Source organism: Garra rufa, chromosome 2, assembly GCF_049309525.1.
Source record: "Garra rufa chromosome 2, GarRuf1.0, whole genome shotgun sequence".
NCBI lineage: Eukaryota > Metazoa > Chordata > Actinopteri > Cypriniformes > Cyprinidae > Garra > Garra rufa.
Window position 1 is genome coordinate 32294186 of NC_133362.1, and position 129683 is coordinate 32423868.

The 129683-nt window shown below is 37.1% G+C and overlaps 3 protein-coding genes across 6 annotated transcripts in view; all 3 read left to right on the forward strand.

Moving 5' to 3' along the window:
• Positions 1 to 10866: 10866 nt before the first annotated feature.
• slc4a11 (solute carrier family 4 member 11) lies at positions 10867 to 113199 on the forward strand. Of its 4 annotated transcripts, XM_073835117.1 has the most exons (22): positions 10867 to 11021; positions 37419 to 37469; positions 42923 to 43045; positions 51693 to 51736; positions 58154 to 58382; positions 63459 to 63491; positions 68702 to 68783; positions 78651 to 78774; positions 81077 to 81286; positions 84878 to 84937; positions 85276 to 85360; positions 87347 to 87472; positions 87605 to 87718; positions 88368 to 88500; positions 88949 to 89022; positions 98475 to 98700; positions 99156 to 99262; positions 101579 to 101744; positions 104932 to 105105; positions 105225 to 105420; positions 108368 to 108537; positions 111160 to 113199. In XM_073835117.1, the coding sequence occupies exons 1-22, from the start codon at positions 10982 to 10984 to the stop codon at positions 111224 to 111226; spliced, it is 2634 nt and encodes an 877-aa protein (XP_073691218.1). In that variant the 5' UTR covers positions 10867 to 10981; the 3' UTR covers positions 111227 to 113199. The 4 variants fall into 4 exon arrangements, with proteins under 4 accessions (XP_073691218.1, XP_073691220.1, XP_073691219.1 ...); XM_073835119.1 differs by lacking the exon at positions 84878 to 84937; XM_073835118.1 differs by lacking the exon at positions 63459 to 63491.
• A 1799-nt stretch (positions 113200 to 114998) lies between these two features.
• rpia (ribose 5-phosphate isomerase A (ribose 5-phosphate epimerase)) lies at positions 114999 to 122533 on the forward strand. The gene is made up of 9 exons (XM_073835120.1): positions 114999 to 115350; positions 116152 to 116212; positions 116859 to 116914; positions 116993 to 117052; positions 118118 to 118182; positions 118308 to 118376; positions 118681 to 118822; positions 120144 to 120243; positions 121466 to 122533. Exons 1-9 carry the CDS (start codon positions 115183 to 115185, stop codon positions 121561 to 121563), a joined length of 819 nt encoding a protein of 272 aa, XP_073691221.1. The 5' UTR covers positions 114999 to 115182; the 3' UTR covers positions 121564 to 122533.
• Positions 122534 to 123479: 946 nt separating this feature from the next.
• The window catches only part of eif2ak3 (eukaryotic translation initiation factor 2-alpha kinase 3), a 42572-nt gene continuing 36368 nt past the window's right edge, over positions 123480 to 129683 (forward strand). The window contains exon 1 of the mRNA XM_073835121.1: positions 123480 to 123917. Coding sequence (XP_073691222.1) covers positions 123628 to 123917 — 290 coding nt within the window. The 5' untranslated portion in view covers positions 123480 to 123627. The remainder of the gene's footprint in view (positions 123918 to 129683) is intronic.

Here is a 129683-nt window from a genome sequence, read left to right on the forward strand (position 1 = left end):
TTGATTTCATATTTTTATGAATTTTTAAAATGCCTATACAGCAATGTCAATAGCATATGTCGACTTTGGTATGAAATGATTGAAAAATTATACAGTAAAACAACTTGAAAATCACCACAGTGATACTTGAGGACATGTAGAACAATAATCTGTTGAAGTTTTCAGAAAACATTTTGATTTCATTTTTTTATGAATTTTTTTAATGTCTATATAGCAATGTCAATAGCATATGTCGACTTTAGTATGCAATTAATAAAAAAGTATACAGTAAAACAACTTGAAAATCACCACAGTGATACTTGAGGAGATGTAGAACAAGAATCTGTTGGAGTTTTCAGAAAACATTTTGATTTCATTTTTTTATGAATTTTTAAATTGTCTATATAGCAATGTCAATAGCATATGTCGACTTTGGTATGAAATGATTGAAAAAGTATACAGTAAAACAACTTGAAAATCACCACAGTGAAACTTGAGGAGATGTAGAACAATAATCTGTTGGAGTTTTCAGAAAACAATTTGATTTCATATTTTTATGAATTTTTAAAATGCCTATACAGCAATGTCAATAGCATATGTCGACTTTGGTATGCAATTATTGAAAAAGTATACAGTAAAACAACTTGAAAATCACTACAGTGATACTTGAGGAGATGGAGAACAATAATCTGTTGGAGTTTTCAGAAAACAATTTGATTTCACATTTTTATGAATTTTTTTAATCCCTATATAGCAATGTCAATAGCATATGTCGACTTTGGTATGTAATTAAAATAAATGATACAGCATATAACATACAGGACATGCAGAACAATAATCTGCTGGAGTATTCAGTTTGATTTCATATTTTTATGATTTAAAAAAAATGTCTATGAGAAAAATGGTATAAATAAAAAAAAATTTGGTATTCAATTATAAAATAATGAAACCGTTAAACAGCATGTAAATCACCACAGTGATAGGATGCAGAACAATAATCTGTTGGAGTTTGAAGAAAAGAATTCGATATTTATATTTTTATGATTTTTTGCGCATGTCAGATTAATAGTTTTTTTGGGGGGGGGGGGGGGACAGAGATAGAGAGATTGTTAATAGCATTGGTCCTGACTACGGGATGCAGTTCTTAAAAGCAGTTTAGTAATATGAAATGCGCCGCGTTAGGTCGGAGGTGTTTGTTACCGTAAATAACTATATAGGCGCGCAACGTAAATTTAGGCGGAGATGGCGTGACCGCACTTTCACGAAGCGCAGATGGTGTGACCGCAGTATGAAGACGGACAGAGACGGTAAAGACATGAGGGGAGTGACTGTTAACCGCTTTGCTGAAGGTAAGGATATTTCTATCGAAACGGACAAGGCAAGAAACTTTCTAAAAATAAATATTAAAGGAAATATAGTTTTGACATGGTCTAAGAGTTTTCATGATAAAAATAGAAGTTTGTGTTATTGTGGCAAACCTGAAATTCCCGCTAAACGTCTTACGCTTTGCGTATTTGAATATACCTTAGGCTACTACAAAAACGATAAATGTTTGTTTTCCACTTCTACTCTTGAACCCGATGCCATTTCCAGACAATCTTGACAAACATTACCATGGCAACCATAGTTAGCAACTTGTTGTAGTGTAAAGCCATAATAAATTAATATTAGATGGACACATATATGTTTATATTCACCCTAGTGAAAAATAAACATACTAAAATGTATTTCAAATACATTTAGGTCATGCTAAAGTATACTAAAATACATTTACATATTAATGTAGGCTACTTTACTGGTATACTTAAAGTAAGCTAAATTGGAACACTTTTGTACTTTAATTGTGCAAAAGTAGTTGTGAAGTCTAACTAAAGATATACTTAAGTTTATTTGATTGTGCTAAAGTGGAACTATTTTAGGTACACTTCAAATATCTTGCATTTAAAGACCAAAGTTATTTAATCCTCATCAATAGTGACATTAAAACATGGACAACAAAACCAGTCATAAGGGTCAATTTTGAATAAAGGGTGAATAAATAAGCTTTCCATTGATGTATGTTTTTTTTTTTTGGACAGGACAATATTTGGCCGAGATACAACTATTTGAAAATCTGGAATCTGAGGGTTCAAAAAAATCCAAATATTGAGAAAATCGCCTTTGAAGTTGTCCAAATAAAGTTCTTTGCAATGCCAATTACTAATCAAAAATTAAGTTGTGATATATTTATGGTAGGAAATGTACAAAATATCTTCTTGGAACATGACCCATACAAAAAATATTTGGCTATTGCTACAAATATAGACTTGTTTTGTGGTCCAGGATCACATTTTAGGTTTAATATTAAGAAATGTGCATTGTGCAGAAGTAGTACTCCAAAAATATTTTAATTATACTTTTTATATCAGTAAGTTTTGACCGATATGTCAGTAAATATGTTAATAGATTTGAACTATTCTTAGTATGAAATAAATGTATTTTAAACATGTTACTTTTTTACTAGGGGAGTCTTCATTATCACTGCCACAGTCCTGTTATCTTGTCCTGTTATTCGAGACAAGCACAAGGCCAAAGTTAGACTGCAGAAGTGATAACTACTGCCCAACCTAATTAAATATGGTTTGTTTATAATTGTCATGTTACGTATTACACATCTCTTAATATATACCTCTTAATATAATGCAGTTTTTTGGTAAGGAGCTGCAGTAGAAACTCTGCAAAAAAAATTGATCTCATCATCTCCTCATTTTTTTTGATTAACAGTTTAGCCATAAATAATTCTGGATGTATTAACAGACTTCAATGAAAAATGTGTATGAACAATGATTTCGGCATAATTACCTTCGCTGGTTTTTCTTTATGATTAAGCTGTATTTTCTGTTCCCTATCAAGACTGACACAACAAAGAAAGGATGAGTGTCCCAATAGCTCGCTATACAATAGAGCTGCACATAAGCTGCCTGGGCTCATGCTCTTAGGGTAATGAGGGAAGGAAGGACTGCTGGATAAAGATTCATCTTTTTATTCTGCTGTCTTTTAGCTGTTAGTCTCGCAAAGTCAAAAAGCTATCAGTGTGTCTGATCAAAGAGGATACCCTGTTTATTAATCTATACAAACATTTAGAAAGCCTCTTTTCAAGGCATCATTTCACATCAGCATCCACCACAGCAGTGGTTCCATTTCAGACTCACATTCGCCTGATGAAAATCAGAAAGTTCCCTTCGTAGTCGTGTAGACATAACATGCTTTCTCCCACATATTCTCTTGGCCTTGGAGCTCGTGAAGTACTGCAAGTGTGAGGTAACTCAGAATTGTTGTTGCACTCTTCGTTATTGTATCATCTTTGGTTGTGAATTCAATAGGTTTTGTGACAGACTGCATTAAGGTTCACTCCATTTGAACATCTTTCAGATTTGTTCTAGCATGTCAAGGTGTTACGATATGAATTCATTATTTTCTTCATCCCAAATCTCACTGTGAATGCACGTGCATGCTCTCTCACAAGCCCATGCACATGCGCTCGCACAGACACACATACTCTCACTGATACTTTACTTATATTAGGTGAGGGTCTAGTGGAAGGAAGCTCCACCCTTTGTTGTTTACTCAGTTTTACTGTTGGCTCTTCCTGGAGATACAATACAACTCTTGTGTTCTTGGCTGAGTGAGTGTGTGTGTGTGTGTGTGTGTGTGTGTGTGTGTGTGTGTGTGTGTGTGTGTGTGTGTGTGTGTGTGTGTGTCAGTGTGTGTCTGTGAAGCAAAACCAAAAAGACCTAGTGTTTGAATGGCTCTACCTTAATGTTTGTACTAAAGAAAGAATTTGGACAAATTAAACTGATGAAACTGAATTTGTCCTATAACAAAACCCATTTTGATAATGTGTAGTTACTGCATTTTGCCTTAACTATAATAATAATATTTCAGTAGGCTGAGTTGCAGTGTGAATGCAGTGGACTAGTTGTAAAGTCAAAATTGCAAGATATAAAATATTAAAAAATATAAACAATTCTGATTTTTTTCCCCTCAGAATTGCGTAATATAAACTCACAATTGTGTGTTATACAGATATAAACTCGCAATTCTGGCTTTTCTCAGAATTGCATGATATAAACTCACAATTGTGTGTTATAAAGTAAAAATTGCAAGATATAAACTTGCAATTCTGACTTTTCTTGCAAATGCAAGTTTGTGTCTGTCAATTCTGATTTATTTCATGCAATTCTGACTTTTTTCTCAGAATTGCATGATATAAACTCACAATTGTGTTATATAGATCTAAACTCGCAATTCTGACTTTTTTCTCGCAAATGCAAGTTTGTCTCGCAAATCTGACTTTTTTCTCAGAATTATAAGATATAAACTTGCAATTGCGGGTTATAAAGTCAAAATTATAAGATATAAACTTACAATTCTGACTTTTCTCAGAATTGCGTGATATAAACTCACAATTGTGTGTTATATAGTAAAAAATTGCAAGTGCAAGTTTGTGTCTGTCAATTTTGATTCATTTCATGCAATTCTGACTTTTTTCTCAGAATTGCGTAATATAAACTCACAATTGTGTGCTAAAAAGTCAGAATTGTCAGATGAAAACTTGCAATTTTGACTTTTTTCTCAGAATTAATGATATAAACTCACAATTGTGTGTTATAAAGTAAAAATTTTAAGATTTAAACCTGCAATTCTGACCTTTTTTTTCCTGCAAAAGCAAGTTTGTGTCTGTCACTTCTGATTTATTTCATGCAATTCTGACTTTTTTTCTCAGAATTAGTAAAATAAACACAATTGTGTGTTACAAAGTCAGAATTGCGAGATATAAACTCAAAATGCTGACTTTTTTCACAGCATTGTGAGATATAAACTTGCAGTTGCGAGTCATAAAGTCAAGATTGTAAGATATAAATTCACAATTCTGACTTTTCTCAGAATTGCATGATATAAACTCACAATTGTGTGTTATAATGTAAAAATTGCAAAATATAAACGTGCAATTCTGACTTTTTTCTTGCAAATGCAAGTTTGTGTTCGTCAATTCTGATTTATTTCATGCAATTCTGACTTTTTTTCTCAGAATTGGTGATATAAACACAATTGTGTGTTATAAAGTCAGAATTGTGAAAAATAAACTCAGAATTTCGACTTTTTCACAGAATTGTGAGATATATACTTACAGTTGCGAGTTATAAAGTCAGAATTGCACGATATTAGTGCTGGGCGATATGACGATATATATCGTGGGGACGATAGAAAAGTGTCTATCGTCCTATTTCTCTTCTATCGTTTCTATCGTTTCTAACCTAATTTTATCAATTACTAAAGAAAATATTGAATTAAATAGGCTATGACAAATATATGATAATGTCTTGTTGCTATGCAATGCATACTCTACCCTATAAGTGATAATCAAGAATAAAAATGAACTTTTTCACAAAGAAACTTCGTCTTGTGCGACGTGACGCTTTACGTTGTTGCGACATGCTTTAACTCGTGAGTGCTTAGCCTAAAGATGGAGACGCAAGAATGCCCGGAGTCGCAACAAACTGAGGCAGCAGCCAAGAAGTACTTTTGCCGAAACGTGGGGGTACGTCAGTGATTTGGTTGCATTTTGGCTTCAAGAGCTCCGATACGGAGCAGAAGACAGTCATGTGCAAACTCTGCCAAAAGACTGTTTCCGCGCCCGACGCTGACGCCTGTTTCACACACTCCGTCTGCAGTGCATATGCGTTGCGTATTTTTTTCCGCACCCATGTTAACGGATTAGAGCGTTCACATTGCACGCGGTTGCTGTCCGGTAGTGCGTTCCAGAAGCGGTGCGTTTGCAGCAGTGGAGCGATCGTTTCGGCACAGAGTCTATTTTTGCTGTGCTGCATTGCGTTGCATGCGCTGAATGAAAGTGACAGCGCATTGTTTGCTGTAAAAATGAACATGGATTGACACGGAAATGTACCATAAATGCATATAAATGCAGTCTACTGTGTTTCACAGTCAACACGTGGCTTTTTGGCTAGGTTTAAAATAGTGCAGTTTTAAATAAACAAGGCAACATAATAGATTCTTTAAAATATGGTTTTTAATAAAGATTTAATGTGAAAGAAGGGCACAGAGAGCCAACTGTTTCTGTCTGTGGTAAGTTTTAATTTAAAATATTTGTGATAGCCCAAATTCAATATGAAAAGGAGCCAACCTATGCTGTATTTAAATGTGTTGCAACTTGCTTGAGCAAATACAAATATAGAAGTCAAGTGCATTGAATAATAGCCTACGTTGTTTATAATACGTTGAGTTTAAACGTGAATATGTCTAGTATTATTGTATTAGTGTACTGTGATAAAAGTATCCCAATGTTGAAAAAGCACGATTGGATTTGAAATTAAAATAACGGATAAATGGTGTGTTTGTGCTTAAACAGCCGCGGATCAGGAACTGACTGCAAATGCGTCCTGTGTGAAAGCAAAACGAGTTTGCAGACGGAGTATGTGTGAAACATACTTTGATATTTTATTTATGAAAACGTACTTTATTTTGGTATATCGTGATATATATCGTCATCGTGATATAAAATAATCCATATCGTGATACATGATTTTTCCATATCGCCCAGCACTACACGATATAATCTCATAATTCTGACATTTTTCTCAGAATTGCATGATATAAACAATTGTGTGTTATACAGATATAAACTTGCAATTCTGACGTTTTTTTTTCACAATCAAGTTTGTCTCGCAATTTGAACTTTTTTTCACGCAATTCTTTCACGCAAGACTTTTTTTCTCAGAATTGCGAGTTATAAAGTCAAAATGGTAGGATATAAAGTCACAATTCTGACTTTTTTCTCAGAATTGAGTGATATAAACTCACAATTTTGTGTTGTAAAGTCAGAATTGCGACTACTTTTTTCTTCCAAATGCGAGTTTGTCTTGCAATTCTGATTTTTTTCATGCAACTTTTTCAACTTTTTTTTCTCAGAATTGGTGATAAAAAGACAATTGCATGTTATAAAGTCAGAATTGCGAGATGTAAACGTGTAAATATATAAACGAGTTTGTGTCTCGCAATTCTGACTTTTTTTTCAGAATTGTGAGATATAAACTCAAAATTCTGAGAAATAAAGTCTTTTTTCTCACAATTGCAAGTTTATATTTCATAACTGTGATTTTTTTCTTAGAATTGCGAGTTTATATCTCACAGTTGTGAGAACAAAAGTCAGAATTGTAAGTTGTAAACTCGCAATTGTGAATTGTGAGATAAAAATTTCACAAAATATTATTCAACATTTTTCTTCATCCAAAATCTCACTGTAAGTGCACTGTTAAAAGATTTTTCTTTTTTTTCCGAAATAAAAACTTTTTTTTTTTATGATGCTTTCAGACTATAACAAGGCAATTTTAAATATTTGCCAAAATATTGTCGGCCAGCTTGATAACAAGATAAATATCTTTGTGACAAAAGCATATTTTGTAACAAAAGTCTATAATACATCACAGACAACCAAACATACAGTATATATTTGCAAGGCATACAAATAGATGTTGATGATCAGTGCATGTAAGATTTTGAGTTGTGATAGTCCTGATCCCTAAACATTGACCTGCGTTGGACCTGCCTTATTTTTTTTTTTCCAAATGCCAGTATTTTTGTGGACTTCATATTCCTGATAATAATTCAAATGAACTGAAACTGTTTTGGAAATAAATGATTTGATTTTTCTTATCTGAAAATCCATTACTTATGTTTGTGATGTGAATAGATAAATAGCTCAAGAGTTATGCAAAAAGTGAAAATGGTATGTGACGTTTTGGGGTTGTACCTTGTTGCCTAAAGTGTTACAGTCAGCAGTCACTACCCATAAATCTCCAATACCCATTGTTTGTACAGAAAGACAACAAAACATTTCCTGTGAAGCTTATGATCTGACTATCACAGTCAAACACAGATAGGAAATGAGGTCTAGGGCACACAAGTGACAGCAAAAAGTATTCATTAAATGTGTGTGCGCATATGAGACGGTTCCAAAGAGTGGTTGTGTAAGGTAGACGTTTAGACCTCTGACAGACGCACAGGGCACTAGGGGGCAGTACGTCACCCAGAACTCTCTTTGCTTTGCTGTAGGGATCTCTTTCTGTTGGCCAATGCACATTGCGTCCCCAATCTAGCCCAAATATTTCGTTGTGCAGTATGTGTGTTTGTCTGGCACCTCCGGACAACTCTGCTGAACTCAAGGACAATAGCAAGGTCAGAGATTGACCTCACTCTGTGTACCCACAGCATCCTGTGCCCACATCAGGATTTAACCCTTTACACCCCCACACACCATGTCTCTTTTAAATCAGACTATGATGATCGTGAGATGTATGATATTTCAATAATGTGGTTTTGTTGAATTGCATGGACGCGTAGGTGGCCGAATCAAACGCTTTGCATGTCATACTGTGGGAGGTACTCGGTCTGACCATAACAAAGTAGTCTAAAGAGCTGCGCATCACAATACAGTCTAGGGTTTACATAAGAGCTGTGTGAACATTACAACCCCCCCTGCACACACACACACACACACACGTATACATACACACACGCCTCTACAAACTCTTTTACATGCTGCCAGCAGGTGTGTTTTGTGGAAAGAGCCTTTGATGGCAACAAAATGGAGGGAGGAGAGAGGGGTTCTACACTTTTTATAAGACTTATTGTGAGGGCTGAAATAAAAAACAGATCCCCCCCGTACCCCCCACCCCCACTCGACAGAGAAATAAAACAAACAGCCTTGGAATGATGAGTCATTACAGTGCTTGCTAGAAATTCCTTAAACATTCTGTTCTTCTTCTTCTTCTTCACCGCTGTCTTTGGCTACTTCTTCACCATCGTCTTTTTCATCTTCTAATACTGCCTTGTCATCATGTTCTGCCGTTGCTGCTAGTATATCTGCTTCGTCGTCGTTTCTCTACGTCTCCTTTGTCGCCATCTCGTCTTCGACTTCGTTTGTTCGACTTCTTCCTGTTTATTGTTGTCTCGTTGCTTTTGTTTTTTCTTAATCATCAAACGGGTGGATATTTTTGAAGGTAATTTTAGCATTTAATGGATAATTCACTCAGAAATTACGCATTCTGTCATCACTTTTTCACTGTGATGTTGTTCCAAACCTGTATGAATGTCTTTCTTTCTTCTGTTGAACATAAAAGGAGATATTTTGAAGAATATTGGTAACCAAACAGTTTTGGTTACCATTTACTCCCATTGTGTGGGTGTAAAAACACATTTCTCAAATTATCTTCGTTTATGTTTCACAGAAGAAGGAAAATCATAGAAGTTTGGTTTAGTAAATGATCACAAAATTGTCATTTTTAAGTAAACTATTCCTTTAAAGGGGTAGTTCACCAAAAAATACAAATTCTGTCATTAATTACTCACCCTCATGTCTTTCCAAACCCGTAAGACTTAAGATAATTAAGATATTTTCGAATCCCTCCATAGACAGCAATTCAACTGACATATTCAAGGCTGATAAAATAGTCCATGATTTCATAGTCCAATCAGTCCATAAGTGGTTCAACCTTAATTTTATGAAGCTACGAGAATACTTTTTGTGCTCATATTCAATGATTTCATGCATGTGTTGTGGTACTTTCGTGAACACATATCGAAGACTCACAGCGAAGAGAAGAAATTGTTGAATTAAGTCATTATTTTTGTTTTCTTCGAACTCACAGTCCAAAAAAGGCTTATCTTATTTAGTATTTTTGTCTTGTTTTTAGTCAAAATATCGAACAATTCTTAATTTAGGATGCATTTACTAGATAAGCAAAATGGCATAAGATATTTAGCCTTGCAAAATGCACTTAATTTAGTTTTTTCCTCCTGGAAACTAGTAAAATTATCTGCCAGTGGGGTAAGTAAAACCCTACCTTTTAGGGCTTTGAACATGTCAGTTGTGTTGCTGTCTATGCAGGGTCAGAAAGCTCTCAGATTTATCTTAATTGGTGTTCGGAAGATGAATGAAGATCTTAAGTCTTAGTTAATGGCTAAAGTTTTATTTTTGGGTGAACTATCACTTTAAGTGTGTAAAATACATCATATTTTAGGGGTTTGTAATCTTTATAATTTAAAATTCAAGTCTTCCATTGGTTAAAATTGAAACAATATTTGCCATTTAAAACCTAATTGACTGAAATAACGTCAGTGCTATTGGCATACTGAATTCCTTTTTACATCTATTTTATTTGGTCTTTTCTCTCTTGCATTTGTTTAACCATGTAGCCACCTTTACACTGAGATCCTGGTGCTATGCTGTATTGACTCTCATACACAGCTGCCTAAAAAAACAAGACGCTTGCGATGTGTTTCAGCTAATGTTCCCAATTTCAGCAGCCATCTTTGCAGTAAATCTCTCTGAAACATTGTTGTTTCAACATGTCTTCACCAAAAATAACAGCATCAAACAATGCAGAAGCACCACACCAAAAATAATCGCATCAAACAATCCCGAAAGCACCACACCTCACAACAGGGTGTGTATTTATATCATGCCTTGATTTTCTAGATGCAAGAATGACAATATTCATTACTGTGAAAGAAACAAAGGACATTACAGTGACATCAGTATGCAAACTTACAGGCACATGTCGCACACTGCAAAACATCAATCAGAACACACGTTTTATTGACTACTCTATGACACAGAATGACTACTCTCGCACATAAAAGTAATGTTAAACGCCAGACGGTTTGTCGTGACGATTTCAAGCATCAAGTACGCAAAGTGAAACAGAGAATTGCAGGAAACGTAGGCTTTAGGACCCAGAGTCACAGCTCAGCGGAGGCAGGGCAAGGCTGACTCACTAAATATGTCTGAGGAATGAGAGAGAGAGAAAGAAAGATAGATACAGAGAGAGAGAGAGGGAGAGGTAGAAGTGAAGAGAAGAGGGGAGAGAGAGGAGACCGGAGCAGAGGTGATCTTGCCCTCATTAGTGTCAGGACTACAGGATGATTATGGGTTGAGAAGGGAATGATGGAAGCAAACAAAGTTCTTCATTTCGTGCCATCCGGTAAGATCCACATGCACTCTCACACATACACACACATATGCACATGCTCCTGCGCCGTCACGACTGAGCATCCAAGGGTTCCCTGAAATTTGAGACTGTGTGTGCTAAACATGTGCAGCGGAGAGAGTGCATGTGTGTTTGCGTGTTGTTGTAAGTTTTCTCTCTGTTGAATCCTGCAGGTCTGTGGAGTGTTTTTCTCACACGCTGCCACTGCCGCTGCTGCTGGTGCTGGTGTTTTTTGGGGTGCGTTATGCTGGAATGCAGACGGGAATTTTCGGGGCTGGTTTTCTGGAATGCGTCGTAAATGCCTTTACGCTGTTAATCTTAGTCGAGTAAACAGGAAAAAAGAAAAATGACATCACGCACTTTGAGATCCCCACACACACATTGCAAAAGCACGCGCACGCAAATACAAATGAGAGAGAGGGAGACGTGAGAAAAAAGACTGATGCAAAACACAGATCAAAATCAAGTACCTGTAGGGCAGCGCTTGAAACAAAACCGATACGCCTGATCAGAGTGTGTGTGCGTGTGTGACAACAAGCGGATATGTGTAGTTGGTAGTCTTCTGGGAGAGTGGGTCTTATTTGTACGCAATGTTGCTATTCAATTCGTCTCATTGTGAGAAGTCTAATACCGCATGCAACACACATGCGCCGTCGTACAGCGCAAGTGCACCTACATCGCTCTTTTCTGTCCTTTCCCTTCGCTCAGTGTAAACACGGTAGGTAATAGAAGTGGGAAGACACTAAATCTTGTGCTCGTCTTCCCGCCGATACACAGAGGCACACACACATACATAATGAGACTGTGATTTGCATCCTTCGCCTGAGGGTTGAACTTCAAATCAGTTGATGTCTCAATTTTCTCTCCTCGCATGATTACGTGTGTGTTTCCCCATGTGTGTGTGACACACAGCATCAAGTGCGCATTTGATCAGGCTGTTGTAATTGACACTTACTTTGTGGCCGTCTCGGCTTGTGGATAATCATTGTGGCACTCTTGTCAATACCATGATTTCCACCGAATCTCAATGTCATTGGGGCAGGTCACGGGCGAGGAGAACTTTCTGCCATTTCACGCAGGAAGAATACAATTAACAACAACGTCATAAGCAACGTCCTCTGTTTTTCTAATGAGCATTGTGATTGAGAGACCCGCCTCTTGTTGCACACACACCAAAGGTGGACATTTTGTCCCCAGATTGCTTTATTTACAATTTCCCATCATGTTTGCGTATTGAGCGTCCAATTTGCACTGCAGATGGCGGGATACGAATAGATGTAATTTTCTAAGGCCGATTGGATTTGCGTGGCAGTGCGTTCCTTTATTTATCGGTGTATGTGCGTGTACAGTCATTCGCCAGGTCCCAGAGAGGTTGGTAATGCGGTTAGGCGTCTCTGAGTTTCTATTCCCCGTTTGTCTTCCACCCACTGTACATTACAGTCTGCGAGGGAAATTAGAATCACACATTCCTCTGTTTATCTCCTCTGTTTACGGTACGCTGTAAAACGGCCATATGGGCATCCTCTCTCTCATACAAAGTGTAGCGTCTGTGGGCGCAGAAGAAGCAGCCTTCGCAGACGTTCACATGATGGAGAGCTTGACCCTCGTCTGATTTACAGGCACGACCGTAACTTGGATATTTTTAGAGGCCCAAATATGTGCGTGATTTGCCAAGTGCTGTGTGTTGTTTGCTCGAGCCTAATTACTTGGGCATCTCTTCCGCTAAAAGTCTGATTCCAGATAGACATGCCTCTGCTTCTCCGTAATGGATTAAATATAGCTCACGGGAAAAGTTACAAACGCTCCGTCCTCACTTTCTGTCAGGAACCCCCTCTTGCATCCACACAAACACCCACGCTCAGGCAAACAGACGCGTCCCCCCCTCCGCCCACCCCTGGAGTAAACCTTAGATTGCTTCAAGATGTCGGAGGATGCCAGTGTTGATGAATTCCGACCTTTGATTGCGATGCTGCCCGTGCTCCAGGGGAGAAACCTCACACACATGCCACTTTTCTGATACGCGCACACACAGATTGCGCACGCCACCTTTCTGATGCACACGGTCAGACGTCGTGCCTGGCTGTGTGACAAACTGTCTTTGGCATAAACTAGATACCATCATGGCCTTCAAATGTCAAACAGTCTTTCTGTTTTAGTTCAGAATTCACATTCCTTGTATGATACAGATGTGTTCTTTCTCGCTTGTGTTTTGTCTCCAGTTTGGTCGTCTTCTCTTGTGGCGGCGTTACTGTAGATTGTAAGAGGGAATGGTGGCCTGGCTTTAATAGAGGAAGAAGGGAATGTGCAAGCAATTAGCAGGAATCCCCCAGCAGAGCGCTCACGAATCCAGAGCAGCCGAGATATGAAGGAAAGGAAAATCTGTATTCCCTTGATGTACAGGACAATAGTGTCCATGCAAACACATTTAAGCTGCGCATTCCCTTGGTGCCGTGTGATTAAAGACGGCTGTCATGTTGAAGCGCGTTAGCGCTGCGGTCACTGGATCTTGACGTCCACCTTTCCCTCTGTATCTCCCTCTTCATTTCATTTTACAGGAGTGGTCTAAAGAGAGCAAGATCTGATGCCATCATCTTAATATTACCTACGTTTTCCTGTTATTGTTTGGTTTTGCTTTGCTTTTGCACACATGCCGCTCTGCGTATTTTCTCCTATGGCTTATGGAGCGTGAGACGAGGAGAGGCAGAGAGAGAGCCGCCGGCTCACGTACGTCTATATAACACCATGTGATGTGTAGAGTATGCATAGATCACTATCAGGGTCACCTGGTGATTGCTCCCTTCACACCGGGAGAATGAGGTGAGACGGACGCATCAGCCGAGCCGCGTGCTGCAGAAACATCTCTGCGTATGAAATTCGAAATGAAAGCAAATGGCTGCAGCTTCAGGATTTCCCTGCAAATTGCCATAAATGGTTATTTCAACCAAATGTGAAGAACATGGTAACTGCGTTACACCTCATTCTGTGTTTGGGGTTTAATAAATCTATTATCTGAAGGGTATCTTCTCTATTACAATCAGAAGACCCTCAGATGGCATGCCAACAGACTGCCCACAGTCTGTTCACTGATGCATATTGAGCTCAAAAAAAAAAAGCAAGAGCCGACTGAAATCACCAGTTCTGGTCAGATTGGCCAGTTCTTTGAACATCTGAATAAAGATGTTCGATGTTTTCACAGTAATATTATTAAGCAAAATTACATCAGTCAAAATTCAGCATCTTTACTCTAAACTTCAGACATGATCCTTCAGAAATCAAAATTTTTTTGAGCAGTAAATCAGAATATTAGAATGATTTCGGAAGGATCATGTGACTTAATGTAATTAATGGCGCAAAAAATTCTGCTTTGTAATCACAGGAATAAATTACATTTGAAAATATATTCAAATAGAAAACAACTACTTTAAATAGTAAAAATATTTTACAATTTTACTAGCGATGCTCCGATTGATCGGCCACCGATCGTGATCGGCCGATATTGGCTTAAAATAGCTTGATCGGCGAACCCCAAAAGCGCAGATCAAAAAAGCCGATCACTTGACGCAAATTACTCGCGCGACTTTTTCACACGTGCATGCACGGCGCACAGGTAAACAACAGTAGAGCGGAGCTTACCAGTGGCAACATGTGTACTAAATTCCTTATTAGTTTTGTAAGGGTAGTCTTGTTATTGGGCATGTGACTAAGTTGTGCGTGTACAGAGCGCTGACTGTAGTTTTGGAGGAGACGTTCAAGTTTACTTTCGGTTTCATTCTCTGCTATCCGCTATCTTCAGGGAGTGGTAAATGTGCGTGCTTGAATGTAAATGAATGTATCTTTCTATACCCGTCATATTGCAATAATGTTACCGCTGTATGTCTGATTGTTGTCATCAGTTCATGTTGTAGATCAGTTCATATAGAATGAGGAGAAATGGTGCGCGTGTAATTCACGTGCGTATGTTTAGCGCCATTTTATCGCATCGTAATTCTAATGAACGCATATGGATGTTACTGAGGTGAATGTTTATGTTTCCTATATACAGACGGATTCTGATATATCGTATTTAATTCAGCCTAAACCACATTTTACTACCTTTATCCTAATGACTGTGCAATGCTGGATAATAAAATCCTTACATCATCTTAAAAAACTTCACTACTAACTAGTGTAGCCTAGTCTAGTGCGAGGCGCACTTTAAAAAACACTCCGTTATAATCAGTTTATCTATCTACACTGTATGATGAATAAATCTCTTACCCATGCGGCGCGTTAAGGCGACGTGGCCACTCCATGCGTGTGTTTATACCGCAGCAAGTTTCTGAAGCATCCTAGAACCGACTCTCTGCACTGCATCGCTAAAAGTTTGGCGCCTTTTTGACGGATAATAATAATAATCGTCTTGCTTTCGTCAAAGGCATCAGCAACTGGTGATATCTCTAACTATCATCGATACACGATTTTTTTTTCAATATAGTTAATTTAGAGTTAGTTTCATTTCTACAAATGGTGCAAACTCTGCTAGATTATAGATAAAAGATTCCCATTCCCCTGCCATTCTGTGATCGGCAGATCATGATCTTGGTGATCGGTAATCGGTGATCGGCCACAAAAATGCTGATCGGAGCATCTCTAAATTTGACTGCTTTTGCTATACTTTGGATTAGGGCTGTGCAATAAATCGCATGCGATTGTCATGCGTATCTCATCAGTAAAGCCGGTTCTGTGATTAGTAGTAAATCTCCATCACGTCCGTTCAGATGGCGCGGTATTCAAAACACTGAGCCGTCGATCACTGAAAAGCTACGCAATATCGCGTTCAAAATCGCGGATGAATCGCATTCGATTTTGAACGCGATATTGCGTAGCTTTTCAGTGATCTACGTCTCAGTGTTTTGAATACTGCGCCATCTGAACGCAGGTGATGGAGATTTACTACTAATCACAGAACCGGCTTTACTGATGAGATACGCATGACAATCGCATGCGATTTATTGCACAGCCCTACTTTGGATCAAATAAAAGCAGGCTTGGTGAGCAGAAGAGACCTTTAAAAAACAGTCAAAATCTTACTGTTCAAATACTTTTGACTGGTAGTGTACATGTCTGATATTCTTTAGTGTATATGTCTGATATTGGTGCTCACAGATCAACACTGTTGTGCTTTGTTTGAAATTTTTCAGGGTTTTTTTCATGCAGGATTATCATTTGGTAAAATAAAAATAAAATAAAGCAAGACATAATTAGTCGATTGCTTGTTGGTAAGACCTTTTTCAGGCAGTTCTTGACCAGAATAGGCTCCAAACTGGACCAGACTTTATGCCGAGAGTCCAAAGCGTTTTCCAGCAGAGGAGAATTGATGTGTGCCGATGTCACACTTGCATGAAGAAACTAATTCAGCTTGGCCTTTCTAAAATCTTTTAAATGTGTGTTTACACGCTGAGGATCCATAACATGCTCATTTGAATGCAGAAACAGTCATTTTTCCTCATTTAATAATTATAGCGTTGAGTTTTTTCCCTCTATTACTCCCACAACAGCATGCATATTAATATTTCTTTGGCGCTTTCCACGGTTTGTTTGTGGAGAGAATGCATCGTCAACTGTTTGGCTTTCTCTCTCCAGGAATATTTTGTTGAGCAGCCTCATACACACACACACACACACACACACACACACACACACACACACACACACACACACACACACACACACACACACACACACACACACACACACACAACTTTGGTGTCTCTCTCCTTCTCCTCGCCTCATCACACTCTTCCCTTATTCCCAAAGAAGCAGCATGCGTGTATGTATGTGTGTCATTATTGGTCTTCAGAAGGAATTCCCTCTCTAAGCAGTCAGGAGACTCGAGTGCCAAAAAGCCTGCAGGCATATTAAGTCTCTCTCTTTCCGGCTCGCTTTCTCGTAGATCAGGGCTGTAAGTGACATTAAAAAGTGGCAGAGAGCACCTTTAATCTGTCTCTCTTTCTGTCTGTCTGTTTAGTAGAGGTGTATCTACGCTAAAGGACCATCACTACACACCGCTAGACAACCAAAATACCATCACAACCTGCGAGAGACGGCTTTCTTTCTCTTATACCTTATCTCTCACGTTGCCAAAGTCGTATCTGTGTCAAAGCATGGCCCTACTCGTACAGGTACAGCCAGATTAAAAGATCTCAAAAACCTCAGGTCTGTGAAATAACAGTGACTAAATTCCCAAGCAGCATTTCTAAACCCAAAGCACATGCTTTTTCTGCATTTGTACGTTCTCTTATGATATTATAGCTGTAATGGCTTATGTAAAAGATGCGTTCACATGTTTAATGTGCTTTTATATTGCAGGCCATGTGCCTTGTTTCTTACCTCCAATTTTTTAATGCACATTGTCCATTTGTCAGGGTGGGGATTATTGTTTTTGGTCTGCCAGAGCGTGGTGCCATATGGCTGGATGTAACAGCCTCACAAACTCAGTTTACTAGATTTATTTATTTTTTTGACATTATGCAAACTTGCTGAGATGTGCCGTGAGATTTCCGTGACAAATTAATTCCTCTCCTCCTGATGAAAAAGTTAGAGGGATAGTTCTTCCAAAAATAATTCTGTAATCATTTATTCACGTTCACATCGTTCCAAGCCTCTTGATTTTCCTGCTTCCATAGAATATGAAAGATGTTTTGGAGAATATCTCATAAACTGAAAATGTATGGGGATAGGGGGCTTTTGAGCTCAAAAAATGGGAAAAAAGCCATAATATAAGATTTTCATAGAGTATTCAATATGACTTCTGAGGATATACAATAGCTTTGAGGTTAGCAGAGAGAGATACATGATACATATTAAAATTAGTATGTAAAATGTTTGCATATTTGGTATGTTTTTGCACTTCCTTTATTTGGCAACCCAGCGCTGGGTAAATCTTAGACAGAACACGTGTTGGGTTATTTTGACCCAGCTGGTTGGTTTCAGTGATTTTACCCAATGTTTAACATGCTAGGGTTGTTTTATTTAAGTCAACTATTGTTTAAAATGGGCTGGAAATTATAGAGGCAACAGCAATAGTCAAAAGATGAACATTTATTATTAAGCAAGAACACCTATGGACAAAAATATAAGACACATCTGGGTGAATACAGCATAGTTTACAATAGTGCGTACCATTAAACTCGTTTAACAATTATTTTAGAAGTAAAACAGTAACATTTTAGTGCATTCAACCATTCTCTGTAATCACTTTTTACTGAAATAGGGCAAATTGTCACGCGGGTGTGTCGCCAAAATCTGAGCCATGATGGGCTGCTATTCTCCAGGTGAACTATGAACCTCAGACCACTGCCTCGCATTTGCAAATTTTAAGTTTAGTCAACTAAAATATTCAAGTTGTCACTTAATTTAACATTAAGTAACCTAAAATTTAAAGTTGACTAAACTTACAATTTTTAGTCCGCGGAGTAACAAATTATTTAAAGTTTTTTACAGTGTGTAGAGAACGCAAAAAAAACCTGCGCTATGACTATAACTCAAAAGCTGGGTTGTTTCGACGGAGACAGGCTCAACTCAGCGGTTGGGTAGAAAAAAATAACCCAGCATTAAAAATGACCCAGCAGCTTAGTTACAGAAAAACTACCCAGCACCTGGGTAAAAATATTAAAAACAACCCAATAAAATGACTCAACAGGCTGAACCCAGCATTTGGGTTAAAATAACCAAGCATTTTTAGAGTGTAGCTGAAATGTTTCTTACTTTGACCAAAATAAAGTGATATTAACTCAGATTAAATAAATTCGGCATGACAAAATATTGACTAAATTAGTAAAAAACAAAACTCATTACTAAAACAAAAAACTGTAAAATCAACTAATGTGTACTCTAAAAAATGCTGGGTTTAAAACAAAAGAGTGCTGGGTGAAATATGGACAAACCCAGTGCTGTTAAATGTTTAACCCAACCTTTGGGGTAGTTTTATTTAACTCAACTATTGCTTACAAAAAAATTACTATTTTTCTCGCTTAAAATGTACCCAAAGTTTGGAAATTAACATTTATTAATATGTTCAATAAATTAACATTTACTAAAAGTTAAATAAATAATAATTAAATAATAAACATTTTTAAATTGCTTATTAATAAATATCCACCTTTTAATCATTGCTAATGCCTCTAGTAGTCATGTGTCTGATTTTTAATTTACAACCTATTTTGGATTTGAAGCCAGCCATATAATCATTTTTGATAATCAATAATATAAACAATAGTTGAGTTTAATATAGCAACACAGAAGGTTGGGTTAAACATTTAACCCAGTCGTTGGGTTGGTCCTTATTTCACTCAGCGCTGGGATGTTTTTAGAGTGTACTAACTTTTAAATGAATCATCTGATAGAATGCACATAGTTTGTACATACTTTTTTTTTTTATATATATATTGTGATCATATACAAAAAATGCAAGCATGTAATTACTTCATTTACACCTCTGACCTCCCAACCCACCCTTAAACCTAACCACACCGCAAAACCTGAACCTAAACTTAACCATATCCCACCTCAATGACAGCAAATGGGTTTTACAAAGCAACATCAACACTAATACATTGGGTTACACCTTATTCAATGGTGTGCTTGTTACAGTGCAATTGCATAAATAAGTATCGTTAAATAACATGTTATTACCATAGGGTTAGGTTTATAATTTGGTGATTCTTGCAACTATGCAAAATGTACTGTTATTACAATAAATTAAAGTGAACTATGCATAATGTACTGTTATTACTGTAGTAAGTAAATGAAAGTGTTACAGTTTGCAAAGCAATTTTGTGATGCAAGTACTGTACATAGTAGTCAGTGAACAATTACAGTAAGTATTGTGCACTATGATACATCCAAAGAAGGTGCATCAAGATGAGTCATAACATGTTTGAAGTCAATAATGAGGCTTTTTTTTGGTTCTCGACAGCCTCTGCTAGTATTTATTTTTGTTCCGTGCAAGATAGAGAAAGTCATTAGGATTTGCTATGACTTAAGAGTGAGTAATATTTATTTTTACTCAACTGTCCCTTTAAGAAAGTACAAAATGTACAGTTGAGTCGCGATTGTAAACGTTGATTTTGTTTTGCATGGTCTGCTGTTATCAGTTCTGTGGAACTAGATGCATCACGGCTGCGTAACTTTCGATGCGCTTATTATGAATCTCAATTTCAAAGAAGAATATCACGTTAAGGTTACTCTCTTGAAGGAAGCCGCGAAATCGAGCGGCTGTCTTGTGTGACCTAGCACCTCAGTGATGAGCTCATTTAACTGTGTGTGTAAGAGAGAGAGAGAGAAAGAGGGAAGACAGCTTTACTACACACTCCCGCGTTCACACCAGACAAACTACACAGCCACCTCAACCGTGCGCAACAACACGCTCGCTCTTGCACTGTTGTTTCATCTTCGCACACTTTTATCTGTAAATTTGCATTATTCGCCAGAGAGGGTTCGTCCATCCCGACTGTATTTTTCTAGCGTGTCTGGTCTTGTCTAAAAAAAAAAAATCAAAAATTAAAGCGAGAGAGAAGGAAAAAGAGAGAGCGAGTGATACCGAGACATATTTGATGTTTTATGCTCTTCATCTTGAGTATGATGCTGAAAAGATGCACAGGCTGTTTGTGGTTTTGTTGCACACTAACCACATACATGAGTATTTCTTAACAACCAGACCACCAAGCTTTAAAGAGACACCCCTCTCACTGCTCACTGGCGCAGAGAGCCTGAAATTGCCTGTGTGTGTTTGTGTGTGTGTGTGTGTGTGTGTGTGTGTGTATGTGTATGTGTGAAGAGAAAGGACTCGCTGGTTACTAAGCTTTAGTCTGTGACTCACACATCAGCTTATCTCAGTAGTTGAACTGAATCTAGTCATGCTATTAAATGCACATGCAAACAAAGATGATCCGTGTGTTTTGGGAGTGAAACTACAATGACGTTCAAACATTTATACACACACACTTACACACACACATACGCACAAAAAAGACCTGTTCTGCCAGCTCTTGCTTCCTGTTTGCCAAGACAGCACTTCCTGTGTTAGTAATGATGATCAGATATTAGGAGTTTGTTCACTACCCCGCCTGACCAGGTATTTTTGGTTTGCTTTAGATTTGAGTTATTATTTGTACATGTTTCCTTGCATTAATGCGATTAGCAGAAGATTTATTGCAAAAAAACCTTTTGTTTAGTCTTTTCGTCTCTCCTCTTATCTCTCATTCTTTCAACACTTCGGCTTTGATCACGTCTCCACGTGAAAAATATTTTTTTCCCTTTGGTTTGCAGGAAATGTGATTATAGAAGAGGCTGGGGACTTGAAAATTAGAGTTTTGCATTTTAAACATAAACCGTAAGCGTGTCTTGAGGGATCTGCATCATGCAAATGCAAATTTGAATGCAAACATAACTTGTTTGATTTGATGTGTCTGGTCTGCTTTGGCCTGCCCTGTATACAGTAACCTCTAAAGAGGAAGTGTGATGCTTAAGTCATACCCGTGCTTGGCCCTGAGTGATTTAAGGCAGAAAACACCACAGCACCACTTCCTATATCAGCTCTGCTCACTTCCTTTGCATATCGACAGGCGGACCCCGTTCGGATGGAAATAAGCATGCGGTAACGTGGCATTAGAGAAATATCTTCAGATCAGACGTTGAGCCAGGGGTTGGTAAAGGTTGGTCACACAGTACCCATAGCTGGAGGCAGCAGAGACGAAGTACCCAGTGAAAGGTCAGAGTGGGGGTAAATAGCACAGTGACTGCGTCCCCTCCGGAGGGCCTGTAGGCATGGCTGGGCTGAAGGTGTTTTGTCTGTAGGGACGGTTCTGACGGGAACGCGAGCAGAATACCAATCGACTGCTGTGTCGTCACAGGCTTTGAATGGCAGGGGAGGGAGAGAGTCGTTTTTTTTCCGTCTGCCTCACTCGTGGCTTCCTAAATTATGTTACGACGGGAGGACATTTAAAGAATTATGAGTTTGCTGGCTCAAGCCATTTATGCAAATGCTAGAGCATGCCGTTGATTAGAGCTGGGTGGGTTGCAAGCATCATGTAATAGCAGCGTATGAAGGGGAATGCAAAAATCTGCCTGTTTTCTGCCTGAGAATAGTCGTTGTGCTGTGGGAGGGTGAGCTTATATGGTGACCTTGGGGCTTTTATGTGAACATAGACCTCAGACAGTGTAAACGCTGTATTTAATTTGACGCACCTATGAGATTGTAAAGGTTTGTTTGTACTGTGGATAGGCTTGTGTTGTTTGGTGACATACCTGGGTTTCGATTGTTCAGAAGCAACGATATGACCTTAAAGGATCTGTTTATTTCCTTGTAATTTATTCACTCCCATATCTTTCTACAAAAACAAAGAAATTCAGGTTTTAAGGAAAACATTCTAGGATTTTTCTCAATATAGTGGACTGCAATTGGGGACCAATCGGTTGAAGGTCAAAAATGCAGTTTCAAAGCAGGGTCTTATCTAGCAAAATAATTGGTCATTTTCTAAAAATATATAAAAATGTTTATACTTTTTAACCACAAATACTTTTGACTGGTAGTGTACATGTCTGATATTCTTTAGTGTATATGTCTGATATTGGTGCTCACAGATCAACACTGTTGTGCTTTGTTTGAAATTTTTCAGGGTTTTTTTCATGCAGGATTATCATTTGGTAAAATAAAAATAAAATAAAGCAAGACATAATTAGTCGATTGCTTGTTGGTAAGACCTTTTTCAGGCAGTTCTTGACCAGAATAGGCTCCAAACTGGACCAGACTTTATGCCGAGAGTCCAAAGCGTTTTCCAGCAGAGGAGAATTGATGTGTGCCGATGTCACACTTGCATGAAGAAACTAATTCAGCTTGGCCTTTCTAAAATCTTTTAAATGTGTGTTTACACGCTGAGGATCCATAACATGCTCATTTGAATGCAGAAACAGTCATTTTTCCTCATTTAATAATTATAGCGTTGAGTTTTTTCCCTCTATTACTCCCACAACAGCATGCATATTAATATTTCTTTGGCGCTTTCCACGGTTTGTTTGTGGAGAGAATGCATCGTCAACTGTTTGGCTTTCTCTCTCCAGGAATATTTTGTTGAGCAGCCTCATACACACACACACACACACACACACACACACACACACACACACACACACACACACACACACACACACACACACACACACACACACACACACACAACTTTGGTGTCTCTCTCCTTCTCCTCGCCTCATCACACTCTTCCCTTATTCCCAAAGAAGCAGCATGCGTGTATGTATGTGTGTCATTATTGGTCTTCAGAAGGAATTCCCTCTCTAAGCAGTCAGGAGACTCGAGTGCCAAAAAGCCTGCAGGCATATTAAGTCTCTCTCTTTCCGGCTCGCTTTCTCGTAGATCAGGGCTGTAAGTGACATTAAAAAGTGGCAGAGAGCACCTTTAATCTGTCTCTCTTTCTGTCTGTCTGTTTAGTAGAGGTGTATCTACGCTAAAGGACCATCACTACACACCGCTAGACAACCAAAATACCATCACAACCTGCGAGAGACGGCTTTCTTTCTCTTATACCTTATCTCTCACGTTGCCAAAGTCGTATCTGTGTCAAAGCATGGCCCTACTCGTACAGGTACAGCCAGATTAAAAGATCTCAAAAACCTCAGGTCTGTGAAATAACAGTGACTAAATTCCCAAGCAGCATTTCTAAACCCAAAGCACATGCTTTTTCTGCATTTGTACGTTCTCTTATGATATTATAGCTGTAATGGCTTATGTAAAAGATGCGTTCACATGTTTAATGTGCTTTTATATTGCAGGCCATGTGCCTTGTTTCTTACCTCCAATTTTTTAATGCACATTGTCCATTTGTCAGGGTGGGGATTATTGTTTTTGGTCTGCCAGAGCGTGGTGCCATATGGCTGGATGTAACAGCCTCACAAACTCAGTTTACTAGATTTATTTATTTTTTTGACATTATGCAAACTTGCTGAGATGTGCCGTGAGATTTCCGTGACAAATTAATTCCTCTCCTCCTGATGAAAAAGTTAGAGGGATAGTTCTTCCAAAAATAATTCTGTAATCATTTATTCACGTTCACATCGTTCCAAGCCTCTTGATTTTCCTGCTTCCATAGAATATGAAAGATGTTTTGGAGAATATCTCATAAACTGAAAATGTATGGGGATAGGGGGCTTTTGAGCTCAAAAAATGGGAAAAAAGCCATAATATAAGATTTTCATAGAGTATTCAATATGACTTCTGAGGATATACAATAGCTTTGAGGTTAGCAGAGAGAGATACATGATACATATTAAAATTAGTATGTAAAATGTTTGCATATTTGGTATGTTTTTGCACTTCCTTTATTTGGCAACCCAGCGCTGGGTAAATCTTAGACAGAACACGTGTTGGGTTATTTTGACCCAGCTGGTTGGTTTCAGTGATTTTACCCAATGTTTAACATGCTAGGGTTGTTTTATTTAAGTCAACTATTGTTTAAAATGGGCTGGAAATTATAGAGGCAACAGCAATAGTCAAAAGATGAACATTTATTATTAAGCAAGAACACCTATGGACAAAAATATAAGACACATCTGGGTGAATACAGCATAGTTTACAATAGTGCGTACCATTAAACTCGTTTAACAATTATTTTAGAAGTAAAACAGTAACATTTTAGTGCATTCAACCATTCTCTGTAATCACTTTTTACTGAAATAGGGCAAATTGTCACGCGGGTGTGTCGCCAAAATCTGAGCCATGATGGGCTGCTATTCTCCAGGTGAACTATGAACCTCAGACCACTGCCTCGCATTTGCAAATTTTAAGTTTAGTCAACTAAAATATTCAAGTTGTCACTTAATTTAACATTAAGTAACCTAAAATTTAAAGTTGACTAAACTTACAATTTTTAGTCCGCGGAGTAACAAATTATTTAAAGTTTTTTACAGTGTGTAGAGAACGCAAAAAAAACCTGCGCTATGACTATAACTCAAAAGCTGGGTTGTTTCGACGGAGACAGGCTCAACTCAGCGGTTGGGTAGAAAAAAATAACCCAGCATTAAAAATGACCCAGCAGCTTAGTTACAGAAAAACTACCCAGCACCTGGGTAAAAATATTAAAAACAACCCAATAAAATGACTCAACAGGCTGAACCCAGCATTTGGGTTAAAATAACCAAGCATTTTTAGAGTGTAGCTGAAATGTTTCTTACTTTGACCAAAATAAAGTGATATTAACTCAGATTAAATAAATTCGGCATGACAAAATATTGACTAAATTAGTAAAAAACAAAACTCATTACTAAAACAAAAAACTGTAAAATCAACTAATGTGTACTCTAAAAAATGCTGGGTTTAAAACAAAAGAGTGCTGGGTGAAATATGGACAAACCCAGTGCTGTTAAATGTTTAACCCAACCTTTGGGGTAGTTTTATTTAACTCAACTATTGCTTACAAAAAAATTACTATTTTTCTCGCTTAAAATGTACCCAAAGTTTGGAAATTAACATTTATTAATATGTTCAATAAATTAACATTTACTAAAAGTTAAATAAATAATAATTAAATAATAAACATTTTTAAATTGCTTATTAATAAATATCCACCTTTTAATCATTGCTAATGCCTCTAGTAGTCATGTGTCTGATTTTTAATTTACAACCTATTTTGGATTTGAAGCCAGCCATATAATCATTTTTGATAATCAATAATATAAACAATAGTTGAGTTTAATATAGCAACACAGAAGGTTGGGTTAAACATTTAACCCAGTCGTTGGGTTGGTCCTTATTTCACTCAGCGCTGGGATGTTTTTAGAGTGTACTAACTTTTAAATGAATCATCTGATAGAATGCACATAGTTTGTACATACTTTTTTTTTTTATATATATATTGTGATCATATACAAAAAATGCAAGCATGTAATTACTTCATTTACACCTCTGACCTCCCAACCCACCCTTAAACCTAACCACACCGCAAAACCTGAACCTAAACTTAACCATATCCCACCTCAATGACAGCAAATGGGTTTTACAAAGCAACATCAACACTAATACATTGGGTTACACCTTATTCAATGGTGTGCTTGTTACAGTGCAATTGCATAAATAAGTATCGTTAAATAACATGTTATTACCATAGGGTTAGGTTTATAATTTGGTGATTCTTGCAACTATGCAAAATGTACTGTTATTACAATAAATTAAAGTGAACTATGCATAATGTACTGTTATTACTGTAGTAAGTAAATGAAAGTGTTACAGTTTGCAAAGCAATTTTGTGATGCAAGTACTGTACATAGTAGTCAGTGAACAATTACAGTAAGTATTGTGCACTATGATACATCCAAAGAAGGTGCATCAAGATGAGTCATAACATGTTTGAAGTCAATAATGAGGCTTTTTTTTGGTTCTCGACAGCCTCTGCTAGTATTTATTTTTGTTCCGTGCAAGATAGAGAAAGTCATTAGGATTTGCTATGACTTAAGAGTGAGTAATATTTATTTTTACTCAACTGTCCCTTTAAGAAAGTACAAAATGTACAGTTGAGTCGCGATTGTAAACGTTGATTTTGTTTTGCATGGTCTGCTGTTATCAGTTCTGTGGAACTAGATGCATCACGGCTGCGTAACTTTCGATGCGCTTATTATGAATCTCAATTTCAAAGAAGAATATCACGTTAAGGTTACTCTCTTGAAGGAAGCCGCGAAATCGAGCGGCTGTCTTGTGTGACCTAGCACCTCAGTGATGAGCTCATTTAACTGTGTGTGTAAGAGAGAGAGAGAGAAAGAGGGAAGACAGCTTTACTACACACTCCCGCGTTCACACCAGACAAACTACACAGCCACCTCAACCGTGCGCAACAACACGCTCGCTCTTGCACTGTTGTTTCATCTTCGCACACTTTTATCTGTAAATTTGCATTATTCGCCAGAGAGGGTTCGTCCATCCCGACTGTATTTTTCTAGCGTGTCTGGTCTTGTCTAAAAAAAAAAAATCAAAAATTAAAGCGAGAGAGAAGGAAAAAGAGAGAGCGAGTGATACCGAGACATATTTGATGTTTTATGCTCTTCATCTTGAGTATGATGCTGAAAAGATGCACAGGCTGTTTGTGGTTTTGTTGCACACTAACCACATACATGAGTATTTCTTAACAACCAGACCACCAAGCTTTAAAGAGACACCCCTCTCACTGCTCACTGGCGCAGAGAGCCTGAAATTGCCTGTGTGTGTTTGTGTGTGTGTGTGTGTGTGTGTGTGTGTGTATGTGTATGTGTGAAGAGAAAGGACTCGCTGGTTACTAAGCTTTAGTCTGTGACTCACACATCAGCTTATCTCAGTAGTTGAACTGAATCTAGTCATGCTATTAAATGCACATGCAAACAAAGATGATCCGTGTGTTTTGGGAGTGAAACTACAATGACGTTCAAACATTTATACACACACACTTACACACACACATACGCACAAAAAAGACCTGTTCTGCCAGCTCTTGCTTCCTGTTTGCCAAGACAGCACTTCCTGTGTTAGTAATGATGATCAGATATTAGGAGTTTGTTCACTACCCCGCCTGACCAGGTATTTTTGGTTTGCTTTAGATTTGAGTTATTATTTGTACATGTTTCCTTGCATTAATGCGATTAGCAGAAGATTTATTGCAAAAAAACCTTTTGTTTAGTCTTTTCGTCTCTCCTCTTATCTCTCATTCTTTCAACACTTCGGCTTTGATCACGTCTCCACGTGAAAAATATTTTTTTCCCTTTGGTTTGCAGGAAATGTGATTATAGAAGAGGCTGGGGACTTGAAAATTAGAGTTTTGCATTTTAAACATAAACCGTAAGCGTGTCTTGAGGGATCTGCATCATGCAAATGCAAATTTGAATGCAAACATAACTTGTTTGATTTGATGTGTCTGGTCTGCTTTGGCCTGCCCTGTATACAGTAACCTCTAAAGAGGAAGTGTGATGCTTAAGTCATACCCGTGCTTGGCCCTGAGTGATTTAAGGCAGAAAACACCACAGCACCACTTCCTATATCAGCTCTGCTCACTTCCTTTGCATATCGACAGGCGGACCCCGTTCGGATGGAAATAAGCATGCGGTAACGTGGCATTAGAGAAATATCTTCAGATCAGACGTTGAGCCAGGGGTTGGTAAAGGTTGGTCACACAGTACCCATAGCTGGAGGCAGCAGAGACGAAGTACCCAGTGAAAGGTCAGAGTGGGGGTAAATAGCACAGTGACTGCGTCCCCTCCGGAGGGCCTGTAGGCATGGCTGGGCTGAAGGTGTTTTGTCTGTAGGGACGGTTCTGACGGGAACGCGAGCAGAATACCAATCGACTGCTGTGTCGTCACAGGCTTTGAATGGCAGGGGAGGGAGAGAGTCGTTTTTTTTCCGTCTGCCTCACTCGTGGCTTCCTAAATTATGTTACGACGGGAGGACATTTAAAGAATTATGAGTTTGCTGGCTCAAGCCATTTATGCAAATGCTAGAGCATGCCGTTGATTAGAGCTGGGTGGGTTGCAAGCATCATGTAATAGCAGCGTATGAAGGGGAATGCAAAAATCTGCCTGTTTTCTGCCTGAGAATAGTCGTTGTGCTGTGGGAGGGTGAGCTTATATGGTGACCTTGGGGCTTTTATGTGAACATAGACCTCAGACAGTGTAAACGCTGTATTTAATTTGACGCACCTATGAGATTGTAAAGGTTTGTTTGTACTGTGGATAGGCTTGTGTTGTTTGGTGACATACCTGGGTTTCGATTGTTCAGAAGCAACGATATGACCTTAAAGGATCTGTTTATTTCCTTGTAATTTATTCACTCCCATATCTTTCTACAAAAACAAAGAAATTCAGGTTTTAAGGAAAACATTCTAGGATTTTTCTCAATATAGTGGACTGCAATTGGGGACCAATCGGTTGAAGGTCAAAAATGCAGTTTCAAAGCAGGGTCTTATCTAGCAAAATAATTGGTCATTTTCTAAAAATATATAAAAATGTTTATACTTTTTAACCACAAATGCTTGTCATGCACTAGCTCAAACTAACGCATTACATAATCACGTTGGAAAGTACAGACTGAGTTTGTACCAAGCGAACGTGCAAAGAAAGAACATCTTTTACAAAAAAAATGACTATTTTAAAGCTGGAGGAGAAAATGAGATGGAGCTTTTCACTCTACCCTGGCTTTTTGAACCGAAGTACACAGACGAAGGACTAACCACGTGTGACTTTTCCAATGTGATTGCATAATGCATGAAGTCATGGACGCGCATTGCAGAGCTAGTGAAAGATGAACATTTGTTTAAAAAAGCATATAAATTAATCTTTTCTTAGAAAATGACCAATCGTTTCTCTAGATAAGACCTAGGGTTGGGCGATGTCGACCAATTTGGCATCGTACGATGTCTAATGTGAAACATCGCGATGGACGATGGCATCGTCTGCGGGGGGCGGGGGTGAGGGATGGTTGTTATTAAATAATTTATTCATAACGAATTGATTAATTGTAGCCTACCGTGTCCCCCAGTGCTTAATTTGAGCCTGATCCTGTTCTGGAAAATGTCCGATTTTGGATTTTTGCGTTCCGGTATTTGTTTTTAAAGATCCGGCATTAACAAGTGCATTAGATCGTGACAGTGCGTGCGTGCAGACGAGACAAGAGCAAGCGCGGGTTTATATAGATGCATTTGGAGGATGTGTGTTGGTCCTTAACTATTTTCGACCAGTCAGCTTTTTTAAGTTCAATAACGCTCTCATTGTTTGCTTACTGCTTAACCCACTCTCTCCAAACGCATTTACTGAGCAGCAGAATGTTTAGAGAGAAAGGGTAATATCAGAAATAATACCAAATCAAGCGAAATATTATGTATTAACATTATAAACACTATAAGTTAGTTACCCTGACGCCTGACCCAAAACGAATGATTTAAATGTAGAGGTATTCAAAACAGAACAGAAATGAAACTAAATATATAAAGTTAAGAAACTAAAACAAAGCGAAACTAAAAATAGCGCGTTGGGCTCACGCACCTCTGTTTTTCGGCACAAATCCAAGTGTTTCCATATTCCCAATGTATTTGAATGATAAAGTGTTATTTATAATGTATACTAGGCTTTGTATTGTACATTCGTATTTCGATGGAAAAAAATATATTCTCTTGTTTTTGTTCTAAGCTCTGTTCATTATGGTAAAACCATGAAAAGGGCATATTTGGTGTAGTTTATTTAATCTAATTTAATAAAAATTATTTAGATTTTTTTTTTCTGCTGTTTTTGTATGCCTCATTTATTAATGTAAACGAACTTTCATGTAATTTGTTAGGAGTTCACTGTAATTTGTATTGTGATCACTAACAACTTCCTTGTTATTATTTCCTCATAATAATAATAATAAAATAAGTAAAGATGCAGAAATTGAAAGCATGCATTTCATTTGGCTATATAGTGATTAAGTGTGTGTTTTTCGTGAGCGGGTTGCTGCTGCGGCGGGGGCGGGGCTGGGCGCTGCGGGGGCGGGGCGGAGGATCGCGATGCCGGCTCAGCATCGTGATGTCTATTGGCCATCGGCGATGGACGATGGCATCGTCTATCGACCCAACCCTAATAAGACCCTTATTCCTCATCTGGGATTGTGTAGAGCCTGCATTGGAACTGCAATTTGGACCTTCAACCTGTTGATCCCCATTTATACCACTATATGAAGAAAAATCTTGGAATGTTTTCCTCAAAAACCTTGATTTCTTTTCGACTGAAGAAAGAAAGACACAAACATGTTGGATAAAATGGGGGTAAGTAAATTATTAGGAAATTTTAATTCAGGAGTGAACTAATCCTGGACAAAAGTCTCCTGAAAACTCCAGGAAGGTAGCCTAGAATCTAAACGCGCCCCTAGCGGCAGCAAATTACATTTGCTTCCAAGGGCAGTCTAGTTACTCTGAATTCACTTAAGATTTCGAAAAATCCAAGATGTACCGGGCCAATCACGAGTCGGTGGGCGGGCTTAACATGATGACGACTGACCTGCGACCATAAATTCCGTCAGACATTCTCTGGTTCCGTGAATTACGCGTGAAAAACTGAACAGTATTTATATCATTTTTTACCTTCGATACACAGCCACGTCCATCTGTCCTGAGCACAAGTTCAGCATCCGGCTTGTGACATGTGAACGCGCTCTGGCGTAGAATACGCAAACGCCGGAAGCGATCTGTCGCATGTATACAACACTCATTGTTTACACAGTGCACAGAGATTGTGTGTATAGCGGCTATTCAAAATGGTAATTACTTGCGCTTATCCTGGTTGTTCAAACCGATTTAAAGCCAAAAGATTACGTTTGCGCAAACTCATCCGGGACTTTTCACCGATTTCCCCTTACGGCGTTTGCGTATACAACGGCAGAGTGCGTTCACATGTAACGAGTCGAATGCTAAACTCGTGCTCATGACAGAAGGACGTGGCTGTGTATCAAAGGTAAAAAATGATATAAATACTGTTCAGTTTCTTGCAAAAAATGATCGTTTCGTGTCCTAGGACATCAGTGTATCGTCACGAGCCGCAGGGTGTAATTTGGATTTGTCTGTGCATGTTTTTGTTTACTTTTAAAGCTCTGGTGCAAATCTATGTCCATTATTTGGCTGACAGACTGCACAAGTTTTCATTAAAAATCTTCATCGCTCTGACTACGTCACCTTCTTCGTTGCTCGGATTGGTTGTAGCGCTATCCTATTGCGTGGAGAAGGAGTTTAAAAGACAACCGTTTATCCCGCCCCTCCGGTTGAGCCCTGTCTATGGAGAGTGCCCAGACCCTACATTTATGTGGGTCTGGCTTGTCAGGCTACCAGGAAGGGTTTACTGTTCACAGAACTCAAACATGAATTGCAGTGCAATGATTTAGTTTAATATCAATTAGTGTGAAGTAACTAGACGTTTAAAATTCAGCATGTATTTTGCAAAATCTATGATCAGCATAATATCTAATGCAAAGAATTTGACTTATTTTTGGTCAAATTTCACACTTTTAAAATGAAAAGAGCCTGTATCATTTGTGTGATGGAATTAACAGAGCCATTTCCAGCATATTAAGTATAGAATTAAGTATGCTACATATTTTAAAATGCAGATATTATTCGCAAAGAGCACAAATGCATTATAATAAATTCTAGTTCTTTTACTCTTTTATTCTTTTTTACATTTAAATCCTGTCATCCTTTAGAGTAAATAAAAATGACATTTGTACTAGGGCTGCCCTCGACTAAAGATTTTTCTGGTCGACTAGCAGTTGTTTATTTCAAGCATTAGTTCAGTATTAGTCGCACGTTTTTTAATAAACCATATACATCATAATAATGAGCCTTTAATTGCCTGCATAGCCTAATAAGCATTTAGGTGTACGTAAAACAAGCTTGCCACGGCACACCGATGGATATAATAATTATAAATGTGTCAGGGAAAAACAGCAAGGAGACTGCATTAACGTTTTAATAATTTATTGATAAACTAGTGCTTTCTTTGTTTTTGGTTTAAGGGATGAATTCGACGACTCTGACTCGTCATCTTCGCAGTAGTGCCAATTTGAATTGGTTCATTTAAAAGTAGACATTTCACTCTCTATAGATTATTTCATGCTCAAGTTTGTTTAGACGTGAAAGTGCACTATCCAAAGTTAAAATGTTACAAAAATTCATGAATGCTTCGGAATGCAGATCTAAGGTTGGACTCTTTTTTTTAAAGAAGACAATCATGAAAATATTGCAGAAGTGTTATTTTTTTAAAAAAAAAATATAAAAGTTTAAATTTACTGTACAGAAAAAGCACTGTATTCATTTTTATTTTAAATAAAATAAATATTTAGATAAATATTTTTGAATCCAAAATGGCTATTAAATTATAAAATTTAAACATTATGTCTAAATAACTTACATTCCAAATTTGAAGTTGTTATAAAATTTTTTTGCAGACTTCATAACATAATTTTTTATGCATTTTTCTGTCACAAATGTCTAAATTTCTCTGTCAATATTAGTTATATCATAAATTGACCACCAAATATGTTATTCTGAGACTCAGACCTTTCCAACAACATGTATTTTGTCAAGATTATAAAAAGTTCTGATTGTAAAATACCGTAATACCTTTTGTAGTATGACACTTGACACCAAAAGATTTTAAAAGTACCATTTCCATGTTAACGCATTACTTTCAAATGATAAATAATTTATGATGATTACTAAAATATTTGATAGGGAAAAAGACAATTAAAAAAAAAAAAAAGGCGCCAATCTAGGCTGGTGACAACTAAGGGGTTAATATAAACATATTGACAGCATCTAAAATGTAAAGCATCGTAAGACTTCAGCGACATGTGGCGTTTATTAGTAAATGATGAAACAAAGACGTGTTAAATGCAGGTTTATTTAATGTTGCAGTATAACACCAACGTGTTTTGTGTGTGTGTGCGTGTGTGTGTGTTTGTGTGTTGTCACAATATTAATGAGATCACAGTGCCTTGAGACAGTACGACATATTGAACAGGCTGTTCTACTATTGCTCACAGCCCTGTTTTTGTTAGCGTCAAATTACTAATACCACAGCTGTCAGAATAACCCTCAAGAAATCATTGTATAAAATGATTTAGGTAGTGACATGAGCATGAGGATGTTAGCTTAGCTATGTCTTCGTTATATATCTTCACTGAAAGTTTTTATTGATTTGAAATAAGTGCTAATTTAAGGCACAGTACGAGGGTTGTCAGGCATGCAGAGGCTTTTCTTGTTGGACTGGCCAGTCGCAGCTGATCAGAGTTTCATATCAGCTTTATATTCAGACAGTCTGTTTCCTGCGCTCACACACTCTGCTTTTTTACATCCTGCAGAATATAACAGCATAGCAGCTCGTGTTTTTGGCCTGTCACTGAAGAGAAATATGAGACAAACTCTCTGTCAGTATGTCTGATGTAGTCTGTTCTCTGTACGACAGGACGAGATATGTGCAAGTTATATATTTTTTGTGTGTACGTGTGTGTGTGTGTGTGTGTGTGTGTGTGTGTGTTATTTTCATGCTCCACTATGTGAGTGCTGTGGTACACTTGTGCCAGCCGTACATGCATACTCTCTTTAGACAGGGTGTTTTGCTGGAAAGAGAGGTACCTGGCAATTAAGGGAGTCAGAAAGTGGGGAAAGAGAAACCTCAGTCACGGCTGACTTCACCTCATAAATATCTCCTTAAACGGCACCAAATGAATGTAGGCCACAGGTGTGGGAGTATGTGTGCTGGTTCCTTGTGCGTGTGTTTATGTGTTTTTAGTAAATATGCGAGTTTGTGTGTGTATCAGTGTATCAGTGTGATTTTTCTTTGGAGTGTGTGTGTCTGTTTATTGACCATTGTAAGGACATAACCAGTGTACGGCATATTCACGTTTGGATATTCACACTGATTCTTGAGACATGGGACAATACATGGGAAAAATTCACCTGCCATTATGTTTCAGCTTTGAAAATAATCAGAGATTAACACTTGAATGTTCTGAGCACAAATTATTGTTCTCAGACTATATCTCAAAATTTCATATACATCAAAATATATATAAAATTGAATAAAAACAGATACAAATACAGATATAAACATGCATTTTTTAACTACTATGTCCTATGGAAGCTTGTTTCTGCCACTGAATAAAAAAAAAAGGTAATTGCGACTTTTTATTTCACAATTGTAAGATTGTGAATTGTAAACTCGCAATTCTGAGAAATTAATTCAAAGTTGTGTAATATAAACTTGTAGTCAGAATTGCAATATGTATACTCACAAAACTTACTTGTGAGTTTATATTTTATAATTGTGAATTGTGTTTATCTCACAATTCTGACTTAATAACTCGCAATTGTGTGTTACAGAACAGAATTGTGAGATATAAACTTGCAATTCTGAGAACATATCAGTCTTTTTTTTTCTCCTCAAAACTGGACTTTATTAGGGCTGGGCGGTATACCTTTTCATACCGAATACCGGTGTTTTTTTTTTTTAATGATATTCATTTTTCATATACCCCAATACCGGTGAGTGTGTGCGTAAAGCGCTGGGAACACGTATGTTGACGCAAACAGAAACCGCAGCTTGCACGTGCTTGTCTGAAGCAACACATCTGAGGTGTGGACGTATTTCAGTATATCTGAGAAAGATCCAGGGTTAGCGATTTGCAAAACTTGTAATGCCGAAATTTCAAGAGGGGGTGTGTCTGCAGTGATGACTAGAGCAGAGATCGGCGCATTGTGCGCAGACAGATGTAGCTTTCAGTGAGAGAAAAACAATGACTTTACGTTGGTGTTACGTCGCAATATTTTAAAGATATGTCTTTTCTATATACTGTATTTTTATTAATATTTATGTTTTAAAGCCAATGGATATCACACAAGCAACGTGGAAACTGATCAATATGTTAAAGTGAAAGTAAAAACTGACTTTCAGCATCTGATGTGCATTCTTTCAGACAATGAGAGACGATTATACTTCATATGCTGATATTAATTTAGTCCCTTAATATTTTTCTTGTGCCCCGAACATGGTGGGAAAAAAAAATAAAAAAGAAACGTATTTTGTGTAAGGTTTGTTTTTGAAAGTCTTAAATAAAGCTCTTAATTTTCATTGATGACTGCAGTGTTATTAGGGGGTTATGAAAGTCATAATTATGATTTCAGGTGGTCTAAAATTTGGGGACTGAAAGACAAGAATTGCGATGAAACTTCAAAAGGCTATCCATTGAATAAATATGAGCGCTGCACGTTTCAAAATCATTTGTTGCGCTACTTTGTATACTACCATTCTGACAGCGCCTCCTGCTGGAAGAGAAACGCGTAGACTTGTAAATGTGAACTTGTGAAGAATGCACAATAAAGTGTTGTGTATTTTGACTGCAAATCATGAATTCTGATTTCTTCACCTCATTACAATTATGAGTGCCACTGTCACTTCTTTGTGAACAACAGCATTTTGTGAGACCATTCAAACCTGGGTTAATAGTCCGGTTAATGTAAGCCAATATACTGCAGTAATTAGTCTCTAATTTATTAGGAAATGTGGTTAACACCTAGTCATGCATGAAAAAAAAAATACCGTCATATACCGTGATACCGTATAATTTTGAAAAATACCGTGATATAAATTTTTGGTCATACCGCCCAGCTCTAGACTTTATAATCTCTAATTCTAAGAAAAAACGTCAGAATTGCGAGATAAAATTCACAATTGTAAGAAAAAAGTCAGAATTGCAAGTTTTTATCTCGCAGTTGTGACTTTTTTTCTGAATTGTGAGAAAAAAAATCTGAATTGTGAGATAAAAACTTGCAATTGTGAGAAAAAAAGTCAGAATTAAGAGATAAAAACCTGCAATTGCAGGAAAAAGTCAGAATTACAAGATACAATCAGTTTCAAGGAAAAAAATTTCAAAATTGTGAGTTTTTATCTCACAGTTCTTAAAAATGAAAAAATGGAAAGGAAGTGACGTGAGGCCAAGTATGGTGACCCATACTAGGAATTTGTGCTCTGCATTTAACCCATCCAAGCGCCCGGGGTGCAGTTGGGGGTTCAGTGCCTTGCTCAATGGACTCACCTCAGTCGTGGTATTGAGGGTGGAGAGAGTGCTGTACATTCACTTCCCCCACCTACAATCCCTGCCGGACCTGAGACTTGAACCCGCAACCTTTGGGTTACAAGTCCGACTCTCTAACCATTAGGCCACGGCTGCCCCAAATGACTTTATAACTTGCAAAAAAAGTAACAATTGCAAGAAAAAAAGTCTGAATTACTTGATACAAACTCGGAAGAAGATATTTAACCTGCTATGAGTTTAAAAAAATAATGCTTATTTATGCTTATATTTTTACAGATCACAGTTATTATATGTCAGCTCAAAATTGTTGAACTTGGTAGAAGCAAATAACCTTAGAAAAAAGGCTTCTAAATGTAATACTTAATATTTTCTGTCTTGCAGTGGTGACTGTTCAATAGGTAGAGCTGAATATCAATTTGAAACCATCCTGTAGTCTAAATTTATTTATTTATTAAAGTAAATGGTAGATTGATCAATATTTATAATAACTATTTTACACAGAATTTTTGTATCTGTTGATGAGAGGAAAAACACATTTTGGGAGAAAATGCACCCGAACATGTTGAACAAATTGATCCATAATAATTTGTGGATTAATTTCTGAAATACTTTTTGCAGCCTGTTTTGTCCCAGTACTGAAGAATCAGTGCTCGATCAAACCTGCTTCATTCTCTTACAGTAATCAGAAACACTTACTCACGCTGTGTTATTTAACACACACTCAGTTATTTGACGTCTTTTGTTAATTGTGGTTTAAATTTCTCTTGCAGAGGCTCCCTCCTCAGGGATGGCTAAGAATGGATACTTCTATCAAGAGATGGGTGAGTAAATGTTTGTAGGAGTTGCTTTGTGTGTTTGTTGTTCAACACATGGCCTGGAGGAGAGGTGTGAAGGTCACGCTTGGGAGTAAAACACGGGCAGAAGGAAACTCCTTCCTACAGTATTTAAAACATGCCCTCATTTCTGACTCGCAGAAATATTCAAATCGTAATATTTCCGGATTTCTCATCTGCGTCAAAGAGAGAGAAATTTTCTGCCTTAGATTTTGCTGCATTGAAGCCCAATGCAGCAAAATCCAAGTTGAAAAAAAGAAGTGTCTCTTTCTAGTGCCTAGAAATGTTGTCTGTAAAATTAAATGTGTAAAATTCGTTAGTGCAAGTAAAGCTTGTGGCATGTTCTCAAGTATTCTCTCATTATGCCATTTCAGAAATCACTGTTTATGTCATCTCTCTCTCTCTCAGTTCAATTCAAGGGGCTCTTGTTTATACGTACGTAATTATAACAAAGTATGTGGGGTATTTTCAATAAATTATTTAATTTGTTCATGAATAGGCTTTCAGTGAATCAAACACTTCTGAATATGATCAACCACGGTGCTCTGAGCTTGAAAGAGCGAGCGAGAAAAGGGGAAAAAAGGGGAGCGCCGTCGTCGGGGAGAGGAATATCCTCTCGCCCGTTCACCGTAGGTCCAGGGCGGTGGAGTCAATGAGCACACGTGGATTAACAGCCCCCTCTCTTCTCCAGCTTTACATAGAGAATAATAGAGGGAAGGATTAGTGAATAAATGAATAGATGAGGAGAAAGATATGGAACCGATAGCCACTCACATGCCACATTCAGCCAGAGAAGCGAGAACAATAACGAGCTGCCATGTGTGGATAAATCACAGCTTCAGCCACACTCTGGCTACACAGTCACATCTGTGGGGTATTAAACCCCAAGAACACTTTGTATTCAACAGGAAAAATGAGAGAAATGTATGGATCATTGAAGCCTTGCCGTGTTTGCGTTGAGGAATTGAAGGGAATATCAATTTACAATGGATGGATTGAATGTACATTGTCACATTAAATCTGTATATTAACTGTAACTTCAATAGTTTATAGGGTCAGTGTAGGTATGTATGTAGAAATTGAAAAAAAATTGTAATATTAATAAAGATTAGTTGAAGTTAGATATTTGTTTTATTATATTTTATTAATGAGTCAATGACGTGAAGCCTAGCATTTCTGTCCAAATGCATTTTTTTCAGTTAAAAAATAGTTTAAATGTATAAAAAAGATGAAGATATATGTGAAGTACCTCTATGTATGTACTCTAACTTTTCAAAAACATTAGTTATTTGTAATTTTTCTGTTATTTAAAGTGTCAAAATATCATGTGGTGCGACTGTCTGGCCATAACTGATGTTTTGGAAACATTATTAGCCTATTGTCCTGTTTTTATTCAGATTAATTTTCTGCACTATTTGGCCTAATTTCCAAAGTGTTTTGCAATCCTGTATAAAATTGCGAAGCATTTGTATTTGTATTTCCATCATAATATACAAACAAACTTTGTCCGATGATTTCCATTTTATAAAATGTCATGTGGCGCGACCATCAAGAAACTACCATTTTAGGACTTTATGTTGAAATCCATTCAAACATAGCACATTGAGTCATATAGCAATTTGCCAAGGACCCATGGAAGCATCAATCAGGTTTATAACTCTCTACATAGAGCTGAAGTTTTTTCAAGCCATTGTTAGATGCCAGTGTTTCCTGTCATAGCTATGCAAAAATTTGATTTCAAAAACAGTATCATAGCTGTTTCTGTTTCTTTAAATCTGTATTTAACTTTAGAAAGATCTCAAATATTGTAAACTGTAAAAAAATATCCTGGCAAATTTACAGTACAAAAATAAAAATTACAGCTGTGGTTGCAAGAAATTCACTGTATAAATACGATGGCAATGTTTCCGGTATTTCCCAGTTTAGGGAAAGTTACTTTGGAAATGCAACAGGTTACAGATTACAAGTTACCCTATTTAAAATGTAATAAGTAGTGTAGTGTTTATTAAATGTAGTAATGTAACTGATTACATTTGATTACTTTTTTGATTACTTTTCTAAATTTCTAACGAATGTTAATCACTGATTACTGCCAGACTTTCAAAATCTGTCATCACTTGAATTAAGATTATAATAATTTTACTTTAAAGCACAGTCACCACAAAATTAGACTTTACCACATTTTTTCTTAGTAACTGTAACTAATTACAGTTAGTTTGGGGGAGTAACTAGTTACATGTAACAGTGCTATATAATTTGATTACAAAATAAATGTAACTAATAAATTAGAGTTACTTGTGAAAATGTTAACGATTACAATAGGGGGTTCATTTCAATATTTTTACACACACACCCACATACAGATTTAATTGATTTCTTTCCGAAATTGCACTGACTGCTCTCAAACACTTTGTGTAACTTTAAATGCAGACCTTGAGCCAAAATCTCATCGCCAAACACCAATGACTTGTACTTACAGTCGTGGCCAAAAGTTTTGAGAATTACATAAATATTGGAAATTGGAAAAGTTGCTGCTTAAGTTTTTATAATAGCAATTTGCATATACTCCAGAATGTTATGAAGAGTGATCAGATGAATTGCATAGTACTTCTTTGCTAAAATATGAGACCAGTGTTTCAGGAGTTTACAACATTGAATAATAACTGTTTTAATTTCTAATTTTGCCTAAGATTAGCAGTTTTTTTTCCAAGGCAGTGTTTCCTGTCATAGCTGTGATTTAAAAAACAAAATCATCGCTATTAAACTATATCCTGTTATGAGTTTAAATCAGTATTTAACCTCAGAATGATCAAAGTAAAAAGAGGTGCTAAAGTCTAATTTTGTGGTGGATGTGCTTTAAAATTAAATTATTATAAACTTAATTCAAGTAATGAAGGGTTTTGAAAGTCTGACAGTAATTAGTGTTGAGTATTACAGTAAGGTCAACCCTTCCTGCTTTAAATCTTTAAAAATATTTTAAAAACATTTCTTAGAAATAGAAAAGAAAACTAAAAAACTACTTATTACATTTTAAATTGAGTAACTTAAATTGAATTACATTTACAAAGTAACCTTCCCAACACTGATTAATTACATTTATTTTAGAATGAATGACATGTAACACCATTACATACAACTAGTTACTCCCAAACACTGCATATCGTTGCCTGTATATTTCACAACTTATAATCATATAGTTCATTAAGTGATATATACCAAGAAAACACAACATAAACTACCAAAATCTGCTTTTACCTTTAAAAAGTGCTGATAACCATCATAATAATACAGGTGGTTCATTAGAAAGTCACATAATGAATCACAAACAAGTGGCCTGTCCTTAACACATGGCTAATACTCCTATATAGACAGTGTGCAGGGTCATACACACCATCAGAGTAACAAGCGACAATAAAATAATGTAGTAAACACAACACAAATAACATAAACTAGAACACAAAACACCCTAATGTACCTTACGGATATCAAAAATGAGAAGAAACTAAATAATTTACATGAAAAACAGTTGCAATCAAAATTATTCAACCCCCTTGACCTGCAAGACATTTTGCTGCAGAGAACAAAATTTTATGAAAACAATTCAACAAAGGCATCAGTAAACTATTGGAGAAAGTTTATTAATACACATTTAAGTGATTCTGAGAACGTAAAGTTGATATATATATATATATATATATATATATTTTTTTTTATAAAGATTTATTTTTGGCGTTTTTGCCTTTATTATGATAGGACAGATCAGAAATGACAGGAAACGTAGTGGGAGAGAGATAGGGGGCGGGATCGGAAAAGGTCCTCGAGCCAGGATTCAAACACGGGATGCCCGGAGCACAACGGCACTGTATGTTGACGCGCTGCCCACAAGGTTATCGGCGCCGATGTAAAGTTGATAATTAAAAAAAAAAAAAAAAAAATCTAATTGGCTCTAAACATTCATGTTCAAAATTATTCAACCCCAAAAGTGAAATTTGGTGCAGAATCTTTTATTTTTTAAAACCACCAATAAACACTGCCTGTAAGCACTTAGCTGTAATCTTGACCAATTCCTTACTTAAAAAAGCTTTAGGATCATTGATAATCTTTGTTTTTTTCCATTGCCACTGCTTTCATCAAATTCAACCAAATATTTTCAATAAAAATTATATTTGAAGACTGAACAGACCACTCAAGAAGATTCTATGACCGAACCCTGAACCAAGCATAAGTAGATTTCGGATTTTTACTTTGGGATGATTGTCCTGCAGGAAGAACCATTGATCATCAGCTTCAGTCTTTGCACCAAAGGCATCACAATTCTTGCCAAAATGGCCTGATACTTCAAAGAATCCATTATTTCCTTCCATCATTAATGATTTCCCCTTTCTGCAACAGTAAAATCCCCCTATAACAGGACTGGTCCATCTTCATGTTTGACCATGGAGATGGTGTTCTTCTGCTTATAGGTTTTGCCTTATAATTTTTGCACCAGACATACCACTGATCCATGGGTCCAAAAAGTTGAGTTTGGTCACACCATAAAACATTCTTCCAGAAATCAACAGGGCTATCCAATTTAATTTTAGCATGTTCAAGTCAGCCTTTTTGTTCTTCTTGGTCAAGAGTGGTATTCTTCAAGATGCCTCAACATGATGGCCATACTTGTCTAGTGTTCTTTTTTTACACTGCATTGAAATGTTTTTTTCTCCTTTTGTCGAGTCATCTTGCAAGTCTTTGGCTGTACGTTGTGGGTTTTTCTCAGTTGCTCTGATCAAACATTTTATGATATTGGGATTTTTGTTCAACACCCTCAAAGGTTTTCTGGTACAACACATTTGAAACTAAGGAATAAGACTCCCAGCTGTGTCTCTAGGAACTTTTAATGTCTTGGAAATCTTTATGTAGCCTTAGACTTTCTAATAGAATAAAACTATTTCTTTTCCATAGCTTTTCTGAGAGCTCTGTTGATTTGCCGTATTTGCTACTTAACTTCAGCAAATGCATGGGCTAAATGTATATATGTGTAACAGCCCAAGCTAATTCTGTTTTTTTTTTTTTAATAGAGTTTCTTAAGCCTTAATTGTGTTTTAAGACAATTTTGTTCCCTACCATAAAAATAAGTGACTTAAAAACAGCAATGCTGAATAAGGGTTGAATAATTATGACATAGCTGTGTTATTAATAAACATTATATATTAACATTATCACTTTGTGCCAGTTAACTGTACTGCAGTCTCTGTAGGGGGTTGAATAATTTTGAGTGCAACTGTATATGACTTTTGGGAATGTCTTACGTCTAATGTTAAACCATTTACAGTTTTTCACTGAAGCATGTTTTTACTGTAGCATTTTTAATATTTGCAAACATTTTGTTCATATTGAAACGTGTGTTAAAAAGTGTATATAGATTGAGGCTGTTGTGTGTGTGTGTGTGTGTCTCTTAGAACAGAGGGAGAGAGAAGAACAAGAGGAGGGGAGCGAGGAGCGAGAGGAGGGCCAGGACTCTCCCATCCCATCAGGAGATGACATTCATCTCTACGGCAACCAGACACACCAAGGAGGGACAGGTCAGTGAATGTGTGTGTTTGCGAGCGAGTTCAGGGTGGGATGGCAGTTAGACCCAGAGCTGTTGATTAGCTCTGGAGATGCTCAGGTTAGCAGGTCAGTTGTTGCCACGGCAACAGTCTCAGGTGTGCTGTGATTATGTCGCAGCGCCCCCACCAAACCCACACACGGTGACAGGTCACCTGTTGTCACTCAAAACCGCACAAAGTCGTCTTCTCCTCTTTCTGTCCTCAGTCTCTGCAGGAAAATGTAATCAAAGATGACAATTGAAAAAAAAGGGAAACCGCTGACATCTCCATTGTAATTTACTTTTTAGTATATAGTGCATGCAACAGGACAAATATAGCTGAATTGCTTTAGTCCTCACTTTTCAATTAAATGTAAATTCATATCCCAGTCACATTTTATTGGTTAAATAAACATTATGCACACTACATTTTTACATTAAACTATTTATTAAAAACAAGTATGAACCTCATCAAGTTAGTGTTTTTAAGCATTTTACATTTATTCCACAATAATTACTCAAGGCAGTAACAGTTTAAACAACAATTTTATTTAAGCAATGATATATTTTATTTATGAACTGATGTTCAGCTGTTCTTTCCTTTTCTATTCTAACATGACAATGACTCTGATTCATTGATTCAGTCAGTGTGGAAGAACTTGACTGTTTTGCATAAAGCTAAATCCTAATCCCAGCTGAACACTTTGTGTAACTTTAAATTCAGATCTTGAGCCAAAATCTCATCGCCAAACACCAATGACTTGTACTTACAGTCGTGGCCAAAAGTTTTGAGAATTACATAAATATTGGAAATTGGAAAAGTTGCTGCTTAAGTTTTTATAATAGCAATTTGCATATACTCCAGAATGTTATGAAGAGTGATCAGATGAATTGCATAGTCCTTCTTTGCCATGAAAATTAACTTAATCCCGGAAAAAAACTGCATTGTTAAGAAGGCTTCAGGGCATCCAAGAAAGTCCAGCAAGCGCCAGGATCGTCTCCTAAAGAGGATTCAGCTGCGGGATCGGAGTGCCACCAGTGCAGAGCTTGCTCAGGAATGGCAGCAGGCAGGTGTGAGCGCATCTGCACGCACAGTGAGGCCAAGACTTTTGGAAGATGGCCTGGTGTCAAGAAGGGCAGCAAAGAAGCCACTTCTCTCCAAAAAAACATCAGGGACAGATTGATCTTCTGCAAAAAGTATGGCGAATGGACTGCTGAGGACTGGGGCAAAGTCATATTCTCCGATGAAGCCTCTTTCCGATTGTTTGGGGCATCTGGAAAAAGGCTTGTCTGGAGAAGAAAAGGTGAGCGCTACCATCAGTCCTGTGTCATGCTAACAGTAAAGCATCCTGAGACTATTCATGTGTGGGGTTGCTTCTCATCCAAGGGAGTGGGCTCACTCACAATTTTGCCCAAAAACACAGCCATGAATAAAGAATGGTAGCAAAACACCCTCCAACAGCAACTTCTTCCAACAATCCAACAACAGTTTGGTGAAGAACAATGCATTTTCCAGCACGATGGAGCACCGTGCCATAAGGTAAAAGTGATAACTAAGTGGCTCGGGGACCAAAACGTTGACATTTTGGGTCCATGGCCTGGAAACTCCCCAGATCTTAAAACTTGTGGTCAATCCTCAAGAGGCGGGTGGACAAACAAAAACCCACTAATTCTGACAAACTCCAAAAAGTGATTATGAAAGAATGGGTTGCTATCAGTCAGGATTTGGCCCAGATGTTGATTGAGAGCATGCCCAGTCGAATTGCAGAGGTCCTGAAAAAGAAGGACCAACACTGCAAATACTGACTCTTTGCATAAATGTCATGTAATTGTCGATAAAACCTTTGAAACGTATAAAATGCTTGTAATTATATTTCAGTACATCACAGAAACAACTGAAACAAAGATCCAAAAGCAGTTGAGCAGCAAACTTTGTGAAAACTTTGTGAATTTGTGTCATTCTCAAAACTTTTGGCCATGACTGTACACTATATGGACTAAATTATTGGGACACATCCTTCTTTAGAACAGAAAAAGGCACTTACAAAACTGTGGCAACAAAGATGGAAACTTCATGTATTTAAAAGCTGTATTTCCATCTCTGTTGCAACAGTTTTGGAAGTGTCTAAAATGACTGTACCTATATGTACAAGTCATTGGTGTTTGGTGATAAGCTTTTGGCTCAAGGTCTGCATTTAAAGTCACACCAGAGGTGTTCAGCTGGGATTAGGACTTGGCTTTATGCAGACCAGTCAAGTTCTTTCACTCTAACCGAATCAATCATTTCTTTTTGAACTTGCCTTATACACAGAGGCATTGTCATGTTAGAATCTTTCGAAAAACAAGTGATTTATACACTTTGTCATATTTTGTAATATTGGTGGTGTTTTTTTTGTACTATGAATTTTTTTCCAGTTTCTTGAGGAGACACTGCCTCCTTTGCCCCCTCAGAGAAAACTCCAGTGTTCTAAAATCTGCAAGGACGAATTGAAAAACAATTGTTATTGCATTCATCATTTTTCATCATCATTGTTTATTGATACTCTTTATTGATATAGTTTCTTTTTAAATTATTGGGATGCTAGCAGTACATTAACCACCAGCTGATATTTTATTCATAAAATTGCCAATAAAGTTGTCTAAATTCCTACCTGATCTCATGACGAAACCATTCCTGTGGGAAGATTTTCACAAGATGCGAAATACATACCAATAAGTACATGCCACTGCAGTTTCCAACAGAAATGAACACTAGAGGCAGTAAACAGCGAGCACTTGTAATCAATTTTGTACAAGGTATGATTACAGCTTCATATGTATCGCTTTCCGGGCGTAACAAGATGGCTCAGTAGCTCAGCCGGCATGGAATTGAACTTATGATGCGGAATACTTGGGTATGAATCCCATGAAAAACATGACTTATGATTGAAAAGAGCTGAAAGATGAGAGATCGAAAAACTAAAGTCATAGTGCCACTGGACATTTCAAATCTACGTCACATTAAACATACCGTATGTACGTTCATCTGTTCCTAGGAAGAAAACAAACACTCTTTTAGCGCCACACAGTGGTCATTTCACATCGAATATGTCATGAAATGTACAAGGCGCTACGTATTTTGTGTCTTGCGAAAAAGTTCCCACAGGTTGCTGAATCCGTAATGAAGGTTCACCTGGCGGTTTAGTCACAATATTCAACAAGGGTCAAAATAAATGAGGAGAAATGCTGTATTCAAAGACGCTGGATTACTTCTCAGAATGAATTAGCCAAAAAAAAACATTAGACAGTTTGGCACAAAAAGGGTTAAAATCATAATTTGTTTTTGTGAAATGCATATTTACTTAACCTACTCAGGTAAATCTAGTCCTGTCCAAACAAAGCTTTTATTATCTCTCGTAAATCTGTATGTTGGATGTGCGCCCACATCTACAAAAAGGTGCGTTTACTCAACCTTAAGTACTAAAGTACCAATGAATCACTTGCTCTGGGGTTGATCGTTGATTCTTGTCCACATCTGGAAAAAAGTTAGATCACCGTAACACTTGTATAACTTGTTATGCTACAGTATTATGCTGACTAATGGTGAATACAGGGCTGCTAATGGATCTAAATCATAAAAATAATTAGCATTTAAAAAAAAAAAACTGCGTCTTGACCTGTCACGGAGTTTAGCTAATCACAAGTCATTTACATATAGAAGTTTTATAAGTACAGTAGGAAAACCTGTTTAATAGAGATTGGAAAGAGGCTGGAAAGTAGCCATGTAGAACTAGAACTCTTTTTAGTCTAAGAAACCTCGGGTAGCATCATAATTGGACTTCAAGGAGAAAAAATATGCTACAATATACTCCCATTACAATTTTTTGCTGCATTTACGGTTTTGCATAACTGAAAACATTTGAAACTTATAATGTCTCATGGATGATGTAACATATCTATTATTAGAGATGCTATTTGCCCTAACGCGCTGCTGCTGTTGAAAGTAAGCGCAGCTTCAGTAATATCACTAGACAGGTGACCCAGAACCAGACGAGCAAATGTTCTTTCTCTGTTTACTCAAATACAGTTAGTTCTGTTTTAAATTCTTTTTTCTGCGCGAGTGACTCCTGCTGTGCATTTGGTGGGCTCACATTAGGATGAGTGGGGTTTGTTCACACGTTGTCTCATCCGGTCTGATGTTCTGTCATCCTCGGCGCACAAGCCGTCAGCACTTGTCTAGATTAAAACCAAATTCCACTCCTCTGACATACTGCTAAGAGTTTGAACTGTGTAGGATGCACGCGAGTGTGTGTGTTCGAATATTTATAAGCCAGAGCCTCCAAACATTTCGTTTTAAGTGATAATTCCTATGATTTCAGCAGTTGGCCGAACCGAGCACCCAGCCATGTTATTTAGCAAACTGCTGGGTTTTTAATGCTCCTTGATTGCTGGGGGTGAGGCAGGGGTGGTGAGAAATAATTACACGCTACAAAAATAAAGCAAAACAAATATTACCTAATATGAGATCAAATGGTGTCTAAACCACTCGTTTTTCTGAAGTAACACAGTCACACACCAGTCAATAGAGTTCTAGTGGGAGGCAGTGTCTCTTTTGCCTCCCTTGAGCCCACTGACAATAGGAGACAATGCACGTCTTAGTCTTTGCAGCACTATGATTGGCTGATTACTCTTTCACAAATTTTAGGAAATGGATTGATTGATGTAACAGCTGATGAGCTGTTACATCTCTTCCATGACCAGTTTGTGTTGCATTCATGTCAAAATGAACTTAAATTTCTTGAAAAACAAGAAATTATCTGTAAGTAGTGCTGGGTAGATTACTTGAAAATTGTATTCCATTACTGATTACAAATTACATGACAAAAATGCAGTCATGTAATCTGTTAGATTACTCATTTTAGGTAATGTTTGATTACTTTTACACTATTATACTATAGTAAAAATCATTGGATATGATTCATACATGACTCATACTCATACATGGCCAAACTCATTGAGAGATGCTTTTGTTTCCAATTTTAGAAGCATGGATCACAAATGATTTTACATGACATTCACATGGCCATTTGTGAAATTAGTGAAAGCTAAATACCATGAAACACAGTTCAGTTTTCTAGAAAGTAAATTTTAGAAATAATGAGGGAGGATCAATAAAGTTTGAATAATTTTCTACCTTTGTGTGAATAATATGTAATTATGTAATCCCTAAAAAAGTAACTTTAATGTGTAATGTTTAAAATAAAATAAAATGTGCAGTAATCCAGTTGCAAGTACCTAATTTTTGGAATCTACATGTAATCAGTTACTACCCAGCGGTGCCTGTGAGTGAGCCGTTTTTTAGCAAGCATGCAGCTTGGTGAAATTAAATATTCATCATCATGCCCACAACCTTCTCCACACTCTCAGTGTTTACTGAGGGTTTGTTGAAATAAATGGTACACGAAATGTGCTTGTCATTGTATTATTGTAGTCATTATTTCTGAAGTAATGTAAATGGGGATGTTTAAAAAATAGTTTTTTGTTTTAATATAATTTAATAGTGGGTTAATATACACTAAACCAATACTATACCCTGCCGTCCAAGAGTTTTGGGTCAGTAAGATTTTTGTTAAAATTTTTAGGAGACATTAGAGGGCAAATTCACTTTGAATTTCACTTTGAACAGAGCTGTAAAAAGGTGTTTTTTTAAACACGACCATTGAGGAATTTTAACCAAAGTATGTTGTAGACCAGGAGTTCTCAACTCTGGCCCTCGAGGTTCATTTTCCTGCAGAGTTTAGCTCCAACCCTAATCAAACACACCTGAACAAGCTAATCAAGCTCTTCATCATTACTAGAAAGTTACAGGCAGGTGAGTTTGATCAAGGTTGGAGGTAAACTCTGCAGGAAAGTGGACCTCGAGGGCCAGAGTTGAGAACCTCTGTTGTAGACATTTCATGAAGACCATGAACAATGATGCCAACTTGTGGAAAATGGGCATCTGATGTCCCCTTTAAAAAATTACTTTTATTAGGCACAGATTTATTAAATTGGTCAAAAGTGTCAGTAAATGTTGCAAAAGATTTACATTTGAGGTCATAAGTTTACATACACCTTGTAGAATCTGGAAAATGTTAATTATTTACCAAATATAAGAGGGATTATATAAAATGCATGCTATTTTTTATTTAGTACTGACCTGAATAAGGTATTTCACATAAAAAAATGTTTACATATAGTCCACAATAGTTGAATTAATAAAAAAAAATACTAAAAATGACCCCGTTCAAAAGTTTACAGACACTTTTTTAATACTGTGTTGTTACCTGAATGATCCACAGCTGTTTGTCCTGAACAGTTAAACTGCCTGCTGTTCTTCAGAAAAATCCTTAAGGTCCCACAAATTCTTTTGTTTTATTTGAACCCTTTTCAACAATGACTGATTTTGATTTTGAGATCCATCTTTTCACACTGAGGACAACTAAGGGACTCAAATGCAACTGTTACAGAAGGTTTAAACGCTCATTGACGCTTCAGAAGGAAACGCGATGTTTTGAAAGCCGGGGGTGAAAACTTTTGAACAGAATGAAGATGTGCACATTTTTCTTAATTTGCCTAAATATCATATTTTTTTCATTTAGTACTGCCCTTCAGAAGATACTTACATGTTTACCAGTGGACAAAATAAGTTATATTTACCCTGAGTTTTCTCTCCCCAGATCTTAAAAAAAAAACACAGCTGTGGATCATTCAGGTAACAACACAGTATTAAGAATCAAGCGTATGTACATTTTTGAATGGGGTCGTTTTTATAAATTCAACTATTATTTTCTCTTGTGGACTATATGTGAATGTCTTTTATGTGAAATATCTTATTCAGGCCAGTACTAAATAAAAAATAACATGTATTTTGTATGATCACTCTTAACATTTTGTATGTAAATTTGTATGTAAACTTTTGACCTCAAATGTATATTTTAAATAAATGCTGATTCTTCATAAAAAATATAGATTATAGTTTTCAGAAAACCAGTAAGCAGTACAATTGTTTGCATCATTGATTAGAAATTTTTAGAATGATTTCTGAAAAATAATGTGATGCTAAGAGATTGGAGTAATGGCTGCTGAAAATTGAGCTTTGCACCAAAGGAATACATTTTATTTGAAATTAAGTATAAATAGTATAGAATAGTTATTTTAAATTGTAATAATATTTCACAATGTTAATTTTTTTTACTGTAATGTAATCAAGTAAATGCTGCCTGAGTGAGAATAAAAGAGTTCTTTTAAAAACATTACAAATTAAAAACAACCCCATACTTTTGAACTTATTACAGTATTTGTTGCTTGTTAAATTAGAGTACATTTTTACATTTTAATCTAGAAACTATGTAAACTTCAATGGAACATGAATTTACATTCGACTGAATAAATAAACAGAGAGAAGAGTTTTGGCTCCTCGTTTCAGAAGACCACGGGGGTGAGCATACGTCTGACTATTACCAGCCTCCGGCAAATCATTGATGCTGGTATGATTGGATGTGGTTTTGATAACTGGCTAATTGCTGAATTCTCCTCGGATTAGGGTTTGCACCAGTGTAGTTTGAGCTCAATTAATGCTGCCTTTTATCTTATGTTAATACAGTGTTTTTGAGATTTATACCCAGCAACTCAGTGAGCTTTAATTAGGTGCTTATATATTGCAGTACATTTGGGTTCAACATGATATGACCTCACTTAATTGTTAAATGTATGATGTGTACTTGCAACCATCTGAAAATGCAGATGACAAATGGAAAAGTGACAGAAGGACAGACGGATGTGAGAGGAGAGAATAAAAGAAGCGGTTTCACGTGTGACTTTAAGCCATTAAAAGGTTTGAGAGGTTATGTAACCCTATTAGTTTAACACATAGACTTACCTCTTATTAAAACTCAAAGTTGTGCTTTTAAAGTGGTGCTTTTATTCTCAATTTTCCCCTTTTAATCCCGAACCCATCCGAGGGGCTGTTTAATCTTGGAGCTAAGGCAGCGGAGGAGTCAGCCGTGGGTCGTGGTAATCCTGCCTGAATATCTCTTTCCAGGGGCAGGACTTCTTGCGGACCATGCGCACAGGACTGAGGGATCTCTATTTGATAAAGGCTGTCTGCTTTATATAATCTCTATATGGAGGAGGACTTAGCATGCAGCCATCACGTGAGGGTTTCGAGCTCAACCTGCAAACCTGAGGACAATACCAAACATGAATTAAGCAAATAAAGGACAGACAGGGACACGGCAACACATGCACGGACACGAGTACATCCCGTCCCGTCCCCTTCAGAGTTTGGACGATGCTCGTGATCCATGGAGTGTGCTGTGATGTATTTGGCGGTTACTAATAAACAGTGTTGTGGGAGTGATATTTTGTTTTGTATTCAGGGAATGAATTGTTTCATAGCAGATAGTTGTGATGTTGGGTTAAATTGAGGAGATCACAATAGGGGCTCTCTGATGCAGATGGCTTTTATGTTCACTGTTGCTGTTTTTTGAACAATTTTATGCTATCAGAGTGTTCTCTTTGAATCTAGTTGTTCTCAAAAACTCTAAAAGCGGTTTTATGGTGGTTGTTGTTTTGGCATACCGTATTCACCCCTCAGGCCTCCTGTTCTCTCTTTCCTACAGAAACCGATGTCCACGGCTGTGTGCTGCTTAACACGTCTCGAAGGGTGAGACTTTTTCATTACATCCACATGCCAAACAGATCTTTTAAGATGCATAGTCCCCGTCTGAAGTTATATGCACACCTGTGACTGCACATTAATTGAATTATGTATTGATATACCAAGTCTACATACACTGGGGCCCAAGAGTGTGAGACCTGTTTTTTTTAAATCTGGTATTTTTTATTTAAACATGCATATAAAATTTTTTATCCCACTTTATAATAGGTAGCATGTACTTACATTTTAATTAATCATTTGATACAATGCACTTATGTACATAGATGTTTTTACATTGTACGTACATTTAAAAAAATGCCTGCATGTTATTAAATATGTAATTATTTCTGTAATTACATTTATATTTTATATACATTAACCCACTCTTAAACCTACCCATACCACCAAACCTTACCCGTATCTCACCTCAATAGCAGCAAGTGTTTTGCAATACAATATGAACACAAGTACATTGTACTTATTTTTTGATGTAAGTACATAGTAGGTAAAGCCTCTTAATATAAAGTGGGGCCAAAAGGTTTTTTAGGATTTTGAAATTTAAAAACAGCTTATTACATAAAATTATGAAAAAAGTACTGGATAACATAATCATTCGGTTTTACCTAAAAATATAGGATTCTAATTTCTGCATTCTAAAATTGTTTGTGCTACTTTTTACCCTAAATGATCAACTATTTAATTAAATTGTTATGCTGACAGTTTAATTTTTAATAAAAAATGTTGTAAAAAATTAGACAATAATTTAAAATAGAATGTTTTTTAGACTTTTTAAACGTTATTTTTTGTACAGTATCGGGTATACACAAACTGTATTCATTACATGCCTAACTACACTGTAATACACAGTTTCCAATGATTTATCAATCAGTGATCCCAGGGTCATGGGAAACATGGAAATATCAGGAAATTTTTATTTAAAATGTTTATTTTAGTCATTAAAATTTCTATGATTATGCATTTTTCAAATTATGCTGAACTATAAAATATTTCAGCTGCTAGAAATTGTGTACACTTTTAAAAATAAAGGTTCTTTATTGGCATCAATGGTTCTATAAAGAACCTTGAACATCCATGTGTAACAAGCGGGACGACTGAGAGTGAGGATCCAAATGCAAGGTTTTATTATGAAGATCGTAGTCAGACAGACAGGGTCGAAAACACCAGCAAACAACAACAGCAAAAATAATCCAAGAGCGTAATCCAAGAAACAGGCGTAGGGTCAAAATCCAGGAGGGCAGTCCAAAGTAAACAAATGAAATGAAAACAAGAAACTAGGAAACTATGGCTAAGACTGAGAAAACAAAAACAGAACTATGGCTAGGGCTAGGGAAAAACAACAAGGAAATTGGAAAACCTGGGAACAAGGAAAAACGCTCGGTAGAGTCCGCTGGAGCAAAACAATACTTCGCGGTGAGTGTGTGTGCTGAGCTGGCTTTTATGGCTGACAAACAGGAAGTAACCAGCGAAGCAGCAGAGGGAGCAGCAACAGTCAGTGAGGGGCAAGGCTCCCTCTGCTGGCCTGGTGTGACATAGCCCCCCCCCCCCCCCCCAAGGAACGGCTTCCAGACGCTTCAACAGAAACAACAGGAAGAAACAGTCCAGGGGAGCGGTGGGGGGGGGGGGGCCAGGAGACTGAGGCAGAACTGGTTGGGCAAAGGCCCTCCAGAGCAGAGCAGGAGATTCGGGAGCCCTCCAGGGCGGAGCTGGAGGCGGAGCAGCCCTCCGGGGCGGAGCAGGAGGCGGAGCGGCCCTCCGGGGCGGAGCAGGAGGCTTAGGAGCCCCCCGGGGCGGAGCAGAAGGCGCAGGAGCCCTCCAGGGCGGAGCAGGAGGCGCAGGAGCTCCCAAGGGTGGGGCAGGAGGCGCAGGAGCCCTACAGGGCGGAGCAGGAGGCGCAGGAGCCCTCCAGGGCGGAGCAGGAGGCGCAGAGGCCCTCCAGGGCGGAACAGGCAGCCACGTCATGGACTGGGATCTGGGGAGAGCAGAGACAGAGGAGGCAGACAGAGCAGGGGAAGAAATAGAGAGTTCAGGGGAGAACGCCGCCTCCATAGCTGTGACAAGGTGGACAGGGACTTTAGAAACGGCCTCCATAGCCGTGACGAGGTAGACAGGGACTTCCGGGACGGCCTTCATAGCCGTGACAAGGCAGACAGAGTCTTTTAAGACGGCCTCCATAGCCGTAACAGGGACGACCGGAAGTCTAGGTGGTGCAGGCTGAGCATGAAGCCTTGGCGGAGCGGGCAGAGCGTGAAGCCTTGGTGGCGCTGGCAGAGCGTGAAGCCTTGGCGGCGCTGGCAGAGCAGGGAGTTCCGCTATGCACGCCACCTCCAAAAGAGGTATAGGCGCAGCGGACATGTGGATAGGTGAGGCCTCAAGAGCAGACTCGTTGACAGAGTTATGGATAGATGAGGCCTCTGGGACGCAGTGTGCAGCCCACACACTCAAAATGGCGATTGCCATCACAGGTAACGCAGTCGGCAATGGGATGCCCACCGGGCTGGAAGATGAGAGGCTTGCTTGGCTTGGGAGTGAGGGCTCTGCGTGGCTTGCGAGCGACGGCTCTGCGTGGCTTGGAAGCAAAGGCTCTGGACGCTCAGGCAAGACGTGACTTGGCTCTGGACGCTTGGACGATACGTGACTTGGCTCTGGACGTTCGGGCGAGACGTGACTTGGTTCTGAGGGAACAGCTTTGGCTTGACTTGGCTCGGAGGGAACTGCTGAGACATGACTTGGTGTGGCTGGAACGGTTGTGATTTGACTAGACGTTGAAGGAGCGGCTGTTTGACTTGACTCAGGAAGAGCTGCTTGACTTGACTCAGGAAGAGCTGCTTGACCTGACTCAGGAAGAGCTGCTTGACCTGACTCAGGAAGTGAAGTTGCTTGACTTGACTCAGGAAGTGAAGTTGCTAGACTTGACTCAGGAACTGAAGTTGCTAGACTTGACTCAGGAAAAGCAGCTTGACTCGACTCAGGAACCTCAGCCATTACGTGACCAGACTTTGCAGGAGTAGCAGCTGTGGCGTGCTCAGGAGAAGTAGACACGACGTTCACAGGCGGTGGTTTGATTGACGTGACGTGAGCGGGCTCTGGCCTGGCAGATGTGACGTTAGCGGGTGTTGGCTTGACAGACATGACATTAGTGAATGCTGGCTTGGTAAACGTGACATTAGCAGTCACTGGCTCGGCTGACGTGGTGTTAGCTGATGCTGGCTTGGCTGATGTAGCTTTAACAATCGCTGGCTTGGCTGTTTGTGCTGACAGCAGTGGTGGGTCCTCCAAGCTTGATATTAGCCGCTGATAAGCCACGAAGATGTGAGGGTGTGATGCTGCAGCCACCATTTTGACGACAGGCTCGGGTGTGGCGGCCATCTTTGTGACAGGCTCAGGAGGGACGGCCATCTGGTGAACAGGCTTGGGGATGGCGGCCATCTTGTGAACGGGCTTTGGGGTGGCGGCCATCTTGCAAGAGAACTTGGGCGTGGTAGTCTTTTTGTGAGCTGGGTTCGATAGGGCGGCCATCTTGAAAACAGACTCAGGAAGGACAGTCATCTTGTGAACAGGTTCTGGAAAGGCAGCCATCTTGTGAACAGGCTCAGGAAAGGCAGCCATCTTATGAACAGGCTTTGAGATGGTGGCCATCTTGAAAACAGACTCAGGAAGGACAGCCATCTTGTGAACAGGTTCTGGATGGGCAGCCATCTTGTGAACAGGGTCTGGAAGAGGGGCCATCTTGTGAACAGGGTCTGGAAGAGCGGCCATCTTGTGAACAGGGTCTGGAAGGGCGGCCATCTTGTGAACAGGGTCTGGAAGGGCGGCCATCTTGTGAACTGTCTCTGGAAGGACAGCCGTCTTGTGAACAGGCTTTGAAATGGCGGCCATCTTGTGAACGGGCTTTGGGATGGCAGCCATCTTGTGCTGTAGCTCTAGGCTGGCAGACATCTTGTGCTGAGACTCTGGGCTAGCAGATATCTTGTGCCGTGGCTCGGAGCTAGCAGACATCTTGTGCTGTGGCTTTGGGCTAACAGACATCTTGTGCTTTTGGCTTAGGGTTAGCAGACATCTTGTGCTGTGGCTCTAGGCTGGCAGACATCTTGTGCTAAGGCTCTGAGCTAGCAGACATCTTGTGCTGAGGCCCTTCTAGTACTCCCACAGTGTACGGAGATCCACAATGCAACAACACAAAGTCAATAAACTGTGTGAGGCTCCAACTAGGGTCCTCATCGGGTAAATTGTCACCGATATCTGCGTCCAACCCACTCCAGAAACATTCCTTGATGATGGTTTCATTGCAAGGTGCCAGGTAACGATAAGCTATGAACTCCCTCACATAATGCTCGATGGGACGGCCATTTTGAAAGATGGAGCAAAGCAGATTTACGGGGTTGGACAAACTTCCTGCTGAATCCATTCTTGGTGGGTTGTACTGCTGGTGGGTAAAGCCGCTGGAACCGGGTGTGGCGAAGTATTCTGTAACAAGCGGGACGACTGAGAGTGAGGATCCAAATGCAAGGCTTTATTATGAAGATCGTAGTCAGACAGACAGGGTCGAAAACACCAGCAAACAACAACAGCAAAGATAATCCAAGAGCGTAATCCAAGGAACAGGCGTAGGCTCAAAATCCAGGAGGGCAGTCCAAAGTAAACAAATGAAATGAAAACAAGAAACTAGGAAACTATGGCTAAGACTGAGAAAACAAAAACAGAACTATGGCTAGGGCTAGGGAAAAGCAACAAGGAAACTAGGAAAACCTGGGAACAAGGAAAAACGCTCAGTAGAGTCCGCTGGAGCAAAACAATACTTCGCGGTGAGTGTGTGTGCTGAGCTGGCTTTTATGGCTGACAAACAGGAAGTAAGCAGCAGAGGGAGCAGCAACAGTCAGTGAGGGGCAAGGCTCCCTCTGCTGGCCTGGTGTGACACCATGGAACCTTTCAAATGCAGAAAAGGTTCTTTATAGTGGAAAAGGGTTCTTTAGATTTTAAAAATGTTCTTCAAAATGGTTCTTTTAAGAACTGTTCACTGGTTCTTTGAGTGTAGAGAAACATTTATTCACGCAGAATGCGTTTTTACTTAAAAAAATTAAGACTTTTAGAATGTCATGTCATGCGTGAGATGCTGCAAAAGATGCAAGACCCAAGATCAACAGTCAAATGTGTTTTGACATAGAGTGTTTACACAGAAAACAATGGAAAAGTAGCACAGTTGGATGGAAAAATATGTTTCCTGTGTGAACTGCCTCTTAGTCACAAACCATATTGCATCTGTCCAGTTTGTGAGTGAATCAATCTTTCAGGTTCTTTTTATAGTGATTCAGTCAATGAATCAAAAGTAAATCAAAATCATTTTTAAAAAGTAAATAATTGACATTATTTAATATAAATGTGGTAAAAAATATGTAATTCAATAATTATATACTGGATAGATATATAAATATATATATACTTTTAAAAATACTTGTCCAGTATTAAAGACATAGTTCACCCAAAAATGAAAATTCTGTCATTAATTGCTTCCCCTGAAGTCGTTCCAAACCCCCAAAGTCCTTCGTTTATCTTCAAAACACAAATTAAGATATTTTTTCAATGCAACTACCACATTCAAGACCCAAAAAGATGGTAAGGACATTGTTAAAATAGTCCATATGACATCAGTGGTTCAACCGTAATTTTATAAAGCTATGAGAATACTTTTGTGTGCAAAGAAAGCAAAAATAACACCTTTATTTAACAATTTATTCTCTTCTGTGTCAGTCTTTGCCGCACGCTCACAGTAGCACATGACGCATACATGTGGTGCTGCTGATGCAGGAGCTGGCATTCTGACACAGAACGTTCATCTCTCTTTGGCTGATGATACACAGGTCAGCTTTTTCAGCAATGTTGCCGCCAATGGCCAACCAGGTGAGACGCAGGGCCCACAACTGATCAAAAGTATCCAGAAATTTGTTGCCCATTCTCGCTGGAAAGGTGCCCAAGCAAACAAAAATGCAGTGCATCCGGATTCTACGTCAGAACGCTGGCTTCTGCGTCAGCAGCACCACATGCATGCCTCATGTACTCTCATGTGCATCAAAGACTGACACAGCAAAGAAGAAATTGTTAAATAAAGTCGTTATTTGTGTACAAAAAGTATTCTCGCAGCTTCATAAAATTACAGTTGAACCACTGATGTCACATGGACTGTTTTAATGATGTCCTTACTACCTTTCTGGGTCTTGAATGTGTCAGTTGCGTTGCTGTCTATGTAGGGTAAGAAAGTGCTCGGATTTCATCAAAAATATCTTAATTTGTGTTCCAAAGATGAACGAAGGTCCTACGGGTTTGCAACAACATCAGGAGTAATTCATTTCTTTTACTTTGTAGATATTTTTTAGTATTGCTTACATGTACCTCTGTTTGTTCTCTCAGTACGTGAAGCTGATGAACTTCGAGGAGGAAGTGCGAGCTCACAGGGATCTGGACGGGTTTCTGGAGAGGGCCAGTATTCTGCTGCACGAGGATGAGACTTCTCTAGACGACGTGTTAAAGACAATGCTCCGCCACGTCTCACAGGACCCTCACACCGCTGAGCCCAGCTGCAACTTCGAGGAGATCATGAGCTCCCTCTTCACAGACGCAGGGTCACAGGAAGTCAATGGTGAGTGTGTTTGTTTCTATTTGTGTGTTATTTCATGAAAAGCTTATGAAAGGTTGCTCAATACCTCAGAGAGCTGATTTGACTGACACCTCAAAGGATATAAGCACAGCAGTTTGACGTTAGTCAATGTTATTTTAATTTAAAATGCTTTATGAATTATAATGCAGATTTTACATAAAAAAGGGACAGAAGAATGAGGAACAGAGGGAACTGTGCAGAAAAAAGAGTTTCAACAATAATTAAGTCCATTTCCATCCCTGCTGACCCCATAGCTTTCAAACTCACTCTAGGATGTGTCAGAGAAAGGACTTGCTATGAATGACCCCATAAAGGAAAGTCAGGTGACAATAACACTCTTCTGTCCACTCATTCACACATTGGACTCACTGGAATTGTCAAACCTTCCCAGAGGACACACAACAAAAGTTAAGCTTAGAGGTGAAAGACCTTCAAGGCAGGAGCAGCTGAAAGGAAAATACAATAAATATGAAATATAAATAAGTACAAAATGTATAATTCAAGATTGAGGACATAAGATATTTGAGTCAATACTTAATATTCAAGAATAATGAATTCGAATTCTTACAAAATTATAAAAATTGTATTAGTTGAGTGAAGGCTGGAATTCACTACATGACTTTTGTACAGATTTTTGGTGCTGTTTGCAGACAGTCGGAGTTGACAGATTTTTACAGAAAATCTCAGTAGTGTATGATGGGCTAAGACTCAGATTTTGTAGCTTCAGACTAAGAGTCCATCCAGTTGGAGGATGTCAAACATGTTTAATGTTTTGAGTCCATTCTCGCAAGGAAGTGCATGTTTTTGCATGAATTTCTTGTGTTCGGAACTTGAAAAGACTAATATTGTGTGATCTTCAGTCATTTAGTTTATGATGCCCAGTTTTTCTCTGTAACCATTTACAAAGCTGAAAAGTGTATGATGCCTAGTTTTTTCAAGTCTTTTTAGATTTCAAAACTCATGTAGTGTATTCCAGGCTGTGTCTACATTAATTCGGATACATTTGAAAATGACGTTTGAATTTTAAAACCCTATCCACAATTAAACGTTTTCCAAAAGTTTCTCATTCACATTGAGACGTAGGAAAACATTAAATTCGCCTTACATCCGCCTACCTCATAGATCAATTTGGAGTAGACGTCAAAGTTATGTCACTTGCAGCTGCGTGCGCATTTTGCTGGTAACTGAGAAACGGGTAAAATACTATGGTAAAGTACATGGAATAAGAGGAAAAAATTGATTGTTGTGTCTTTGAATGTCAGAATCAGAATGCAAATCATTTCTATAGAATACTGTCGTCAAAGATGCCATTTGAAGCTGATGTAGACATTTAAATGTGACCCTGGACCACAAAACCAGTCTTAAGTCGCTGGGGTATATTTGTTGCAATAGCCAAAAATACATTGAATGGGTCAAAATTATTGATTTTTCTTTTATGCCAAAAATCATTAGGAAATTGAGTAAAGATCATGTTCCATGAAGATTTTTTGCAAAAGTCCTACTATAAATATATCAAAATGTAATTTTTGATTAGTAATATGCATTGTTAAGAACTTAATTTGAACAACTTTAAAGTTGATTTTCTCACTATTTAGATTTTTTTGCACCCTTAGATTCCAGATTTTCAAATAGATGTATCTAGGCCAAATATTGTCCTATCCTAACAAACCATACATCAATAGAAAGCTTATTTATTGAACTTTCATATGATGCATACATCTCAGTTTTGTAAAATTTAACCTTATTACTGGTTTTGTGGTCCAGGGTCACAAATAGACAGACTATGGATGAAACCTGCAGTGATTACTATATTTTTAAAGCATAAATGAGATTTAAACAATAGGTCTACATAATATTCACATATGCAGTTCATAGCGGAGAAATCAACAGTTGCGAGTTTGTCAGTTCTGAGGGAAAAAAGCTAGAAGTATGGGATATAAACTCATGATTCTGAGCAGAGGGGAAAAGAGAAAATGAGTAGTTGATTTTTCTTATCAGAATTGTGAGTTATAATCTTGGAATTGCAAGAAAAAGTCAGAATTTTAATAAACTCAAAACTCAAAATGATCTTTTTTACTGTTTTTTTCCATGCCTTGTATATACTGATCCTTTAAAACTTATTTCTGCCACCACATCAGCTCCGAACTAAACAGACATACTAAGTTTTCATACAGTTCTTCTGATTTTATTTACCAAAATATCTCATTATTCATGTCTAGGTTGTGGTCACTCACCATTATATGCTTAATCTAAAATGCAATTGCCCTCATGTTTTGTTGCAGGACAGCAATTGTGAGTTAATTTTCTGTCATCTTTGCAGGGCTGTAATGTTAAGTGTGTATGAAGTAACATATCTGTAGCAAAAGTGTGCAAGTGAAAAGCACATAACAAGCACAACACCGATATAAACATAGATATGTATTGGCACAATATGCGTCACATGACTAAACATGCGTCACTGTTTTCTGAAGTCTCCATTTTCAGCATTTTCTAATTTGTTTACACTACAAGTCAAAAGTTGCATTTTTTTAATCCAAAATACATCAAAAACAGTACTAATGCAAAATGCTTTTAATGTTTAAAATATCTGCTTTCTATTTGAATATATTTTAAAATGTAATTTATTCCTGTGATCAAAGCTAAGTTGTCAGCATCATTACTCCAGTCTTCAGTGTCCTATGATCCTTCAGAAATTCTAATATGTTGATTTGTTGTTGTTCTAGAACAATATTTAAAACAGCTGAGTACATTTTTTCAGGATTCTTTGATGAATAGAAAGATTCAAAGATCAGAATTTATCTCAAATAAAAAGCTTTTTTAACATTATACACTATACTATTTAAAAGCTTGCAGTCAGTTTTTTCTGGTAAAGAAATCATAGAAATGAATACTTTTATTTAGCAAAAGTGTTACAAAAAATTCTATTTCAGATAAATGCTGTTCTTCTGAACTTTCTATTCATCAAGGAAATCTGAGAAAATTCTACTTAGCTGTTTTCAACATAATAATAAATGTTTTTGAGCAGCAATTCAGAATATTACAATGATTTCTGAATGTGACTGGAGTAATGATGCTAAACATTCACTTTGAAATTCACAGGAATAAATTACGTTTCAAAACATATTCAAATAGAAAACCTTTTTTTTAAATGGTAAAAATATTTCAAAATGTTACTGTTTTTGCCGTACTTTGGATCAAATAAATGCAAGCTTGGTAAGCAGAAGAGACTTAAAAAACATTAAAAATCTATAATCTAAAAAGTTTTCCTCAACAAACACATCTCAGTGTGAACCGAAGGCCAAAACGGAGAGTAAAAGATGCATTTTCAACCAAAAATGTATAAGTGTGGACAAGGCAGGCACCAGACTTGACATAACATTTATGAATTTTATCATTGTTTTTTGTGTATAGAATTTAGGTGCTTACACTTTTTAAATTTAATTAATTCATTTTTATTGAATAAAATATTTAATTATATTTGCATATAATGAAGCAAGAAAATGTTGGTTACTCCATATCACTGCAGCTATCATTAGATCTACTCCGCCAAGCCATTTTATTCACTGGCCCCTGGTTACCCAGCATTTTCTAAAAAGGTTCCCCAAGCTACACAACTCAAGTATCCCTTTTCAGCCTTGCTCTGTATCACTAACTCCTTCTCTCTCAGGAACCTCTGGCATGCCGCACCACCAAAGATTCGCATTAAAAACAGATATTTCAGTTCATACTGCTTTTTTAAACGATTAAGGTGACTATATAGTGAGTGGTTTTGGCAAACCAAATGCCTCATCTCCTGATTTATGTTCGAAGCCCTACATTTACAACACAGTCAGTTGAAATTAAGCCCCTAATTAAGACGTCCTGCCAAAAACACTTACACGACACGAGGATAAAGGAAAGCTTTCATTGGGATACAGTACACTGGTAGTCCTATTATGTCAAAATTGAACGTCTTTGAATTGAATGTCTATCACCCCTGATATTTCTCAACACTATTAGACGCTTGGATAGTTTCTATCCTGATGGTTCAATTTGTACTTGTTTCTCATCTCTGAATCAAAATTCACTATAATAAATGAAACATTCATGACAGCACAATGTATATAAACACAGCATGTGAATTTATCAGGCTTCAAGAATGTGTCATTTCCTTCTGAGATTTTCACAAGCTGGCAGCGTGCTTTTTCTGGATCGTATTGATCGTTTCCGGCTCACCAGTAATCTCTGTGTTCTTATCATCGATGCCAAATTCACACTGAATACACACAGAATATCATTGGCTATCCTGGGCACCAATTAAGCCCAGTCCTCGACTTTACTGTACCGTCACTCCGGTTCTTTCTAACACGGCACCTAATCTGCGTCCGGACGCTGTCAGGTTGTGCATACGGTGAGATGTGAATTATCGTTAGTTGATTTTTTTTTTTTTCTTGAAGTCTAGGGATGATACATTCCCTCTTGTCTCTGTTGCTAGGATACATAGCTCACATGTGAGCGAGAATCATATTAATGATATGAGCCTGGGAACATGCAAATGAACTGATGTGTGATTGGATTATGAAATGTGAATGTCATGAATATGATAATGTATGATCGTTCGCTTGAGAATCCATGAATGGGATCTAATTGTGAGCGCATTGATTGTATGTGCGCACTAACACGCGCGCAACCCAAAGTCTATCAGTCTGAAGATCAAATTAGAACGAAATGCGAATAAAGATCTCATTGAGCTAAGATGCAAGCGCAATGAAAGATGGAGAAAAATCATATTTCATCTGAGTAAAGAGACCTGAGCATCTGCCTGACAACCCAGCCCCAATTAGTGAGAGAGGGAGGATCGTTGTGTCTGTGTGGGTGGTGGGTTATCTGAATTTGTGTCTGAGAGACGTTTCACTCTTTCTGCTTGCTTTTAGGGTTTACAACATGTGTTTCTGTGCTCAACCTAACTTTAACTCTTTCCTTTCCAAGCTGAACTCGGTGTGTGTGTGTGTATGTGTGTTCGTGTGATTGTGTGTGCTTGCACGGGTGCGTCTGTGTGTTTCCAATTCTCTCGCACAGACAGGTCGGCGAATTTCATTTTCTATGACAACGGTAAGAACGATATGATCAGACGTGCGATATTACCCACAATTCATGTGTGTTTTCTCCCTGAGTGCTGATGTTTTCGCTGGATGTGATTGACACGTACCATTAGTCCGACAGACACGCGAGTCTCTGTTTTCTTATTCAGATCCATCAATTTGCTGCATTTCGTAGTTGATGCAGTGACACAATCCAATTTGAAATCAGTATCCACACATCTGAAATGACAAGATTCGGTGTTGTTTTAAAAGAGTCGGTGGTGAATGCTGAGTGATTCCCTTCCCTGTGGTGGTGCTTTAGATTGGGCTGCATCACCCCTCTCTCTCTCTCTCTCTCTCTCTCTCTCTCTCTCTCTCTTTCTCTCTCTCATTCCTGGCTCATTGGCGTTCGGCTGATTGGCTTTGCATGGATTCCGCTGTTGTGATTGAAAAAGTCCACTGTCATTCCGATGTCTTTTTCGTCTTAATATTTATGCAGCACACACACACACACACACACACACACACACACACACACACACATTGAACAGACTTTTTAATATCTTCAGGAAAACTCTTCAGTGTGTGTGAATAAAAACATCTCATTCCATACTGATGTCCAGGCCTCTGGCAGTTATCAGAAGGGGTGAGATGGGGTTGGCCTAGATGATTGCCTGAATGTTAATGCGTGTATTTTACAGCTGAAAACATGATATCTGGGTATATTTCAGCTTTTTGACAATATGCAGTATACATAAATACTAAAAATCTATTTGAAAATAACCAAGACATATTTTCCATAGTGTTACTAACTAAATCACCCAAAAAAGGATATTTATTAGTGTTGTCAAAATTAGTGCGTTGGCACAGGTGATTAATTTTTCCAAATATTTTACGCAGTTAAAGAAGTTCACTTCCGAAACAGAAATTTACAGATAATGTAATCACCCACTTGTCATCCAAGATGTTCATATCTTTCTTATTTTAGTCGTAAAGAAATTGTTTTTTGAGGAAAACATTTCAGGATTTTTCTCCATATAGTCCAAAATGCAGTTTAAATAGGCTTCAAATGATCCCAAATGCAGTTGTAAACGATCCCAGACGAGGAAGAAGGGTCTTATCTAGTGAAACGATCTGTTATTTTTTTTTTTAGTATTACAATTTATATACTTTTTAACCTCAAATGCTCATCTTGTCAAAAAAAAAATAGCATCTTATTTTCTCCCTCAACTTGAAAAATCAGCAGAAGTACCGACCCAGTGTTTGCAAAGTGAACATGCAAAGAAAATCAAATACTCTTAACAAAAAAGGTAAAACAGTGATGTAGGATGATTTTGAAGTTGAGGGAGAAAATGAGATGGGGGTTTTTGACATACCCTAACTGTCTTGAACTGGAATAAAAAAAAGATTTCAGGCAGAGCATGACAATACAAGCGTACAGGTGCTAGTCAAACAAGCATTAGAAAGGTACAGGTGATGAGGGAGCTTCAGTAGAACGTCAGTCAGAGCATATGTCAGTTAAAACTAATTTTTCAGTCCTGTCAGCCATTATATTGTGCTCATATAATGCATGCTTCAGTTGCACGCACAAATGCAGTGGCGTGCGTTGTAGCCTGTATCATTTATTATTAAAGCGCCAATGAAACTACGAGCATGTGTGTCAGATCTGTGCCACATTTAGTAGCAGCAGCTCTTAAAGTAATAGCAGCCAAAAAACCTAATAACCCAGCTGCTGTGATGTCTGTTAATCAAAGAACAAAAGAAAAAAGAGGAAATCAATAACTTTTGTAGCTTTAAGGATTCATCTATATTTATTTCAGTATGTAGTGTTTGATAACTTGATCAAGGACGCAGGTAAATAATGGGCTTATTCGAAGATTGTTCACTTAAATTAGAAGTAGTTTTTAGTCTAATAAATGTTAAAATTGATAGCTCTTAATTTTACTGTAATGTTTAATGGCTATAGTCAATTATTAAATATTAGGAAAAAAGAACATTGTCCTAGAGACATCAGTAATATTGTTATCAGTGATACTCACCAGTCAAACAAATATTTAACAAATATTAAAAATATACTTTATGTTTATCTCTATGTTGTTTCTGAATTAATTTGAAGATTGAATGTTGAATTATTGCGATATAAAGGTATATTTAAAAATTTTAATTTTAGGTGGGATTAATTTCAGAAAAAAATAGTGATTACTTTGTTGATTTTTTTAATCGAATGATAGCACTAATATTTAATCATTCTTATTTGTATGAAAAATTATAAAATGTATACATTCTTTTTGAGAGTGTGATATTGTCTATATTAATAATGAATTGTACTTAAACTTAAATCATAGTAAGATAAAGATTAAATTAAATAATCTGATCTAGTTATAAGTTAGTTATAGTTATAGATCTAGTATAATATAATATAATATGTGACCCTGGACCACAAAACCAGTCTTAAAGGAGAACTCCGGTGTGATATTGACCTAAAGTGTATTGAATCATGATACCGAGTGTGAACGTACCTTGCATATCTCATCTCGGTTTGTTTCCAGCTGTCCGAAATCTGGGGTCAGTTAGCCGATGCTCACAACAGGTTGTCAATGAGAGTCAATAGGGCATCGAAGAAGCCATGTAAATAAATCACTGTTTTACGCCATTTACGAGGCACAAAGTAGCTCCACACTTCATTGGTAGACTTCCAAGGGCCCTGACATTTAAAACGAGACATTGAGAACTCAGAAAAAGCACCGGTAGTTTATTTACAAGTAGATTTATACAGACATTTTCCACGAGGAACAGACCGGTCGCCGCCATCTTAATTTTAGTCACGATAAGTCGAGTGTCGAGCACGAAGGAAACTACAACCTGATAAGTTGATAACCTGATAAATTCCTTGGTGCTCGACACTCGACTTATCGTGACTAAGTTCAAGATGGCGGCGACCGGATTTTCTCTTCCAGGTACTGTCTGTATAAATCTTCTTGTAAATAAACTACCGGTGCTTTTTCTGAGTTCTCAATGTCTCGTTTTAAATGTCAGGGCCCTTGGAAGTCTACCAATGAAGTGTGGAGCTACTTTGTGCCTCATAAATGGCGTAAAACAGTGATTTATTTACATGGCTTCTTCGATGCCCTATGGACTCTCATTGACAACCTGTTGTGAGCATCGGCTAACTGACCCCAGATTTCGGACAGCAGTGGACAAGACGAGATGAGATATGCAAGGTACGTTCACACTCGGTATCATGATTCAATACACTTTAGGTCAAAATCACACCGGAGTTCTCCTTTAAGTAGCACAGGTATATTTGTAGCATATTTGTATGGGTCAAAATTATCGATTTTTCTTTTATGCCAAAAATCATTAGGATATTAAGTGAAGATCATGTTCCATGAAGATATTTTGTAAATTTACTGCCATAAATATATCAAAACTTAATTTTTAAATAGTAATATTCATTGCTAAGAACTTCATTTGGACAATTTTAAAGCCGATTTTCTCAATATTTTCCAGATTCCAGATTTTCAATTAGTTGTTCTATCTCATGGTTTTAGTTAGTTGAATCAGAATTTAAACTGCCATTTTCGACTGATTAACGGAAATGAATCACACTTCCCAATTCTAGCTGCTTTTTTGTTACAGAGGTTTGAATCAGAGACAGTATCAAAATAACTTCTCATCCTACTCAGATATGAACATACAAGTTATGACAGAATGAACAAGTGTGAAACTGGCCTCCTGGCACAGTCTTACAAACGTAATGTCCAAAAAAACAATCAAACATCCCAAAATTAGCAACAAAATAATATACACTATTCAATATATCATCAAGCTGTAGTGTTTGTGAAAATGTGTATGGTTGCCTTAGTGTACATGCTTTTATGGCCCTACATCATTGTACTTTTGATTTTTAAAAGTACTGTGGAAAAAGACGGTCTGCTCTTTCCTTCACGAACACACCAAGTACACAATTATCTCAGCTGTTTGTCCTCCTGCCAATTCAATGGTCTTCATATTGCCCTGTATTGCTCCATTGATACGTTTCCCTCTCTTTTCCCCTCCTTCTCATTCTTTCTCTCTTCCTGTCTATTTCTCGATGGTGCTGAGTGTGTTGTCATGGTGATACCCATCTGTCCACGGTGTGAGTGTGTGATGTCTTATTGATGAGACAGTGTGACTGTGTGCCAGAGACATCCATCCTGCCTGCTAAACAGCACACACACACACACACACACACACACACACACACACACACACATATGCACCACACACATTCACATACACATATTGTTTTTGCTGGTCATGCTGAACAACTCACACCTGTCACCTTTGCCGGACAGAGGACACACACACACACACACACACACACACACACACACACACACACACACACACACACACACACACACACACACACACACACACACACACACACACACACACACACACACACACACACACACACACACACACACATGTTGGGTTTACATGTTTTATGGGGACATTCCATAGGCGTAATGGTTTTTATACTGTACAAACCGTACTTTCTATCGCCCTACACCTACCCTACACCTAAACCTAGCCCTCACAGGAGATTGTGCACACTTTTACTTCCTCAAAAAAACTCATTGTGCATGATTTATAAGCCTGTTTCCTCATGGGGACCTGAGAAATGTCCCCACAAGGTCAAAATCTACTGGTATTACTATCCTTGTGGGGACATTTGGTCCCCATAACGTGATGAATACCAGGTACACACACACACACACATGCTTTCACACTGCTTGTTGTTAATATGCTGGACAGCTCGCACCTACACAAAACAGAGGGCAGGGAACGTACACACACACACACACACACACACACTGATTGATTAATTTGAATTAAACATTTGGTGGTGTTCTTGGAAAGGTCTTCATTGTCACTCATGCTGGCTGCAGTGATGTGTATTGTCCTCTGGTGAGCTTCTGCTTCTGTTCTACCTTGATATTCATTAGCCTTTTCATGGAGATAAGCAGACTTTGATTTAATTACCGGCCCTTCCATCAATTCACATCCTCTTGTTTGTTTTTGTTGTGTGTCGCCATGAGCAGTCTCACTACTGTTCTTCATACTTTTTTTGAAGTGGCATCCAGATTGAAGTTAACTTGAATTGATTGTTTGGTTTCTTTCCTCATGCATGGTCATCCATTGTTTGTATTGCATGGCCGCTCTCAACTGACCCCTTGCCTTCTCTCCTCACAGTGCATCTATTGTCAGAGACGCTGCAGTGTGTGACGGCCACAGCCACGGGGATCCAGTACCAGCAGTCCTGGCTTTGCATCCTGTGAGTTACCAAGATCCCTCTCACCTGTAATGTTGATGCTTTAGTGGTTCTAGAGCAGGGGTGTCTAAAAAAAAATCCCACTAGATTGTAAAAATACTGAGAAAATCGCCTTCAAAAGTTGACCAAATGAAGCAATGCATTTTACTAATCAAAAATTAAGATTTGACATTTGACATTTGACATTTGAAATTTACAAAATATCTTCATGGAACATGATCTTGATTTTTGGCATAAAAGAAAAATCTATCATTTTGACCCATACAATGCATTTTTGGCTATTGCTACAAATATACCCGTACAACTTATGACTGGTTTTGTGGTCCAGGGTCACAAATAATATTTTGAAATAACTCTCAACTGATAAAATAATATTCTGGGGTCAGCAAGAATTTTCTGAAAAGAAATTGATATGTTTATTCAGCAAGGATGCATTACATTGATTACAATTGCCAATAAATACATTTATAATGCTATAATAGATTTCTTTTTAAAATAGATGCTTTTCTTTTGAACATTTCCTGAAGTGCTGTATTAAAGGATTAGTTCACTCCTGAATGAAAATTCACTGATAATTTACTCACCCCCGTGTCATCCAAGATTTCCATGTCTTTCTTTCTTTAGTCGAAAAGAAATAAAGGATTTTGAGGAAAACATCACAAGATTTTTCTCCATAAAGTGGACTTTAATTGGGATCAACAGGTTGAAGGTCCAAATTGCAGTTTCAGTGAAGCTTCAAAGGGCTCTACACGATCCCAAACGAGGAATAAAGGTCTTATTTAGCTAAACAATCTGTCATTTTCTAAAAACAAAAAAAAGTACTTTTTAACCACTGACTAAAGATTTTTCTGGTCGACTAGTAATCGTTAATTTGAAGGATTAGTCGACTATTAGTCGCACATTTAATAAACCATATATATCATAATAATAAGGCTTTAATTTCCTACATAGCCTAATAAGCAGTCAAGTGCACACAAAAAAGCTGGCAGATATAATAATTCTGAATGTTTCAGGCCAGGAAAAAAAGCAAGAAGACTGTATTAACATTTTCATAATTTATTCATAAACTAGTGCTTTCTTTGTTTTCGGCTTAAGACATGAAGTCTGCGACACTGACTCGTCATCTCCGCAGCAGTGGATGTGCCTGTATGCATGTTTCATATGGATTATATAATCTGAGAATATTTGTCTTCTATTTAAATTGGTTCATTTAAAAATAGACATTTCACTCTCTATAGATAACCTATATTTTTCATGTCTGTAAGTTCACACAGATTGAGACGGCAGAAGCGCATCCTGTTTGATCATTATTTTACAAAAGCACAACGTGTCGTTGTTATTCTGAGTGCACACAAATAAACGTCTTTACAGATTCGAAAGATGTATTACTTTTATCTGTATGACCAAAAAGTATTTTAAGAGCAAGTAACCACACCGGCGCCTCCATCTGTCATGCAGTGAGCGTGCTACTGTTCGGCTTCCACACTCTGGACAGACACTTCAATAGCGCACATTTTTAGGCTAACATTAGATCTGCCAGGGTAGAGTTGCTACTACTTACATATTTCAGATGAAAAGCCATATTTGACGACGATGAATGATAAATGTGCATTTGGTTGTCCTGTCTGATGTATTATATTACCACATAGACCAGCAGTTAATGATCTGTCCATCACGGACTGTGTGACTGTTTTTTCTGTAATTAAGCGACTAATAAAATTTAGGTCTACCAAGCCTCTTCTCATCAACTAACGGTTAGTCGACTATTAGAGGGCAGCCCTTTTGTAAATTAACTTTTTTTTTTTTAGAAAATAACTGATCATTTCACTAGATAAGAACCTCAGCAGATAGCCAGTGAGATCTGAGGGATTCTTTGAACAGTTTCTCCTAGTGAATGCTGTCCAGAAAAAAAAAACCCAAGATAAATGGAATATTCTGAGGTTAATGTAGAATATGCTCAGAAGACCTATCTGTGGCAAAAGTTCAACCTTAGATGACACTGTTAGACATAGGACACCTTAGTACAAAACAGTGTAGCAGACTTCAGAATCTCTCTGAAAAAATGGCAAAAAAAAGCAATCAGTCTGAGAGATTCGGTGAAGGAAGGCCAATTCAGGGGTGAGGCGGGTCAAAACATGCATTATGAAAGCAGAAGCTTTTGCCAGTATTACTTTATCACTGCAGTTCTGTGCCAGGGAGTCCTTGAATTGTCAATTAAAAGTCATTTATTGCCTTCTCTTGGGTTAAGATATCTTCGTAGTGCTGATGCTTCATCAGCTGTCTATAAGGAGTTACTCAAGTGGACACGTGCCCTGGTGTGCCCTCCTGCCCTCCTTCTCACATCTATAATAAAACCTTATCAAAACATACAACTTAGAATTCTGATAGATTTTCAGGTATTGTGATAATGAAATGCTGCTGGATAAGTTTGAACATGTAGAGTATAATAACTTCCTGAGGCCAGTAAGGAGGCCGATGGCCTCAGGGAAGAAGTTGCTATCATGGCGAGATGTACTTGTGCGCATGAGTAGCATGTCTGCCTGAGGAAGGAAAGGTGAATAGGTGATGGCCATGATGTGATGGGCCTGAGGATCTTTCGAGCTCTATTCGAAGTTCACAGTGGTGTAAATCTCTTCAGATGGTAGTAGTACTAGGAGGAGGCAGTTTTAAAGTTTGTGGTTGGTAAGATTTTTCAGTGTTTTTGAAGGAATTTTCACCAAGGCTGTACTTATTTGTAAAAACAGCAATATTGTGAAAATGTTATTGCAGCCATAACTCAAATCTTTAGTGTTACAGTGAGTGAGGGAAGTGACAAAGAAATGATCAGTCTATCATTTTAATGGTATGTTTATTTGAACAGTGAGAGACAGTAAAACAAAAAAAAAATCTAGAAAGACGCATTTCAAAAAAGTTATTAATTAAATTGGCATTTTAATGAGTGAAATAAGTATTTCGCAAAACATGACTACGTACTTGTTGGCAAAACCCTTGTTTTTTGAAGTTGGCCACCTGGTTTGCACACGTTTCAGGAGGGATTTTGTCCCACTTCTCTTTGCAGATCCTCTCCAAGTCATTAAGGTTTTGAGGCTGACATTTGGCAACTCAAATCTTCAGCTCCCTTCACAGATATTTTATGGGATTAAGGTCTGGAGATTGGCCACTTCAGGACCTTAATGTGCTTCTTCTTGAGCCACTCCTTTGTTGCCTTGGCCGTGTGTTTTGGGTCATTGTCCTGCTGGAATACCCATCCACGACCCACTTGTTAATGGTTCTCACCCAACATTTGACGGTACATGACCAAGTCCATCGTCCCTTTGATCCGGTGCAGTTGTCCTGTCCCTTTAACAGAAAAACACCCCCAAAACATGATGTTTCAACCTCAATGTTTGACTGTGGGGATGGTGTTCTTGGGGTCATAGACAGCATTCCTCCTCCAAACACGGCGAGTTGATTTGATGCCAAAGAGCTTGATTTAGGACTCATCTGACCACAAGACTTTCACCCAGTTTTCCTCAGAATCATTCATATGTTCACTGGCAAACTTCAGACAGGCCTGTACATGTGCTTTTTAGAGCAAGGGGACCTTGCGGGCGCTGCAGGATTTCTGTCCTTCACCGCGTAGTGTGTTACCAATTGTTTTCTTGTTGGCTATGGTCTCAGCTGCCTTGAGAACATTGACAAGATCCTCCCGTGTAGTTCTGGGCTGATTCCTCACTGTTCTCATGATCATTGAAACTCCGCAAGGTGAGATCTTGCATGGAGCCCCAGACCGAGGGACATTGACAGTTATTTTGTGTTTCTACCATTTGCGAATAATCGCAAATTCACATCCAAGCTGCTTGTTGATGGTCTTGTAGCCCATTCCAGCCTTTTGAAGGTCTACAATCTTGTCCCTGACATCCTTGGACAGCTCTTTGGTCTTGGCCATGGTGGAGAGTTTGGAATCTGACTGATTGATTGCTTCTGTGGACAGGTGTCGTTTATCTATAAAAGACACCTGGGAGCCAGAAATCTTGCTGATTAATAGAGGATCAAATACTTATTTCACTCATTAAAATGCAAATAAATGTATAACTTTTTTGAAATGTGTTTTTCTGGATTTTTTGTGTTGTTATTCTGCCTCTCACTGTTCAAATAAACCTACCATTAAAATTATAGACTGATCATTTCTTTGTCAGTGGGCAAACGTCAAAATCAGCAGGGGATCAAATTTTTTTCCCCCCAACTGTATGTTTATCTGTTCCGGCAAAAAAAGTGAATATTTCACATTGAATATGTCACAAAATGTACATGGTGGTACGTATTTTGCATCTTACGAAAAAGTTCCCACAGGTATGTTTTCGTGAAGGTAGTTAAAGTTTGCTGAGAACTCTCAGGGAAGATTAAATTGGCCTCTGTTTAGTGTGTGAGGAATAAGAAAATGAAGATCATGTCAGAGACTCATTAAAGGAGTAGTTCACTTTCAGAACAACAATTTACAGATAATTTACTCACCCCCTTGTGATCCAAGATGTTTATGTCTTTTTTTCTTCAGTCGTCAAGAAATTATGTTTTTTGACATAAACATTTCTGGAAATTTCTCCATATAATGGACTTAAATGGTGCCCCGATTTTTGAACCTTCAAAATGCAGTTTAAATGCGGCTTCAAAGGGCTGTAAATGATCCCAGCCGACCAAGAAGAGTCTTGTCTACCGAAACGTTCGGTCATTTTCTTAGAAAAATATATTTTTATATAATTTTAAGCACTGAAACTCATCTAGCACTATGGCTAATGCGTGTTCGCGTCTATACGTTCTACGTAATCACGTCGAAAGGTCACGCGTGACGTATGCGAAACCCAGTGTTTACTAGCTTGGAGACGAAGGACCGTTCCAGAGTTATTGCGTGTGGATGTGGAATGGCACAAATTTAATTTGGTCCAGTCGTGACAGCACTGAGATTCCTGCTCCGTTGGAAATGTGGGCATTTTCCACATTTGCACCACCATCTCGTCTCGTTTGAACGCGGTCTGCCCGAGGCTTGTGTCGCCGCCGCAGTATTCTCTCTCTGACTGAGTTCATCGTCTGTGTCATAGATATATATACGTAGATGCCTCGTTGGACCGCTCCAAGCACGTAGATGCGTCCGCCTTATTGGAACGGCCCATAGAAACAGTCGTTAATGAGGCATCTACGTGTATATATCTATGGTCTGTGTATTCCGGCTCAAAAAGGTAGGGAACGGTGAAAAACTCCATCTCATGTGCTCCTCCAGCTTCAAAATCGTCAGACATCGTTGTACTTTATGTTGTATCTTGTTGCTAAAGAATGTTTGATTGCATTGCACTTCTCTCTTCTCAAGTTTGCTTTGTAAACACTGGGTCTGTAGTTTCGCATACGTCACGCGTGACCTTTCGGCGTGATTACGTAGAACGTATAGACGCGAACGCGCATTAGCCCTAGTGCTAGATGAGTTTCAGTGCTTAAAAGGTATATAAAAATATATTTTTCTAAGAAAATGACCGAACGTTTCGGTAGACAAGACTCTTCTTCGTCGGCTGGGATCATTTACAGCCCTTTGAAGCCGCATTTAAACTGCATTTAAACTGCATTTTGAGGGTTCAAAAATCGGGGGACCATTTAGGTCCATTATATGGATAAAGTCGTCTTCAAATTATGTTTTTTGAGATAAACATTTCTGGAAATTTCTCCATATAATGGACTTAAATGGTGCCCCGATTTTTGAAAAAAAGACATAAACATCTTGGATCACAAGGGGGTGAGTAAATTATCTCCTTTACTACTCTTTTAATGGAGCTCAGCTAGTAGCAGTTTTGCAATGGCAGTATTTTTGCAGCCTATCTTCACCCCAAGCGAGTGATGCAACAAAACAGCTTCATTTATTATAATGAGAGCGTTCAGAGGAGTTCAGATCTCAAAGCGCAGGCAAAAAGCACACTGTGGGCTCAAACAGTTCTGTGAAAGTGCACAGTGGACCTTGCGCTGCCACACTTGCAGTGTTGACAGTTATTACAATGGGAACGTTCTATTTTGTCACATCGCACAGTGTAGATGGAGCATCGTTCCACACTGCTCTGAATATTTGTAGGGGTTCAACTAGCTTAATGAGTGCGGATCACTGCAGAAGAATTTTAGACATAAGGATTTACTTACTTCCCAAATATATAGCGGCCTTAAAGAACTATTACTATCTCTCTCTATATATATACAGCTCTGGAAAAAAATGAAGAGACTCCAAATTTTTCTTAATTCAGCATCTCTACATGTATGGCAGCTGTTCCATTCCAGTACCTGTTGAATTCCAACACAGCCACACCTTCTGTTTAATGAAGTACCTCACCTCAACCAAATCCTATTTAATAAAGATATTTACACACACACACACACACACACACACACACGCACACACACACACACACACACACACACACACACACACACACACACACACACACACACACACAGTGTAAACAGAAGTAACGTGTTACTTGTATTAATGTTTAAATAGCCGTAGTTGCTAGGGTTAGAAAAAAACTGCCTTCGCAAACAAGGTTGTCTCAGTGTTTTAAAGAAAGACTACACAAAAGAGTTTTGGGAAAGTTACTTTGAAAATGTAGTAGGTTACAGATTGCAAATTACCCTTTTTAAAATGTAACTATTTCAGTTACTTTTTTAAAGAAATATAACTGATTACATTTGATTACTTTTTGATTACTTTTCTACATTTCTAACAAATGTTTTCAACTGTTAATCATTTAAAGCATGCAGGGTTGACCTTACAGTAGTACTTAACGCTGATTATGATAAGCTATGACAAGAAACACTGGCATTTAACAATGCTTTGGAAAAAAAAACAGTTAATCTTAAAAAATAAAGCACATACATAAACCCAAATAGGGAATAAACCAGTTCGAATCGAATAAGCATGTGTCCTATTATGTGGCCTAAACTCCTGAAACATTGGTGTTTTATATTTTAGAGCAGTCAATGTAATTTGGGAAAGAACTGTAACAAATACAATTACATTAATTTTTTTTATTAAATTACATTAATTAACGGTGTTGCATGTAACTGCCTGTTACATAGCTTTAACACTTTGACAGTTATGTCAAGTTGCTTGGTCTCTCTTGTTTCATGGTATCCCACACCAGCCTGGTCTCATTGTTTATACATAGCTATTAGTACATAACATTTAGAAGCACAAAATGTATTTTTAGCTAATAAACAAAAAGTATTTACAAATCGTTTATATCATTAAGATATTTGTATCAATGCATTTTTATCATCTTGAAGCGTCAACTTTTGAATTTGTAATGAGCTTGTCAGCGTGGGTATTGCTGCTTACGGTCGCTGCTCAGGGTGGAGATGATTGTTGAATAAAGGTTTAAGTTTGGGTCTGTTTCTCGCAGTCGTATGGATTATGAAGATTTGGATTACAGCGCACAAATAAAATGGATCCTTTTTGGTGTATTTTATGGTTCTATTGTCAGTCACAGCATGTCTGAGAAAATGCCTTTTGTGTCCCGCAGCAAACAAAGTAAATATTACATGATAAGTAATGGTTAAATGATTGCAGAAATGTTATTCATTTTAAGGGTTTGAATTTTAGTCTTGTTTAACATTGAAACGAAAATTAGTAAGCTTCATTTAATAATGCAATTTAAAACATAATGCTATTGATAAGAAAACTTAATAAAATAAAATGTAAATTTTGCGATTTCAATATTTATAAGGATACATTTGTAAGTCTGCAAAGTTGTTCATACGTTAATAATTTACGTTTTAGGTGCCGTCAATACATCAGTATTACATGTTTAAATGCTGAAAATATGTCAGTATTGTACATTAAAATGCTGTAAATACACCAGTATTGTATGTTTTAGAGTCTGGTTGGGTTTACATGTTTTATGGGGACATTCCATAGGCGTAATGGTTTTTATACTGTACAAACCGTACTTTCTATGGCCCTACACCTACCCTACACCTAAACCTAGCCCTCACAGGAGATTGTGCATACTTTTACTTCATCAAAAAAACTCATTGTGCATGATTTATAAGCCTGTTTCCTCATGGGGACCTAAGAAATGTCCCCACAAGGTCAAAATCTACTGGTATTCCTATCCTTGTGGGTACATTTGGTCCCCACAACGTGATGAATACCAGGTACACACACACACACACACACACACACACACACACACACACACACACACACACACACACATACATATATATATATACAGATGTAAGTCCTGTAATTTGACAAGAGGAATGCAGCTCATGAGCAAATCAAACATTGATGTTTTTTGGATTCACATCTGTCAAAATCTGCTACCTACTATTGAGTCATTTATCAAAATAAATTGATCCCCAACAAACCTTATCTAACAGACATCTACAGGTCACGATTAGGTACTGATGAGTCATCTACTTTCTCTCAGAGTTTTCAAGATCCACCAACACATTTCTTTTTCAACACTTTTGCTTAACAGCTGCCAAAACTTTTATCAACAGCCTCCAAACTCTTGCAGTGTCAGGGTGCACCAACACCAGTGCACAAACTAACAAGTCCTAACCACTAGCTATATGTGCTAGTATAGTGCTGCAACATACATGTTTAACTAAGGTAATTCTCATTTGTATGTATTATTGAATGTGTCAGATTCACAATCCTCAATGCTGTTTGCATGGTGCAATCTATGTTGAACTGTCACTGCCTACTTAAAACAAGTGGTAAACTGAATTTTATATAACAGGGATACTTATGCAGATTTTCTAGTGACAGTGGCAGCAGTGATTCATTGAATTATGATAAAACGAAGGATAACAGAATTATAACTTGGCTTATATCCAGAAACACAATGTAGTCAAGTGCACTCAGTGCATTTTAAAGAACAAACTCAGGTGACCCATAAAAAACACTTTCTGCATTGCAGAAATATTTTTTCTTTTTATACTTGTACTTGGTTTTTACATTATACTAGTTCAGTCTACTCTACAATCAGTAATAGGAAGAAGTCATTGAAGACCCTCAGACCCTTTTTGAGGTCAGAAAAAGGCCCTCAGTGATGTAAATAAAATAAAAAAGGCCAAGTTCAGCCAGTGGCCCACACTAGCCTAGTGAACAGGAGATTTGTGTTTCTTTGAATTATGTGCAGACAGTTTTATGGCCAAGAAAGGGAAACAAGTGGCAGTGGTGGATGACCCACTGCAGCTCTATGTCTTTACATTATAGTAAATAAAAAAGTGCTTACATTATGAGACAACAGCTTTAGCATGGTTTAGCTCAGACTTTTCAGCTTTTTCATTTTTTTCTATAGTCTCTTGTGACCTCAGTACATTGAGTTTGATGGTTATGAGTGTTAGTTTAAACCAGTGATACAGAGTGTAGGGCCTGTATTAATGTGTATTACAGGTCAAATAGATGTGCAACAGTGTATTGTTTAATTTTGTTCCTTTGGCCAAACTTTATGCTAATATTTGACTGAACTGTATATGAAATTACCAAGTCAAGTGCATTGAGTGCTTTTATCTTTTCTGTGTAAATACTGTTAATTGTTTTGATATTAACCTCATAATAGGTGGTGACAGGCTTGAAACAAAAAGTATAACTTTATTACTTTATAACTTTATAAGCTTGAAAAACAACTGGAAGTACCTTTTTGCAAAACGGCCCACGACCGAATATTACTTTGACACCCCTGTTCAAGAGCTTTCTGTAATCCCATTAGACCTCAACCGATGGATTTGTTAATGTGTTTGCTGTACTCCTGTTACATATTGAATTAATCTGATACTGTGCCAGGTACATTAAGGCACTGTGTAAATCGTAAAGAGGATTTATGATGATTTATGAACTCTTTGTGACAGCTGTAATGTGAAGAACCTGCAGAGGCGGCACGTGTGTATCTCACGCCTGGATCGTCCACAGAACTGGGGGGAGAACTGCGCCGAAGTCCGCTATGTTATCCTTATTCTGGCACCTTCAAAGATGGTAATATATTCACACACGCACATTGGGTTTTCATGTTTTATGGCGACATTCTATATGCGTAATGGTTTTTATACTGTACAAACTGTATTTTCTATCCCCTTACCCTAACACTACCCCGCTCACGATACGTTCTGCTATTTTAGATTTTAAAAAATATCATTTTGTATGATTTATAAGGTTCCTAATTCCTAATAGAGATCAAAAAATGTCCCCACAAGGTCAAAAGGTCAAAATTTACTGGTATTACTATCCTTGTGGAAACATTTGGTCCTCATAATATAAGAAATACCAGGACCACACACACACACACACACACACACACACACACACACACACACACACTCACACTGAAGAAAGTTTGCACAGAGGACATTAATTTAGATTTATGTGAAAGAAATAGCTTGCAAAATCCTTACCTTTGCAAATCTGAGCCTAGTCTGAGACATTGCTGAAATCTTTTTTAGAGACCCAGGTCTTTCAAACCTGGCAAACATAGTAGGCCTGGCATCAATTTTTGAGGGAAAAAAGGTATTTTACAACTTTAAATTAAATTAGTATTGGTGTATAGGTCGTAAAATAAATAAAAGAAATAAAAGAAATAAAGTGTTACCTACTTTTTTGACAGTCTTACTGAATTTGATATGAATGCTGTTTCATTCTGCTTTTTAAGGGACAGGTTTATTATGTTCGAAAAAAAATAAATAAATAAATATATATATATATATATATATATATATATATATATATATATAAATATTAATATATATATAAAAATGATTAGAATGATTACTGAAGTGACACTAAAGACTGGAGTAATGATGCTTAAAATTGAACTTTGATCACAGGAATAAATTACATTTTTAAATATATTCAAATAGAAAACAGTTACTTTAAATAGTAAAAATATTTTTTTAAATCTTACTGTTCAAAAATGTCATATTTCATATTTTTCAAAAAGCCTTCATATTTCAGGAAAATGATAATCATGTTTGGGGGTCTGTAGCATCAAAAGGTAAAAAAAAAATATTAACCAATAAACAATAGGTTTTAAATTAGGGTTTGGTTTAAGATTAGTTGCATGTAAATATTAACAGTTAACTGTTATTACTATAGTAATTACATACAATGTGTAACAAGGACAAAAAATGTAAAAATAAGTGTTTAATTTTTTTAAACTCTTACTGAATTTAATATGATTGCAGTTTCATTCTGCTGTCTAAGAACAGGTTAAAATCATGAGATTAATTACAGTTTTATTCTGTTGACAGTTCTAATTTTTAACAATAAAAAACTAAATACATTAGTGAAAACAATATTTATTTATGTCTGAGTTTATTAAATAGTTTGTGCACAATTTTGTCATTAATATATAGTATTATAATAATTATATATAGTATTATATATAATATTTGGAGAGAACATGTTTTTATAATATTACACTTTTCCCAAAAAAAGTTTATATGGGTACTTATCCATTAAAATATATAGTTGCCTTCTTATTTCAGAAAAAATAATAATCATTTTTGGGGGTCCTTTGCATCAAAAATAAAAAAAGGTGCAATTACTTGGATATTTATTCCAAACAAAAAGGACTAAGACAGACAACAGAGATAATAAAATCGTATTCACGGCAGGTTCAAACACACTAATACTTTCATGTTCAATACTTAACGTCCTTCTCCTGCGTTTCTTGTTCCCCCTGCAGTCTCCCTGCAAAGTCTTTGGGGCCCCTGGCTCCCTCCAAGACCATTTTGTGTATCTCTTTGTGTCTGTGTTTACATCATAAATCTGTGTGTTTGTGTGTATGTGTTTACATCTGTTTACATCTAATCACTCTCTCTCTTTCTTTCACCCTTTCTCTCTCTTTGTTCTTGCAAGCACTCATCTCTTTCTGTCCTCTGCAAACTTTTTTGCTTCGTAATCTTGTGCTTTTCTTGCAAACTCAAATCACATGCACACACACACACACACACACACACACACACACACACACACACACACACACACACACACACACACACACACACACACACACACACACAAACACATCCTCTCATTACATTAAAAGCTGGATTGTTATGCCAGCACGTGTAGATATATCCTCTTCTCTTGCCTTGTGTTTTAAAACAATAGACGACACAAATGTTATGTAACTTAAAAGCCAAATGGACTCATTTGAGATGATACAGCAAAAAGGATGAATTCAGAGAACTGGAACTTCTCTTGTAGTAGAGTAACTAGAAAAAAAAAGTTGATTTCTGGATTACTGCACTGAATATTTCCTGTGTTTGACGTTTCTCAGAAAAGCACTAAAACGGCGATGGAGCTGGGCAGGACGTTCGCCAGCATGTTCTCGGACATCTCCTTCAGACAGAAGCTGCTAGAAAGTAAAACCCAAGAGGAGTTCAAAGAGGCATTGCTCATCCAGAGGTACCACCTGACCGCTGCCAAGCGTAAAACCACGGCTGTGGAGGGCGAAGAGACAGACCCACACAGTCAAAAACCACTGAAGGTGTGTGCGCATCGCAGCGCGTGTGCCGATGCTTAAGGTTCAGTTGTAATGGCTTTAACGCGATTGCTTCCCTCTATTCTCCCTTCAGTCCACGTTCGTCGCTTTCTCTTTCTCCCTTCGCCCTTTGCTGTTTGACTTAGACTCCAGTGATTAAGTTCTACTGAGCATGTAGCAGCTAATGAGAATTTATCTTGTTTGTTACTCTGGGTTTGACGCACACACACACACACACACACACACACACACACACACACACACACACACACACACACGTCCGATTTGGCATATGTGAGCATTAGACCACCCTGGCTGAGGTTAGCAGCCTGTAAAAGCCCTCTGTTTTCTTCTCTGTAAAGACAACAGCGGAGGCCCAAATAGTTGTGTTTTTGTTTTTTTGCGTTTTTCACTCCATCACACATCTGAGGAATGGTAACCAGGTGGAGAGGATCATTACTCGTGTGCGTGTGCGTATGTGTGTGTGTGCATGATCACTTGCGCGTGTGCACACTAAAAGCTATTCATCTCTGGCAAACGACCAGGAAAGGTCTCTCTCTCTTTCTGTATTAGACACACGCTGTCATGATGAATGAGTGCGGCTCAGTAATGAACACTTAAAGCTGTACGACTTATTTAAACATATCCTGAGACAGGTTCTCTCTGACTGACAGAAAACGAGCACGTCTGCCAAAAAGAGGCTAATGTAGGTCATTAATGTGAGATGGACAAACTGCTCCACCGCCAAATCCTGACCTGTAAAGCCTATTAAAATTTGATTAATTCAACAAGACTCTTGTGTCTGGGGACAAACACACACATTCACACACACACCAGGGTTCCAACCTTAGCATAATTGGTCCTAACTACATGCCAAAAAAAAAAAATCCTGTAGTGTTTCTGTTATACTATAATGTTCAAATCATCAATAGTTAATATATTAGGTATTATGAATTAAAATAGTTGGTAACACTTTACAGGGTAACACTTTACAATAAGTTTCATTAGTTAACATTGGTTAACTACTTTAGTTAACATGAACTAAGAATGAACAATAGTTCCTACAGCATCGTAGTTAATGTTTCATAATTTCAGAATTTACTAACGCATTATTAAAATCTCAAGTTGTGTTTGTTGGCATTAGTTAATGCACTATGAACTAACATGAATAAATAGTGTAATAAATGTATTGTTCACTATTTTTGTTAACAAATGACACCATATTGTAAAATGTTACAGAATAATTGATATTTTACATAATTTATTCCTTTTAATTTATAAATTAAGGTTTATAAACTGATGTATTTTGATCAAACATGGATTACCAATGAACAAGAGTATAATTATTTCGTACAGTTAAAGCGTTTGGGGTCAGTATTTTTTTTTTTTAAAGAAATTAATGCTTTTATTCAGCAAGGATGTATTAAATTAATCAAAACTGACAGAAAAGTTATTTATTAGTGCTGAGGAATTTTTAATTATGATTAATCGCATCCAAAATAAATGTTTTGTTTATATAATATACACACAGTGTGTGTATTGTGTATTTATTATGTATATATAAAGACACTCACATACAGTATATATATTGAATGTATATAATAATTATATGTATATATTTATATTCATGTAATTATATGAGAAATAAATATATTTAATATATAAACATATATTTTTCTTAAATATATATATATATATGCATGTGTATTTATATATCCATAAAAATATACGCAGTACACACACATATTATGTACACAAAAACATTTATTTTAGATGCAATTAATCATGATTAATCGTTCCCCAGCACTAATATTTATAATATTACAAAATATTTCTATTTCAAATTTCTGTATTCATTATTAAGAAAAAGTATTGCAGTTTCCAAAAAAATATTGTAAAACTGTATTCACCATTCATAATAATGTTTCTTGATTATCAAATCAGCATATCAGAATGATTTTTAATAGCCAAAAATACATGGTATGGGTCAAAATTATTGTTTTTCCTTTTATGCCAAAAATCATTAGGAAATTAAGTAAAGATCATGTTCCATTTAGATTTTTTGTAAAATTCCTATTGTAAATATATCAAAATGTAATTTTTGATTAGTAAGATGCATTGTTAAGAGCTTAATTTGGACAAATTTAAAGGTGATTTTCTCAGTATTTAGATTTTTTTGCACCCTCAGATTCCAGATTTTCAAATAGATGTATCTCAGCCAAATAGTGTCATATCCTAACAAAGCTTATTTATTGAGCTTTCATATGATGTATACATCTCAGTTTTGTGAAATTTTACCTTATGACTGGTTTTGTGGTCCAGGGTCACATATATACAGGAGCATATTATATTTTAAAATATTTTCAAATAGAAAACAGTTATTTTAAATTATAATAATATTCCAGAATATTTAGGTTTTACTATTTGTTTCATTAAATAAATGCAGCTTTGCTGATCGTAAGAGACTTATGGTATTTAAAAAACATTAAAAATCTTACAGACCCCAAACGTTAGAACAGTTGCATAAATTAACCTTTAATATTTGTGACTGATAAATACTGTAAAAAATATATATATACCTAATGCATTAACATGGAAAAAAAAAAAACAGACTTTAATTCATTATCTGCTTTGACAGATTTTGACAGAGTAATTTGTTTTTTTTTAACCAATTCAAAATACATTTGTGACCCTGGACCACAAAACCAGTTGTAAGCAGCACAGGTATACTGCATTTGTAGCAACAGCCAAAAATACATTGTATGGGTCAAAAATCAGTAGGATATTAAGTGAAGATCGTGTTCCATAAAGATATTTGTTAAATTTCCTACCATAAATATATAAAAACGTCATTTTTGATTAGTAATATGCATTGATAAGAACTTCATTTGGACAACTTTAAAGGCGATTTTCTCAATACTTAAATTTTTTGCACCCAAAGATTCCAGATTTTCATATAGTTGTATCAAATATTGTCCTAACCTAACAAACCATACATCAGTGGAAAGCTTATTCAGCATTCAGATGATGTATAAATCTCAATTTCAAAAAATTGACCCTTTTGACTGGTTTTATGGTCCAGGGTCACGTTAGTTGTGCTGTACATTTGTGTTTATATGCAGCCAATGAATGAAATCAAAAAGTATAATTTCTGTTTATCATCTTCATATTATTTTGTAGTATTCAGGTCTTTCTCGTCACTTTGAAAACTCACCATTTTTGGAAACTCACAATTATATACAGTATTTTGTGGCACTTTAGAGTCATACTGATGCCCAAAACCCTAATACACACAAGTAAAAAAAAAAAAAAAAGAGAAAATATATTTTAAAATAGTGAAAATACATACAGTATGCACACACAAAATCAGAATTTCAAAAGTGTACACATCTTATGTGGGCTTTTTATTTTTAAAGGTGCTTAAGCCAGTATAATGCAATTCTCTGAAAATGCACATGTGTCAGATGTTTTCTGCTGCTGCATTAATGGATATCTAGAGTAATGTAACAGGTGTCTTGACTGTGCTTTGCTGATGTAGTTGTAATGCTTGTGCATTGTACTAATGCTGTTCTAACACTGGGCTGTCTCTTTCTCTAGTCTGCAGAATCTGTGTTCTCTCATCTTGTGTCTCTCTCTCTGCTGTGCAGGGGGCCCTGTGTGAGTGCGATTACACTGAGCTTCTGTGTGTGTACGTGTGTGTCTGTGAGGATTTAAGTAAGAGAGAGTGTGTGTTTGTCTGCTTTAACACAGTATCTCTTCCCTTGCAGTGTAAAGCGTTGCTTGAGTGTGTATGTGCTTTTGTGTGTATTTGCTGTGATTCGGCAGGATTTGGTGTGTATGATGTTTAATTGGTGTGTGTGTGCTTTAATCCTGTGCCTCTCCTGCTGCAGTATTGCAGTAAATGTATTTAAATGTTTTCACTTTCATATATGTAGATGTATGTACATGTGTGTGTGAGTAATCCTCTCTCTCCCTCTCTGTCTGTATGTGTGTAGTGTAGAGATTTTTTCAGAGTGGGCAGAGGAATCTATGAGGATCTGTGTCGCCGACTGCCTCTCTACCCGTCTGACTTCACTGATGGTGTGTCAAGCGTAAACTTACAAATGCAAACCATTTTAACATAAAGGATCAAATTTGGCAGATTTTTTTTCTCTTTTCAGCTTTTCAGTGAGAATATATGGTCCTCCAGTAGTGTTATTAACGCCCTTAGCTGTATTTAAAACTGTGACAGTAGTTCAGATGATTTAATAAGAGCTTTTTCAAATACAAGCAGGACCAGGGACAAACAGAAATGTTATATTTCTGGGTTTTATGTCACATTACATTCCTCGCAGTGATATACTGTATACTACAGCTGAGGAATCTGAGGAAATAATCAGATATGCTTTCCTAAATGTTCTTCTTTTATTGTGTTAAGAAGTCTGACTCATTTACATGAATCAGTTCATTTGTATATAAGCAGTTCAAAAAAAATCACTGATACATTAGATTTTTCTGTTGTGTAGTTAAATACAGTTGAAGTCAAAAGTTTACGTACACCTTACAGAATCTGCAAAATGTTAATTATTTTACCAAAATAGGAGGGATCATGCAAAATGCATGTGATTTTTTTATTTAGTACTCACCTGAATAAGATATTTCACATAAAAGACGTTTACATATAGTCCACAAGAGAAAATAATAGTTCATGAGTCCCTTGTTTGTCCTGATCAGTTAAACTGCCCGCTGTTCTTGAGAAAAATCTTTCAGGTCCCACAAATTATTTGGATTTCAACATTTTTGTGTATTTGAACCCTTTCCAACAATGACTGAATGATTTTGAGATGCATCATTTCACACTGAGGACAACTGAGGGACTCATAGGCAACTATTACAGAAGGTTCAAAGGCTCACTGATGCTTCAGAAGGAAACAATGCATTAAGTGAACACTTTCTGAATTTGAAGATCAGGGTAATTTTAACTTATTTTGCCTTCTCTGAAACATGTAAGTACGGTAAGTAAGTCTGAAGGGAAGTACTAAATGAAAAAAAAAAGGTATTTAGGCAAAATAAGAAAAGTTTTCACCCCCCAGCTCTTAATGCTTTGTGCTTCCTTCGGAAGCATTAGTGATCGTTTGAATCTTCTGTAATAGTTGTTTGTCCTGAACAGTTAAGGTCATTGCACACAAGTCTGAAATTTTCGTGTGCATTTTATTTTTTCATGTTCTTTATCCTTTCCTATTAAAATGCTTGCTACGGATACGAAAAGTGTAGAAAAACTAACCTGATCCAATTTTTTTTTTTATGATGGACTAAAATTTCGGAGACGGTGTGTGAACATAATTGACACAATGTGAAGTCGTATTTATTTTTTAATGTGTGAAAATTTCGGACAATGACCTTTAAAGGTACAATGACCTTTATACTGCCCACTGTTTAGAAAACTCTCTCTGGTCCCACAAATTAATTGTTTTTTCTGCATTTTTGTGTATTTGAACCCTTTCCAACAACGACTGTATGATTTTGAGATCCAACTGAGGGACTCATATGCAGCTATTACAGAAGGTACAGAAAGAGCTCACTGATGCTCCAGACGGAAAAAAATGATACATTAAGAGCCAGGGGTGAAAACTTTTGAACAGAATGAAGATGTGTACATTTTTCTTATTTTGCCTAAATGTCTTTTTTTTGTTTGTTTTTGCATTTAGTACTACCCTTAAGAAGCTACAGAATATGTTTCCCAGAAAACAATTACCTTGATCTTTAAATTCAAAAGTTAATAAATCATGTTTCCTTCTGAAGAATCAGTGAGCATTTGAACCTTCTGTAATAATGTCTTCAGCATGGAAAGATGCATCTCAAAATCATACAGTCATTTTTGGAAAGTGTTCAAATAAACAAAAATGCTGAAAAACCAAAGAATTTGTGGGACCTAAGGGATTTTTTTGAACAACAGAAAACAGATGAGGATGAGTAATTAATGAAAGAATTTCCATTTTTGGGTGAACTCTTTAAACATAATAAACTCACAAGTTTACTTTGGCAGATCTAATATTTATGTGCGTTTTATATAAATGTGTGTTTCAGGATTAGTGGGTAATAACAAAGCTCTGGTCAAGTTCATGACGACGTCCATCTTCCTCTACATCGCTGTGCTGCTTCCCGCCATTGCTTTTGGCTCGCTCAACGACGAGAGCACTCGGGGCGAGATTGGTGATCACTCTCTCACACACACACACACACACACACACACACACACACACACACACACACACACACACACATGCACTTCACGCACCACGTTTCAACACACACACTGACTGAGCTGTTTTCTCTGTTGATTAGACGTTCAGAAGACGATTATCGGGCAGAGTATAGGTGGAATCATCTACTCATTGTGTGCTGGCTCTCCTCTCGTCATTCCACTGACCACAGCGCCCATCGCTATTTTCATCAGCGGTATGTACATACGTGCCTCCACGTGCAGCAATAGATGCATGTTCACATACACACATACCTTGGCTCTCGTTTGAGGTCTGGTCCCGAACCATTCTTCGTTCTTGCGGTAGGTTTAGATAAGCACTCATTGTTTGTTGAATACTTTGACGTTGAGTGTTTAGAGAGCTCTGCTAACCACAGGATGAGGTGGAACAAGACTCTTAATCTCACAAACAGCAGGATGGGAGTCCGATATGGCCGCCATTTGTTTGGGCGAAGTTCAGTGTTTGCCCTGGCTGAGAGGAGATTTCCTCCTAAAGCTCATTCCTGCGGCTGCGATCGCACACTGTCACCAGCGGGAGGGTTGCCCTGAAAAATGGTTTCGCTGTTGTAAAACGAAATTCTGTTTGGATAAAAATGCACAGATGAGGACCGAACCACCACATCCATTTATAATAATGTTCCTTCCCAATCAAAGATGTTGTCTTGTGGTTTCTCATGGGCATAACAGTAGGAATTCTTGAAATGTTTGGGAGCAGTACATCAAACAATGGACATTTACTGTGCATTATGATCCAGTGTCATTATGAGATTTGAGTTGATTGTGTTTTTATGGAGGACTCCTAATGACCTTGACGATGTGTTGTTGCTTCTGTGTGTTTGTCTGCAGTGATTAGAGGGATCTGTGATGATTATGAGCTGGACTTTGCAGCGTTTTATGCATGTATCGGCCTATGGAACAGCCTCTTCCTCATCATGGGAGGAGTCTTCAACCTTAGCCTGCTTGTTAAGCTTTTCAAGAGGTCAGACACACACACGCACACACACACACACACACACACACACACACACACACACACACACACACACACACACATGTTGGTTTTACATGTTTTATGGGACATTCCATAGGCATAATGGGTTTTCATACTGTACAAACCGTATTTTCTATGGCGCTACACCTACCCTACACCTAAACCTAGCCCTCACAGGAGATTGTGCACACTTTTACTTCCTCAAAAAAACTCTTTGTGCATGATTTATAAGCCTGTTTCCTCATGGGGACCTAAGAAATGTCCCCATTTGGTCCCCACAATGTGATGAATACCAGGTACACACACACACACACACACACACACACACACACACACACACACACACATACACACACACCTACAAGTACACGTAATTGTGTAGACGTCACTGCTTGAATACTAATATGTTTTTGTTGTTGATGTTTTTGACCCACAGGTCGATAGAGGAGGTGATAGCTTTGTTCATTTCCATTGCTTTTGTAGCAGATGCAGTTAAGGGCACCGTCAAGAGTGAGTGCTACATACACACAAACCTTTCAAATAATCTGGATTTCTGTGTGAATGATTCTTAGACACAGTCTGATCTTAACAAGAAATATTTAGGAGACTGGGGCTAGTTGTTATGTTGTAAAATCCAGATTTTTATTGTTACTGCCCAGGAAAAACGACACAGCTCATTTAACACATGAAGCTGTTTAGGGATAATGGGAAGATGCTGTCACACGTCTACAGTCATTTCTTACAACTGACTGCAAGCTTGCATTCAAAACTGTTTTCATCAGATCCAGAATTCATGCGTAGAAACATCATTAACTGTATTGTTCTCATTTATTTTAAATGAAATTTATTCATGTGATTTAAAGCTGAATTTTCAACATCATTACTCCAGTCTTCAGTGTTACATGATTCTTCAGAAATCATTTTAATATGCTGATTTTCTTCAAAAAAAAAGTTTATGCCGCATAATATTTAGGTGAAAACCATGATGCATTTATTTCAGGATTTTTTGATGAATAGAAAGTTCAGAGTTATTTAAATTGAAAATCTTTTGGATTGTTATAAATAGGGCTGCAACAGTTCATTGATTCTATTCAAGTATTCGATTTTGAAACAGTCCTTGATTGCATTTTGCCCATGTCGAGTAATCTGCAAAATACCGAAAATGGCGCATTCCTCGATTAGCAAAATAATCGTTGACAGCCCTTGTTCTAAATGCCTTTACTAACAATATTAATCAATTTAATGTGTATGCCTATTAAAAGTAATTTGTCAAAAAAAAAAAAACTTGCTGACACTAACATTTTGAAAGGTAGTGTACATGTTATATTGTATTTAGTTTATATTATAGGGCCCTATGAAATCCATTTTTTTTCCAAACTCTGTTTCAAATTCTTTTTTTTTTTCCCCACTATTTTAGTTTTTCTAGACTCTTTTTTAAATTAAATTTTAATAATCAAAAAGCATGTCTAATTATTTCAAATCATGAAACGTACACAATTTAACAGCAGTTCATTAAAAATTTAAAAAATTAAATTATTAAATTTTTTTAATTAATTATTTTTTTTTTCTCAAATTTAGTTTAAATTTTAACCAAATTCTGTTTACCATAAATTTTCTGGATTCCATTTTAATGGTTTCATTCAGTTGTAATATTCAAAAACATCTCTAATTAATACATTTATTAAAAAATAATTTATTATTATTATTATTATTATTATTATTATCTGAAATACTGTGTATTTACATTTTTCTGGTAAATAATCTTTCTGGTAAATATTCCTTAAAAAAATAATGTTTTAGTAATAATTTTATTATTAGTAATAGTACTCTCTTTACATTAAGTAATATATTTCTGTCACAATTTCTTCAAGTTAAACCAATTTTTTATTTTGACGGATTGTTTTGAAGACCTTTCGTTTCTTACTTCCTTTGCTTTTCGTTTCTGTTTGTATATGATATACCAATAATTTTTCTCAAAAGAAATGGTAAAATGCTCATGAAGTGACTCTTAGAGCAGTTCTAGAGATTGTATTTATGTGTTCCTGTACTCATATATTCAGGCGAAAGAGGCTAAAAAAACACAGCGAGCATCTTGCGCTTCACTTTGTGTGTAGTAAACAAAACTGCGCATCTACGCTATGTATTCACACAGAGCGTGCAGGATTCATATTTAAATAGTATTTTTATGACCTAATATTCACAGACAGTAGTTCATAGCATGTTTTGATTTAAGTTTACTCAGCTACTTTTGATTTATTTATCCAAAATTTGGCAAATTCCTTTACATTCCATTTTTATGACTGGATTCCGTGATTTCGTCTGCGTTTTCCGCATTGCAGACATTATAGGGCCCTAATATTCTTGTGTGTGTGTGTGTGTGTGTGTATATATATATATACACACACACACACACACACACACACACACACACACACACACACACACACACACACACACACACACACACACACACATATATATGTGAATTATATGTCCCAAAAGTGACATTTATATAAAAGTGACAATTTGTCCTGCCCTGATGTTTAAAAAAATACGGTAGCCTTTTCCTGAAAGCACATTTAAACCTTTTTGTTAAATCTAATTTTATAATATAGTCAAGCATTATCATAGTTTACAATATTTAAAACCTTACAGTTACTGACAAGTATTTTTACATGACAGCTTCCCCATGTGACTGGCCTTATATAGAACCACACTCGCAAGCCATTTTGCAACGCTGTGTCTTTATTGAACAAATGTGTTAAATAATCAAGATAACCTCTACTATAATGACCTCTTGAAAATAAGGTAATTGGACTCAGCTGTGGGTTTGAGCTGCCATGCTGAATGGAAAGCAGCATGTTACTTGTTCCTCACCAAACAATTGTGCTCAAGAGCAGTCTAGTCTGATCAAAAGGGACTTGAGGAAACCTCAAAAGAAGAACTCATAAAACTCAATGTTTGCAAAGGATTTTGAAAGATTTACGCCTACAGTCAGGCAGATTAGTACCATCAGTTCAGCACCATTGCTGTGCTTCCTAGAAGATGAAGCCTCAGTCTGATGTGTGCTGAAAAACAGCTTCAATAAATAGAAAACAAGCGTCACTTGCCTGTACAATAAAAACAAGCATTTCCTAAAAACTGGAGTCCTATGAACCAATTTCGAAGAAAAACAATGGGATCTTTAAAGAAGTGACAATGAACCAGAGTTGTAACTAATAAATATATTTCTAATTACTAAACAGTTTAATCAGCAATGCACCACAAAATTAAAGTAACATAAAGTGAAAAAAAGAAAAATAACTTTTACTAAAATGTGTTCTGTCAAAAACTTATCAGGAAAAATGGTAATTATGGGAAAAAAAATTAAAACTTAATCAAATGAAATGAAATGATTAAAAGTGTTACTATAAAATGTTAATTGAATTTTAATTATTGCATTTTGAAAGGGGCATCTTTTGCTCATGTGATAGTTATGATGCAAGATCAGACGTGAGGTGTTCTGAATGATCGGGAAACAGCTTTTTTATTTTTAAAGATACCTAAAATAACTGAAAAGAACACAAAACTCTCCATAGCATTGCCAAAACATCATTGCGGCTGTGAAGGATTGTGGTGCGAGTGTAATGATATGGGGCTGTTTTGCTGCCTCAGGGTCTGGACGGCTTGGAGTCACTGAGGAACCGACAAATTCCTAGTTATATCAGGAGCAGAATGTCAGAGCGTCTGTTTGTGATCAGAAACTCAAAAGAAGTTGGGTCATTCAACATGACAATGATCCAAAACACAGGAGTAAATCAACAACAGAACGCTTCAAACAAAAGAAATTCAGCACTTCACAATGGCCAAATTAGAGTCCTGACCCCACTTCCTTTGAAATGTTCTGCTGTGATGTGAAACAGGCCGTTCAAGAAAGACATCCCAAAAATGTGCAAGAACCGAAACAATGCGCATGTGTTATCAGCAGAAAGCAATGGTTGATGTTATTGGCAGTAAACAGGATTCCACAAAAATTCAGTCAATAATCATGATTGTTTAAACCAATTATTCAATAAAGATGTGGCGCAGAAAAAATGTTACGCTTTGGAAGCCATTCATGCTGACAACTTCAAAATGTTTATGCACAACAAACAAAAAAGATAATTTTAGACTATTTTTAAGCCGTTTTACCAGTAAAATGGCACTTTATGGTCTAATATTAAACAATATTACATTTTAATTTTTAAAATTATGAATAAATTAGTAGTGGTCATCGCAATGAGATTTGACAGTTATGTTAATTGTTGCATTGTCAGAGATAGTGTTAATTTTTATCAGCTATTTTTAATTTAGTCTTAGTCCTGTGTCAGATGTACTTTTTAGTTATTATCATATTTAGTCAACCTTGTCCTGTTTTTGTTTAGTCAAGTTTTTAGTCAACTACAGTATGTCACAAAAGTGAGTACACCCCTTACATTTCAGCAACCATTTTAGTATATCTTCTCAAGGGACAGTACTATAGAAATGAAACTTGGATATATTTTAGAGTAGTCAATGTGCAGCTTGTATAGCGGTATAGATTTATTGTCCCTTGAAAATTACTCAACATACAGCCATTATTGTATTATTGCAACAAAAGTGAGTACAACCTAAGTGAACTTGTCGAAAGTGTCAATATGTTGTGTTAGCACCATTGTTACCTGGCACTAACTTAATCATCCTGGGCATGGAATTGACCAGAGCTGCACAGGTTGTTGCTGGGATCCTCTTCCTCTCCTCACGGAGCTGCTGGACGTTAGACACATGGTGCCGCTTAAGGATGCCCCACAGGTTCTTAATAGGGTTCAGGTCTGGAGACATACTTGGCTACCCCATCATCTTCACCTTCAGCTTCCTCAGCAAGGCAGTTGTCATCTTGGTGGTGTGTTTGGGTCATTATCATGTTGGAAAGCCACTGTTCAGCCTAGTTTCTGGAGGGAAGGCATCATGTTCTGCATCAGAATGTACAGTACATAATGGAATCCATGTTTCCCTCAATGAACTGCAGCTTCCCAGCACCAGCAGCACTCATGCAGCCCCAGACCATGATGCTACCACCACCACACTTGACTGTGGGCAAGACACAATGTTCTTGGTACTCCTCACCAGGGCATCGCCACACATGCTGGACACCATCTGAGCCAAATAAGTTTATCTTATAGTCTCATCAGACCACAGGACATGGTTCCAGTAAATAATGCTCTTGGACAGGTTGTCTTCAGCAAACTGTTTGCAGGCTTTCTTGTGAGCCAGCTTCAGATGAGGCTTCCTTCTGGGATGACGCCTATGCAAACCGTTGCGATGTGCGGCATATGGTCTGAACACTGACAAGCTGACCTTCTACTTCTGACTTTAAAACGTTTACATGCAATAAACATTAAAAAAGGAAAAACTATGCAAAACATTTGGCAGAAAATGTACCCTTTTAACAGTGAAGCTCTGATTTGGGGATTTGGACTCTTGATATCTGGCAACCACACACATGAAAGCTTGCATAGTAGAGGTAGTCTGTAGTATTTTATCTCCTAGATTTTGATATAGTTTTAAAATACATTTTAGTCTCTTATTGACCTTGTTACCATCTCGTCATTGTCTTGTTTTAGTCATGGGAAAAAGTTTGTCAACGAACGTTTTCCTTCATAGTTTTCGTCAATGAAATTAACACTAGCCAGATGTGACCAGGGCAATACTTTTAGATAACCTTAAATGACTACGCCACCCTGGGAATTACACCCAAGGAAATATAAGGACCACCGGTCCAATGGTATAAAGAGAAGACGGAGACGTGATTACAGCTAAACAGAACTTTATTCAAAAAAAAAGAATAAAGGAGAAAAGAATATATATATAAATAAACCAATATAACACTTTCTAAATTAACAAGTTCTTTTATTACAAAATAGAAAAAAAGGTTCACAATAAGAACAATATTTTACTACGCATCCATAATCAAAATAAATTTTGTACCTTCCCCACAAACCAATATATAAACAATTTATTAGAGAAAAAAAGACAAGGCTAAAGCTTACCTTAGGGGTGGCAAACTAGCTGAAATAAATTGTGCTCTCAACCAAACATGTGTGCACAGCAAACAATAGGAAGAGGTGTTCAAACCCTGGTGCTCCAAACTCACAACAGTGTGCTCCACCCAGGTGACTAGCCTCCCCCTCGGTGCACCCAGCCTTGAGCCAAACTAGGAAAAAAAAGAAGAAAAGTTAGTGGGTCCAGTACAAATACAAAATACCAAATAATTACACAAAGAAAAGAAAACAAATCACAGCTGATGACTCAAGGGATTGACTGATGGAATGATGTAGCGTCCTTTCTCAATGGCAATAAACCAAACTCAACTAGTAGGTTTTGTATAAAGGACACGCTACCAATTCAGTTCAAACTATTCAACTTAGGTCATCATACTCAAACCCAAAAACGCAAAACAACACAAACGCTATGTTTATAAAGAACCAACTATGAAAAACAGCAGCACGACCCGCAGTAGATCGTCCAATACACTGCGGACAGCTGCAAAACAAAACAACAAAATCAAACAACCCAAACAACCTAATGTTAAACAATAATAGAATCATACATACTCAAATCCGCCACTTCACAAGCATAGGATGTAAGGACGCCTTCATAAATAGTTTCACTAAAGCACAAAAGAAACACTTCAAACTAACAATACAAACAAAGACGCGTAGTAATACCATAGCTTGCATACCTAAACTTCCAACGAGCGCTCAACGCGACTCACTGAAGTCTTAGCCGGAACAGCTACAGCACATCTTGACAATAAAAAACAAACATTACTATAACGGCTAAAACCACACAAATGCATGCACGCATAAATCACCCATCACCTACCTCAACTACCTTGACGCTGAAGACCGGAAAAGGGATGGGTATAACAGAGGCTATGATCTAATGCTTCCTGTCCATGCATTTAAATACTCCGACATTAATTATCCCCTTTTGCTCCCTCCCCTAAAGGGATAACCACCCAAAAAGAAAAGAAAAGAAAAGGGAAGCCCATCCCACACTGCTACACAGAGAAGTGCTTTTTTCCCCCATAAATAATCATAATCAACAGAAATTGGTTGATGTTATTGGCAGTAAACAATATTCTGTGAAATTCAGTCAATAATCATGATTGTTAAAACCAATTCTTCACAGACAAACGTTACGCCTTGGAAGCCATTCATACTGTTGACTTCAAAACGTTTACATACAATAAACGTCAAAGGATTTTATACTGTACTAGGCTATTTAATATATCAATTAATATGAAATACCTAGATATGCACTCTCTCTGTCTACATTATGAAAATCAGTAAAAAACAAATATTTAAACAGTGAAATTCTTAATAGTAATTCCAATAATTCAAAATTGCAATAATGTCTCTCTATTAAAACAACAGTGGTTAAGTAAGTGTATTTATTCAGCAACCACAATCGCAAACAAAATAGTCAAGATCTTATGACAGAACACTTTCATTTAAGCTGAACGTCTCATGCGTGTTTTAATGTTTGCCAGATTGCTAAAACTATGCAAAACATTAGGCAGAAAATGGACCCTTTTAACAGAGAAGCTTTGGTTTGGGGATTTGAACTCTTGATATCTGGCAACCACACACATGAAAACTTGCACAGTAGAGGCATGTACAACTGTCTGCAGTTAAATTTTAATCTCCTGGATTTTTATATAGTTTTTTAAAATATGTTTTAGTCTCGTCTTTTATCATCAGTGATATTGCATGTTGATAAAGTCACAGTTATCATTTATTGACCTTATTGCATCTTCGTCTTGTTTTAGTCATGGGAAAAAAGTTTGTTAACAAACATTTTTTCATTATAGTTTTCGTTAATTAAATGAACACTAGTCAGAGAAGTGATTGCTTTCCATCAATAATCATAATCAACAGAAACTGGTTGATGTTATGGGCAGTAAACAAGATTCTGTGAAATTCGGTCAAAAATCGATTCGATTGTTAAAACCAATTATTCACAGGAAAAACGTTACGCCTTGGAAGCTATTCATGATGTTGACTTCAAAACATTAAGATACAATAAACATCAAAGGATTTTATACTGTACTAGGCTAATTAATATATAAATTAACGTTAAAGACCTAGATATGCACTCTCTCTGTCTACATTATGAAAAAAATCATTAAAAAACAAATATTTTAACAGTGAAATTTCTAATAGTAGTATTTCCAATATTTCAAAATTGCAATGATGTTTCTCTATTAAAACAACAGTGGTTGAGTAAGTGTATTTATTCAGCAACCAACGTCTCACATTAAGATCGCTAAACTTCATCTTACTTGTCTGTCGTGTATTCAGATTATTGTCGGTGCTTCTTTAAGAGTGAGCATGTGCATGGTTGCCAGATTGCCAAAATTGAGCAAAACACCGGGAAGAAAATGTATCCTTTCAACAGGGAAGCTCTGATTTGGGGATTTGATATCTGGCAACCGCACACTGCGTTGTAGAGGCATGTACAGCAGTCTGCAGTAATATTTTGTCTCCTTTATTTTAACAAAACAAAATAATAACAAAAATAAAATAAAAATAAATGTTATTCTTGTTGTAACAAAGTTCGTAGACTGTCGGAAGAAGGAGGCAGGAACCGGCAAACATTTAAATACTTTAATAATAAAATAAACAAACACAAAAGTAAAGTGGCAGCCCCTCACGGACGACTGCCGCACACACAACACAAAATAAAGTCCAGGCCTGGTCCTGTCTCGTCCTACGCTGTCGTCACTCCTCCTTTTATCCTTCCGGAGCTCCTCAGTGGGACTCGAGACCGGTGAGTGGCGCAGATGTCACTCATTATCATTAACTCCACCGGCCTCGCTCCGTTCCCACTGCTCTCGGCTCCGCCCCACTCACTACACTTGTCCTTTTTCATCAGTGATATTGCATGTTGATATAGTCACAGTTATTATTTATTTACCTTATTGCTGTCTCGTCATCTCCTGTTAGTCATGGGAAAAGTAATTTTAGTCATTTTTCGTCATAGTTTTCGTTAACGAAATGCTTGTCAGATAAGTGATTTTTTCCATCAGTAATCATAATCAATAGAAATTTGTTGATGTTATGGTTTTTTATAAAGATGGCATTTTCAATGCTTCAAATAGATGTTATTTTTTATTTAGTACTGACCTGAATAAGATATTTCAGATAAAAGACATTTACACATAGTCCACAAGAGAAAATAATAGTTGAATCTATAAAACATTTTTGGTTTTTGTGCATTTTTGTGAATTTGAAACCTTTACGACAATGACAGTATGATTTTGAGAGCCATCTTTTCACAGTGAGGACAACTGAGGGACTCATATGCAACTATTACAGAAGGTTCAAACACTCACTGATGCTCCAGAAGGAAACACAAGGGCAGTACTAAATGAAAAAAAATTGATATTTAGGTCACTGAAGCCTCAGAAGGCAACAAAATGCTTTAAGACCTGGGGGTGTAAACTTTTGAACAGAATTGTCCTTAGTGTGAAAAGATGGATCTCAAAATCATACAGTCATTGTTCGAATACACAAAAATGCTGGAAAACAAAAGAATTTGTGGGACCTGAAGGATTTTTCTGAAGAACAGCAGGCAGTTTAACTGTTCAGGACAAATAAGGGACTCATGAACAATTATCACTAAACAAAACAAAAAAAAAACTGTAGATCATTCAGGTAACAACACAGTATTAAGAATCAAGTGTATGTAATCTTTTAAACAGAGTCATTTTTATAAATTCAACTATTAGTATAAATAATTAACATTTTGCAGATTCTGCAAGGTGTGTGTAAACTTTTGACTTCAACTGTATATTAAAATTTTGCACGATTTTAGCCACACTGTATACTGTACATTCATTTTGACCTATTTCCACAGTATATAAACAGTGATACCCTATGTTGATATCTCTTTTCCAGTCTTTCACGAGTACTACCACGCTCCCACTTTGGCCAATGGGAGTGCGGCGGAGCTGAATCGCATCAGTGGAAGTTTACATGTAGGGGAAATGAACCTGACAGAGACAGGGCCTGTGTCGCTCCCAGAATCCTTCATTCTGTGCACACGGGCACGGCCTCTTCTCTTTCTGCTCCTCATGCTGGGCACACTGTGGGTGGGATACACACTGTACCAGTTCAGGAGGAGGTAAGGAGCTCTCCCTGTCTCACACTCACACACACACACACACACACACACACACACACACACATGTTGGGTTTACATGTTTTATGGGGACATTCCATAGGCGTAATGGTTTTTATACTGTACAAACCGTACTTTCTATCGCCCTACACCTACCCTACACCTAAACCTAGCCCTCACAGGAGATTGTGCACACGTTTACTTCATCAAAAAAACTCATTGTGCATGATGTATAAGCCTGTTTCCTCATGGGGACCTGAGAAATGTCCCCACAAGGTCAAAATCTACTGGTATTCCTATCCTTGTGGGGACATTTGGTCCCCACAACGTGATGAATACCAGGTACACACACACACACACACACACACACACACACACACACACACACACATTGATGAGGAGTTTAAAGAGTGATAGAAGACTGTTTTGACACCCCCATCTTTCATTTTTCCTGGCAGTCCGTTTCTGCATGTGAAGATGAGAGAGATTCTGTCCGACTGTGCTCTGCCTATCTCAGTGCTTGTCTTCTCTTATGTGGGATCATACGTCTTCAACGACATTGCCTGTGAGTCACTATATGTGTTCATGCTGCACACACACTGACACTAATGTATACATGTGCATCCATATCATTTGACAAGTACAATATATGTCACACAAACAAGAAAATCTCAACTATTAGTCATTCAGTATTAATGTTTTTTGTTTTGATCACGATAATGGTATTTAAATCAAGGTGAAGAAAGTGAGCTCATTTGTGGTATAATTTAAGAAGAGAAAAATCGAAACACTCAGAATGATAAAACTGCTTTATGTAATTTTTTTAATCATATTTGGGGATTATCTTCAATATGTCAAAATGCAGCATTTAAGCAGCAATTTTAAAATGACATGCAAATAGCAGAGAAGATTTTGTACTGAGAATCAGTTCAATTTTGGCTCGGTTTGTGTCCAGGAAGGCTTGCCAAAATGTACGCCCCTACCAGCACTTAGACACACACACATATTGTTTGTACTCTCCCTCAGCACATAACAGCAAAGCCACTCACTCCGACTATCACTACATTATTCCTCCAACTCCTCTGTCATCAGTTCGGTGTGGGAGTTTAACTTGGTTATCAGAGAGAGATTTTACTTCTTACCTCAGGCTCTTTAAACGTTCACTCAGCGCTCCAGTACTGCAGTCAGGAAGCTCATATTCAAAATTAGATCAAATCACAACCTCTCAAAAAAGGTCTGTTTTCGCAGGAAATGGCCAAACAGTTCAAAACTTTGCAGTAGTGTTGTGTGCTATATATATATTTCCCCAAATTTATTGTGTATTTTATTTCATAACCTGCCCAATGCTTTCCTCTAAGGAATGTGTACATTCAGAGACACTTTACACTTTATGTGGGAAAAAAATAAACTTTAGGTAGCAATTTTGATTAAATAATAAGTTAATAGGTAATAAAGGCAACTGACATGCAGGTACACTCATATATCTTATGAACATCTTAAAGAGATAGTTCACCCAAAAATGAAAATGATCTCATTAATTACTCACCCTCTTGTTATTCTAAACCTGTAAGAACCTTCATCTATCAAACACAAATTTTGATATTTTTGATTAAATCTGAGAGCTTTCTGACCCTGCTGACAGCAACAATGCCCTTACTATGATGTCCTTATTATGATATTTTAACAATGTCCTTACTACCTTTCTGGGTCTTGAATGTGTCAGTTGCGTTACTGTCTATGCAGGGTCAGAAAGCTCTTGGGTTTCATCAAAAATGTCTTAATTTGTGTTGTGAAGATGAACAAAGGTCTTACAGGTTTGGAACGACATGAGGGTGAGTAATTAATGACTGAATTTTCATTTTGAATGAACTCTCTTTCATGTGTAACTCGTTTCTTTTTCTTGTAGATGTAAGAGACTCTTTATAATTGTTCTGCTGTTACTTTTCCTATAAAAAAAAAACAATTACTTGTGATAAATGTAGGATTTTAATTAAATGTGGTCAAATTTAGACTGTTCTAAAACAAATTGTGCTCCCTGACTCACTTACTATTAAGACAAATTCTTTAGTGAAATGGAAATTCTCTTTGACTTTGAATAAATACTGTTTATAGATAAGAATATTTCAGTAAAATAGTTTTGTGTTAAGAGAGAGAAAAAAAAAAACTCAAGTGCATTAAACAGATTACACGAAACTCTATGGTTATGATTTCCTTTGAAGAGTTTAAAAGGATAGTTCACTCAAAAATGAAAATTCTATCATGAATTACTCACCCTCATGTCGTTCCAAACCCTTAAGACCTTTGTTCATCTTCAAAACACAAATTAAGATATTATTGATGAAATCCGAGAGCTTTCTGACCCTGCATAGAAAGCACTGCACTGCACCTTGCGTACAAAAACTATTCTTGTAGCTTGTAGCATAAAATTACGGTTGAACCACTGATGTCACATAGACTATTTTATCAATGCCTTTCTACCTTTCTGGGCCTTGAGCGTGTCAGTGGTCAGATGCAGGGTCAGAAGATATTGTCAGAAATATCTTCATTTGTGTCTTGTGGGTTTGGAATGACATGAGGGTCATTTTTGGTTGAAATATCCCTTTAATACTGTAAGTGCTATCATGTTTTGGACAACTTGGGTTGTAGCCTTTTTTGCTGTGATTTATTCTGTGGCCATTTTTTAAACTTTCTTTTCTTTTTCCCCCAATAGAAATCCCTTTTAGTGTTGTAAAGTGACATAATGGAGGTTGCAAGTACAGAAATCACTGATGACTCTTTTTATTAACGATTGCTGTAGATTTAATCACACTATGCTGGAGGGTCTGGTTTATGTTGGAGGGTCTGTGTGCTGAGGTTCACTCTGTTATTTGTTGTCTTTCAGTGCCGGTGTTTAACTTCCATGAAGGTCCGGTGTTTCAAATAGCCCCGCTGGATAAGCTGACCGGAGCGAGCGTCCTGAGTGCAATGGGTCTGGGCTTCCTCCTGTTTCTCCTCATCTTCATCGACCAGAACATCGTAGTTTCTCTCACAAATGCACCCGAAAACAGGTTCATGTCTTTTAAAATTAGTTTCAGCTAGGGTTGTTTTGAAAACATGTCGCCCCTCATACAAGTGACTTCATCACCAAAAATAGACACTACCAGTGAAACGTTTTTGAACAGTAAGATTTTTTAAAAAAAAGTCTCTTCTGCTCACCGTGCCTGCAATCATATGATACAAAGTATATCAAAAACAGTACAAATTTAAAATATTTTTATTATTTCAAATAAATGTTTGCTATTTGAATATGTTTTAAAATGTAATTCATTTCTGTGATTTCAGCGCTCAATTTTTTGCATCATTACTCCAGTCACATGATCCTTCAGAAATCATTCTAATATTCTGATTTGCTGCTCAAAAAAACATTTATTATTATTATTATTATGTTGAAAACAGCTGAGTAGAATTTTTTCAGGTTTCTTTGACTAACTAAAAGTTCAGAAGAACAGCATTTATCTGAAATAGAAATCTTTTGATCTTTGGATCTTTCTCTTCATCAAAGAATCCATCAAAGAAAAAAATTACTCAACTGTTTTAAATAATTGATAATAATAATAATTATAATAATATGTTTCTTGAACAGCAAATCAGCATATTTGATAAGAAACAGTTGACACTGAAGACTGAAGTAATGATGCTAAAAATTTAGCTTTGAAATCACAGGAATAAATTACATTTTAAAATACATTCAAATAGAAAACAGTTATTTTAATCAGTGAAAATATTTCAGAATTTTACTTTTTTGCTGTACTTTGGATCAAAAAAAAATGCAGGCTTGGTGGGCAGAAGAGACTTCCTTAAAACATTATAAATCTTACTGTTCAAAAACTTTTGACTGGTACTGTATTATTAAAATTAACTTAACCTAAACATTAACCGAACCAGGCACAATTTTAAAAAATGACAAGCGGCCTATTTCATGTTGAGGAGTGTTAGCACTGACGGCGATTTATGGCGTCCTATGCTCATTTATTTTCAAAGAGCAACACAACCTACTTCATCTTTATGCAAATTATCATTACCTTAATGAAGGCTAAAACTTACAACGGAGGGGGAATGTTTAAATTAACTCTCTAACTTTGATCGTATAATGTGATATATCATTTAAAATAATATTAATAAACATATTTTCGTGATTGAAATTGTAAGCAATTTATTTTTTCATTTTAATAATTCATGCAACAGGGGACACATAAATTGTCTCAGCTAGAGGAATCACTTTGGGGTTCAAGATGCACATACTACTGTACTGTTTTTACCAAATATTGTAACTTATTGCAACTTTTCTCACAGTTCTAACTTTTTTCTCAGAATTGCATGATACAAACTAGCAATTCTGACTTTTTTTCCTCAGAATTGTAAGATATAAACTCACAATTGCGAGTTATAAAGTCAGAATTGCACGCAAAATTCTGTGAACATATCAGTCTTTTTTTCTTCTCAAAACTGGACTTTATAACTTGCAGTTGCAAGTTTATATCTTAACAACCGAAATTGCTAGTTTATCTCACAATTTGAAAAAAATATCTAAATTGCTAGTTTATATGATGCAATTCTGAGAAAAAAGTCAGAATTGCGAGTTTATATCTCACCATTCTAAGTTTTTAACTCGCCATTGTGTATTTATATCTCAGTTCTAAAAAAAAAAAAAGTCAGAATTGCATCATTTAAACTTGCAATTGCGAGTTATAAAGTCAGAATTCCGAGATATAAACTCGCAATTCTGTGAACATATCAGTCTTTTTTTCTCCTCAGAACTGGACTTTATAACTTGCAATTGCGAGTTTATATCTCACAATCCTAAGAAAAAAAAAATTCTGTATGATGCAGTTCTGAGTAATTAAAAATTGCAATTGCGTGTAGAGCTGGGCAATATATCGCATGCGATTGTCATGCGTATCTCATCAGTAAAGCCGGTTCTGTGATTAGCAGTAAATCTCCATCACGTGCGTTCAGATGGCGCGATATTTAAAACACTGAGCCGTAGATCACTGAAAAGATATGCAATATCGCGTTCAAAATCGCGGATGAATCGCATTCGATTTTGAACGCGATATTGCGTAGCTTTTCAGTGATCTACGGCTCCGTGTTTTAAATACCGCGCCATCTGAACGCACGTGATGGAGATTTACTGCTAATCACAGAACCGGCGATATATTGCCCAGCCCTAATTGCGTGATATAAACTTGCAATTGCGAGTTATAAAGTCAGAATTACGAGATATAAACTCGCAATTCTGTGAACATATCAGTCTTTTTAACTCCTTAGAACTGGACTTTATAACTTGCAATTACGAATTTATATGATGCAATTCTGAGAAAAAAAGTCAGAATTGCGAGTTTATATCTCACAATTCTGACTTTTTTTCTCTCAATTGTGAGTTTATATTCTGCAATTCTGACTTTATAACTCGCAATTGTGCATTTATATGACTTTTTTTCTCAGAACTGTAAGAAAAAAGTCGCAATTACCTTTTTAATTTTTTATTCAGTGGCAGAAACAGATTTCCATAAATAGCAGTATTTATCTAAAAGGAAAAACGTATTGACCCCGAACCTTTGAATAGTAGTTTAGGTTATTGGATGACAACAGGAAGCCTAATTCACAGTGAAATCTCATTGGCCCTGCTCTACCTCGTTGCATATGAAACATCAAATGTGACTCTGGACCACAAAACCATTTATAGATATATACATCATCTGAAAACTGAATAAATAAGCTTTCCATTGATGTATAGTTTGACAATACAATTATTTGAAAATCTGGAATCTGAAGGGTGCAAAAAATCAAAATATAGAGAAAATCACCTTTAAAGTGGTCCAAATGAAGATCTTCGCAGAGCATATAACTAATCAAAAATTCTGTTTTGATATATTTACGGTAGGAAATTTACAAAGTATCTTCATGGAACATGATCTTTACTTAATATCCTAATGATTTTTGGCATAAATGAAAAATAATAATTTTGACCCATACAATGTATTGTTGGCTGTGCTACTTATGACTGGTTTTGTGGTCCAGGGTCACAGATGTATTGTGATTAGGTTTCAGCATGGACATAACAATGATGCATCGCTGGAAACTGGTCGCTTCACACCTGAATAGGACACTGGGTCAGATTGTGTATTGGTCTCAGTAGGGCAGAACTGTTGAACACAGTTGAGTCGTGACTGTGTGTGTGTGTGTGTGCTACAGGTTACTGAAGGGCACGGCGTATCACTGGGACCTGACACTGTCTGGCTTGATTAATATTTTGATGTCTGTGCTGGGCTTGCCATGGATGCATGCTGCGTTCCCGCACTCCACTCTGCACGTCAGACAGCTAGCCATCGTGGAGGAACGGGTGGAGGGAGGACACCTTTATGAGACGTGAGCACACACCACAAACAATTACACTCTCAATCAATCTGTGAAGCGCAAACGTCATTATGGTAGCTGTGCTTGGTTTTAAATGACTCCTCTGTGTGTGTACGTGTGCGTGTGTGTAGTATAGTGAGTGTAAAGGAGACGCGGGTGACCTCGCTCGTGGCTAACATCCTGATAGGTGTGAGCCTGTTTCTGCTGCCGGTGCCCCTGCAGTGGATTCCTAAGCCTGTGCTCTACGGGCTCTTCCTCTACATCGCTCTCACATCCATTGACGGCAATCAAATGTGCGACCGCATGGCTCTGCTACTCAAAGAACAAGTGAGTGTGCGCGCGCGCGCGGGTGTCTTTGATGAAAACAAAGGCAAATAAAAGTCATAGGTGTTGTACAAATAAGAACACAGAAGAGAGAGCGGTGCACCCGCTGAGCAAATAAAGCAACGGAGCGCCCTCTGCCTGTCAGAAATGGAAATGTCTTGGTATCCAGTGATCCAGGACGCTTTGTGCATTTTTGAGCGTAAATGCCCTCCAAGACGCATTTGAAATGGATCGGGGGTGGTTTGAGATGCATACTTCTGGGTAAACGCTGCGGATTGGCAAAATGTTTCATAATCGACTAGTTAGTGGGCTGTTTATCACACAAAGATATAAAAATTGTAAAAAATAAACAAAAGATCCAATACAAATTGGCAAAAAAGACAGCAGAATGATTCAGCAGAATGAGTTTTGCTTTGAGCCCATTTCTAACCTATTAAATCTATTTTTCTTAACTATAAAGTTAATATACGGTAAAGCATAATATAATATAATATAATATAATTTACTTGTTAACTTCACTAATCGATTAGTTGGTTGTTGGACAATTAGTCAACCATCTTGCTATTTTTTATTTCTAACCTATTAAATCTATTTTTCTTAACTGTTAAGTTAATATATACGTTTAAACATAACACTATAATTTAATATAATATAATACAATAAATTGACTTGTTAACTTCAATCGATTAGTTGGTTGTTGGACAATAAGTCGACCATTCATCTTGCTATTTTTTTTTATTTCTAACCTATTAAATATATTTTCCTTAACTAGTAAGTTAATATACCTTAATCATAACACTATAATATAATATAATTTAATAAACTCACTTGTTAACTTCACTAATCAGTTAGTTGGTTGTTGGACAATTAGTTGACCATCTTGCAATTTTTTTTATTTCTAACCTTTTAAATCAATTTTATTTAACTGTTAACTTAACATACGTTTGAACATAACACTATAATATAATATAATATAATATAATATAATATAATACAATAAATTGACTTGTTAACTTCACTAACCAGTTAGTTGGTTGTTGGACAATTAGTTGACCATCTTGGTATTTTTTTTTCTTACCTATTAAATCTATTTTTCTTAACTGTTAAGTTAATATACGTTTAAACATAACACTATAATATAATATAATTTAATATAACAAATTCACTTGAATTAAATTGAATTAAATCTATTTTTCCTAACTATTAAGTTAATATATGGTTATGCATAACACTATATTATAATTAATATAATATAATAAGTTCACTTGTTAACTTCACTAACCGATTAGTTCGATGTTGGACAATTAGTCATCCATCTTGCAATTTAAAAAAAAAATTCTAACCTATTAAATCTATTTTTCTTAACTATTAAGTTACATTTAAGCATAACACTATAATATAATATAATAAATTGACTTGTTAACTTCACTGACTGATTAGTTGGTTGACAATTAGTCGATCATCTTGCTCTTTTATTAATTTTGAACCTATTAAATAGATTTTTCTTAACTATTAAGTTAATATACTTTTAAGCATAACATATAATATAATATAATAAATTGACTTGTTAACTTCACTAACTGATTAGTTGGTTGTTGGACAATTAGTCGACCATCTTGTTTTTTTAATTGTTTATTTCTAACCTATTAAATCTAGTTTTCTTAACTGTTAAGTTAATATAATAACTATTAAATTAATATACATTTAAGCATAACACTATAATGTAATATAATATAATTATATATATGTTAACTAACCGATTAGTTGGTTTTTAGACAATTAATTGACCATCTTGGCACATTGCTAGTAAATGGTTGCTTTTGTGCTCACCAATGCTCCAATTATTAAATAAAAAAATACAGTAAAAACAGTAATATTGTGAAATACTATTCCAATTTAACAGAACAGTTTTGTAGTTTAATATCTTTAACGTAATTTATCCCTGTGATGTCAGGGTTGAATTTTCAGCATCCTTGCTTCAGTCTTCAGTGTCACACGATCCGTCAGAAATCATTTTAATATACTGGTTTGATGCTCAAGAAATTTCTTAGAATTATTAAGGTTGAAAACAGTTGTGCTGATTGATACTTTTGTGGAAATATGCATACATTTTTTCCAGGATTATTTGATGTATAAAGTTCAGCTGTAGCATTATAAATATCTTTATACATGCCTTGCTGAATTAAAGGAATCATTTCTTTTAAAAAAATGTTACTGACACCAAACCTTTGAACAGTATTGTATTTTTTAAGCATAACACTTACATACACTATATTGAATTATTAATTGAATATAGGGCTGCCACTAACAACTATTTTGTATATCGATTAATGGAATTTACAGATTAATCGATTATTCTAAACGACTAATTTCCCCAGATGTAAGTGAACAATAGTCTTTAAAATGACTTAAAATACATAAATAATAGCAATGAGTTATATAAATAAATAAATAAAGAAACAAAAGCAAGAAATCATAAGGTTTTATTGCACAAAACAGTTGAAATTATAAACAACAGAGCTGACGTACATTATGTATTACAACAAAGGCCTGTAGAGGGCGCCAACGCCCAGATGATTGTTTTTACACTTCATAACACGATCTAATCCTTGTTTAATATTGACTAAACAACATTTAAATCAAATGTCCACATTAATCTTTAATATTTGGCGATATCTTTACCACAGAAATGCTATAGCCACAGTAATGAGGCTGTAGCAGCCACAAAAGAGTACTTAGAAGAGTAGAAAAATCTGCCCATCATAATCACGTGGCAATAGATCTGATTAATATTCATATTGCGGAGACTTGTGTATATGGCCAGGTGTGTGTGTGAAATATCCATACTGTAACCCATCAGTCAAGAGGCTCAGGGTTGTAGTGTGATTTATCTGCATTATGACAGCTGTAGCCCATCTTTTTCTAATCTTTATCTTTCTTTTCTTCTCAGACGTCCTACCCTCCCACTCACTACATCCGCAAGGTGCCGCAGAGGAAGATCCATTACTTCACTTTCCTTCAGATGGTGCAGCTGCTTTTTCTGTGTGCGTTTGGGATGTACCCTCTCCCGTATATGAAGATGATCTTTCCTCTGCTAATGTTTATCCTCATACCCATCAGGTGAGTACTGAAATGCTGTCTGTTTGTGTAGTCTGTGATTTGGTGTGCATGCGTATGTGTAATAAATAGTGTTTCCTAAAGGTCATACTACAGAATGATGAATAGTACTTTACACTGTGTGGCTTGTTCTTGATAGAGGAAAGAAAAAAATCTTTTGAAGTTTTCCGAAATGTACTCTTTGTAGTCATGCAGCTTTCATATATTTTCAAAATGTCATGTGGTGTGACTTCAAGTAAAAAGTAACAATATATTTTTCTGGTGACACTTTATAATAAGGCTTCATTAGTTAATGTTAGTTAATGGAACATAAACAAACAATGAATACATTTGTTATAGGATTTATTAGTCTTTGTTAACAGTGCATCAACTAAAGTTAACAAACACAACATTTGATATTAATAATGCATTAGTAAATGAAGAAATGAACATTAACTAAGATTAATAAATGCTGTAGAAGCATTGTTTATTCTTAGTTCATGTTAACTCATGTAGTTAATTAATGAACCTCATTGTGAATGTTACCGTATTTTAAAATACAAATATTGTGAATTATATATATTTTTGGGCATTCACAGAACATATTTTACAATCTAAACTTGTCTTGTCAAAAATAAATAAATAAATCATCTAATATTTTAGGAGACTTACTGACCTTGACACACAGTCATGTTTTGTGTCATTATTATATTTTTTTTGTTGGTTGCTCCACATGAGTTTAATTTTGTTTGTTGCACCACATAATTTGGTAGCAAAAAAAAAATTCAAATATTATTGAAAACAATTTTTTAGTTTCTTTTGTTAAAACATAAAACATGAATGATTTTAATGTATATATATATACTGTATATATATATATATATATATATATATATATATATATATATATATATATATATATATAATATGTATTTATTTTTTAAATTATTCATCAATTTTAATATATTATTAAGGTTTTCTTTTCAATAAGTATATAAATAATGTTATTTCTTAATTATTTCTAATTATTAAATATAATTATAATAATAAAAAATGTATTTAATAAAAAATAATATTTTTTAAATCAAATATACACTACCAGTCAAATGTTTCTGAACAGTAAGATTTTTTATGTTTTTAAAGAAGTCTCTTCTGCTCATTTACTGCTGCATTTATTTGATCTAAAATACAGCAAAAACAGTAAAAATGTGAAATATTTTGTTTTTTATTAGTATATATTAAAAAATGTAATTTATTTCTGTGATTTCAAAGCTGAATTTTATCGTCATTACTCCAGTCATATGATCCTTCAGAAATCATTCTAATATTCTAAATTTGCTGCATAATTATTATGTTAAAAACAGTAGAATTTTTCTTACTTTTTATTATTATTTATTATTATTATTAATTTTTTTTAAAAACTTTTTTCAGTTTTCTTCGATAAATAGAAAGCTCAGAAGAACAGCATTTATCTAAAATATAAATCTTTTGTAACATTATAAATCACTTTTGATCAATTTAAAGCATCCTTGCTAAATGTATTAATTTCTACAATTTAAAAATAAATAAATACATAAATAAAAATACTGACTCCAAACTTTTGAGTGGTATAGTGTATAATGTTACAAAAGCTTAACAGATAAATGCAGATCATTGGATCTTTCTATCATCAACAAATCCTGAAAAAATGTACTCAACTGGTTTAAATATTGATAATAATAATAATAATAGTAAAAAATGTTTCTTGAACCACAAATAAGCATATTAGAATGATTTCTGAAGGATCATGTGACACTGAAGACTGAAGTAACGATGCTGAAAATTTTGATCTGATCACAGGAATAAACTACATTTTAAAATACATTTAAATAGAAAACAGTTATTTTAAATAGTAAAAATAAGTATAATATAATACATTTCACAATATTACTGCTTTTGCTAGCCTGGAAAAATCCAGACCCTAATCTATTAAGATTAAGGGTCTGGCATCGAGCAATGAAAAGGGTCTAACTCGAGGGGCGGCACCAAACATGCATTTGAAACTATCACTGCACGCAATTGGATAACGACACGACCAATCAGTAAGTTTTCACTAAGCCCCACATGCTTAGCTACCAGCGGAGCTAACTGATAGATTAAACTCTTGCTGTATCCAGTCGGCAAAACAGCAAAAAAGTCCTTCTTGCAAAGGGACGATTCGAGCGCAGTTTTCTGTTCCTCTTTTATATGCAAAGCCAAGTCTAACTCGTTCATTGTAGCGGCCAAAGCCGTTTCAAACAACTGGTGTTCATCTGTAGTCATCTTTCAATGTTTACTAAATGATTCCGGACGTCGCAGCGCTGTCGTCATCAGCTTAGCTCGCCTCTGGCCCGCCTACATCAGATACACCGATTTGATTGGTTCCCAGAACTGCTTACGTAATGCAGTAATGTGGATCATTGCTCAATTCCAGAGTGTCTTGCAGAGACAATTCAAATTGTGCTCTCGCGAGACCTCTGGATTTCCAGGGTATGCTTTTGCTGTATTTCGGATCAAATCAATACAGGCATTAAACATTAAAAATCTTTTGACTGGTTATGTATATTTCTGAATTATCTGTTTGTATGTAAATAACATACCTGTCATTGTGTCTCCATTGTGTCTCAGGAACTGTCTACTGCCCAGGATCATTGAGGCTAAGTACCTGGACATTATGGATGCACAGCGCATGTAAACGCATGCACACTGAGCCTCTGAGCAAAGGACTCTGGGAATTGTATTTCTGAAATGCAAAACTCTGGGAGGAAAAACAAACTGATTCTAGTGTTTAACAGCAGGCATTCTGGTGAAGCACTGAATGAGGTAAGAGAGAGAGAGATTAGAAAAAAGAAGGATATTTGAAGACAGAACAAGAGAGGGGGAAGACGAGATGCCTGTTCAAAACAGAGTAGAATGACAGACCACCGTCTGACTGTTTGACTATTGACCTTGGTCAGTCACTGCTTCTCTCATGATCTGAATAGTACACCAAAGCCCCCCCTCTCTCTCTAGTCTATTCTGATGTATCCATGCATCGCAAACACTTGATTCACGTATTCGCGACAACTGTGCCATGACTAAATTACACAAGTGTTTACTCCATCCGACCATAGTGTTCTCAACACAAACACAGCTGTTGAACATGAGACTGAACTGAATCTGTAGCAATACCTCTTAATGCTGAGCGTCGACGCGCAACACACACACACAAACACCTAGCGCAAAACCTCTCATGCGTCAAGTAAAAAAAAGCTGTCGATGGCATATTTTCCAGTGCATTTTGGTACATATCAGTGCAAATAAGTAATAACGAAGTGAGCGTGGACCAAAAGAATAAGACTCACCTTAGGAAACTGTGTCTCATAGCAATACAGCGGATTTATTAGAGGCTATCAATATTTTAGAGTTTTCTAAAGAGAGTTTTCTTTCGAGGTAGTTTGGATACCCACTGATGTGTAGAGAATGTATCCTAAGCGCTGGGGTTTCAGGGAAATGGAAAAAAAAACAAGCAGCATTTCTGCGGACCTTACTCACTGCTGAATGGACTCTGACTTTCAAGCTTTGCACATCACAAGACACCACATCTGTATACCTTCCCCAGTCACACACAAACACACACACACACACACACACACACACACACACACACACACACACACAAAGGCATGATTATAAACAATGCCCAAAAGAAAGGCACTTAAACGCACACTATCATGTCTGTCCATCTCACAAATATATATTTAAAAAGAGAAGGCATGCCTTTTATAAGTCATCGAAACTTTTGATTTGTATTACTATTATGTAATTTGTTGTGTTATTATTAAAGCAACTAGAAATAATGGTCAAATGAAGTTATAGTACCATTATATCCCTACTTTACAGTCGTTTGTAGTCGTTCGTGATCTTTCCGAATAAAAGAAATCGGAAGACGCCGATATCTCTGATGATTCTGACCCATCGAAACCATGTTACGTTCCTAGAGAGAGCGACGTTGTAAACGAAGGCGCACAAATTGAGAAAGCGAGCACCTGTGCACTTAATCATAGGCAATATGAGATTAGAGAAAGCTGAGAGCCAGATTCGACTGATTTTTGTCGTGGAGAGAGGTTTGAGCTTCAAAGTAAGAGAGAGAGAGATTAGATGTACTGTTGAAAAAGTTGGTTTTCTCTTGAACATAATCAGCATTCCCGTTTCTCTCTCTATCTTCCCTGTAACAGTATCATAGTTATTCTCCTTGAGTCCACATCGCTGGTGTAAAAACAACCTCCCTTCAGTAATCCTGTTAGTCATTGGACATCTCTCAGTATTTACTGTAATATTGAAGTATTCAGCTTTAATTTGTGATATCGCTCACACCTGGGTGGGATATGTTGACGAGTTCTGTTCTGTGCTGTTTAAATATTGTTTTGGAATTTTTTTCTTGGTTTATTTTCTAATCATGAATGTATACTGTGTAGATTTTTATATAGCACATATAAAAAAGATCCATTGTCGAATTGATTTTGTCAAACAGATAAGCTAAATTTGTAAACTGCAATATGTAAAAACTATGGTAAATAAGAGACATGTTTATTGGAAGGATTGTGTGGGTTTAATAGGGGTATGCTATACACTGAAATCTAGATCATTTCAAGCTGATTGCCAAATAAAGAGATATATTGATACCCATCTGTTTCAGTGCTCCTCTGTTTTCTATTTATGTTGGCTACTGTTAATTTTCATTGCTAAATACCACAGTCTGATCATGTTTTTACTAGCGTAGAGTGTTTTCACGGCGCGTGGCGGCACGGAACGTAAACAATGCCACTGAACCGAAACTCGCATATTTAGCTGATTATTGCTGCTGAAAATGGCCAGTTATTATCTTGTTTTGGCCTGTACTAATCGCTCAGACCGGGAAAAACATTTGGAGTACTATAGACTGCCAAAAGTTATAACAAATCAAGGAGAAGAGGGAACAAAAGGCGTTTTTGGTTGGCCAAACTAAACCAGGATTTCCAGAGCAAAACAGTCTTGTCAGGTAGGTGAAATATTAGGCTAATATCTTAATTAATACTGCTTGTATGCATCTTTACCACATATTAACTTTAGCTTGTCAAAAGTGCACCCTTTCCTGCTTACTAAGTTCTTCTCAATATGATTTAGCAGCTTCCACTTATTTTCTGTGGTTTAGACAGCATAAATGATCAGAACAATGTATTCAGTAGTACATTAAATAATGTGCAATCCATGCTGTTGTTTACATCCGGGTATCGCCAATATGGCCGCGCATCTGGATAACTGACCAAATCGTGGCTAAAGTGCAAACCCTCTATATTTATTAACCTTTTTTATATTTAAATGTAAGCAAAAACTGCCCTCTACTGGTCATGTAAAGTATAGTTAACAACAGCATTACAAACCTATTGATAGGATGTATGACTCATTCCCTCGATTCGGTTCCTTTGAACAGTTCGTTTCAATTAAATGGTTCAAAGAACGATTCAGAGTGACTTATTAACACTGATAACTGTCAGGCTTTTAAATTTTTTTTAAATAATTTATATATATAAGATTTTAAAGCACAGCCACCACAAAAGTACACTTTAGCATCTCTTTTTACTTATAGATCGTTCTGAGATTAAATACAGATTTAAAAACATAACTAGATATAGTTTATTAGCAAAGATACTGTTTTTAAATCAAATATGCATAGCTAAGACAGAAAACACTGACATATAACAACGCTTAAAAAATAATCTTCAAAAATAAAGCATATACATAACTAAATAGGAGATAAACATATATAAATAAATAAGCATGTGTCCTATTCTGTGTCCTAAACTCCTTAAAAAAACATTGGTTTCTCATATTTTAGAGCAGTCAAAGCAATTTGGGAAAGAAATCAATCAAATCTGTATAGATCTAGATGTAACCCCCTTTGTAATCGTTATGTTCATAAGTAACTATTACATCTTTTCTCAGTAATTGTAACAGATTACAGTTACATTTATTTTGTAATTAAATTAAGTAATTCCATCACATGTATCTAGTATCTCCCCAACAATGATAATAATAAACGCAAAGGCTGTTTATTGCGTTTTATTTGTATCTTTCGGCTGGATGTTGGATACTGTTAATAAAATGCTATTTATTAAAACCAAATTTCGTACAGTATGTGTGTTAAACAAAGTAAAATAAAGTAAAAATGTGTTATTGGTTCAAAATCCTAGCAGTCCTCCGAAAGCCATCAATAATCGAAACACATTTCTACATGTAATTTATGATATTTCTGTTATCCAGTTATTAAGCAACTATCCAGTTATTAAGAAACCAAATTACTCTGATTCTCGGTTCACTTCACTCCAAATGTCACAGGTTCTCTGTTCATTACGAATCAGAAATGACCGAAAGAGAATGGTTCTAGATTCAGTCAGTGATTTAGTGAAAAGATTCGACTCGACAGAACGACTCGCTGCGGAATCGGACACATCACTGAGTCCAACTAGACACGGCTGTTACGAAAACACCTGTCTGACAGCTGTAGTTTTGAGCGTTCTTTAATATCTCGCTTACTGTCCGTTCAGTTTAGCTTCTCTAATATCGCTCTGCTCGTGCACGTATGCTAGTGTGGTAAGCATTTCGTTGTGTTGATCGTGGACGCGCTGTGTGATGAGGCCGCGGAGGTGGGTTGAGTTAGCAGTGATCAGCAGCAGATCTCTCCTCCTCTCTCTGCCTGGGAAACACGTGTGTAGCTGCAGCAGGAGACACCACGGCACTCTCATGGCTGAAGAGGCCAAAAAACTTGCAGCGTATGCTGCTGTGGACAACCACATACAGGTGAGCGCATGTATTTACCTTAGTTGTAACACTAGTTATATTAGTTTAAATGGATAAACGGCGCATTAAACACTTTAGGAGGCGTGACTAAACACGATTCATATCGATGTATCTCACGTGGTTAATATCCATCAACATATCTGTAGTACTGGTGTTTTGTATTTGCTATGGCTAACTGCTTTGACAGTAACTTACAGTATGTAGTAGTGAGTATCCGCTGTGACACTTCAGCTGTATCCATGCTAGCTGGGATGCTACATGTTAGATTGTAAAGTAACGTTACGCTAGTAAGTAAGTGAGTGTAACGTTAGTTCAGGTAGCATCACTTGAGCACCTGAGTTTATTTACGTTACGAAGCGGGTTGCTTTAAACATACAATAAGCTAGGTGATATAAGGAAGCTAATTCTGCTCAAATTAAACCTTTAGTGATTAGCATGTTTGGAAATAGCTAACGGGTACTGTGTTTGTGTACTATAAATAATTGGGAGTCAGCTGAGTGATTCAATCAGTGGTACAATGAGGACTAGCAATTTGAACTTTGGCCTCTGCAAACCTCAGACTTTTGCATGCTTTCAAAAACAGACTGGTGTTGTATTTCCAATGGTCATTAAAAGCACACTTTTTTTTTCTTTTTTTTTTTTTTACTATGAAGTGTATTAGATATGATTAGTACCTCTTTTTCTGACCCGTTATAGAAAAAAGTAATGAATTCCAGCCTGGTTGTCAATGTTGTGTTTGCCTATTTGTGACTGTTTGGATATGCTTATGCTAAAAAATTTCACTTTTCATTTCTCTTTCAGAATAATCAGGTAGTTGGAGTGGGCAGTGGCTCAACTATCGTCTATGCTGTGGACAGGCTGGGTAAGACATTTAATTTAATGTTACCCACTCATGTTTATAGATTGTTTTTATGAAGCGTCATCAATCGGCCATATTGGCGGCACTGAATGTAAACAATGCCACTGAACTGAACGAAACTTGCATATTTTGCTGAATATGGCTGCTGAAAATTGTCAGTTGTTGTCATGTTTTGGGCTGTACTAATTGGTCGGACCGGGAAAAACATTTGGAGCACTATAGACTGCTGAAAGTTATAATAACAGATCAAGGAGAAGAGTGCAAAAACTAAACCAGGATTTCCAGCGCAAGAATCTTGACAACATTTGTGTTTGTTCTTATCATTTCCAGTTAGGTAGGTGAAATATTATATTAGGCTAATATCTTCATTAATACTGCTCGTATGCATCTTAACCACCTGTTAACTTTAGTTTGTCAAAATGTTTTGTTTTACTAAGTCTTCTTTATGATTTAGCAGCTTCCACACAATTTTCCCATGGTTTAGACAGCATAAATTAGAACAACGTATTCAGTAGTACATTAACTGCGTGATCCATGCTGTTGTTTACATCCGAGTATTGCCAATATGGCCGTGCATCCAGGTACCTGACCAAATTCCTCTATAGTTCTTAACCATGGTAATTGCTAAAGGATGATGTTTTCTTTCTAGCTGAGAGGGTCCGACAGGAAAAGCTGAATATTGTGTGTGTTCCAACATCATTCCAGGTAAGCATTCATATGAAGCTATTATGCTAGAAAACTCCTGTGTTTTATAACTAACTGATTTGAATTTTTTTGATCCAGGCCCGTCAGCTGATTCTGCAGCATGGTCTCACTCTGTCTGATTTAGACAGACATCCTGAGGTGAGTTTGGGCCGAGACAGCATGATAACAGTCAGCTGGAATGAGTGAATTGCAGTGTTCAATATAGAAGCTTCAGGAAGACAGTAGAAGAGTAAAAAATATTATTTAGACAATGTAAAGTTATAGTTCACCCAAAAATGAGGTTTTGCAAAAATTAGCCCATGATTTACTCACCCTTAAGCCATTCTAGGTGTATATGACTTTCTTCTTTCAGACGTATACATTCGGAATTATGTTAAAAAATGTCCCCACTCTTCCAAGATTTTGAAGTCCAATAAAGTGCATCCATCCATCATAAATAGTGCTCCACGTGGCTGTGGGGTGTTAAAAAAAAACCCTCTGAAGCAAATCGATGTATTTGTGAACATCATCTCTAGCTTCCGTTAACTGTTGTATGCGCATTCAGAAGAGAGTGGCGTTCCAGACATAGGATGTAACATATTCTCTGGTGAGAATCATGCAAGAACCAAGTTTTGTTTACAGCAAAGGAAAACCAGTCTCCTCTTGGCTTATATCAAAACCCTAACACATTTTTCTTTAGCAATCCTTGTTTTGTACCTCTGATTCATGACTGGTGGTTTGTTTTGTTCTCTCCTCTGTTTCCTGTTGTTCTCCTCTGCATTTGTCACTTCTCACTGGAGCCAGGACATTTTTTTACAACTTTGTAGAAGAAAGCCATATACACCTTGGATGGCTTTAGGGTGAAATTTTTCATTTTTGGGTGAACTACCTCTTGAACAGATCAAAAACAATCAAGTAAAACAATGCTATGCTATGCTGGACAGGCCGATTAAATGGATGGTTTGACTTTAAAAAAAATCTAGTAACAGCTTTTTGCCAAAGAACTTTACTACAACTGTTTTAATTTGTCACCTGAGTACACATGACACCCTGAACAGCATAAAGAGTTCAGGTACCCAAATTTAACTACATCAGTTTTCCCTAAACTGGGTTTCGGGAACCCCTGGGGGTTAATGGGGAACTGCAGGGGGTTTCTGAATTGATGGAAAAATTACAATAATAATTTTTCACAAATAAAAATGTATATATATTTTTGTGTTTTAGCTGGATGTTGCGATTGATGGAGCTGATGAGGTTGATGCTGCTTTGACACTGATTAAAGGAGGAGGGTATGATTGGAAAATCAGTTTGATTCAAGTGTTTTGTCCATTTCTCTTCATTTTCATTTGTGTGAAATACTTGAGGTGTCATCAAGTCTAGTGCCATGTCCTTTTCTTTTCCTCCCTCAAAATAGAGGATGTTTAGCCCAGGAGAAGATTGTGGCTGGTTGTGCCAAACACTTCATTGTCATCGCAGACTATAGGTTTGTATGTGGTGTCTAGCAGATGTTTTAATCCAAAAAATGACTTCATTTCGTGCATTTTCTGGGAAATCAACCCACCGCATTGCTAGCACTGTTCTCTATTGTTTGAATTACAATATTTGGTATATATTTAGCCTCCCATAATTACTGCTGATCTTTCTGCTGATCACTGCATGTAGTGAAACAGTGGTTATGTTTCATCATAACTCAGTCTGTGATTGCTGTAATTATGTAAGGCAGTCTTCCAGTAGAAGTTCAGAAGTGTTTGTGTGATGTAATTGTATTGCTTTTATTGTGTGGGTAGAAAGGACTCGAAGGCCTTGGGGCAGCAGTGGAAGAAAGGTGTGCCAGTGGAGGTCATTCCCATGGCCTATGTGCCTGTGTCCAGAGCCATTGCCCAGCGCTTTGGAGGAGAGGCTGTGCTGAGAATGGCAGTCAGTAAAGCTGTAAGAGTATTGAATTAAATGTTTTGGGGTGCTTTTTTAACTTGTTATATTATACTTTTACCTTTTTATCTAATTTCATTTGAATAACCAGATCAACCCAAAGAGCTTGATTTATCATAAGCTGTGTTTCCATCACCCTGTTTTTATGGTCAATTTAAAGTATCGTATCAGAAACAAATGGAAGAAAACAAGAAAAAACAATTCACAAAAACATTTCCGCGCTAGCTTGAAGTGGTTTTTGACTTGTGCGATAAAGAGTTAAGGCGAATAATGAGAGTTGGAAATTTATGTGACTTTGTGCCATGGGATGGCATAACCTGACTATCCAGTGGGCCGACTTGGTTGCACAGCCTCTGAAATGTCATTACAGTAATTTTTAAATTCCAGACCAAAGTCTGTTGTCAAAGTATTTCTGTATAATTGCCTTCCAGAACTGTTTTACATGACTGCGTTCCCAAACAGCAGGCATCCACCTCCTAAAGCAAAGACCGTATTTATTGTGTTTCGTCTGCTCACTCAGGCGCAAGTAATTTATTATATTTAAAAATGATTATATTCAGTAGCTTCTCACACTTTTTTCACATTAGTTAAAGGAGACCTATTATGCCCCTTTTTACAAGATGATACATATATATATTTTAGTCTCAGGTGTCCCCAGAATGTGCCTGTGAAGTCTCAAAATTCCCCACAGATCATTTATTATATCAGAAGCAAAAGTCCCCTTTTCCAGAATAGAGCTATACCTTTACAGCTTGTACCTCAGATTATTGCTAAAAAACACGTGTTTGGTTTTGATTATCATGTGTATCTATTGAGAGTATGTGTTTTAGGGCCATATCAGTTTAAAATTTTGATGTAGGGTTTTCTGAGCTTGCACATCCGAAGCACATGAGTACTAAACTAAGTTCTCTTTCATGTCTTATTGTGCCTAAACTGTCAGCTACATACAAAAACTGTTGGATATGTATGTGAAGGTAAACAACTGGGACAGATATTGCACATTTATATTAGATCTGTGTGGCAGCAGTGTAATATACAGTAAATAAATCGATAAATCCATAGTGTTCTGTGCTCGTCTGTGCAGCCCACGACAGAACAGTTAGCATGATTTGCTCTAACTTTTTCCATGGCGTTGAACTGATACACCATTGTCGCTTGCGAAAACACAATGACGCTGCCGTGGGTGGAAACATGCAGATTAAGGGGCAGTAATATTTAATTAAGATCCCCTTCCTACATCACAGGAGGAGCGAAATCTGAACAGCTTGTTTTTGTGCCTATAAAAAATTGATAGTCATCTGACGATTTTTCTTTACTGTAGGGTCCAGTGGTTACTGATAACAGTAACTTCATCCTGGATTGGAAGTTTGAGCATGCACAAAACTGGAAAGAGGTCAACACAGCCATCAAGATGATCCCAGGTCAGTACAGATGAACATCCTTCTTTTCTCCATTGTTAAAAAGATTGGGGTCGGTAGGATTTAAAAAAAAAATGTTTTTAAAAGAAGTCTGTTGTGCTTACTAATGTGCTGATAAAAAATATATATATATTAATTAAATTTATTAAATATTAAGAATATATAGAAATATTATAACAATTTAAAATTATTGACCTTGCAGAATCTGCAAAATGTTAATTATTTTACCAAAATAAGAGGGATCATACAAAATGCATGTTATTTTTCATTTTAATTACTAATGGCCTAAATAAGATATTTTACATATAGTCCACAGAGTCCCTTGTTTGTCCTGAACAGTTAAAAGGTCTACTGTTCTTTAGAAAAATCTCTCAGGTCCCACATTATTATTATTATTATTATTTTTATTTTTATTTTTTTTTAGCATTTTTGTGTATTTGAACCCTTTCCAACAATGACTATGATTTTGAGATCCATCTTTTCACACTGAGGACAACTGAGGGACTCCTATGCAACTATTATAAAAGTTTCAAACACTCACTGATGCTCCAGAAGAAATAATTATGCATTAAGAGCCGGGGGTGTAAACTTTTGAACAGAAGAATTTTCTTATTTTGCCTAAATATAATGTATTAATTTAGTACTTCCCTTCAGAAGCTACAGAAGATACTTCTTGTTTCCCAGAAGACAAAATAAGTTAAATTTACCCTGGTCTTCAAATTCCAAATGTTTTTACCCCCTGGCTTTTAATGCATTTTTTTTTCCCTTCTGGAGCATCAATGAGTGTTCAAACCTTCTGTAATAGTTGCATACGAGTCCCTCAGTTGCTCTCAGTGTAAAAAGATGGATCTCAAAATCATACAGTCATTGTTGGAAAGGGTTCAAATACACAAAAATGCGGAAAAATCACAGAATTAGTAAAACCTGAAGAATATTTTTCTGAAGAACAGCAGGCAGTTTAACTGTTCAGGACAAACAAGGGACTCATGAACAACTATCACTAAACAAAAAAAAACACAGGCTGTGGATCATTCAGATAACAACACAGTATTAAACTTTTGGAAAAATAACTAACATTTTGCAGATATTAACTGGGACTTCTGGTCAATTTAATGTGCCTTTGCTGAATAAAAAAATTATTTCTAAAATTTTCCATCTGCAAACCGCTGAATAGTAGTGAATGTATTCCTAAGCACAAATGAATTTTCTCTCTCTTTCTGTAAAGGTGTGGTTGAGACGGGTTTGTTTGTGGGAATGGCTGAGCGGGTGTACTTCGGTATGGAGGATGGGAGCGTTAAAACTAGAGACCCTCCTGTCAACTAAGAAGATCCTTCCTGTGCTGTTGCGATAGATCAGCCAGCACACCTCAAGTGCCGTTCAAATACACAGACTCTGGCAGCTCTTTCCCTACAGGTTCTTTTATTTTCTGTTACAGAAACCGTCAGATGTCTGATCAGTACGCCTCATGCTGCTGTGCACATGAAATATGGATTTTTACACAACAATGTCACCTTAGATTCACAGACCTTTCAGATATTCCTGTTTTCCTCTGGACAATTCTGCTTAAGTTGGACCAGAGTCTACAGTGACTGTCTATACTCTACATCTACACTGTTAGTTTGCCTTCCATGTTCTTCATGTAGCCATGAATGTTGTCTTATATAGGCATTTTTGCTAATGTATGAATATTGTGGCTTGCGTCTGTGCCTGCATAAATGTTCACAAAGCATAATTGCTAGCCTTACAAATGCATGCAGCTTTTTTTCAATCACAACGAAATTCATCGTTAGTATAGTTTCTGTGGGTTTGTACGATCATTTGGAATGTTTTGCTTGATTTAAATATGACCGATTTCCTCAGACGCTCCAACGTGAATCCTCAAGCAGAACTAGTGGCCTTTGCCAGCAAACAGCGGTTAGCTTAGTTCAGTGATCAATCATTTCAGAGCATTCTGCCCCTGGACACTATTTGAAGTTGTGAAATGCCACTCGGCTTTTGATATCGATTTTGTTTTTGTATAATTTTTCGATGTGCCTGTGGCCACGAATGCAGTGCTTTTGAGGGATGAAAGCAGCAGTGAGTTGGTGGCACAGCTGAAAGCCTTATCTTCTGTACATGTATTGATCTTTCAGTTCTGCTAATGAAAACTCTTCACAGAGGTCACTGTGATTTTTGGATCTGGTACTACTTCAAAAACCAGCTTGTCTTTTACTCTACCAGTTTAACTGTGATACTGAGGTTTTCAAATGTTGCGCTCCAGACTGAAAGTTGATATTAAAACTGGACCAATCAACTATTTTGTTAGTTATTTTGCATTTGACATTTTGCTGAACAGTGGCTCAGTTACGTAAAACATGGGTTAGAAGATTATTTAACAAACCACAAGAGGGCGCCATATACATCATGCAATATCCTGCCTTCATGACAACAAAAAGTAAACTGAACAAGTGCAGACGTTTTTTAAATTATTTGTGAATGTATTCTTTAAGAACAATTATGATTGTAAGGCTATAATTACAACTCAATAAGTGACGTAATATACAAATTAAATGAAATTAAAGAAGAGTACTTAAGTTACTACAATTTGCTCTAAGGTTGAGCCAGGGTTGAGCACATCGCTCTTTTCATACCAAAAGTCCCGGAAACAAAACTGTCAAACATGACCTCACTTTTATCCGCAAACAAACGGCCACGTCGTTATTTCCCATCTTGTACTTTTCAGCCAATCAAGTTTCGCTCAGAACAAATCAGCAACGCCCCTCCGTTAGAAATCACAGTAGAGATGATTTTGATTGACAGTGCATCAGACCAATGAGTTGACTAGAGCACTTTCGCGGCTCCCGTAAACATACCAATGAAACACGTTAGAGCCAATGCTACTATTTCATTGGCTCAAACTCGACGGTCTAGCCAATAATACACTTCAGAAGACGGCCATACCCTCTCTATGCTGCCTTTCCTCCCGCCTATATTTTTGATTGACAGGAAATTCTCCCAATGCACTGAAGTGGCTAGAGGGCCGACCACGTCAACAGACTCCACTGTAAAAGACAGTTGTAGGACGCAATCAAAATCTGCTTAGTAGACGAGCCGTGAAGATTGACAAGCGCTAGCACCAATGAGCACACACTGCAGGGATTTGTTTTCAAGCGCAGCCAATGGGCGTTTGGAGACGGGGCGGGGCTTGACGTTTCCACGGAACGGCGGACGTCAAGTATAAAGGGAATAACATGGTGCTGTTGAGTGCATGTTTACGTTAAGAGGGGGAAACAGAAAGAGGTCTAATAGCTTACGAGTGTAATTGTGAAACGCCTTTTATAGACTAGTTTTTAAATTCACTTTACTTTGGTATGTGATTGCCTAACTACTCATGTGCCACTTGTCCCAATGGAAAGGGGGTTTCAGTTTGGAAACGTGTGCACATCCCTGCTGCTGCTGCTTGTTTTGAGAACGCTAACGGCTACTTTGCAAAGTGCGTCTCTCTCAGAAAGAGAACTCGAAGTGGCTCCGACGGCGAACACCGAGACGGCGGAACATGCCGCCGTCATGGAGCGGCACAGCGTCGGAGGAGCCCCTGGCTTCGGAGAAGTTACCGTAGAGGACGACGACTACAGCTCGACCGGGGAAAGTGAAGAGCCGTCTGGAGAGAGTGACGCAAACTTCCATAAGCAGCGGAGGTAGGTATCGTTAGTTTCTACCGAGTCGTAGCAGAAGTTTCTTCGGCTTGTATGGGCGTGACACGCTTTTTTAGGTTGTCACGCTGCTTTCAGTTGGCCTATTTAACTTCAGTGAAGTTTGCGTAGGGCAGCTGAGCTGGAGTTCGATGGGCGGATGTTTGTAGCAGTCGACCTCTCCCTGCTGGGCCAAGAAGAAGGGAGAAATATGTGCAAATATTTACACTACCACATGAAATCCGCGTGACAGCAGATCATTATAGATGGTCTTGACGTTGTCATTTATAACACAGCTGCCTTTTTGCCGTAAGTTACGTTAAATTCTGATAAGTTAGGAATTTGGCTGTTACTATGGAGATTTAGATGACTGACAGCAGTTGCAGAGCGAGCGCACAACGCTTATCACCTATCACACTCTATGGCTTGAGTGCGTGTTTATGAAATTAAAGAGCACATTATATACTTTGTCTGCCTTTGAACTGTTTTTCTAGAGTTTGAAACTGCTATTGCAGTCTGAGAAGGCTGTTTCTGTCTTGAAAACTGCTGCAGTGTTTGGAGTGTGGGCGTGAGATGCATGTGAGTCTGACTTCAATACTGTTTGTAAACACACTCAAAGACGCCAAAAAGCGTCTGTTTTTTAACGACTTTTGAACATCAGCAGTGTCGTTTTTATAGTTTTGGATAATGAATATATTTAGTATTTATTATTTATAGTTATTACAAGAAGCCGGTGTCCATCAGAAGACTGCGGTCTCTGGAGGCAGCGGAGCGGAGGCTGCGCTGACGCACTTTAAACCGCTGCTCAGCGCGCAACAGACGCGTCTCCCCGCGCCCAGACTCGTGCTCCGGAACTTTCCTGATGTTTTGTTTTTGTTTGTGGCGGGAATTAGTCCTTCTGCTTTGCAGACTTTGATATCAGTTGTGTTAGCGCATCTTAGCCATCTGCCCCACCTTAGAGAGAATCAGTGTCGAATAGGAGGATGTGAGGTCGGGGGTCTTGCTTTGAAACTAATAGAAACTCTTCTGGTGTTTTGATTTGTTGGATTTTTTTAACCCAGCATTTCTACCAAGTCCTTTAATGAGCTTTAAGGTGAATGTTTTGTTTTTTCCCTCCATGTAATAATTAAAGTTTTTCCAATATTGTTTTGGGTGTAATTGTTGGTTCCACAAATGTTATCATTGAGTACACCTGATCTGCTCCACTGCAGTAAAAAAAACTGTCACACCTTCCCTCACCATCGACATGCTGTCACATCGATGTGTGGCGCACCCATTCATGGAGGATTTTTCCAAACAAGCACAAGTTGGCATGACCAAGTCTGGTTCTCATAATTACAGATTCAGGTTTTACAAAAAGAGGTGGAATGAGAAAAGCAACAATGCAATGAAGTACCTAGAACAGACTGTTCTCCAAAGATGGAAATAACACGAGAAGGAGCAGATAACCCAAACGTGAGTTGCAGCGACAAATTTTAGGGTGGATACGGTTTGCCAGTGCTCAGGGTTTTTTGAGAAGCTTTGAAGGCAAAAGATGAAGACTTCTGTTACATCAGAAAACTGCTATATATAGAGTTGAGGTTTATGGTTGTCACATTCAGGAAGTGTTGAAACAGACACCTGGTATCTAGATAAGCAAATATTTAATTGATATCTTGTTGTAAATACTTTGTGCTAATGTTCTATTTTGTTTTTGTTTTTTTATTTAATAAAATATTCTAATATATAACTACATAATTATAACATAAAAAATATTCTACAAAAAATATAGTCTAATTAATTAATCAATTAAATTTTTTGGTGTTTATTTTAAATTATTTTTATATTTAATTTTGAATTTTTGAACTAAAGGGAAATTAATTTAACAAAAAAAGCATGTTTTTTTTTTGGGGGGGGGGGGGGGGGGGGGGGGGGTATAAGGGCTAGCTAAAAATTTAATCATTTACTCATGTATTCCAGACCTGTACAATCTTCATCTTCTGTAGAACACACAAGATGATGTTTTAAAGAATGTTCGAACTGTTTTTGTGACCACAGACTTCCATGGAATGGAAGAAACAAAACCCTGATACATTTCTCAAAATATCTCAAACGAAAGTTTCAAATATTTTAATATGAGTAGGGATGAAACAATATCAAAATCTCATGATACGATAATATATCGATATAAAGTCCACAATACAATTATTGCGATATTAAAAAAAAAAGATAAGTTTGTAATTATTAAATTATTCTAACTAATGCACTTTGTCAGAAAAAGTTAGAAAAAAGTTAATTGACTTGTACCTGAACTTTAAAGGAGACTCAACCCTCTTTTTATTTGTGGTATACTGTCAAAGTCTAAATTACATTCACATTGGTGCTTTAGGAAGCCGAACAAAATAGAATATAATAACAACAGCCATTTAATATTATTGTTATTCCTATGACAGTAATAGCCATATATTGTAAAACAATTGCACTGTAAAATATTTCATAGATGTATTATTTTTGCTTTACACTACAGTAGGGAAATTACAATACTGATTTCCTTATTTCTACACTTAAAAGAGATATTTCTGAATTTGGACTGCAGTAACATTACCTATTTAAACCACTAACATTAGCTGTCAGCAATTCATACTGCACTTTTAAGCTTTTATTTTGACAGAAAACTCCAGCTTCAGTGAAAACAAGCTTACAAAAACATGCCTCACTGCAAATCTAATGAAATGCTCTAATATTCTGCTGTGAAAATAAAGCATAACTCTGGTGGCTGTTGCTTTTCCAGACACGTGCTAAACTCATAGCACATGCCATAAACAAGTTCACTGCATTTACTGTGAACTGAGCCGTTCTGAGCCACGGAAAACACTGGATCACAAGCTTATCGCCTGAAGGAAGTGCACACTTCCCTTTGAAAAGCACAGCGAAAACAGACTTGTGAAGGGATTAAGCCATATTGTTCCTTCTATTTTGGTTCATTTGACAAATACTGTGCCAAAGAATAATGGCCAAAAACACAACTTTAAAGACTATCGTTTTAAATTGTCATGTGACCACGATAATATCGTTTTGCTATTGCGATACCACTATATTTATGACTAAACTGTCCCTTTATGTTAAGAGCTCAAAAGAAATATCTGCAATTTTCATGTAAAATTGTGAATGAAGAATGGCACTTGACCGATGGACCACGTCCGTTGGATATTAAAAGTCTGCTTGTGTTAAAAAGTACAGTCAGCTTATTACATATGTGCACCCTAATGAACAGAAGATTCATATAATTTGCAGGTTATAGAGGAAATAACTAAAAATATTGTGCATGCTTTTTGCAACTCTACACCAACCACAAAGTCATTTACCCAAGAAAAAATCTAGTTGGGGTTTATATGAATGTCACCTTTCCGTGCTCTACATCAGTGGTTTTCAATCCTGGTCCTGGGGACCCACTGCTCTGCACATTTTGTATGTATCCCTTATCTGACACACTCAGTTAAGTACATGGATCTCTCTCCTAATGAGCTGATGCTCTGTATCAGTTGTGTTAAATAAGAGAGACACACAAAATGTGCAGAGCAGTGGGTCCCCAGGACCAGGATTGAAAACCACTGCTCTACATGATGTGTTGCAAATGATCAGTGCAACACTGCTTTATCTGTGCGTACGAATAGCCTGCTGGAAATCCAGTTTTAAACACCACTTCAGCGCTGGCGCTTTAATGTGAAGTTCCTGGGACTTTGTCTTGACAGTAGTCATATATCACTAGAAGGAGGGGCCGGTCTTTGTTTCTGGTGGCATAGTTATATGTGTCATGCACACTCGAGGGAATAGTGTGTAGTGTGTTTAACACTGCATTGGTTTGGTATCTCTACAGGGGTGAGAGTAGCAGCTGCCTTCACACCTGCTGCCAAGATAAAACACCCGCTCGCACCTCTACGCGATCCTCAATATCAAACCATCTCATGCATTTATGTACATTGTTCAAGCAACCGTCAATCACATGTAAATAAACAAACAAGACCTTGGCTTTTATCGATAATGCATGAACGCGAGAACACGAGGACCTCACAGACCTTTGTGCTCGCTTTTCAGTAACACGGCAATGATAATCAACACCTTCAGGCCTTCCCCGCAACATGGAACAGCTTTACTGGGGGATGGTGTTCTCCTGGGACAGTTTTATGTGTTGCGCAGTATGGTCGACTGGCAAATGGGAGTCTAACCCTGGAGAGATGTACTCACAACAAAAGCAAAGATCGCGGGGAACACTTGTGGTAAAGATGCTCTCATCAACTTATTAAAAATCTTCCAGATGAACGAACCAACCAGATGCTGGTGTTCGAGCAAAGACTAGCCAACACAATTGGTGTTTAAGTGTACACATTACTGAATTAGTTTGTGTTAATTGTGCTTATGTGTTTGGTGCTTCCATTGGCGAACATGATCCAGGTATGGCCTGTAGACTAATGTAGCACAGCTTTGCCTCGGTGAGTGTATTTTTGGACTGCTGGTGATTCCTGAGGGACCTTTTGGAAGGAACACTTCGCTCGAGGTGCCCTACACACACACACACACACACACACACACACACACACACACACACACACACACACACACACACACACACACACTCACAAATACACACTCACGGTGATGCCGCTTCTCCACTGCCTGGTGCAAACTCTGCCAGACGTCTAGCTCCAACTGCCTACTGCTTAGCAACAGCCAATCAGAAGAGCTGAGCTGGCAAACTTGTTGGCCAATTAGACGATTGGAAGGAAAAAGTGCTCAGAATTTGAGTTGGGAGAGAGAGAGAGAGAGAGCAGGAAAGGGTAGAGTTTGTGCGCTTGTTGTTGTGAGCTTTTTTTGTCTGACTTGAAGGTTAGATAACTAGCGAGAGACAGTCAGATTCGTTTTATATGATGTCAAGTCAAGTTCATTGCTTTGCGATAAGACTTTATCGTCTTTTAATCAGGACCAAACTTGGCATATTTGAACGCAAAGTTTTCCACATGGATGAGCACTTAAAATATCTTGGACAAAAGGAATGCCATGTTTTGTACGCTTATCGATTCAGTCTTGTTACTCTTAGCCATGTGGTGATGCTTATTCGAGACTTGATAGATTTTTTTTTTTTTTTGGCTCTGTTTATGGTTTGATTCTTTTAAGCCGTTTCTTCATTCATTGCAGAGGACACACCTTACTGCACTGCAGCAATGGGTGGGAAGATGGGAGAGGTGTGGCAGAGGGAGAGATTGGGGAGACGAGGAGGGAGAAAGTAAAGGGGGGACATCGAGACCCAAAACCGAAGGCGCTAGGACCCTGCAGTCAGGACCTCGGCTTTCCTGTAGTTTGGGTCCTCACTGCTTAGCAACAACAAATCAGCCACCTAGATCAAGGCCAGGGCTCGTCCAATAGGAAGCGAGCAGCACCATGTGACACAGTTTTGATTTCTCCGCACCGCGCACATTAGAGAGATAGAAACAGGAGGAAGATGATGAGAGTTAAAGACGAGTGAAATGACAGGGACATGTGCTTGATGGAATTAGTTTGTGTGACATACGCCTTTTATGTTTTCATGTGATTTGTTGCGCTGGATTATGATGCATGTTATTTTTTTTGTTTTTTTTCACTGAGTGTTGAAGCTTATGAAATCATACAGGTGTGCTTCGTTATGTTTGGTTTTGTTATAAAAATAAGCTAGAGATGCTTTTCTGTGAAATTGCAGTGCAAGTTTGTGCAGGATGGGCCAGATTTAGCAAGGTCAATTGAAATGGCAGAAGCGCTTAT

Bases quoted from the DNA above. Each gene is read 5' to 3' on its own strand.
- slc4a11 (XM_073835117.1), top strand. From the start codon at position 10,982: ATGATGGAAGCAAACAAAGTTCTTCATTTCGTGCCATCCG. The intron at 85,361-87,346 runs GTGTGTCAAGCG...TGTGTGTTTCAG, and splicing joins CCCGTCTGACTTCACTGATG to GATTAGTGGGTAATAACAAA. The intron at 105,106-105,224 runs GTGAGCACACAC...GCGTGTGTGTAG, and splicing joins GGAGGACACCTTTATGAGAC to TATAGTGAGTGTAAAGGAGA.
- rpia (XM_073835120.1), top strand. From the start codon at position 115,183: ATGAGGCCGCGGAGGTGGGTTGAGTTAGCAGTGATCAGCAGCAGATCT. The intron at 118,183-118,307 runs GTATGATTGGAA...CCCTCAAAATAG, and splicing joins ACACTGATTAAAGGAGGAGG to AGGATGTTTAGCCCAGGAGA. The intron at 120,244-121,465 runs GTCAGTACAGAT...CTTTCTGTAAAG, and splicing joins AGCCATCAAGATGATCCCAG to GTGTGGTTGAGACGGGTTTG.